A 144179-nucleotide genomic window follows, 5' to 3' on the forward strand; every position below is an offset into this window, starting at 1 on the left:
TCAGTAACCTTTGTACTATGAAGTTTACTGCCCATGCAATATAGTAGTGTGACTAATAACCTCGTCCTACCTACAAATTGTAGGTAGGACGAGGTTAAGTTATAAACTTAATTACATTTCTAGTCACACGACTGTACTATAGTACTAAATTACAGCCAATTCAACGTTCAGACCATGCAGACGCGTCGTAGGTGCCTTTACTAGGCCTACATACTACAATACTGTGTAAGCTATTATTTTCGCGAAGAGATATTTTCGCGAATTAGAAGGACCCAGGCATTGTAGTGAGATGTTGTTTTCGCAAATTGACACCAACGATATCTTGCACGCATTAGATCTTGTACTTCGACTGGATGAATGAGAAGAATTTACATCAGTGTATTTTGCACGCATTGTTGCTCTAGTGTACGGCAACATTTTCGCGTGTTGTTCAATTCGCGATCCAACTGTGATTCGCGAAATTCACGAAAATTAAACCCTCATGAAAATAACCACTTCCACTTGCTTACTAGCAAACAACTACAGTGTATTGTCAGTGATGAGTGCAGGGCTAAGGACCTAGGTGCTTTGCCTGCACCTCAAGCTGCTGCCTGGTGGGCAGTAAGGAAAATGGAGCTGGAGGGGTTTCAGACCGAGGTGATCTTGAGCCTGAGCCTAGGGCAAGATGCCAAGAGAGACTAATGGTTTTACTTGTGGATTGGCTCTAATGTTACACCAAGTTCTTGCTCTCTCTCTCTGAAAAAACAACAACAACAACAACAAAAACCCCAAAAGCAAAACAAAAAAACAAAAAAACAAAAGCAAGAAACTTATTTGGCAGGTCAATTGTTCAGAATTAAGTGTTAGAACTATTAATTGCCATTGTTCTATTGGTAACCTATTAAAATGTGACATTTCCCCTGTTTCTGCAGAGTTTTCTCATCTGGAATAAAACCATGGCAGCTGTTAGTCAAACAACTGACCCTCCATCAGAATTAGATGGTCTTCAACATGTAAAGATATCTTCTTTGCAGCCAATCAGCTCCTTGCTCAACAAATATGTGATGGTAAGTACACTAGCTGCTTGCTACCACTGTAAATACCACACACTGGCCACTACACTAGTACCACTTTAGTAATACCATACATGACTGCAGTTGTAGTTGAGGGCAAGGCTGTTACAGAAAAACAATGTGCATTATGATGAGAATGATAAGAAGTGCAATCTAGAAAAAGGTATTGGAATGAAATGTAAAATCTTACATTTCCTGAGACAGTAGAATCTATTGCCAAGGTGTGGTGCTAGTTGTGGGTGGGTGGCAACCATAGAGTGTACCTACACTACAGCTGTACAGCATGAGATAAACACATCTGGTACAACTATGAGTGAAGAAGTCATCACCTAACAATAGTGCTTCCACGGATTGAATGCAAAGAAAACAAAAATTATTCAAAGCATGTTTTTGGTCATTAATATTAATAATGCAATCAACAGCAACTGGCATTATAAATATTGGTACATCATTACACTACCTCTTTCTTGATTACTAGCATACAGTAAATGGCCTTTTAGTGAATGTTACTGAGCTGTGCAGGTCATTTTAAAAGAGTTCTAAATGCATATGTGGTTGCAAGCAATATTTATACTTTTTGTGTGTGTTAAACAGAGGAAACTTTGTATTCGCATGACTTCTGTAAATTTTGTCTGATTTTTATGGATACTTTTGATATTCTGTTCATGTTTACTTTAATATTGAACTCGAGGGAAGTATAGAGTGTAGAGAGGGCATTGTTCTTTTTAATATCCAAGGATGCACACAATCACTTCATGATTATGATATACTGTAAAAGTGGAAATTTTCGTGCATTTCACGCAACCAGAAGCTGGTGTAGAAATAGAATCACACGCAATTTTTGTCTGCCATACGTTCCAGTAGTTGATGTCTTGATTCCGCGGAATTAAAAACACACGAAACTCTGCTAACCCGGCCAAGCGCGAAAAACTAGTCGCACAAAAATATCCACTTTTACAGTAATCATCAATTCTTTTTCTTTTCAACAACAAACAATTCCTTTTTTTTTTACTGTCTGTTTGTGCTGTTTGACACTCAGGGTCACATCAGCGTGAGATGGCCACTTGTGACCAGCGGCAAGAGACCAGTCCTGAAGTTAGTCTTACAGGAAGCTCAAGGCGCGTGCATCAACATCTACACATTTTGTGAATATGCAGAAGGCATGGACAAGTATAAGATTGGGGTGAGTAAAGTCCTTTGCAGAGATGGTCAGTCTCGGCTCCTTGATATAATGTGCAGGTTGATTTGACAAATTGAGATATTGGGTACATTGATTAGATGAAGGAACAAATTTGAATTTAAAAAAAAAATGCACAGACTTGCTGCAGGCTATCCTAAAACTACCAACAGTAATATGGCTGTGTAAGACCTACAGGTCTAAGTGCATATTGGTGATTACCTTTATGAAAACTCTTTCAATCAGCATTGAATTGTCCATTGCTGATCTCGTCTATAGGTGCAGAAGATATTTATTTTAAAGTTCTTGCCTCGTGGTGTAATTTCATATTCTCAATGAGAAAAATATTTGTTGGTCTGTAAGTTATTGTCCAATTAAAAAGCCATATTCGGACAATCTTTGCGCAAAACTGTCCCATGCTGTGTAGAGCTACATTATCAGTCCCCCACTTCAAGATTCTTGATTCCTCCTTCCTTGCAGGACATTGTTTACATCAGCAATGCCGTGCTGGAGCGTTCACATACTTTTCAGAAAGACCAGCACCACCTGTGCCATCTCATTGTCGACAAAAGGCGGAGCCATCCACTACTATGGGTAAGACTGGTTTCCAGCCCGTTTAGACCTAATGAGACATTACTGTGTGTTTAACATACCTACTTATTGCTTTATTATGGTTTTGTGTTTTGTTTTGTTTTTGAGGGGGGATGGATTGTGTTTGCTTTTACTGATTTCAGTTAATGTCTTTATTATTTACTGTCATGTTCCAAAAGAATGCCCCAAACAAATGAGGGACAGAAATGTTTGTCTAAGTGATGCTTGAATACACACTTATCATATTTATACAACATGAACTACATTTGAACATATGACTAGTGTGCTCCAAATTCATCTTATATTTGATTGAATAATTTCTCCCCCTCTATTCATCATTGACTATATCACATATGCTATAACTATTTTATTTTCTGAAAATGACCCACTTGATTTCACTTTACTTGCTTGGACAGGTTCAACCACAAAATGATGGGGGAGATGCGAGCGTAACATTACTCCCGTCAAAATCAGTAGCTGTGAGCGCAGCCTGCACAGCATCTGCAACTACATCTGCAGCGATGGCTCCGACTACAGCAAGAAGTACTGAGGAAGCGGGAACCAGTGAGTCGCGGGCAATGGCAGCCGATCCAGCGGAAGGGGTCAACAGTGGAACTGACCACCAAGAAGGGAGGACGGAAACCTGTGGCGGACCCAGCAACAGCCTGCCTGAGGATCAGGCCTCGCCAGCCCGACATAACCACGCTCGTGTCGTCCAAATCACAGATACTGGCAACGCGTCACCCAAGAAGGTAGGAATTTGTACTCTCAGATGATATAGTATGTGGTGTCTTCACGGTAGTCATGTGTAAAAACTACATGCAGTGTACAATAACCCCCAGTAGCACAATCAGGTGCTCAAGATGATCAAGTAATGGAACTCCTCTTTCCACATGTGATTGGGTTCTAGGAAAGTTTTGCCAGTACTCTTCTCTAAAAAGTGATGGGGATAACACTTGTGTGCCTGCAGCTCTAACTTTGCTAAAAGTATCACTGCCACTGTTGGTATCATGATAGTAATTCTGTTGTATTTATCTATTTGATGATAAACTTTTGTTGATTTCAGGGGCTCAGAACCTACACCTACACGCCGCTAGCCGAAGTAAAGGAATCAAACTCCATAGATGTCTATGGGGTGGTCAAGTTCTTCAAGCCGCCGTACAAGACAAAGGGACCTGGTATGTTTTTGTTTTTTTGGTCTAGTCATGTCGGATTGCTAGTGCTATGCCTTACCTATGGCAATAATGATCTTGTTGCTGGATGACATTGCAATTGCTGCATTTCTTGTTAATGAATCTCCTGTCTTGCATATTGTGTCCATGCCTCTCAACCTTAATTTGAGGCCCACTTAGACTCCTACAGAGATTTTTTGAGGCCCAGTTGTACATGTATAGATCAAATGCAAATCTTTCTTATTTTTATTTTGGGAAGACACCGGGGCTCAACTGTGAGAGCTTTGTTTTTCAGTTGTTGAGCAACATTGTATTAGACATTGCCTTAGCTTTCATCATGATATTCATCAAAGTGTGAAAAGTGGATGATGTAATTGACCACGTAGATAAGATTTATGTATTACAGTAGCTTCATGAAGTTTTGCCTGCAGCATAGACATTAACATCGGGTTGATTGCATATATTTCATATGCGATATTGTATGTTCTGTAGTATTCTTCTTTGTTTACAAGTGCACAAAGAAAGCTTGTTCTTGAAAGTGTGAAGCAGTCAGCAATAGCATTTCTATTGTTTATTTCTTTCTATTCCCGTTTCTTTCATCGACTCTTATATCATGCACCCACTTATCAACACAAAAAACATGCACACACAATCATCTCTACTAGATTACTGCATGCTTCTCACCATTGTGGACCCGTCAGTGGACTCGGAAGAACACGGCCTGAAATGCGTTCTCTTCAAACAAGAGCTCCGCGAACTTCCGAACGTCCACCGAATCGGAGACATTGTCAGGCTTCATAGGCTAAAGGTAAAACAAGAGCTTCTTAAACCTGTCTTCGCTTGCATACATCCAAGCTGTCTTTTGTTTTTAATAGCATTTTTTTGTTTTTGTTTTGTTTTCTTTCTGTTTTATGCCAAGTGATCATATGAATGATTGGCATGATGCAGGAGTGATCAACCATCTACCCATCTTAGCTGACTTGTTTCAGTCCGATATGATGAATTTCTGGGCCAGGAGAGTCTGGCAATATGTAATAGTTTTGAAGACAGAGCTTCAAAATTATTTCTATTTTATTTGCCCCCTGAGGTCAGTTTGTTTTTCTGGAATTCCAAGCTTCTTTGCTGTTGTTTATTAAAAGAAGTTTGTCTCTCCATTTGCAGGTGAGAAAATTTGGAGCCAACTACCAGGGCCTCAAAGGTAATGGCTTTTCTTGCCTGGTTTTTGACGGCAAGCCAGGGACTCCGATCGAACCTAGGTCATCTAGTCCTGGCTTCACATTCTCTGATGAGGACAAGAAAAAGGTAGAGATATTGAGAACTTTTCTTCTCACTTCAAATTTTCTGCTCTGTTTTTTGAAAATCAGGTTGCTGATTATGAACATATGATGACCTTGTGATTCAAGATCTACATTCGATATCTCTGATATAAATCCTGTCACAGAATTCAAGTTCTATGCCGCTACCTTCACACAGTGATGTTAAAAGATGAGTGTAATGAGGAAAAGTGATAAGGGAAAGAGTGAACAGACCCAGATGTCAGAGAATGGGGAATTATAATACTATATTAAATGGGTTAGTCAAATACTGGTTGGTGATTGGCTAAACAGAGTCACGTGATTGAGGTACATTCGTTATGTTCTCCCATGGGCGAACATTCATGGTAATGTTCTCCCATGGGAAACATTTCCACGTAACAAATGACAGAAGGCCTAGGACCGCGCGCGCACAGTGAATTTGGCTCTGCGCGAGCGAGCTATGTAGTGTGTAGTGCTAGCTGCACATGCATGCTATAGCTATGCTGGTACATGGTGTGGCCGTGGCTGCAAAGTTCGTACTATACTGTACACTGAATCTCTACGATCTTTGTGGTTGACGTTGACGTATTTGACTAACCCATATAATATAACAGATGATGACTTTTGTTGTCGGGAACATGTACCAAACGTTCCACCCTCGGGGGTTTGAAACGCTATTTCGGGAGGCTATAAGTCCCTGGACTTCGTCTCGGGACTTATAACCTCCCTCATAGTATTTCAAACCCTTCAGGTGGAACATTCGGTATGTCCCTCCCCCGCCAGTCATCATCTATATAATGAATGGGCATCATTATACAGTATGACCATTTTTACCAATGTCAACCTCTGCTGAACTAGCACAAAAATGATAACACGCAAGGAGAGACTTAATGCAACATGATTGGATTGTTTGCTGACTCTGTCATTTCATATTAACGTGTATTCTTAATGGGTATCTGCACCCAACAGGTTGAGGAACTGCGAAAGTGGGCTGCCCAGCAGACAGCCATCCCCTTTGCCAGCAAGACCTGGACCCTGTCCCAGATTGTCGCTAAGGAATACTTTGACCTCATATGCCAGATCGTTGCCGTGGCAATCATCCCGTCTGAGAGCTGTGTCCTGCTGAAAGTCTGGGATGGAACCAAGTACAAGTGGTAAATATTGCAGACTGTTCCTTTTACCATTATGAAGGCCATTGTCTTCTCTCTGCCTTCCCAAAGTGTATTTGCCTGTGCAGTTTACAACGATGCTATGCAGGTCTGTCCTTAAAATTGACCTCAAATTACATGTCATACTTTCGTGAGACATGTGTGAGTAGTGCAGATGATCATTTTTTTCAAAGTCTTCCTTTTCATGGAGGAAGTGAAACTTGCATGACAAACTTTAAAACATAGTATCATTTGACATCACAATTAGCACTAGAATTTTATCCTGAAGGATGGATAGAATGAAGAAGAGATGATACATGGGTCTTCAAAATGTACAACTTCTTTAGGAATCGATAGTGTGTGGGCAAGAATATCAGTAATACAGAATGTTCTTACAGTTTGACTCCAAGTCTGACTTTCTGTTGAGGTTGTGTCTTCAAAGAGTTATGCCTCCCAGACCTATTTAGGAAAATAAGTGTAAACATGACCGTAACACAATTTTGCAGTGTGTTTTGGGGTTATGATTTGAATGCTAGCCATTGGAAGCAAAAATAGCCAGAGCTTTGTCATACCATTTACAAAACAGCAAAGCCTGCCATGTTCTGTACAACTTTGCTGTACTGCATTTCTAGCATAAATGCTTCTATAAAGTTACTTGGCTTTGAAAAACAAAATGTTTGCCAAAAACGTAACTTGAACAGGCGTTGCAGTCTCATAATCATTTGTGACCCGCTACAACAAATGATCCTAAGTCGCTGACGGGCGAGCCAAGCATGGCCCAGAAAAATGCTATTTTCAGGCATTTCCTTTGATCATTTTGCTTCGAAATTTTGGCAGATGATAGAAGATACATTAGACTACAAAATTATGTAAAAAAAGAAATCCGAACATTTTGACAGATTTTGGTGATCTGACTTCAAACTCGATTTTCTCGGCTCACCCGTCAGCGACTTTAGGATCCTTTTGTTGTAGCGGGTCACATTTGGAGTTTACATAGTGGCACACCAAGAGTTTGTGTAAATGTCTAGCCTTTTTGAACTGTACATGGAGTCAATTAATGATTATTCAAGCTCTCATCACATAAAAGTGGGGATACAGGCTGCTTGCTATTGGAACTTCAAGAAGTGCAACTTCTTGCATGCACCTAGTGTGTATATATAGTTCTTATTTCTCACCAGTGACTGTATCCAATATCATACTTTCAATACATATTTCCAACTACCAGTATATCAAAGTAAATCGTAAGGCATGTCATGTGAATATGAGATACTGCAAGCCTGTCATGTGATGCCCATTTTATCAGCTGTTCACTCCGATATTGCCATTGGCAAATTTTGTGAATGTGACGTCAATGTCGTTTTGTGACACTGGTCGTGAAAGAGGTTAAAATGCAGTGCTGTGTTCACACCAGGCCGGTGCGATGTCTGGATGTCTCCCAGGTGCAAGTCAAGTGGGATACGGAGCTGGCATGCAGGGCCGAAGGGTTGACGGTAGACGTCGCCCTCTACGACAACCACATGGTAGCGGGACAGCAGCTGAAGGTAATAAATGGTTCAACCACGACATCCACTCATTTGCAGGGCTGTGGCTTGCTTTTCCTCAATTTGATATCGCCTGTCTGCCAATGCAGAGAGAGACAGACTGATATTGTGCAAGATAACATCATATACACTCTGCAACAAATTGTTCGATGAGACCTTACTGAGGTGTGTGTGTGTGTGTGTGTGTGTGTGTGTGTGTGTGTGTGTGTGTGTGTGTGCAAAGATTGAACATGTTTTTCTCACTCACAAGGTGCCATAGTCAATCTCTTTGAAATCCTCAAAGTCTTCTCTTAGAGATACTCTCGGGCATGATACATGAAGGAAAGAGCTTTGATAATTCATGATTTTGTCAATCTAAGCATTGCTAATTCGTGGACATCATGTTATTCAGTGATGTATCGCAAATGAATTCACCTTTGATATTTCAGTGCATTTTGCTGCTGTCCATGTTCAACACACTAGAAGTGCATTCAATGGCAATCCACATCATGCAGGTATTTTGCCTCATGTACTACATGATTTGTGTCCTAGATCAAGTAAAAAATGGAATATTCACATATGATTGCATCCCTATTTCTTTCTTCCTCTCGGGTAGCCTGGTGATTTTGTAAGGTTGTACAACCTGCACGCAGCCCCTTACACTCCAGCATCAGCTACTGTCCCCACAATGATCGAGCTGGTGTTGCATCGTGGGACATCGTACGGGCGGGGTCTCGCCACCATTGCTGAGTGGGAAGAAGACCTGAGAAGCACTAAGAAGTGAGATTTACCAAGCAGGTTTCAGTTGTCAAAATTCTTTTTATTGCACTCCCTTTATAACAAACACAGCTATAACAAAATTTGTGTTTCAATGAAGTAAAAATTCAGGTCCCCCCAAAATGTTACTAGTATTGATATATCTTCATGTGCTGTATTATCCAGCTATAATGAAATTTCAATATAACGAAAGAAACTGCTCATTCCGAGGACTTTAATATAACAGGAGTTACCCATATCACCTTACATTTTGTTATTACCTGCATTCATAGACAGAAAGATCCTTTACTACCAAGTTTTAACTAATTTGTTAACTGATTTGTTAACCCTTAGATGTGTGGTTGCAATTTGTAACGCCATATTTAGTTAGCATTTCTTTTTGTTTAAATGGACCTCTGACTTCATGGTGAACCTAAACTCTTTGCACTATGTTCAGATTATCAATATTATGAAAGAGCAGAGTCCTGAAACCGTGGTCCCTTGTTTAATGGCGGCCAAAATGATCTTTCCTACAAAGTGTTTCCAAGTGGAACTCTCTTGTTAGGATTCTGCATTACACATTCTTCCTTTCAGTGTGTCTAATGATCCTCTCCCCCCTTTTTAAAAAGAAAAATGCTAGAAGTCACCAAGAATCACCGATCCATTTCCCAGCCCAACTCCTCACCCGTCAATGGCCGGTCATCACTGACCAGTGACATGGATCTGGATTGGCAGGATGTTGCAATGCTTGACCATGCAGAAGCTCAGCCCAGGAGTGTCAGCAATGCTCTGGATTCACTGGACAGTGATCAGGAACCAAGGTGTATGCAGAAATCTGCCTCAGGTATTGAAACAACATTTGTCGGTTGGTTGTTTTTATTTGTGCTCTCTTTTTGGCCTGCTCCATCCCCACTTACCTCCGTTTCTTTGTATATCTGTTCCATTTGTCTGCAAGAAATCAAAGAGTTAGGTCTTTTTCCTAGTATCTTGTCTTCTTTTAAAAGTGCATAGTCCCGGTAGTGTAGAGGGTGCTGTTGATGATACTGCCGACAGCATTGATACGAAGATAGCCAAAGTTGAGCTGTCATCAAGAGTAAAGCGCGTAGGTGTTGCTAAGTAACGTTGCCTTCGTTGTCTTCTCTGCACATCACACAGTCTGTAGTAATGCCAGGGTGCGTGCATAAGTGCTTCTTATAATGACATCACAAAAGAAATTTGCTAAAGCTTTCATCCCCCATAGCCGATTCATGAGCCGAACTGTGATCTGACCACTGACTACAGTGGATCGGACTTCTATAGGAAACTTGCGCCGTGCGCCAGTGTACGCCTTTGACTAAAACACCCGGGACCACGTACCTTTAAGTGAAGGCCCAAAAATATAACACCAGGATCAATACCAATGTTTGTCCGAGCACTAATTTTTTATCTTTCTTTTTCTGAAAAGAAATCATCACTCCATTGCCCATCCCAACTGTGAGATCTCTTATCTGGTAATTTGCAGTAGTGGGGCACTCCAAACTCTACTTGAGAGGCTGGTGATTCTTCATATTCTTACGCTCATGCTTGCCGTCTTGTCTCTCATGTATTTATTGTAAATGCTTTAAGGTTTTATGTTGTGTTTGCATGTTATCGTAACCTGCAATATGACCATTTATTCCGAGTTTTCAGGGCTGATAATCCTCTTTGCCAAGGAATCATGACTGATTTCAGTCAAATTCAACAGCCAATTCTCAGCTGTGTCGCATCTTCCAGCCATGAGATCGAAGGTGTACCGACGACAGAGTTTGAAAACTCACCTAGGAAGAACTGCACTGTTCTTTGATCCTAATGTCCGTACCATATTAATGTACGTATTGTTTGTTCCTTCATCCTTGCTCTGCTTTACCTTCCCCAGTCATCACCGCCAACTACGACACGAGGTTCTCCACCCTACAACAGGTGCTCGATGGCTCTATCGTGTTCCGCACCAAGGCCCGAGTGGTGGACTACCAGCCGAGGGCTGTGGAGGAGTTTGTCAGTCTCTTTTGTCCCAAATGCAGACTGAGGTAATCATTGCCAGACATTCTGATGCATGATCGTAATGCCATAAAAGCTGTTATTTTTGCGAGGATTTAATTTTTGCAAAATTCTCTAATCACCGCTGCGTTACGAATTCAATGACATGTGGAAATATTGCCACATGTTATTAAGGTATGGACTAGTATCTCTGTGCACGTATGATAGCCTCAGTGTCAACTGGCTTTAACAACATCTCACGAAAATATTTGTTACCTCCTCATTTGTGAAAATATCTGTACGCAAAAATAACAGCTCATGCAGTACTCATTAGCAATATCAGTCATCTGATTATGCCAGGCCAGCATCATAATGAACATGTCGGACTGATGAGAGCACACAAATTGTAACAGCAACAGATTCTGTTAAAGGTATCTCCCAGTATCAAGTGAAATTATTGTACAGAGTTGTTTTGAATATATTTTGAACCTTCCTTTTGCCCTTTTTTCACCCTTAGCTGCAGAATTCCCCAGCCAGTGAATGGAGTCACATTTGTAACCAGGCAGGGACAGAGCAAGCCTGGAGTCACAACCAGGCTGGGCCGGAAGAGGCGACTTCAGGATCAATCACAGACCACGTTAGTATAGCAAGTGAAACCTCAAGATCAAATCTCTCATAGAAACTCCTTTGGACGTATCTCTGTATACAAGAAAACAATTTTTTTTTTTTGCCTCCCTCCTATCCCCTAAAAAAAAGATTGATAAAGTACAACTTTGATAATAGTGACTTACACAATGAAATAATTTCCATTGCATTTGGTGTAGATAGAGGAGCTGACTACTTGGATGAAAATCCCTTCTTTGAGTTTGTAATTCCTTGCACTCAAGACCTGTTTCCCTTTGAGCTCATTTGCATATTTTGCTAATTTACATCCCAGTGACTGGTATCACCTACCACTCTAATTTCTGCACTCTAGCATTTTATCTTTAATTTCACAAAGTGCTTTCAGATTCAATTGTTGAATCTAATGTATGCTGTCACCTTTCATATGTCATCTCCCCATTACTACAACAAGGCAATGTGGTCTCAGCCCCACGAGACATCCACCTAAAAACTCACTGCAGTTAAAGTTTAATACTACCTGGACTATGGCATTCTGCTTTGCAGCATCTTCATCGTCTGTTCTTCTTTTCTCTCTGCAGTCCATCTAAAAAGGATGTGGGTCATCCCAGGAATGAGACACCAGAGAAGGCCAGCTCTCCCACTCGCAGGAGCCAGAGAATTCTCCAGAGGAAAGGTGAAACCCGGGGTGAGATTTTATGCCCTTCTGGCTTCCTTGCTAGCCACATTAGTAGTGTCAGAGATAAATCTTTTAGTTTGGGAGAATGTGACAGCGGTAAGGCACATTGAGAAGTGACGTTTATTACCGTACAGAGTCTGAAAATCTTCCTGAGAAACAGAGACAGCTGGAATGAGGGTTTGCTCATCCTACGCGTACATCATCCATGTAAATGAGTTTGTCTTGTTTATACAACAAATAGGGCATAATTTTCCAGAAAGTGAAATGGACAAGTTGTGCCGAGGAATTGTACACCTTAGTGTTATGTGACCTCACCCTATGTTCCCTTGTTCTTCCAGATCCACCTGACAAATCTCATGGCAGGCAGGAGACACCTCAAAAGGTGCAACGCAGGCAGGAGACACCTCAAAAGGTACAACGCAGGCAGGAGACGCCTCAGAAGGGACAACGCAGTCAGGAGACGCCTCAGAAGGGACAACACAGACAGAAGACGCCTCAGAAGAGGCAGCACAGACAAAAGACACCTCAGAAGGTGCAAAGAGTGACAGCAGTGGTTCAGCCAACATCTGGAGATGGTCAGGAAAGAACTATTTCTCTGGCATACATTCAAGGTAACTTTGCATTATTATTTATGGGTTGTTGTTGTTGTTGTTTGTTTGTTTGTTGTTGTTGTTGTTTTTTTTTTGGGGGGGGGGAGTCATATGCGGTCATTCCTATTAGCCTCATACGACTGTATTTCAAAATCTTCTTCAAAGCCCTTGACTTTTTAAGGGAACCATTCTGATTGCCTTTATAGGTGCTTATTAATCTGTGGCAATTATTAAAGTATCATGGCACTGGGGAACATAAATGAAATGAACATGGGAAAAGTACCACATGCATGTGGCATCCATGTTGGGGCCAGAGTTGATATTTTCATGCATTGTTGAATTTTGGAATAGCACTGGACTTGCAAAATTCAAGAAAATAAAAACCTAGCGAAGTATGTGGCGCATACAGTCTCTTCTTCATGCTGTACAATCTGCATAGTGAAACAGCTACTGACATGATTTGGTGCTGATTGCTAGCATCTTTAACCTTTTTATTCTTAATGTGGGTATTGACAATCCTGACATCTGAGCATAGGATAGATAGATTATAGGTGGAAAGTTACTTTTGTGTTTATATTGAGGAAGTACTCGACCTTATCTGAGATTCCTAGATTGTTCTGTCAGTGAATGCTAAGCAATTCTCGCTTTTCTCATTATGGACATTGTTACTGTTCCTCTAATGTCGAGATCAATGCAATTTGTGGATCTTAAAAGGAATGTTTTGTATTAAAAGCCAGTTCGCAGTGGCACTTTGTGTATGAGCAAAAAAGGTCGTTTGTACCATGAGTCATGGTGCTTTTTAAATTAACTGGGATTAGCATCTGTGATGCAATGATTATTCAATCATGCTATCCATATAAATGGTGTTTGTCAGCACATCCACCTGACAGGCTGCAGGCCTGGTATTTTGGCAAGATTAACAGAAAAAGGTTTGTTAAAGCTTGCAATGAAAACACAAAGAAATGGATGCTTCCCCAAGTTGATGGACCATTCTGGTTACGTGGTCTACGCAAGTTCATTCTTTGTTTGAACTTGAATTCCATATAAATTGTTACATCAGGCAAGCTTATGCATTATGTCACTTTTAAAACCAATGAATGCTTAACCAACCAAGATAATGGAAAGGTCATTTTTACCAAATGTGAATGTGAGCTAAAAACGAACTGGCTTATTGTGCTGTGTTTTGCTAGTTGATTTTGATGGTCTCTTTGTTCTGTCTTTCCACAAAGACTTGACCGTCCAGGACAGCCTGTCTCTCATGCAGCAGGGTCTTCAGCTGCAGCGGGTACCCAAGGTTCTCATGAGGGATCTTTGGACTGGGGCCAGGGGGAACCCTAGTGGGCCCACCACGCAGCTCTACATCTGCCCTGTGTGCTGCCCAGACCAAGCAGAAGGTGAGGGCAAATGGATTCAATATTACAGATGCGATCGGGGCTGGATAATATCCTTAGAAATACAATTCCAAACTGTGTCCAAGGTGGCTTGGATGAATAGAGTAAAATCAAACAAGCAAAGTGGTGGGGAATTCATTAGGTTGAATCTATACTGTAAAAGTGGAAATTTTCGCAGTGTTGAAATTTTCGCGCATTTCGCGCAACCAGAAACTAGTGCGAAAATAAAAGCACGCGAATATTTTTGCTTGCCATATGCTCCTGTGCGTGATGTCATGATTCCGCGGAATTAAAAACACGCGAAACTCTTCTTACCCGGCGAAGCGCGAAAAATTAGTCGTGCGAAAATATCCACTTTACAGTAATTGGAAAATGAAGGAGTTTGTGAGTTTTACACATTTTTATAAAATTTATGATATTAGCAGCAGACATATGTTTAGATGAGAAAAGGTAATAATACAAAAGCCACACAAGTCTTCCATCTGCCTACTAACAAATTTTCACTGTAATCAAACCAAAAATGTTATGGCCTTGGGATCAAATCTTTGTTTTGTTTTAAAAAAAAAAAAACAGAAGCAAATATTAACCCAAACTGATAATGATGGTTTAAAAAGGGCAAGGGTTGTACTGCAGATGCTAAATTGTTGACCGAAAGTATGATTGTTGTGACAACTTGTGCATATATCTAAAAAATTCTGAGGCAGAATCATGATCGTAAGTACATTTGAGGAATTTTTGGGCGATAGATAAATGCACCAGTTTTTTCAAACATGATTAGAAATGCTGATTTGAAGTGCTATTCACGGGGCATTTGAAATGCGGTTGGGACTACCATTGCCTTTCTGCAAGTAGATAAACATAATGCCACTTTGAAGTGTGTTTATATCTCCAAGCTACCAAGTTCATCTTCCAGTGTACACGATGTCTGCTAAAAAAGTTGACCTCTACTTATCAGGTCAAAGGACACAATGAAGGTCCGCAGTGGCGTAACCCTTGAATCTTGATTTTAATATGGCTAGATAAATGACGCACCCCAAGAATTGCATTTTAAACCACGTTTGTAGATGTCATTAGAAAGGCGTTTGGAAAAGGGATTCTCTCTATCTGGAGGCAGATAAATGCTACATGCAGCCTAAATCTCTTGTGATGAACACATTCCTCCTGTCCAAACAGACGCTGAGGTGGTCGTACTGCAGTATCGTTATTGGCTGAAACTCCGTCTTCAGGATTCGTCAAAGACTCTGGAGGCCATCTTGGAAGGGCAAGATGCAGTGAGTAGACAGGCTCCGTGCTGCTTGTTTATGTCTGTCTGTTTGTCTGTTTGTCTTTTGAGCTGTCTGTCCATGTGAATGTGTGTACTGTATACTGCATGTGTGTGTGTTTCTTTCTGTCTGTCTTTCTGTCTGTCTGTCAAATAATATGCCTGTCATAAGTATGTATGTATGTATGTATGTTTGTGCATAATGTGTGTATGCATGTGTGTATGTATGTATGTCCTTCTGTCTGACTGTCATTCCTGTGTACATTTACTGATTAGCTGCCTTGGCTGAGGTGAGAAGTAGATGCATGAGCTAAAAAACAAAAAAAGCAAACAAGAACAACAAAATGTGGAGAAAGAGCTTTGTGTCTTTATGCCAGCTTGAGGAGAACTTCACAGTAATTACCATGCTAATACTACAAGCCATGAGTAGCTGAAATCTTGGAAGATATTTCCAGGGCTCTGTGAATATTATTGGTAGCCTGTTTCTGGTCATCATGTCAAAAAAAAATCATGATTCTCTACCCTGCTCTTTGCCCTGCATTTTGTGACTACCTGTGACCAATCGCTATGATGCACTGGCATTGGTGGTGATGAAAGAGAACGTACTGTAATCTCTCCTCTTATGTACATCCCTTCAGGAACTCTTCTTTGGAGTCCCCGCGAGCAATCTCCTCGTTGATGAGGAGAGCAAGGTCCAACTGGAGGACCAAATGATGAGACTCTGTCCCCAATGGGAGGAATACGAGGGCATGGCAGACGCTGAGCATCCCAAGATGGAGTGCTGCCTGGAACCCCGCATCAGCTCCAGGCGGGGAGAGCGGACGATTACCTACTACCTGAGAGACACCAGGCTTGCCCTTGATGTTGTGTGATGTCATCACAAGAAGCACTTTCCAGAATTCATTTCCCGTGACATGAGCATCTATGCAAATTAAGGGGAGTCATTTTGTGTGTGTGTATGTAAGTGTGGGTTGGTGGGTGTGTGTTTTGGCAATCTCCATTGTAAGAGTCTTAGATGTGTCCATGCCATCTGTTGACAAGAGGTATGGTTCTGCCAGTTTACTACTACCTAAGTAGAATTCTGCACCTAATAGCAGCCAGTACATATGCGGCAGCTGTTTTTTATGCCTCCGCCACGAAATGTCGCCGGAGGCATTATGTTTTCTTTTTTTAGGATTTGAATCCTATGAGATGTCAAAACTGACAGAAAACAGGTGGATCATTCAATGAGGCAAAGCGAAGTTGAATAGTGCACCTCATCTTTCACCGAGTGCGAAATCTTGTTCCATTGCACAAGTAAAGACCATACACTATTCGTTTTATACAACTCCTCAAACGTCAACAGATGTGGTCCACACGGATTCTTGAATTTAGCACAGAAATGGCAACCATTTTCTGTGAAAGAGGAATGAGTAGCCACACAGTCACAGTCACTGTGTATGTAAGTATGCAAAGCTGATCAGTTGAAGTTTTTTCCAAAAATAATGACAAAAGTACGCGCTTGTAAGCACGCTTGTAATTGTTGAGTGTGCGCAGCAAATGTTTGTTGTGACATCAGAGCCTTGCAATGGACAAAAACTTCAAGTCAATTGTGAGTTTCACACGGGAGTCAATGGAAATGGGTGACGTCAGCCGTGCACTATCCATTTTTGCTCAAACAGAATTGCACTGCTGACAGCCACAGTGTGCGATGGAACAATGAACTAAATGTCACATGATGGGAAATCGACCAATCGGATAGCTACATTCTAATTAGGTGTTGTATAACATATTAAAAGACTCACCCTCTAGGGGCTCACAACGAAAAAAAGAATATAATGTTCATGTAATGATAGTGTGAATATATTCATTTCTCTGGACTGTATATGTGCTTTGCCTGAAAATGTGCTACCCAAGATTACTGATTCACCAACCAATGGCTTCACTTATTTACAGAGTTTTATTTATGGAATATTCCGAGTTTCTAAGTTTTTGAACTGAATTTTTTTAAATGAAATATTATGCTGTGGAGTAGATTTCAGCAACTGGAAATAGTTGAAATGGATTTGACAGAAATAATTAGTCTGCATAATTTTGCACATGAGATATTGAGCCACTCTTGAAAATTACTTTTTATTGTAACACTTTAAAAAAAAAAAAAAATCATATCCAAGATATGTAATGGTATAAACCAGTGTATTTCAGAAGCACCAAAGCATTCTGTGTAACATCACATCACTTACGCCTTGCACAAAATCACGAAATCAACCTCTGGGTAATTGCAGTAGAGACGTTCTGAATTGTGCTATGTTCAGTATGAATTTCATGCTTGCGGTATGATGATGCCCAGAGCAGATTGTTGAATGGCAAAGAAGAGGCTGCATAGATGTCAGCTTATCATCTCGTGTTACATCCTATGGACATCCCAACTTCCACATCTAGCCTGGTCATACAAATATATCCAAGACTTCCCTTGGAAGAACCGAATTTGAGTTTCTCTCATCAGCGCAAGAAACTTGCCTTCCCTTGCATTAGTGGGCTTAAGCAATGTCCAAATTCACCTGATGCCTTAACCCGTTGAGGACGGTTTGATTTTGCTACAACACGCATTTCTCATAGACGCCTGCCTGAGTATACTCGGGACTCGTCCTCAATGGGTTAATGTAAAATTGGTCACAGTTCCAATGTTCTGTATATTTATTTATTTATTATTTTTAATGAGGTGCTTATGCAGAGAATGTGTTTGACACTATGTGTAAAGGCCTGTAAGGACTGTGAGTTTTTTGTTTTTATTTCTGGATAGTGTTTGTTCTCAAAAAAAAAAATTTTTTTTCTTTGGCAAGTTCCAACAAGAGCTCACTGTTATACCTCTTTCTTTAAGGCTGTTCCTCGTCATTCTCAGCACTCATAAACTGGTAATTAAGAAGAATGTCCCAAGTTTATATTCTGGTAGAAAAATGCCACTCTCCGTTGATAGAACATTCAGTTTTCCTCAAGAGGACTACTCACATAGCCTACCTGTAGTCAGTTTCTGTGTGCATTGTTTAGCCACATTGTACAGTTACTGTGTATGTACCATTGGATACAAATGAGGAAGCTGAGCGTATGTATAACTATGTATGAAGTGACAGGAGCATACAACAGCCAACAAAATGCTGTCTCAGGTGACTCAATAACTTTGAAATGGTCTCAGCCTTATAACCCCAGTGCCTCTGAGATGGTATAATTCTCCCATAGGGTTGACACATTGTGCACCTGATTTCAGTAATCAGAGGGTTAGTGTCTCTTAGACTTGCTCATACTATGTTCATCGTCCATTCCTTAACCCGTTGAGGACAATAAGTGTCTATGGGAAATGAATGTTGTAGCAAAATCAGCCCATCCTCAACGGGTTAATGTGTTGGTGCATCCCTTCAAAAGAGCTTTCACTTTTGGTTACTCTCTTCAAAGATCGAAACTGGCCTAGCATTGTGACAAAGTAGTCGGGATCACAGAATGCAGCCACCAATCTTTGGTAGTGGTTGAGAGGCATGTTGCTGTCGTACTTCAGTTGTGACATCATCCCGCGAGGAATGTATCCATTGAACGACGTTTGAATGAACTACACCTTATGATTGCCGATTGTTATGTCATGAATTTTGAAGCATCCCCCCAGGTCTGCATGAGTTGGTAATTTGTAACAAATGGGCATTTTGTCTTAGGCATAGTCATAGAGGGTTGAAAAACTAGACATACCGAGTTGATTTGATTTATAGCAAGATAAAATTGAGGAGCAAAAACTGGGGGACAAAATTTGTTGTCAGTAGCCCAAGACTGTCTTTATTTATTTTGCATGAGAGAACTGGGTATCTCTCTTTGCTGTTCCCTTTGTCTTCATCTTCTTCTTCGTCTGTCATCTTCTTTCTCTTCATCTTCCTCCTTATCTTCCTCTTCATTTTAATCTTCTTCTTTTTAGTCATATTCTTCTTCCTTTTCTTTCTCCTCCTATTCTTCTCCTTTATGTTCATCTTATTCCTTTTCTTTCTCTTCTTCTTCTTCTCCATCTTCTTTCGACTACGACACAGATGGCAGATTTTCAAACTGCCAATTGATGCTATGGCTTTTTCCTGTCTGCCAGCCTTGTAACATTGTTTGGCAGTAGGCATTCATGGCAACGAGCAGTTTTCCCCATCATTTTACTCGTATAATAACCATAAAATTGCTTACTTTGTTGTTGAGTTCATATATCAGGCGGTGTGTCAGTGCAAACTTGGTACTAGTACCTGTAACAAAGCATTTGTTTCTTTTGTTTGTTTGCTTGTGTTTCCCAATTCTATGCCAGTCTTGGTAATAATTGTAGCAGGCCAGGATAAGATGCTATTATATTACCTTTGCATGAACTGTACCGAAATAAATCCTTCAACACCAAAATATTCTATTTCCTATTTTTCTTTCCATATCATATTTCTTAGTGTGTGCAGTTGTCAGATTTTTTGCATTTTCCTTTTTACACAGAAAGCTTTTAATACACACTTCCTTTTGAAAAAGAAAGTAAAGATTTACAGATAGTATGGGAGAACCCTACTGTGATTTATAAAGAACATAACTATGACAGACTCGTGAGAAATTCAACAATTTTCCGTCATACAAGCCTTTCTAAAAGCCTTAGATAATATCAGTTGGAGAGAAAGAAAACAGAGATGGAGGGGGAAAAAAAGAAAGAGGGGAAAGGAAGAGAGACAGATAGAATGAGAGAGAGAGAGAGAGGGAGAGGGAAGATACATGCTTATGGGGGAAACATTCCCAAGTTTACATTTCAGTAAGATGCCCATTTTACCTCAATACTAGCACCTTTTCACCACTTTGGCTCTCTAATAAGTGCAGCACAACATAGCACACTTGCATTGTGTAATGTATGATTTTTTTTGTTTGTTTTTTGTTGTTTTTTTCAGGATGGCATGTAGTACATTGTACATGCTTTTCTTTTGTTTTTGTTTTTTTTATATCAATCTCTAGGCTATGTTTATCTTTCTTTCTCGGAGCTTGTGTATGACATTGTAACATTGTGTGTGTGTGTGTGTGTGTGTGTGTGTGCTTATAAGCAAACTTCAATGATGCATATAATAACAAATCATACCCTTTAGTTTACACCTGGTGTGTATATAATAGTATACCATATGCCTCATGACCTCAACCAATTTGAAGTTAAATGCAAGGATTGCAGCGCTGCAAAGCACTTGTATATGACTATATTGTCTAAGTCGAAGACATTTTTAACTCTTTATATTGTATTAATTTTAATCCATCATAAGTGGAATTTTCTCTTAATAGTCGAAGCTGTTTCTTCAGTCCAGATGGATTCAACTTAGCAAAGTTGACTATAAACGTGTGTGTTGCTCCATGTGTTTAATAGCTGATAAAGAATATTGTGATGTAGTCTCTGGCATGCTCACACACATATCCAAACACAGACACAAAAAATATCAAAGCCAAGCTACAACACGGGTCACATATTTGCACGTTTCAAGTGAGTTGTGTATTTCCTATATTTATAACAGTGTAACGCGGAAGACGAGTACAGTGTACATCATAATTATAATGCATCGCAGATGGTACTTCTACATCATAGATGATATTGCTCTCTACACACACGCAATGTGACCTACAGCTGTGCAGATATCTTGTTCTTGGACTGTGACAATAGTTCTTTGCTGCTTGTGAGCATTCAAGCCGCCCTCCAATTTTTGACCGTATTGCAGAAAAAAGGGTACAACTTCTTGCATATATACTAAGTGACGTGTTAGGTGCTAGTAGCACAACTATCACATATAGAGTATGCCTACTCACGATTTAAAAGACCCCTTACCCCACCACCCCCCCCCCCCAAAAAAAAAAAACAACAAACAAACAAACAAAATCTATTATCTGACCATAAACATTTATGCTTTTTAATTGTCAAGCATTCTATACAAAAATGGATGATATTTTCTTTTTTTAATCACAATACTCAAGAATGCTGACTTGTGAATGTGATAAAAATATTACACACAACGTAAGATGCCCAGTAGATAAGCAAAATTTACAATGCATATCAACAATCAGTGCTAAAATACTGAACACCAATCACACTGTGTCCCTGTGCAGATAGATTTAAAATATTATATGTCTCCTAGTTCAGACAGCCTGCACAGTCCACCAATCAAATCCACAGCACTCGACTGCCTATACTGTTTGCTATTAGACAATTGTGTATTTGAGAGTAGGTGTGTATATCCCACAACAGATTAACAAGAAAAGCACAGTACCATCATACCCTATGCACTCCTATTGCATATGAGAACAATAGCAGGAGCACTGCTACTGCTTAAAATGTCTCAATACGGCAACTTTTCATCATATAGACCATTTACCAATCTTGGGAAATATAGCTCTTAATGGCACAATCCATTTTCTCCTGGTGTCTTTAATAGCCAATGTAGCAAAATAAATTCATGTATCCATTTGTATGCATTAGTATGATCATCCACATCTTTTTTTCCTCCAGGAATTTGTCATGTAACATGCAGTATAATCTGATTTCTTTCAGTAAATATACACATTCTTTCTGCATAGTTAAATAACATTGGATGAATTTACACACAAGAAGGGATATTTTCAAGGACACACGAACATCAACATCATTCTTGTTACAACAGTCCGAGGGATAGAGGTGACACTGATGTTATGATGCTATCGTAGAAAATACACTAATGGAAACAATTCTGTACAAATATATACCACAAAATTGTGCGGGTCTTTAAAAATTCCTCTCAAAGCAATTTATACAATCACAAATATTTTACATTCAACTGCTACCAGAACTTGCGAGAGCAAAGTTGTGAAACATCTGTGAGGCATAAAATCTTACAGAAGTATAATATGCGTTTAAAATTGGACATCAAACCATGCAGTAACTTTAAATCTAACTCCTAAAAATACTTGTAGGTGTTAATGGAGAGGAAAGCAGATGGATTTTGTCTAAAGTCATTGCTAAGTGAAATAAAAAAGAAGCAAAAAGGCATAGCTGTATCTAAAGCAAGACCCCCATATGACAGCAACATGCAGTACATTACAATTGAATGACGTCACAAGTTTGACTGCTAAAGGTTACATTATTATGTATTGGTGAAACAGAAATATAAAGATGTATGCAAAACTTGTCAGTGAAAGTCCTTTTACAGTATGAAGGGAAAGTTTGCAGGTGATTTCTAGCACACCCAGCTACACCGTGTGAGGTAGTTCTCAGTTCTGAGTGCTCTCGAGTTCTTAGAACTGAGAAAGGAAGAAATGTGAAAGTCCTCTTTAGGACCAGTCTACCATAAACCATCAGCAGGTTACCACATATCAAAAGTGCCAAAACCAACCTTGAAATGGTATCAATTCAGAGTAAAATTTTTTTAGATGCCAATATGTTCTCCTAGCCCTGATACAACAGAATTTGATACTAAAATACAAACAACATTCACTAGTCCCAGACTGATTGTGCTCATTGTATACATCTTGTAAGATGGAAAATATCGGTAGGTGTTATTTTCTGCACCCACCAATGTCATCTCTACATGCAGAGGGTATGTAGATATGACACTGGTCATAAGTAGGAGCTCCTTGCATAATTAAATCCATGATTTCCTCTAACACAATGACAATAAAATTTGATTTAAAAAAACAAAAGTCACTGCACCATGCCACGACATGCCAAAGTTCCACCTTAAATTGCTATCACTTATAGATATAAGGATTTGTATCATCCACAATTGATCTTCCCTGATTCAAAAAAACAAACAAACAAACAGTGTGGAAAAAGGAAAACTTGAAAGCAATTCTGAGGCAGGCTATCCATGCTGTCTCTATTGCTCTCAAGTTCTGCACTGTGTTAGATACGACCAATCCGTCATCAATTACTAGCAGCTCCTTATATTCTCATCTGAAACATGAATTTATGAATATGACACAAAATGTAAGCACCAGCTCATCTGTACAACAACAATGTACTCTGCTTTCTGAAGCATGATACTTTTTTTTCACTAAGTATCAAATAGCGAATCAAAATTGCCATAAAGTTGATAGGAAGAAGCATCCAACCAGTAGCTACAGACATTGGCCAAACTTTATTTCAATAAAATCTTGCAAATATAGAAAAATTCACTGAAGTGTGATTGCACGAAGTATTGATTTTTTTTTTCTTGCAGTAAATTAAATCATTGAGGCTGGTACATAGCCTAGTCACTTGCTCTGCGTGTTAAGCAATATAAACATGAAAGTCATTGATAGATGTAGAGGGGCAAAATATGCGACCAGCGCAGCTTTACATTCCTGTGCACATTTAGGCATGTTTGTATACATGTATATATATATATATACACATGATAGAGATATGTATATGCACAGTATATATTCATGGCATAAAATTACATACAAGCATGGCTCTGTGATCATACAACCTAAAATGTGCGAGCTTGTTCACAGACAAGAACAAATACAGAGGTTTTGCGCTTAATAAATTGATATTATCATCAACTTATGCATTGCAAACATATCTTATTCGATTCATTCAATCAAAGCATAGAAAAAGGCCATTGGAGAACAAACAACATATTAAGCACTTTGAAAAATGGGCCTGCCAAAGATTCTTCAATAAATGACAGCAAGTATGCAAAGGGGGAAAAAGAAATAAGGGTTTTGCATGATGATTATGAAACACATAAGTGACGCAACTTAAAGCAGTTTTTTTTTTCTTGAAATTGTGCCGTATCTGCACCAGGAAAGACACATCAGCAATTTGGACAACTAGCCTGTTCATTTGCTAAGCATGCAGTACTGAATTCTTTTTGACTACTTGTATTCTTTTTCCTTTATTTCCGTTTGGCTCACTGTTGCAGTCTTCCATTTTATGGTCCAGAACTAAAATATTGGTAACACTGTAGACGAGATATCCAATTTTCTGACAAGGTAAACGACAAATGAACTTGGAAACAAGACTTTTTGTTTTCACATTCATTCAATTGCATCACGCCTCATCAAGGGAGTGTCTCGTTGTTTTGTTTAAATGCATGCCATTACTGTGCTCGTGCTTCTAATCCAGCAACGGCACATCAGACTGTGTTTACATTCACATCAATTTCACAAACTGTCATGGTAACATATGAGCAAGCCAGTACTGAACCCCATTTCACTGCCTAATACACCTCTTTCTCTCTCTTTTTTTTTTTTCAATATTTTTTTTTTCATGTTTACTTCCTGATCGATTTTGGCATATTCAATAACATATCTTAAAAATATCTAATAGGAAAATGACAATCATGAAATTACTCCTGATTATCTATTTCTCTACACACATATGAATATATATATATATATTCAATATATATATATGTACATAGTGTGTTGTTTTTTTTCTTCACCCGAATAGTGCTTAAATCTCTTGGTTACAGAAGAGTCAACATTAGCATGAAATGTTCTGGTCTGATTGCTACACTTTCACACTCATGCTGAAGAAAGATCACTGCATTTGGTGTTGGGGTCGTTGGGGTCGTACGTTTAATTCTCGCTGTCTCTTCGGAACATCACAGGTTCATCAAATTTTTTATATAAATAGCTTCCATACGGCTTTCCATACTCTTCTCAATTTTGCAGAGCCTGCTTGTGACGTAACACCTTTCCAGACTTGCTCCTTGCAACTATGGAAGGATACGACACTGAGTTTATCAGAATGGGAAAAGCTCAGACTCCAAACGGCACAAAACTCTATTTCGCCACACGAAATGCTCGTCCTGAATATTCCTGGGAAAAAAAATCTGACCACTTTAATATTGCATCAATGTTGTACATCGTCCCCTTCTAGGCAGTCCACAGGCCTGGCATGTATTTACTTGGTTGCTGCATTTTCCACACAGTCCACAGTGCTTGATGTTGTGCAGCTTTTGATAAGGACATGCTGGGTACTGACGTGCATGGTTCCTGATTCACCAAGGATCCTGCATACCACCACCTAATCTTGCAGATCCTTGCAAAATCTAACGTTCATTGTGAAGTGGTGCACACTCATTCACGATCATCCCAGGTAAACTCATTGTCCCCATTCTGAGGTGAAAAGTGTTGCTCCATTTCGGACGTCACCGCTGGACGAGATATTGTATGGTAGATTGAGGGGGGGAGTAAAGCACACTGCTGCCTGCAGCGATAGATGACACAAGTTTATGGATGTTTCTCTGCTGATCAGCTGGCAGGTGACCAAGTTAGGGTCAAAAGCTTGTGGAGTTGGATTCAGGCTGACCATTTGATAGTGGACTGATGACCGAGGACACTCCGCTCTGGAGGACCAGCAACCAACTGGACAGGAAGAAGAGGGAGAAGAGTGGTAATTGGTACGTGAGGGAGTAAAACAGAAATGACACCTTTCAAAATATTACCAGTAAAGGTAAACACTATGCACTTCGAAAATGCATTTATGTGGAATGCACAGAAATACACCATTAACTGTGACAGTCATTCAATTTGTGTATGCACATCAGTGGCAGATCCAGAGAGGTGCGCACTGGGCGAGCGCCCCCTCTTTACTTTTTTGTTGTTGCTATTAAAACAAAAGAAATAAAAGGAAGAAAATGGGGGGCGGGGGGAGGTGTGCGCTCCCTTTAATTTTGTAAAGGCGCCTCCCCTCTACGGAATTCCTGGATCTGCCCTGCACATGTTTGTGTATGTGTGTGTAGGGGGGTGTGTTTGTGAAAAACAAGAAATGGCTGGTACGTCATTGCAGACACACAAACAGATACAGGAAAAAGGAAATTACTTTGAAACTCCCTGTACAAGAGTACCACGTTTTCTACAGACTACTGCTTACACTTCAGACTTCTTGTTAACCAAAAAGCAGGGGAATCTACAGCTGTAAGAGCCACATTTTTTCCCCTAGAACCGCAAAAGAGAAGAATATGCCCACTGTACAATACATTGCAGATATGAAACTACCTGGACACCCAAGCACATGCAAACAATGTAAAAATGTGTCACTTTAGTGTTCCCATGATTTTGATGTTAAAAAAAAAAAATCAAGAAGAAGGACAATAGTCATGACACATATCCAAACACCCTGCTTGTAAGGGACTCCCATTGAGAATGAGCTGGTTTTGCTATAACACAAATTTCCCATTAAGACCTACGCAAGCATACTTGGGAATACATTCTTTAACGAGTAAAGAACCGTTCCCTGCCTTCCACATGAAAAGCCTTTCCTTACTTGTATTTGGTTTCCTTGTTCTCGGCAGCAAAGTAATGCGTGGTTTTGTTACTCATGACCTTAAAGGCATACTCCTTGTCAATGCCGTCCTCCTCCGTCACTTCATTGCCCTGATAGAGTTTGATGGGAAGCGTCAGCACTGCCCGAACATCCTGCCAATAATCAGTAATGACAACGGTATTTCATGATAATATTAAATGATAATAACACAGTCATATGTACCTACAGTAGCCTCTTTAAAGCGCATGCTTTGATACCATCTGATTCTATTTTTTCCTCCTGAAAGTCGAAATGTACGTTGATGATATTGTGATGCAGTGCCTTACAAAGAAAACTATTTTCATGCTGCATGATTACACAACAGATCAGAAACTGATGGAAAAGACTGTGTGGTCATTCAAATTCATGAAATCCTTCCATCGAGATGTTTTCATTGGAACTGCACATTGACAAAGTGCCCTACATCGAAGTATATAAGCTTATTTACGACAATGTAGGGCAATTTGTCAATCCGTGATAAATCTTTTCATTTTCATTCTTTATTTGTACCACAGTATTTGAAGTAAATATGTTCATTAATGAGGTAAGAAAATCCCTGCAATTAAACCTGACCATTTTAGGAAGTATCTGAAGGGCAAAGGACGCGTCAATCATCCTCTTCACTTAGTTCAAACGCAGCTTGCACATTACAAATGAACTCGACATCTACATCTCCACTATGCTTTATCCTTTGCCTCGTATACTTGCCCTTTTAATTTTGACAACACACACACGCACAAAAAGAATAATTCATTATATAATTTCAACCATAATAAAATTCTCTAATTTAGAGAAAATATTGGTTATTAAAGAGTGATCAGTATCTCACCGTTGTGATCATGAAATGAGCTAAAAGTCAATCAACAACCAGCATTTAAACAGGTGTAACTGTCTATCTAAAAATGTACTGAACATCTTAAGAATGTACTGCATATTGAACGTCTTTTATTCAAACAAGCAAACTGCCAAGTTGAATGGGTGCAGTTTAATCCTTCATGTGCCCTATGTGCAAAACAGCACAAGTCTCCCCCCCCCCCCCCCCAGATTAATCAAGAGTGCACCAACGGCAGAAAAGTATGCATGATGTTTACACCTCATTTGTCAGCTAGTGGTCTGAAGTGAGCATTCAACGATAGTATACACATACCTTCGGTGCCCGGAGAGCAAAAAGGTCCTGATCCGTTGCTGCTACCCAGTATTTGACCCATGATGGGCCCTTGGGTTGCAGGTACCACAGATAGCTGCAGAAGGACTTATGCTCATCAATGTCCACAAACGACTATACAGAGAGCCAGATTTGAAAAAGAGAGAGATTAGAAACTTTAAGTGCTTCACCCTTGCATTTACACCATCATATTCATTTTACGCAGTCACTATCGGGACAATTGAAAGACCTTATTAACCAAATACTCGGTGCATTTCTAACTCCTAACTGTCAGGATGTACAATTCAAATTAAGCTCTTGATACACTGTATCATATCGTGACAATGCACAAGTATCCATGTACACATATTTTTTACCATTAGCATGGGAAGAGGGAAATAATTATGGCAATCTATTCAGGGTGAACTCATTAACTGAATGTGACTTTCTTAGCTGAGTGTCAACTAACACAAGACATGTGCTGATACATTGCAGTGGCGGATCCAGGGTGGAGCGCACAGGGCGCACATACCCCTTTAATTCTTTACATTTTGTACTTAATTCCTGGATCCACCCTTGCATTGCATATTTTGAAGGTATAACTTGGGGTATATCATACTGGATTGTAATCTTTTGCAAGAAATAGAACAATCTCTGTGAGATCAAGGCGCAATGTGTTACACTCTATCTTCATACCTTGCGTGACCCCTCCGTTGGATCATCCTCGCCCTTGAGTATGTGATTGCAGCGACAGCATACCCTGTTCGGCTTGTTGTCATCGTAGGGGAGTGGCGCTGTGAAGCCCGAACACTTGCCACACACGACCTGGTCAAACACAGCACACATAAGAGTTCATGCTAATTTTGAATCTCGCTTGTAACAACTGCTACTCAATATTTTATAAAACCACTTCAATCATGTGCTATGGTATTTTGGTCAGGCTTTTTCACCTTCTATTGAGGTATCTGCATTGTGAGTTTCTGGGTTTATCTATCTTCAAAGATACGATCTGTTTTTTTATTACATATTATAGAGCAAATGACAGCAACTGTAATTGCCATATCCTATTGACCCTACCTGCCAAAATATTGAAAAGCCTTCAAAATCCATAAAAATTCTCAAATCACCACCAAAATTTAATCATTTTTTGATTGTGTCATTCTCAGGCTTTCCTGTAAGTTTCATCCGATCCGTTCACAAATTTATTGAGTTATTTTGCACATGGACAAACAAATAAACAAACCAACAAATAAACTAACACCAATGAAAACATAACCTCTTCCCTTGGCAGAGGTAATAAATGACACCGGTAAGACGTAGACTCTCTTCAATCAAGTCTCCAGAGTTGCCATTATTTATCTCTACACACCAGTAATATCAACACATTTAATACCTCCACCAAGGGATAAACTTATCTTTTCATTGGCGTTGGATGTTTGTTTGTTGGTTTATCCATGTGCAAAAATAACTCAAGAAGTTTTGTTGAAACTTATAGGAAAGGTTGAGAATGACACAAGGAAGAGATAATTCAAGTTTGGTAGTGATCAGGGAATTTTTTATGAATTTTATGAAGGATTTTCCATATTTTGGCAGGTAGGGTCAATGAATTTGGGAGTTCAAGCTGCGCCATTTTTTTAGGTTTGCATATTATGCGCACTAAAATGCGTGCTCTGCTCTGGCGAGGCACTGCGCAACTGGAAGCTGATGATGTAAACAAAAGGCTTCGTTTACTGGGGAAACTGGTCGATTTTCAGCATGTGTGTATGGGTGGAAATTAGCTGCTAGGTAGAGACATGTCCTATCAGAGTGCTTTTCTAGTTATAATTATGATGTTACGGGAATCTGTTTTGTACTCACTGCTCCGCATGCCCGACAGTGATGTCTCCTTCTTGTTAAGGTGAACTCCAAACCGCATCTCATGCACATAGTAACCTCGTCATCCTTGATCTGTACAGGCACACGTTCTCCCAGCGGTATGGCATAGTCATCCTGCAAGTGAGCAGTAAGATGTTTCAAGCTCATTTGGCTCTGATTGTATCGTGGGAATTGACATTGATCCATGCCATCAATATATGGCTGCTCTGTCCATTTAATTTACAGTGAAGAACCTGATGTCATGCTCTTTTTCATTGTAATTTTTCAGGATTAGCATCATAAGCATCCCTCATATTGTTATCATTTCCTCTATTACCAATCAACGTCATCACTTTCATCATTATAATCAACAAAAGTATCACCACCAACATCACATGAACTGTAGATCAGAAGCATCAATGTGCATTTTGTACTTTTTTACTTTTTTGCAGAACTTTTCATTGTAAATCATTATTGTAAGTCTTGAGATGGGCATTTCCTTGGCACACACTGATATTGTCATTTGTAATTTGTAATTACCACTTCCTCACAGTATATCAAAGCATTCATCTTTGATAATGCAGCCAACTTTGTCTACCAAGAGTCCTCATATCATTACATCTACTTCAGGAAAATCCTCAACTCTACAGCTATCATATCATCTGCTATCTTTATCCCTCTGTGTTGTTTATTCTATTTCACCTGTTTATTTGAGTGAAGGGTTCTTCATTTCTAGAATTTTCCAATTTACTTCTTAATATTTCACAGTTATCCTAGGTAGACTATGCAGAGCAGCCATTCATGTATCAATTTCAACTTTTCAAGGGGGCCTTGCCAGTAGACATGAAAAGCATACAATAGCACGGCGATGAATTACAGTGAAAGATTACACCAATTGCTTAGAATCATAATAGTGTTAGGGAACCTGACATTTGAGCATGATCACTACACAATACATAGGACAGAAACTGCCTGTTCTTTGTGAAACCCTTTCATTATACATCCAGTTTGACAGATACTCACAAAGAGCAACCACTGACATGAAATAATCATGGATAGCACATCACATTCAACCTTCTCTTCTTTCATCGGCTCTATGTGGACTCACCTCTTTCTCTGAGGTAGTGGAGTTGGTTTTGAAAGTGTCCTTTTTCCGAACCATTTCTTTGATGGCTTCCAGCAAGACCTAATGAGAGACGAATCCAGACGAGTATGGGTGGGAAAAAAAAAAACAGCAAGTAATTAATCTCTTCCCTTTGACCTCCGGCACTGCTCCAGCTTTCGGTCACTTAATAGCATCTCAGCTTTCCATTGTCCCACAAGCTCCTTTACATGTAGAGCATTAGTCATTGCTTTTGGAATGGAATATCTACAGAGTCTGCTTCCCCATAAATGTTTACACAGTTGTACAGTATAACCATGCAGCATAACAAAAGTATGACCTCAAAATGCAAGGGGAACACATATCCCTGTGTTTCTGAACATTATCACACAGCTATTGCTAAAACTCTTCAAATTCTCATCTTCCTCAACATTCAGATGATGATTCTGGGTTGTTCTCACTTTTTATCTACCGTTAGTGCTATGTAATAGTCCATAGAAAAGCACTGTCATTTTTGAACCAGGAAGCTGCAATGCCGGCATGTAGTGAATGATTTTGTATGAGCAGGTGCACTAATGCACAGGGCATTGTGTATGCAAGATAATGGACACTTCACCAAAACAGCTAAAATATAATACAATGTATGTCACCAACCAACAGCTGAGAGAGAGAGAGGGAAATAAATTGTGGTCATGTACAACAGCATCTGACACGTGTGCATTAAAGGAATTGCATAGTTTTTGGTTGAGATGGGGTTTCAGTTTTTCAACTTTTTTTTGAGACAATGAGAAAGATATGAAATATGAAAGAGCATATATTTCCAAAAGAAATATAAGTATATTTGATGAAAATTGTTTTTTAAATGGCTGAAATATCCAAAACAAAGCAATACTGATAAAAGATGGGACCCAACTTTTATTAGAACTGCCTTGTTTTACTTTGTTTTTGGATATCTCAGCCATTTCAAAACTGATATTCATCAAGTAAGCCATACATTCCTCTTTATAGAATTGTATGCTCCTTAACATTTCATAAAGTAGTTTCTAAGCATCTCGCATGAAGTTAAAAGCTGAATCTCAGCCAATACTATACCATCCCTTAAACTACTCCAAAGGAATTTCTCGACAGCTGTCTCTGTTTGAGCAACAATAACTACCTTTCACTTGGCTACAACTCTCGGGTTCTACTTAAGAGAGGATTTTTAAGCCTGTCGATACTGCTGGTAGACCTGCTGAATGCAATGTCTCAGAGAATTTTGAGATCATGGACCTGTAAGGGTTAAATTCTTGGGTCACTCACCGCCATCCACTCTTCTTTCTGCTCGTCAGTGTTGGTCTCAAACTCCAGTGACTTGGGGGACCTCTCCAGTCTGAAGCGTGTGGCCGCTCCATCAAGCAGCTGTGGAACAGGTTGATGTATGGATGAAGAATGGGGAAATTAGAATCATCAATTTCATAACCAAATATTGTTTTACAGTTTCACAAAAGACAAAATGGACATGCACTGGCTGTCTGTATTTAATCTATGAAATATTTACAGGCTTGATAAAATTTAGAAAACAATAGGCTTTGAGATGCTACATTGTGACAACAGGTAGGGCCTATTGATGGCATAACACTTTTCATGCAAGATATTTCTTTTTTTTTTTCTTCAAATTCTTATCAAAGGAGGATCTTTAAACACAGTAAGCTCATTCTATCTTTAGTTCATTCAAAACTTTCAATTGATATCATGTCTAAATTTTAACTTTATTTGCAATCTATATTTTGATTGAGATGAGTGAGAATAAAACCACATCCTGTATGCCGAAACACATATGCCACTTGTTTGTTGTTGTTTTTTAAAGAAGATATCATACAAAGAAGAGAGACTGTATAACAGAGTCCTTTTGATATAAATGAGTCACCATGGTAAGAAAAGAAGTACAAATTTCTGACACAAAGATTCTAACATTGTCATACAAACATCTTCTATAAAAAATCAACTTGCATTCACCAATTCAGCAGAATGGGGACAATATGTTATAATTGTCTAACTATTAAACTACCCACTCCTCTCCAAAACAATGCATGTTCACAGTCCTACATGAACAGCAGAATTGCAGAGGTTCACTGTTTGTTCTGTCAGAGAACATGATTTGCAAAATCTGAGGACTGTGGTTCACATGTCTTAATTTGGCCACTTTTCCCCCCTGGGCATTTACTGGCTCCATGCTTTAATACAGGAGTGACCACTCAACAACGTACCCTGACTTCATCAATGTCCACCTTGTCCTTGACCTTGTAACTGACCGATCCTGTGATTTGCCGCTTCTGGGTGCAGCAGAGCAGCATGTCGTTGAACTGCAAATCCAATGACAAAACAAAATAGTAATGAAATAAAAAGCATGTGAACAAGAACATAAATACACAAAGGGGGTAAAAAAGTTTGTTTCCATGGTAACAACACAGCGGCCAGGTCGACAAAAAGTAATATCAATAAACCTGATCCCCTACTTCCTCGTAGAAAATCTATTAATAACAGAGAATTGAAGAAACTGGAGTTCCTGTTATTACAATGTGCATAGCTTGCTTATCATGACTGTGCATATCAGTGTGCTTACATTTGTAGGTTTGGGATCTAATTTCAGTTTGATTTTCCCACACACCCACTGTGTAATCTGTCATATCACGGCCTGTCAGGTAGTTTCACAAAGGTTTAAATGATGACCTGCAAAATGTCTGACAAGGCACTCATCATTTTGTGCAGAACAAGTTCTGAGGATTTCTTTCATCTTCTACCTTTTTTATTGTAGAGTCACATTTAATATAGAGAGCTGGCACAAATATAATGTACATGTAGTGTATTCCAGAGAGAAATCGAAAGTCACATGTTCTCTTGATTTATGTATCTACTCTGAATGCTGTTAGAGCAAAATTAACAGAACAAAACAAAGGCAAATGGAAATGAGGCAAACGAGAAATGTTAATGCAAACAGCACAATGTTCCTCCTCATTTTGCAAAATTATCCTCTTATACAATCAAACAAACAAATCATCCCCCCAAAAAACATTGCACCCCTGCCAATTACATTGCCTGATTTCAAAGTGATTCATACCTCAGCACCTTCTTTCAACAAACTTTAATCACAACAAAAGTAGAAAGAACGAACAAAGAAGAGAATAATACACTGTACATTCCTAAACTGCCAATAGATAAAAAAAGTATACGTTTATGCACTCAACCACGAAAAGATCATCCAATCAGCTTGCTCAAATTAAGCATCTCACCAGGAAGAGGTATCTGTCGAGGAGCTCCCCGCTGCGGGCCGACACCCTGGTGATTTTGCCCTCCTTGAGGAGGCGTCGGCTGGGGTCGATGATGGATTCGCCGTCGATGCGCTCATTCAGCTTCAGCAGCTTCTCAAAGTGCTCCTGAGGATGACACAAAACACATCAGTGAATCAAAGTGATGAATAAAGGATCAAACATGACTCAAAAGTTGCATGATGAATTTAAGAGGGGAGTTTTTTTGCCCCCTTCTGGGCTGTCAACATTCATATATCAATCCTAGGGAGGAATCCATGGAGCCTCATGGGGATGCACTTGTGTATTTATATGTCAGTGGGCAAAAAATAGCCGTTAAATATGAGAGGTTTCCATATTTTCTTTAATACCTAGATATGCAGGGATATTATTCCATGTTTTCAGGAAGTCTCCTAAAGTATAATGGAGACATAAATGGTAGTTCTGCCCATAACCTATCTTTGTATTGTTTTCTGAATGAACATACTCTGCAGAAACATCTTTGCCAAATTTGGTCAAATTTTCAGAGGCTCATGCATCCATTGCAGGTTCTACCCTGTATCAGAATATATGATCAGCTGTTAAAAATAACATTGCACCGACCATTGAAAATCTGTTGCCATTGCTATTCTAGCCTACTGTTATCATAACTGTGAACACCAACATCACACCCAATGAACTCATTCTGCATGAAAACTCACTAAGGTTAAGAGAAATGCTTGAAACTTCTGTGTTTAAGTTCATACTGGAAATAAAAGTTAATAAACCATTTTTCCCACAGTACAGATTACAGTAAATGGTATTAAAGTATAGCAGGACACAATTGTAATTAAGTTGAGAAATTTGTCAATGAAGGGTATACTGACTGTTTGCTACACAACAGAACAAAATTACAACTGACTTTCTTTTTCATGAACCTTCTAATATCTTAACATGACAAAGTGCTAACTAGGTATCACCAACTTTGTAAAGGAGGAAGAATTTTATATCTGGGTAGACATCAATCTACTACACTTTTAATCATTCAAAGAATAACACTGCATTAGAAATAAAGTGGAATTCACTACAGGTATTTATCCTAAAGTTATAAAATATTCACAATAAATTCTGTACATACAAGTCACTATCACAGAAAACAAACCTCTCTACTAGGTATAAATAAAGCAAAGTATAGCATGTAATGTTTTATAGCCATGTAAGCATATCCTCCGAAGGCAAAAATAGACATATTGTGGCAATGTACAAATCCTTGACATTAAACGCACAATGTTTTGGTCAGCGTAAAACGTCGTTACATTCTATTTTTCATTCAGCAGCCAATGACGGCATGTGGCATTTTTAGAAGACAGCTGGAGAAATTCCTTCCAGGATTCCGTTGCAGCTAGGAGAACATAGCACAGATGCAGATACTGTCCTCTGCTAGCTAGGCAACGAATGCTAATTATAGTGATGCTATACCAAAATAAAAATCAGCCTCACAGCAGGCCGTACAATTAAGCAGATAGCCGAGGTGTCACATGGTTTCTCGGAAAACAACTCTTCCCGTACTCATCCCTTTATAGACTCAAGCCTAGCAATACTAAAAATATCATGGCTATTGAGTAATCGATCTCACAAATTGAAGAGGCCATTCACAAATGTGTCGTGGTACTCCACCTACCCTATGTACTTTGTTTTAGCAAATGTGATGATGGCATAATGAAGGGAATGAGCAACCTAATCCTGATCGCTTCCATTCAATAACTACTGGGCTTCTTGAAAGCAGAAATGAAACTTGGCAAATTTAAATCATAAAAACAGCAAGGAACTCAATTAACTGGTGAAAATTTTTCATAATACTTCCAGAGAATCGCAGGTAAAGTGATCATCTTTTGGGACTCGGTTGATATTTTCATGGGGAAACCCAAATATTAACTTACACACATACTTGTTACAGATTTGATGCTCTGAAATCTCTCTCAGTTTCAGGACATTTCTAATATTTTGCAAACAACAGCACAAAGATGGCAGCCAAACATTCAAGAATTTTTCTTCTTACTTTGCGAACAGACTGTTTTGTATTTATGTGCTTAAATTGCTCAAGTGTGAATCAGACATCTAAATGGAATCATGCTTCAATTTACTTTTCCAACATTAAGGCATAACGTGCCAATGAATGAAATGCTATAATCATGTTTGAAATATCTTAAAATTTGGTCTGACATAGTTTCTCCTAGATCTTCAAGACAGTAACCTTTCTCTGACTGATATCCTCTCTTCAGTCCAATCAATTGTTGCAGACACTGAGGTCAAACTGATTAAATGAGGTGTTGTTTGGGAGGAAACTACTCTCACTTTCTTCTCTGGAATGTGGACACGAGGAAGGAACAACAGATCAACAATCTTCACACAATCACGCATCAAGAGGGATGTTTTTATGACCAGCTGAGTGATTTTGTCAGTGACGAGGCTAACAAATCCCTTTTCTTGTGTGAAGAGGAGATGGAGCTGGGGGGGGGGGGGGGGGGGGGGGGGGGTTGGGAGGGGTGATGTTTATGCCCTGTTCATTTTGTTTATCTTTTTATCATCATTCTTTCTCATCCTGTGCTTTTGTCCTGACTATACGAGATGATGTGATGTCAATACTGACACTGCCGTGCCTTGTTGCTTCCCGTTTAGGGAAATTTCCCATATCCTTTGAACCTCCTTGAATGCCGTCCTGTCGGTGATTTACTCTCTCTTTACGCCTCCTTTTTCTTCTTCATGCTCTCAATCCTCCTCCTCCTTCTTTTTCTCACTCTCTACTAAAAGGTGTCTCTCACTCCTCTTTTCTCCTTACAACATCAACATACATCCCTTTTCAGGAGAAAATTTAGTAATATTCCACCTTGGATTACAATATATAGCAGGTTTGTGTTACTGTAGGCAATAATTTTGTCAAATATTAATTTTGCAAGAGGGCCGGGTTACCACACAAACTGTGAAATTTAAGTTTGAGTTTTTTGTGTGTTTTTTTCAGTAATAGTGACTTGGTTCACTTTTTCAACTCTTGCTGAAGGTCTGATTATGAGAGCAAATGTGTTTTTTTTTTTGTTTCATTGTGAGTTTTTTTTTCTTGAAGATCATAACTTTTCAAGGCTACTTTTATGAACATACCACTAATTTTTACTGTGCAACACTGATAAAATCTCTGTTTATGTGTTTCTACCTGCAAATTCAACTTTCTTGGATCTCTTTACATCAGACGACTTGTTGATTCATTATGCAATCGACTGTCCTACTGTATAGATGCAGATACTAGTGTACTTATGTTCAGGCCAGGGTGCGTGGATGCATACCCTAAACTGTTTCTGATTTACACATTCACATAATTGTTTGAATTCATATGATAAGGGTGAAGGTAGTGGGTGGTAAAAACTGAAGTGAAACATGTGATTAAGAAACTTACCATAGTTTGCATCATGTCATTGGAATGCTGGGCTGCTTTAGAGATGAGACCCAAAGCCTCTGCAATAAAGGCAGACACACAAAATAGTGGTATAAGCTCATGCACATATGCATGCAATAGTGATTTAAGGTCTTAAACACAAACACACACACATACACACACACACAATAGTGCCATAAAGTCTTATCTCACACTATGAACTGCATGTGATGGAGGGAAAGTGATATCCCAGCAAAATAGCATTGTACTGTCCTTCTGCCAGAAACAATGACAAGACTTGGGAAAGGTAAAAGTTGGACAAGAAAGAAATACTGGCATCTCAAATGCTTTTATTTATTTATTCATTTACCTATTTATTTATTATTTATTTTTTTTTAATGAAGTTTTTTCATACCACATATATCTGTCAACTTGGGGGGGGGGGGGGTTATCTGTACAGGGACTGTGTACTTTAATGCATTTATGGGATTTGGGGGTCTTTTTCACATCAGTGACAAAACAGGTGATTAAAACAGCATATACCATCCTTGTGTCGCCATATTGATCTGGTTATCATCATGCAAGAGGCCCAGGAAGTTGGATATGGGCACTATATCAAATTTACCGATTACTGCTTCAGGAATAGACAGAAATAAATCTAAGAATAAACTGCTTCAGTTATAAATCATTGCACCTGCATCATGCAAAACATTGCACAATCCCACAGTAAGTTAAACTCATGGACTTATTTGGATTTCCTCAGATCTTGTTATCAACCTAAATGGGAATCTGCAGACGGGATTCCGGGGTATATGGGGTTGTGAGAAGGACCAATGACCAACAGGAGGAGGATTTTATCTTTAAATTTTGATATGCATTCTGGTACTTGATGTACCTGGTAAAAGGACAAGAAGCCCAAAGAGATCAATAAGGTGGGGGTGGGGGGGGGGGGGGTGATCAATCGAGACTGGGGAGGGGAGGGGTGCAGTAAGTGGTCCAGTTCTTGCACCTGTGCCATCTAGAGGTCAGTCATAAAAGAGATAAAGCAATGACCAATATCACAGATCTTGAACTAATCTCAATAGAGACTAACTGACCTGTCCACTTGGTTTTCACTGATCCCTTTAATCCATGCTTATAAGTAACTGTGAACAAAGTTAAGGTCACATGCCCTTTATCTGAGCCCTATAACTCTTGACGTAAATGCCAATGTGGACACTTTCAGTCCCAAAGAAAATTATGGCCACCGTACATTTCTGTGCAGGCATGCAAAGGGAGAGGCTGCCTATTTGTTAACGAGGAAGTTCACTGCTGCTTCTTTCGATACTTAATGGCATATAACACAACTCCTTTGATATCAATCCATGAAGGCTTTGACTTTAATTGATCAAAAGTCAAACACGGTTCTGATAAATGGGTGTAATGACTGAGATCAAAATGAGACAGATAAACTCAAGCATATTTCTCATCCAGACGGCATTAGCAATATTCTAAGAGAGCAATTATCAAATGCTTCTTGACTCCCCAAAAAAAGTTTTTGCAATTAAATGCTTCGAAGTATCACAAGAAAACTGTTGGCAATTAAAACTCCACACCTCAAAGATACTTTGTCATCTTAAATTATGCAGGAAATGGAGGGTTTGACAATATGGATCACATACTTTTAATAAGGGCATCATCTTCATACTGCCATATGTTTGTTTGGCAGCCCAATGATTTATGATTGCATGCAAACACAGCTATGCACATCTGCGGGACACGGACGGCCGAACATGAAGAAAGCAGATGCTAGATTCTTCATCAACATTCTGTCCATCAGCCCTTTAGTTGCTGAAGAAATTCCCTGAGAAGGGGCCACGTTTCGGGACTTGCAGAAGGCAAACATGATGGCCGCATATCTTTATCACAGGAATGTTCGTACTTTCCCTGCCTTTTTTTTTTTTTTTAGTAATGTCACCCCCCTGACACACTGCATTTGGGGATAATTCGCTTCATCCTTCTCAATCAAATTGGCAATGCCATTGCTGCACATAATGATCAAATTGGCAATGCCGCTAAGGGACAAGATGATCAAATTGGCGATGTCATTATGGGACATGATGATCAAATTGGCGATGTCAGTGAGAAGCGGGATGATTGGCCCTTGTGGGTAATACTGCCATGCAACTAGTCATACGTTGAGTCTCACCACAGTGTTAAGGAGTTATTCCACACCACAGCCTGTCCCCAGATTCACACATGTATCGCACAACACACTTCTGGATGTCAGCATTCTAAATCGCGCTATCCAGTTTTCAGAGCTTCCTCTCAACATTATTGTTCTGTCTGGCAGAAACAGCCTTCTTACAGTACATTTACGATCAAACCTAAGCCAGAGTACATGGACCAGTCATTGCTCCAATCTTTAAAGTTAAACGTTGCTCCTTTAAGTTTTTCTCTTCTTATTATCTTAAATCTATTTCAAAACAGAAAAAGCAATTAGAGTATATTACACTGTTAATCAAATATATGAGTAGAGGAAATCAATGTAAAGCCAGTGGCTTGGAGACAGCTAACCAGTAGATATCAAATAACAAAATCGGCTAATTTGCTGAACATATTGGTCATGTCATGTCACTGATATATCAATTGTTTCATCTTGGGGTAACTACTGTACAAGGATGCTTCGTGATCTCACAGCACTTTGACAAATGTTTTGTTTATTGCAGCCTGACTGGAATTTCCTTTTATTCACTTTTAGAATTTGAAGAAAAAAAAAGTTTCAGAAGTTGAAAAGCATTACATTTACTCGCAAATTCCCATCTACAGATCAAATTTTGCATAAGAATACAGGGCTTGTATAATAAGTTTATAGGCTTTTGATTAGTCTAAGCATTCATACTCACTTTCTGAATCTGCCCTGTCACATGACTCTTCTGGTAGTTTCTTCAGGTAAGCTGTGGGGGGGGGGGGGAGGTAAATCATAAACAATTAAACATTTATGAAATCTGCACATTATGTTTTTCAAAGAAAATGACTGCACAAAAGGAGCCGATCTAGCGGAAACCATTCAACACAAATTTCTTCACAACAACTTCCTTATCAGCTCATCCTGTTGCTCCCATGGGTATCACACAATGTCTTTACTTTGCTTCTATACTGCTTCATCAAATGAGCATTCATACACACATACTGATATCAAAACATTTTATTTAATCAGCTACAATAATCATCTCATGTGTTATGTATGGCAATCGTGCAAACAAAATGAGCAACACAACGTCTGTATTCACCAACATAGGCTATTAAACTGTGCTTTCATATAAATTGATTAATATGTACAATAATGTATCTTAATGCTTTGAGGAGAGCTTTTGTCTTTCTCTAGAACACCACAAGCTTCTATATTCCTGTTTTATTTACATTGAATGACCAATAAATGACAGAATTAAACCACGCTCATTACCTGATGTTGCCTACTATGCCACAGACACAAACAGTACAAAGTTCAAAGTCAAAAATACCATGGAGAGTACAGCATTAATGTTGCTGACTTTAGACTTGTCAGGGCATCAATGGCAGAGATTTATTTCCCCCATGCACTCATAAACTACAAAACAAATCATCACACAACATAATTTTGATACCATAATCACTGTATTGACAATATTGTTTTACTTTGATTTTGTAAACAATAAAAAGAATGTGGTTCACCGCATGAAGTTTTTCCACATCCATCAACCCCTGCTGATCCAAAACATACAATTGTAATAGCAAACATTCAAAATATACATACTCCAGAAGTAAGTGGCTATTTTGGTTCAATGAATATTAGATAAAATGTGAAGCATTCTAAATGTGATTTAAGAAATATGTTTGTTTGTTTGTTTGCTTGTTTGTTTTACATCAAGCACATATTTTCTTGTTTTGGATAAAGACAAATGTACACCAAAGTTGGCATGGCAGCTTTGTTATTCCCACACATGGTACACACCTTTGAGTAAGAGTTCGTATCTTGGTATCCTCTGAACTGGTTCCAGCATGTGATGTTGTAGAGTCAAGGACACACAGACATCCTTTTTCTGTGGGGAATGTGTGGAGAGGAAAATACGCAGAATTGATGACATCAGAGCCAATTTTTCATTTCATTACTCTGCTATACTGTTCAACAAAACAATTTAATCAAATCAAATGTTTCCTTAAAGTAAGGCAGAATATGAAGCTTTTTGTTTTAAAGGAGTTGTATTGTATTAAACAAATCACAATTCTTCTTGTGAGGTTTGCCCTGTAAACATTTACAGTACTCGTAGTATTGTTCAAATTGAATTCTACACAAAGAGCATCAAATCATGCTTTACACATACAATTTTATGTTGTAACAATTACTCTTTAATTCTCTCTGCATGTTTGTAATCATCTACTTCCATCCAAGTTTTCTTGTGTTATTTATTAGCGAAGAAGGACAAAGCTGCTGAAATCATTCAAAGTCCCATTGTGTTGGGCAAAACAAATAACAGCTACCGAACTTCAATTGTATCAGCATTATGTTTTCATGACACTTTTATGTTTCACCTCTAACCAGAGACACACAATAGTGTTCTACAAAGGTATCTATCTGCACTTTGTAAATACTGCCTGCATAGCATTAATTGTTCACATGCAATACAAGGACCATTACGGTTAAGTGCATTACACTAAGTATGTCTGGATGGCAGCCAAGAAGCTCATGTTTCAAAGCTATCCATAATTATGTATTTTTTTTATTATTATTACACTGCAATGAAATTTCCAGAGTAAAAAAAAAGAAATAACACTGCTTGTGACATATTATATTCTCAGAAAATTAGACCAAAAAAAAAAAAAAAATGATTGCCCAGCAGCACACACTTGCACGCAATGTAAGGAACCTGAGCGATACTATAATAACATTGAATAATCATAACATTATAACTCTCCCTCTCAGAACAACCGATGATTTGAAACAAAACATTGTTAAAACAGCGTCCTTTTGTACCTGGATTTCTTGCAGGAGTGAGGCAAACTTTGGTACTTTGGTTGTCCACGTATTGAGGCATTTGATGGCATTGTCGAAGTTGCTGACGTAGTCTGTGTACAGCTTGAGGAACGGCGACAGTCTGACGAGAATGTCTCCCAGACAGGGATTTTTCTCCCTGCATTCAGATCGAACAAAGATACAGAAACACACACAGTGGTTTACAGCATCAAATAAGCAAACAAACAAATGCACAAACTAACTATTAGTGCTTTGTTTACTATCAGTGAAGGTTTCCTCAAGCTTTTTAACCTGGCGTGTCTGGTGAATACTCATGAGAGCAAAATCTTTTCTTGCTATTAAAAAAGTGAACAACTCTAGAGATGTGAAGACATCAGAGCAGGGAGGTGGAAACTTCCCTGATCAAAGTGTAGGAATGCTATATCTATTTATTGCATGCTAGTAAAAGAATTAATAACACTGACATATCCAGAAGGGTGAAGAGAGAAAAGTCAAATGAAAGAATACGGAAGAGGAAAACTTGGAATCAGTAGCAATCAGGTCAAGACACATTACAGGACCATGGTTATGTACAATTACTTTTCATCCACATACATTTATGAAAGAACTTTCACTGTATAATAATAAGCAATGACACTGTTAACCCATTGAAGACGAGTCCCGAGAATACTCGGGCAGGTTTTTATGGGAAATGCATGTTATGGCAAAATTGGTCCGTCCCCAACAGGTTAACACGTAAATTGTGGAGTATTCCTCCAGATGCAAGATGGAAGTCTTCCACTTTGTATCATACAGCCTGCATGTTATCTTCTGTAGATGTAGGATTGGACCCTCCCCTACACAAACTGAAATGACCAGACGCAATTCACAAATAAACACAAATTCTCACAGCTGTCTCATCGTCTGCAAACATGCAAATAATGTACATAATCTTTAAAAAAAATGGTAAATGTTTCTAGCACACTTATTCTAAATTTAGAAAAACAAATCTTGAAGCAAACAGTGAAGTCCCTTTGACTCCCCCTGCGGGGTCCATTTAAAGATCACAGTGAAGAGCCCTAAGTTTCTTCCCTATATCCCTACAGATGAGTGAGATAGACAGAACCCATTTGACCAAGGCGTAGAAGCCAGTGTTCATTCCAGGATGGCCCCCAGAGTGAGAAACAGGTCAACTGATATTGGCTGCCATCCCAGTCATCATTGATATCATTTCACACAAAAATGAGTTTAAAAAAAAAAAGAGGAAGAAAAGTATGTATAATTTTGCATTTCTTTATTTAGAAAAAAAAAAACCAGATGTGTCAGGTGCTTTAAAAAACAAACAAATGCCATTTCCAACTACTTTCAACATATATTGGGAAGCTTGCCAGAAATGCACCACAATCTGACACCAATGCTTGATTTTTAAGGCAGTAGAGCAATCTATTACATTATAGGAGCATAGCATTGTAAAAAAAACAACATATTGCTCTCTCTACTATTTTGTATCTTTTCAGAGAGATTCACATTAACATTTCAAGTAATATTGAGTTTCCACACAATTGTTTAACATCTACCAGTGATCTGATTTTTTTTTAACCAACAGAAACTCTGTTTGAATCAGCTGTCATGGGATGATTGTACGAAAGTTTATCAGATAATGACAATCACAGGAAAATATTTTTGACAATTGTGCTATGATATGAAAATTGCCATGATATGAAAATTGCCATGCTCCAATGACGATGAGCCTAATCTTATGTCTAGACAATAAGATTTTGACACTTTTTGACGACTCAGAAGGCAAAACATAGCAATGACAATTATCAAAATAATATCAATTGGACAAAACCATGAATCCTCATCAGGTTCTATAATAAACTTGTTTCTCTTTCTCTCTCATACACACAGACACACAGACACAGACACACACACATACATCCAAGTACACACATTATCTGCATGTATCTGGTGAACAAACTATTCTTCATATTCTTTTTACTTTAAAGGGACTGTAGAGTACTGGTTGAGGTGGGGATTCACGTTTTAAACATTCCTAAGTGAGATAATGAGAAACCTCTAATGAAATATGAAAGAGCATGTAATTTTAAGAAGGATTCAACATGTATTTGATGAAAATTGGTTTTCAAATGGCTGAGATATCCAAAAATGATAATAATGAAAGGCGACAGGCCACGTCTTTTATTAGGATCTCTTTGTTTCACCTTGTTTTTGGATATCTCAGCCATTTCAAAACCGATTTTCATCAAATAAACTTTTGATACCCCTTAGAATTGCATGCTCTTTGACATTTCAAAGAGTGGTTTCTGAATATCTCACAAAACGTTAAAAGCTAAATCCTCACCTTGACCAGAACTGTAACACACCCTTTAAACAGTAGATTTCAAACAGGAACAGAAAAAAAAAGTATGAATTATTGTGGCTCTTGTTTTGATGTCAACCGACTTTCCACTCTGTTTCCTGCTGCCATTTCCTGTCAAAATCTGTCTCTTTCCTCCTTATGGGAACAGTAGGGCCTAAAAGCAGGCCACAGCATTGACCATCAACCCATTTTAATCCCTTCCCCATCTTCCCATAGAAAAAAAACCCCAAAAAACAAACACACATACAAAAACACACACACACACACAAAAAACCCTGAAAGGAACAACCCTACTTTACCCTGGACACAAAAAGTCTCATTGAATATGACTCACACCAGGCCAAAATAGGACATACCATAAAAAACAAAATGATTTGGAAGACGAATATTTCTCGGCCCACTGCAAGCCCTCTCCTAAGAACTATAGAGGCATGGACAAGTGACAGCTCAATGTCACATGACCTAATGAGCTCATAGTATTGACTGAATACTGTTAATGTGGGAATATGAAATCTAAAATATATTACAGTGCACTCCTGTTATAATGAACACAATAACAACAAAATTCCGTTTACAACAAAATAAAAGTCCAGGTCACAAAATTATTGCCTCTATGTTTATTTGTTTGGTTGTAACAAAATTTTGATATAAAGAAAGAAAATTGCTGGTCCCGAGGACTTCATTATAATGGGAGTCCACTGTATAGACTTTGATGTATGAGTAAGAAAATAGATGACAAGGTGCCACTCTGAGAAAATGGGTTCATCCTTCAGCGAGTAGCATTTCAGTAATGACCAATATACCTAGATAAGAATTGAACGGTTTGGCAAACAGGTTCAATGCGAAATGCTGTAAACTGACGTCATCACAACCCAATGAATTCAACATTCAGGCAAATAAAAGTAGAATATAAAACAACAACAACAAAAATCCTTCACCTTAACCCTCAACCATAAATTTTTGATAATGCAGATAACAGCTTTATGCCACACGTTTGAAAGACGTGGGAAAATTTGTCAACAAAGCAGTGTCTGCTTCAAGATCATGTCCTTTGAAATTGAAACTTGGAACTCCTACACGCTTTGAAAGAAGATTAGAGAAAAAGAAGAAATGCTTTCGTGAGGTTCCCAACTGGATACTGTACAGTTTGTAGGCACAACCACAGATTCACACTGCAATCTTTGCGATTAGCAGGACCCTACGTCAAAGGATGTATACAGGCAACCAGAAAAGGTTGAGTTACTGCCACAGTGTCCGGAGAGGAAACCTTCACCACAGGGATACCTGTTTCTCAGAAAAAATATTCCCCATCGGCTGTCCCCCCCCCCCCCCCCCACCTGCTGCTCTTGATTAATCCTTTCATAACTAATGCTCTGAAATGTGCTGTGTAACACTCTCTCAGAGATTGCTGCTGGAGAGGAGAAGGAGTTAAGATGTCAAACAGATCCTTGTACCAGCTCTCAGCCAATTATCTTACTGTGCTGGTGGCAGGGTTGCTCATTGTGCAGTTCACATCACTCATTGTGTCCCCTCAAATTGGCAATACCTACTATTTTCGATTAGGACAACATTGTGTCACTGGCAGAACATCGGTATGACATCATTTGTGAGAGAGAATACGATTGGCGGACACACGTTGAATGCCACAGCAGTAAAAGGGAATTTCATAACAACAGCCACATTCACATGAATGTACACGTGTTCACATCTTCATGCTCCATTATTTGTTTTGTGATTTTTGTTATTTCACACTATCTCAAAAGACACACTGGCATTGTATAAAATGTACGTACGTGCATACTTATATATGCATGAGAAAGCCTACGCAGGGAAGTGTATGTGTGTGTATGCTAGCCTATTCTATAGCCTTTCATGCAAAATGTTCTTTTCTGTACACAAAGAGGACATAAAGTGTCAAGTTTACGTGTATGTACAGGAAAATGGCTCTCTGGAGGGTACACCTTCTCAGCTGTTTAAACAACATAGATTTCAACACTTCGAAACTTCTGAGTGCTTGAGACTCTTACTGAACTCTGAACTTTGCTGCATCAATGTATTTGCAGGCAACCTTCTATATTTGATTCAAACAGTATTAGTTCACTAGCAGCACTGACTGTACTCGTAACGAAAGCTCCGCTCAATCAATCCCCAATTAGTACGTGTCTGTCATTAGTGTCATTTACATGCCACAATTTATTCCCCTGCATTCGATTTCCGTGACATTTATCTGAATTCTGTATATTCTGATAGGGTACATCATGATTAAATAGGGTCCTAATTTATGGTAGATTGAAATTGTTGATTCTCCACAATGACAAATTTGCACATTACCATACTCAGCTAGAAAAAACAGTTGCACCAAACCCTTCCTGACCCTATGTTTCAAGTGGAAGCCTAGCAATTACAGCACAGTGAAAAAGCCACCCTACCAGCCCACTATGTATCAGGCAATATTTGATTCAAAAGTCTCTGTTAACTTCAGACCACAATAACAGTAATTGGAGCTCTACAATGACACTGGCCGAAGACCACCATTTTGGAGAAGCATGTAAGGGGATTGTTGGACACAATGAATCACATGAAGTGAGGTTTAACCACAAACTGCTCTTATTTCCCTAGACTGACAAGAAATAATCCTCACCGTCCCTACAGTGTATGCATTTCATACTAAAAACAAACTATAAAGCATCTAAGGATATCTCGATTCAATGGAAAACTTTGTAACTGCACAACTATTCAAAGGGTACATCGCTCCGTGCCTTCACCACTGAAGTACAGTGTAGATGTCATCAGTCATTCCAACATTAAAACGTATAAGAAAAAAAAAGACTTCAACAGTCTTCAAAAGAACAAATTTCTCACTGTTTTCTGCAGGAGATTTAGATCTTGCATAAAAGTGCATTTTTCCAGGGAAAAAAGGCAAAACAAGACTCCAATATAGTATGAAACGAGTAAACCATTTAGGGAAATTTCAAGGACGTTGAAAACTTTATATTTCATGACCTTCACATGTTTATTCCTGTTTATCTCTCTGTTTGGGGGGGACAAACTCCAGGTTCATGACCGGCTGATAAACCTGACAAAACAAGTAGGTGAGGGTATAGAGCTTCATCTCTCAGAAAGCACGCTGGAGAATTGTCCAACCAACCCCAAAAGACAGGGGAAAGTGGCTAGACCTTTTCCTGTCTGCTGGGGTGTCTTCGGGCCAAAGGCTCTTTTTGCTTACAACCCTCAAAATATCTGAAGTCTTTCTTAGTCCCCACAGCCCCCCCCCCCCTTCTCTTCACTTTGATCTAGTGTACCATGAAATATGTCACATACAGTCTGCACCCTTTGTGTATTTTGACAATAAGTGTTGATTGACTCATTAGTAAAGGTGATCACACTTGGTAACAGTGATTCCTTTTTACTGCAAAACTGTAACATACATGTCTAACAACAAAACTGACAATAGCAATCCTAGAGAGTAATCACACCCATACTACTCAGCTTGAGGAACAGCCAATAGTTTGTTAGCAGGTTTTTTGGAGCTAGTAAGACGAAGGAAAAGTCTTTTCACCTATACGATGTCTGATTTGGAAATCATTTTCTTGCATGTACAATCGAAGAGCTTGAATGCAAAACAAATTGAAATCATTTCAAAGCGTTTCAAGTAAGGACATCATTAAATGGAGAACAAGCATGCATATCTCTTCAATGCTACTGCACTCTGTACATAACAGGAAATGTATCTTTTTAAAAGGAAGTAATATTAAAAAAAGATATAATTAAAATTATCACATACACTGATTATTTTTTATGTTTTTCAGCACCTTCAGCCTCAAATATCGCAAGCTTATAAATAAAGATATATTGGTTTCTGCATTTCAACTTTTCAATTGTGCAACCTCTTTGACACACACATACAAAAATACACTGTACATTAAAAAATAAAATGTTATCTTGACTGCTACATATCACTGAATGTTATGTTTCTAGTGTAAACATCTAATTTAACGATGAATTCTTTCTTCAGTTGAAGTGTCACTATTTCACACTGTAAGCAGCTACAGAGAATTATGACTGAGAGAGAGGGAGAGGAGAGATATATACATATATATATATACATATATACACACATATATATATATATATATATATATATATATATAAATATACATATATACACACATATATATATATATATATATATATATATATATATATATATATATATATATATATATATATATATATTTCTCCTTCCTTTCTCATCTCATATATATATATACATATATATATATATATCCTGCACAGATTAAATGATAAAGCTTTTGGTGAGATGACACCTACCATTCCTGCATCCGGTCCTCCAGCTGGGGTAAGAGAAACTTGTTGTGAAACTCGTAGATGGTGCTGAGGTTGGAGAATATGACGTTGATGACGTCCTTGGGGAACCAGTTATGCTTGTCATTCTCTGCTCTGATCTTCATCTCAAACACCTAGTGGGGGGAAAGAAAAGATTGATTCCAAGATTGAAGTTGCTTTGTTGCTGATATTTTATCACACTAAATACACTTGTGGCACATTATAACATAATATTTCAGAATTACATGTATCAATTAATATAACTGTTGGACATGGGCTTATTTTCTTTGAAGAATATTTCCATGGTACAGAAGAACATGACACTCCAAATTGATTATAATGATGGTTACCTCAGTTCATATCCACACCATACCCCATCCATATCCACCCCAACAAATGTACACCTTCATAATTATCTCCAAGTTGAGCAAAAGGTATCAACTTTGTACTTTGTATTGCAATGACCTTATGTCCACCTCATCAAAGTCATTCCTGTAAACACAGAACTGATTTGATAACATACACTGTCAGAATTACATGGGCAGCACAAATAAATTGGATGCACATTAAAAATCAAAAAAAAATATATATATATATATATCTCACAGGTAAATCCTTGCTTCATCACCAGTATTTTGGTGATAGGCAGGCAAGAAAAGGCAGCAGTAACAATAATACCATGTGATATTCTGCTTCATAATCATATACAGATAATTGACAATTTTTTACCCTCTCAAAAATGATTAACATTTGAAAAAAAAAATCAAGTACAATGTACATAAACTACAATATCCAGGGGCGGATCCAGGAATTCCGTTAAGGGGGGGGGGGGCACAAACAATATTTCTGGTGTTACTTCCGGGCTTCATCTCATTTTTAATTTTATCTCTTGTTTTAACAACAAATAAAGAGGACCCAGTATGCCCCCCTCTGGATCCGCCACTGATATCTATCACAATATTGTAGAACTTCAAAGCAAACAAAAGTTATATCCTTGTGTTCAAGAAAGTAAATCATTGCACAACTTGTCGTACAAAAATTTACACTGCGTGTTAGAAGGCTAGAAACCCACACCAAACAGTAATGTGTGAATCACTCAAGCCCATTTCCACATCGCTACACAAAACAGATGGCAGGAAAATGGCACCTCAAAACTTGTTGCAGATGGCATTTGAAGAGTTAGCAAAGCCCTAAATTCCTGCAGGGTCTAATGAAAAAGGTTGCAAATGGGTGAATCTAGTGCCATTTCAGCAAACATATAACATTAAGTGATGATTCAACTGCATTAGATTATATTTCACATCCAATGATAGGCAAAATAAACACATATTTCTTCTTCATCTATGCACACTTTCCTTCTGACATATGAAGTCTGAGTTTCTGACGTGTTTGCTATAATTGACCAAAGCGTGACCCTTTGACAACACTGTAACAGAATGGAAAACCACAAGTTTTCCCTCTAATCAACTTTGATACGGTTGATTTCATCAACCTTGTTTACTTCATGTTCAGCCTTGATCAAACCTAATGTCACCTCAACTGAGGTTATCTCAACAAAAAAAAATTTACAGCTATCTCTATATGTGGGCACACAGAGAGAAATCAGTGTTTGAAACTCAAAGACACATGTTGAAGGATATTCAGTAATGAAGCAATTTACAAACTTTATGACAGCAAATTGAAAGCTGGATTAGGCCAGGAAGCCAGTGCGAGTTTGCTTGCATGAGGAGGCTTTTTCAGTGGTTTCTGTGACAGGAAACCCCCGACATTCTTGGCGTTGCTGATGTACGTCACAGGCATTAGTTGTGCCTCACATTTCAAACTCTGCCAGCTTTTGTAGAACTGATAGAAAGTCTCACCTTAATTGCCCTTGAGAGGGACTCCATTTTGTTGAAGAATAACATCAATAATTATCGGTAAATGTGTCTAGATGGTACTAAATTGGGATTGCATTTCGATGGCAAATATTGCTGGTTTTTCTCTCTTTATGAAAATGATTATATTGGACTGTAGGTACTCAGACTTCAACACCATCAGAACTGATATTTAACTCGCTTTTATGCATTATTTATGTGAATCAAATAGGTTTGCAAATCCTGCTACATCCCTACACAATACAAATATTGAACACATGATCCACTGAGCATGATTTCAAATGCCAACAGAAAAGCGCGGATATGGAAACTAACTTGGCGTCTGGTGCGGAAACTGTGCTTTTAAACAAACCATGCATGACTCTAAATCCCGACCACACTTGTCACGCACCGAGTATCTTCCGCTACTGCCAATGGCATTTTTTAAGTGCAACATTGATTGTGACATACAACATCCAAGCTTTTTTTAAATGTGCTGGCAATGAATGATTCCTTGACAATACACAAAGGCTTGCCTGTCTTCAGGTCTTTAATACTAGATACATTTAAGCCTCATTTACAATCTTGCCAGCTACTTAGTGATTCTGGACAAGTTACACTAGGTTTAACAAATTATGCCATTATCAGGATTTTATTGTTATTATTATTATCATCTTTCTTTTCTTTTTTTTTATACAAATGACACTATTTGTAATGGAGTTGTTCCTCTACACAACAATCTTTATAGGTGGGTCTCCACTGCTTCAACAAAAGCTATAAAAAGGGACAAAAAAAGGATCTTCTTTACCCCAAAAATGGATAGTTTGGAAAATTTATTTGAAAAAAAAAGGTACTTGAAGCAAGGGTAGCTAGGATGTAACTCTTTGTTAATAAGATGCACACAATACCCCTGGTGGCTATTCTTTGAAACAATAGACAATGAAATGACATCAAATCAATTAGTCAGTGAGCAGGGTATCTTTCTCACTTAAGTGTATATGGAACACTGCTGACAAATTGCTTAGGTTGGACATCGAACCTGTGGCAGCAGCGACCACTCTCGGGCATCACAGACCGGATCTTCGTTGGCTGAGTCATCCCTGACCGTTATCTGTGCCACATGTCCAGTCCCCTATTAGCAGGTCCGAAGCCCTGACTGACCCCTCCCCTCCCTCCTTTTTCCCCCTGCCTCTCCCCCTTGGGGCACTCACTGCTTTGCCACAGAGCTATGGGTCATCATGATCGCTTGTCAGTCCAGGGCTCTCCATGAGGAAAGGGGTAGGAAATTGCGGCTAGCTATCTTGGCACGATCGCTCGACATCCTTCTTTGTTATGAGCAACCGCACCAACAAAAGCCCGCCCTGAGAGTGTCTTGTAACAAATTAAAGGGTCTTTTGTGCATCTTCTATGATAAATTATGGTATGTCAATTTGAAGGAAATGTTAATGCTCAACTTTAGCTGCATTGATCAACTTTCCCATTTTTGAAAACGCATTTAAATATCCACTATCAGAACACATTTTATCAAACGCCTTTCGGATCTGATTTCTCAAGTTGTTGCGTTCATCAACTGTATCGTGAGTCAATTGGGATGCCTTGTCACCAGGCAGCTCCATTGCACGGTTTGACCTGAGGAGCAGAGATGTGTAGTTGGCATGGGCAGGTCCGCGCTATAGGTGTGTTTCAGAACTACTTTTTTTTTCTGCTAGTGCTTGGAGACAATTATAAATGAGATAATGCGCTATATAAGTATTGTGAATTATCATTATTATTATGTCCATTACAGACTTGACAAGTGACAATATTTTTGAGAAATTAACACACAATTTGATGCTTTTTTTGAAAGAAATTGCAAGATGAAAGAATTTTGATGCTTTTTTTTTGTATAGATATACATTTTGCATTGTCTCACACCAACAATTCATTTAAATCATGGCAAGACTAAAAGGGACTGACAGACAATACGTAACAAGATTTAGCTCGCCTGCATCGCTGCACACTCTGCCAAACGTCAGCAGACGAGGGTTGAAAGAAGAAAATGACAAATTGAGTTACGAGACAAAGATGGCAGAAGATAGAAACAGCGTACCACAGACCCTGACGTCAAACTCTCGTCACGACACACCGCTCTTCTAGCAATCCAAAAAGCCATTTCCAGCAGCAACAAATTTACAGCTGCCTGATTGTCATCACGGTGACAATTTTTCTAAATTAGTCACATAAACTTCACATTTTCCAAAAGGCAGTGTTGCTCGGGCTTAGTATCCCCCTCCCTTTTTTTTCTGGTGTTTTTCTTCAGTGGTTTCTTTTGTCCTAACGAAACTAACAAACTTGCTACTGTTTCCCCTAGGTTTTTCCTCACCTTGTGCAAGAGATGCAGCCGGTCCACAAACTGCCTCTCTGACGTGAGCACCTCGTAGGCCACTTTGTGACTCTGATTGATAAAGTTGATGTTTTCCGTTGGCCTTTCCTGTGATGGGAAGACAAGAATCGTTATCTCATTGAGACGCTGCACATCTATTTAAGAGAGCTGAACACAAGCCTATTTTTGACTTAGACAAGGGTTTCTCCCTCTCTGTCTTCTCTATTTTTTAGTTCAAAATCTTGCAATACTCTCAACAACAACAAAAAACCTTTTTACAGACCTCTATTTTTTTTCTCTCTTATGATGTAAGACCTCCTTGCTTTATTTTTAGGAAGAAAGAAAAGAAAAGTATCATGATCGCTAAGCGATTTCACATAAGTTGAAGAAGGTTACCACACTTGAAAACCAAGATCATATACTATTACTAGGAACCTTGAACGGTATTTCTATTTGTAGCGCTTGACTAATAGGAGATAAGAAGGCTAAAAAGACTGCATCTATTGTGTGGTGATGCACAAAATGCATTACACATACTTTTCTATTCCTATGAAAAGTGATTACAGGAAAAAAAATCTGGATAATAAATATTCTGATCATTTTTACTTCAAGGAAATGTATCTGTACATCTATAAATCTTTCAAAACATCCTTGTACAGGAAGGACAAGAAGAGATCAGATGTATTAAAAAATACTGATGTCATGATATAACTTGGAACAGGTTATAGTCGATAACACCTGATACAAAGTTGATGAAACAAGCAAACAAACAAACAAACAAATAAACAAACAAACACACAGACACAATCCTTTACAATTACTGCATGACACACATTGACAGAAACATTTCAGTACAACAATATAGGATATCATGTAACTAAAAGCCATTTCATTGTAAGTATACTTTCTAAAGCATTTTTTCTTTCTCATGAACATGAATTATGGGTACCATACTGACAGAAACAGTGACTAATCATGACAGTTAAAATGGCTATTGAGAATGAACACTTGCAGTAACCAGGCATTAAGGGTTTTTGAATGGAGACATTTGCAGAATAACATCCTTGTTTCATTGCATCACTCAAGTAAGTACTCCATTTTGAGAGGTTATCAGTATGAAGTATTTTCTCCTGATGTTCTCATATAATGAATAGGTTTTGAACGCATACATCTGGCTGCAACTTAAACACTCATTAGTCTGTAGGGCTTTTATCTGCCCTTCTGTGCGTCAAGGTATAACAATGCCTTGGATACTCATCATTCCAATGTGAGTCGCTATCACAAATTATATCAAAATCAAGTCAACAGAGCCTCAATTGTCTTAGTCAACAACATTTACACCCTTTGTATTTCCAAATTTTCTTTAAGTGTTTCTTGATTGTTTAAAAAAAAATGTAAAAGATACTTGTATTCTAACTGGCTCATATAAAATGACATATGTTGCATGTAGCACAAATGTACAACCACAGTTACTAGTCATGGAGCAGGGGATACTCGCTTTAGAACCTTCACTTGTGAAGGGCATGGAAGTTGTATCTGCATCTGTTAGCAATGGCCTGTGCATCTTCCCAAGTCCACCAATATACCTTCAATCACCCCCTCCCCCATCCCCACCCCAAAAACTGAATGGATGTATATATAGTTCAGGCCATTGACATCTGCTGCTTAGATCAATGGTTAAACTCGCTGAGTCAGTTACTTCACTTGGCTTCTTCAGAGATACATCTTGACATGCACAGTTTCAGTTAACCTTTTGTGTGTCCATGCACTGAGCTTGACCTGCCAAGGTATCTCTCTTTTTTTCCACTTTTTTTTCTCATCAGAATTCAGTTCTCCATCCTAACTCGACCTAGTTGTGGATTAGGAAACCCACTCAGGTGTAACAAGGTACCTCGGTCAAGCAGGAAGCCATGGCGAGACAATGGGGATTAGATAAAAGCTCCTCATTCACAATTAGTTTCCAATTAGACATCCAAGCCAATTGACGCAGAAAGCACTACACATATATACATCATATTTAAAGGCAATCAACACACAAAGCATAATAAGGGCTAAATATCAGCCAGCAAAATTTCCATAGAGTTTATAACAAGTGATACAAGCACATGACAAAAGCACGATATGTACGTGTTCTTATTGGTAAACTAAATGAAAAAAAAAAATCAGTTATATCATCCATAATCTACTTGGCCACCATTCAAAACTCCCCAGTAGTTCCTAGGAATCGTGATGCCAAATCAAAAAGTTCTTGACAAGTATGGCTTTGACAATCAATGCCATTAGTAATGAATATCATTACAGATTTATTACATCTTTTTTTTATGAGAGTATAACTGAAAAATGAAGATTGTAGCATGTTTTCATAGTCGGTTTCCATTTGATTTTAGGGATGAGGCATATTCTTTTGTACTTGATTTTGAATGATTTCAAATGATTTTAAGACATCCCACTACAAATGACTACAGAAAAGTAGAACATATAGTAAATGCCACATGCTTATGGGGACCATATTCTTTTAATCAGAATTGCTGGATGTAATCAGGCTTTCTTTGGGTGACAAATTACATTAAGAAGGCTGGCTGAGGTATAATATGGATGTAATTAATTCATGGGAGAAATTATTATTAATTGATATGACTCACTGCCTTGAATGTATATATAATTACATTATGATTACCCAATTATATTCTTTGTGACAAGGATGTGTTTGATTCTCACACTGTTGAAGTGCAGCTTGGTTTATCAATTTAGTGTGTCTGATTCATTATCTAAATCTGCATTTGATATTGGTGGCTTGTTGTGTTCTATGTACGTATACATCATTTGTATGTCTGTGCGTTGGTGCATACTACAATGTTTTCATATAATTCTGTTGTATACATCTGCTATGAAATTGGCTGTGTAACAGCTGAAGTACAGCAAGTGTCTGAAGCAAATAGTCGCTGCTGAAACGAGTAGAATGAGTCATCATCACATAAGGCTAAATAAAGACTTGGGGCTCATCTTTTAAAATGATTTCTTGTAAGAGCATGGAAGGGAGTCTAAGAATGGTCAATCTCAAAATCTTGATATACTCGATGAAAAGCATCTTGCAGAAAAAAACGAGAATTCCCCAGATTTTGTCTCTTTGTCATCACTGATAAATTTTCATAGGAATACAAGGCGACAGACAGTTTCAAATATATCATTTGGTTGTTGCTGTTGTTGCTGTGCTTTAGTTTGTTTCTATTTTCATTCTCATATCCCCCATTTTCCATTTTGCTGGACTCCAGTCACGCCATTCCCTATCCCCCTCAAGAAAATTCATGTACACAGCTTAAACCGTGTCCTCGTTTGCTAATCTGCCTGATCTGCATTGTCAAGGAATTTTAAGCCACAAAACTATACTTTTTTATGGGAAGTGGGAACAGGTGCCAAAATTAGCAGCAATACAATTCCACTTTTCAACATATAGAACGCAAGCAGGCCCTGTGAGTTAGTAACACAGAATCGTAAGGCAATGCATTTTCAGGAGTCTGAACATTTTGTTAATCCTCTTTCAATTGTCAATCCTATTCAAGTAATACACTCTCATCTGTTCATATAAAATAAGCAAAAACAAAAAAAAAATTAAAGCAACCCAAGCTTTCCTGACCTTCTCCATCATACCAATAAATATCCCCCCGTAAACGACAACAAAAAAATGTTTTGTCCATGGCTTTAAGAAATTTAGATTGATTACATTAGTACTGCACTTACAACCTAAAGAAATTACATTTGTGATTACGGATTTTGCTTTAAGACATCATGATACATTGATAGAAAAGAGCAAAAATGTTGCACTCATTGTGTATTCTGTTGTTCTCTTGCGACTGAAAATCACGACAGTTTATGTTTATGACAGGCACACACAAGAAGGAAATAACTTGCACGAAATGAAAACACATATGTTATTTCATTTGCTGTGCGGTTTATATGGGTAACGCACATTGTCTAAAATGTGTTGATATAACGCCGGGGTTTAATCATGATATGCTTCCTGTTTTGCTTACAGCCATTTCCACATGTTCTTTCAGTTGCGGGAACACTCCATTTATGTGCTCATATTCAGCAAACTGATGAAAATCCAAGTACTCTGATAAAAACTATACAATTCATTTAAAGATTGAGTGAGGCTGCATTACAAATACTTCAGAATATTTGGCCTGCTTGCTTGAGACATTTTTTGCTGTGACTTTTTAGCTTCTACTTCAGTTATTAGTCACCAAGTTGAAATAATCCTCCTTACATAGACTAACATAACATGTATATGAACTTCTTGTTTGTGTAATTTCCATCTGAGAAGATTCAGCTGTACAAGCTGGTCTTCCATGGAGTCCAGCTGGAGGTGAGGGGGACCACTTTGCCGAGGTTTGCACCCTACACAGGTGACAGGGCACTGGAATGCCCTTATATCTTACTAAGCTTAAAATCATCATGTACAAAGCCTGTTATTTCAAAAGAAAAAAAAATGGTGCATTCAAAATATTTTCAAAGCATTGTACGTGCATGTTAATCTAAGAGTTTTCCATTGTTACTATCTTATTTTCACGATATATCTGTCTGGGTGATTCCAAATCCCTGGAAACATGCTTGCTTACTTTCATGTACGAAACAAAAACATAATGGACATTCAAATTCGAACACAAACCTGTTGGAAAACACTTTTTGGATGAAAAATAATTGAGGTCATGTGTTCCGGCTTACCTTTGATACATGCTCATCCTCACTGTGGTCAAAATCTGAGTCAACGATGTAATGGTCATCATCAGAGCTATCTCCCTCAACATAGTCTGAGTCCATAGACCCTGTCTTGTCCAGGGGATCTTTGAATCCTGGAGGGACTGAGTTCCCGCGGGAATTGCGCTTTGATGTATCCAGCATGAGGGATATTCCAGAGTCACCGCTAAGCTTGGATGTGTCCGCCCCCGACGAAACTCGCTTGAGTTCCGTCTTGCCGGGCGAGCTTGAGAGGGCGTTTGCGGGGGAATTCTTTGGTTTCTTGTCGCGCTTCTTTTGAGAAGTCCTTTCTGAGCTACCGCTATTGGTATGAAGGTCCACAACGGCATAGTGTGCATTGCCATCTGCATCCTCCTCGTCCCCATTGTCTGACTTTCTCCTGATGAACTTCATAAACCCTTTGGCACCACCGGATCCACCGGTGCTGGTAGGCGACACGGCCTCGCACGGCTTGATGGATTTGATTGGTTGCGCCATTGCTGGGGACATTCCTAAGAAGCGTTCCAGGTTCTTGCTCTTCGGTGCGGGCAAAAAGCTCGAGGGATCCTCAAAGCACACTTGGTCGTACGTCCTTTGATCGTCTGACAGGTCCGTCACCCGCCTCTGTTCAAGGGCTGCACCGGCACTCTTGGCTGCTGTCAGCGGTGGTTTGCTGGGCACATTTGGGCTAGTTTTATCCGTCAAGCCAGTAGAGTCACTGTTGATGAGGTATTGCTTGCCATTCACCTTATTTGCCAGGTGGGTAGGCTTGCGTGGCACGGGAGGTTTATTCCGCCTGGAATCTGCGTGGGGAGTTGAGAAATACAATACATCAGAGCTTAACAGTGCTATTTATGTAGAAGCCCACCGCCAGGATGTGACTTCAGAGGAGAGGAAGGCTACTATTCACATACGCATGATAAAGTTTGGAAGAGACTTTGAACTTTACTGCATTCCATGCAGCTAAAGCTCTCACCTCAGCAATGCTGTCATACTTTGAAAAGTTGCTTTGTCAAGTCAAGAATCAAGAGAGGATTCCGCTTTCAACTCTGCATGATATGTGTATACCCCTACTTAGAAACTATCACATGAAGACACAAGGCAGCTTTCACTGAAGAGTCAGAAGAACAAACAAGAACAGATAAAAAGTTTCCCACTAGAAATAAAAAAAAAATTGAGATGATCACTGCAGATCTAGATTGCAAAATGTTTCACAATATATCATAGTTCAATGAACAACACAATGAATTAAAGTGAACAGGACTCAAGAATCCAAATCTGCAACAATTTCACATCGCACTCACACAATCAGATCACTGGGTCAACGGCCCAAAATTGACAAGACTCAACACAAAAATGTTAGCCCCAGTCGCCTCACTGTAAAAAATTTAAAAAAAAAAAAAATTCCACAGCTGGGTGCATACAAATACTGCAAGCAGGAACAAGTCGAGGTCCTGCTGCTCACTTCTGTCCACAGCGTTGAATGCTACTCACATATATGTTTTCTCTTCGTCGGTACTCAGGACACCTACATGCAGTGCCACAGGCGACTACATAGTGATCAATGCCTGTGGTTAATGCCATATCAACTTGCTTAATAGAAAGGTCATACATGCATCACGCAGCCAGAGGGAAGAAAAAGAGAGACAGCAAAAAAAAAAAAAAAAGTCTGCAAAGCAGAATCTCATACAGATATTTGCCACAAGGGCATCCGCGTCCCCAAATGTTTTCGCCACATGTCTTAGAGCACTTGGCCTTCTTAAAGGTACACACCAGAAGTAGATCAAGACACACAAAGCTTACTTTGACAATACGATATGAAAAGGAAAAATGGGCTGGAAATGATCGGTTCATCACAAACTTTTGAGTTAGTAACACACCAGCAATTGAGGAGCAATAAAATTCTATGTTGAAATGTTGAATCACAGAAATATTACATGTCTTTAAACAAAGGATGAATTACCATTATTTATTTCCGAGGCTCCTTGGATTAAGCAATACCAAAAGCAATGAGCTAAATTTTGCAAACCATATCTCCCCTTCATTTATTCCTTTCTCTACCCCTTTCTTTCTTTCTTTCTTTTTTTCTTTCTCTTTTTTTTTTGTGGAGGGGGGTCTTTTGTGGGTCACCTGGAAGCGCTCTTGCATTGGAAAGGTTTGAGGATTGCCAGTTTAACTGCATGTGCGTAAAGAAGCAAAATATGAACAGAGTGTTGAAATTCTTTGAGGAACAAGAGAGGGACCCCCAGTGTGGACAGGGTGTCAAAATGATGTGTTCCCACTCCGAACTGATGAAACCCTGAAGACGAGTCACACTGTGATGATTACACAGTGTGTTCAAACACACTGTAATAACGCTGCATCGCCCCACACCGAAAATATTCCTCACTCACTGAGAGCTCACGCAGGACTCAGTACTGAGTACAGAGCATTCTCTGCCATCGGCAGAGAACCTGGCAAAAGGATGCCAACATGCATATACACTGAAAACTAAAAAATTCCACCACTGAAGAAATTATTCCAGCAGGGTACCTACAGTAGCTCAAAAGAATTCAATTCCTGGAGGCCTTACCAAGGAACTAACGTCACCTGCCTTTAAATGCGGCCTGAGGTCTCATTTAGAGTGTAAAGTGAGAGTATGCGGATGGGACCGAAAATACGATGATCTACCTACCAGGATTGTGTTTTATAGCAACCGGTTGTCACAGGAAAAAGGGTGACATAGCAACAAGCTTGCCAGTCATGCTTCAGTCTTTACAGACAAGCGCTGAATATACGTTATCTTGTCAGTGGTGTCTGGAGTGAGAGAGCGGTGTGTTCCCTCTTTCCTGATAGGAAATATGTCATTTCACTCGTTTCCTGCCTCGCAGATACTCTCCGGAAGGCTAAGAATGTTTCCAGAGGTAGTCAACACAAAAGAGTGATAAACACCGTGTTGTATGCATGCACTCACACACATAAACACAATAATTTCAACTAAAGTAGGTTGGTGAGCACACTGCAAGGCAGCTTGAAAAAAAAAAAAAAATATATATATATATATGTATATAAAAACATACACATTTGCATGCATGAATAAATGAATATGTGTACAAGAAAGTTATAATTTGTCGTTATTGCACTGTAATAAAAGGTTGATTTACATTGATTAATATCTATAATAATATGGATTCTCACGGAAGACAAGTGCTGAATTATTAAGCATTTTTACATGAAGTTGATGTTTCGAAATAGCACACCATTTTCAGACTCTCGAGCTTGGATTTTTATAACCCAATGGCAAAATATCATGCTATTTGATAATGTGAATTCAAATTAGCGTGCTAATTTGAAAGCTAAATCAAGAACATTTTTCGACCAAACCCTGGGAAATTTCTGAAATAGCAGGATGATTTGCAAATTAGCATGCTATTTGATAATGTGAATTTGCCTCAGGAAATGTGTGCGATGCATCCCATCATTACTTGTGTGTGCGAGATCTGATTGAATGAGGCAACCTGCACACAAATCGTGGGTAATTTTTTGAAGGCGTGCTGTACTGATGCTGTTTGCGCATGCTCAGCTAGGTAATTAGCTTTTTAAAAATTCATGCTAATTCTCTTTGGGGCTGATGTGAACAGAAAATGAAATAGTACACTAATTTATAATCACAAAAAAAAAATCTCATGCTTGGATTTTCATTGGGCTGATGTGAAAATTCCTATTGAGAATGGCCAAAAAACAAGCAGTTTGATAGCAGTTTCTATGGTGACCACTCATGGAGTGATGCAATAGCAAACATAACGGGGATAATGCACAATTCTTTTTGTTACATGATGCCTCATCACCACAGAACACTTTGTTACAAAAAAAAAAGAAATTATGCTTAAATAACTAGGCAGCACATTTTCTTCATTTGAGTTGTTAGATGTATAAGATAAAGCTCAAATGGGAAAAAAAAATGTAGCCTAGATATAAAAGCAAAATTAAAGATGGAGGTCTATATGAGGGTGGTGACCCAGATTACATGATGATTGAAAAATGAATCACCAAATTACCATTGGGGTCATTCACACTTCAGATTTTGTCTCTACATCCACCAGAGGTTATAGGATAACCTCCTTCAGAATTTGGATCTCAACCAGCAACTTACATATGACATTGAAGAGTTCAGTGGCATATAACATACTGATGCAATCAGTCCGTGTAATTTGGCATAAATTTACACCACTTCCTCTTTTTTTCTTGCTCAAAGTTTCCCTCATTAAAGTTGTGAATTTTGCAATCATCCACTCTGACAGAGTGCAAATAAAGAAACTTGATAACTGTATTTCTGAAGCACCAATTTCTTTTTCTTTTTTCTTTTACCTGATGGAAATGTCTTCAAGATGCCTCGATTGCCCAGTTCATACATTACTAGATTCTGCATGGGTTGTGCCACATCATATCATTCTCCTTCCAGGAGAATTTGTAATTTATCCAACATTGCTTGCAACAAAACCTTAAACCTGACCCCAACCTTTGCAGACTTTAATAAGCACGACAAACGTGCACAGGTATGCAAGAAATTCCATTGCAAAATAATAGAATATTTTGTTTTGCATACAGCAGCAGCTCATGGTTTGCAGCTCTAAAATAATAAAGAACTGCCTGAAATTTGAAAGGAGAGAGAAAATCATTCAATACATAAACTAACAATGATATCAGCTGGCCACATTATATGCGGGGATACAAGAATATAGTTCTGCCTTCATCAGAACCATATTCGAATCTGTCTTTTTGACTCATGAAACATGGTCCTAGGCCAGACAATACATTGATTGTAGTACTGTTTTCCTCAAGGTCAGAAAATATCATATGATTATGACATGACATCACAGGTTGTTAAACATGTATGAATTGGTACTTTGTTTCTAAAATCATGTTTGGTGTGACCACATACTAATGACAGTGTGATCATCAGTCCTGCTATTAGACAGAATTCACAGCTTTATGCAGTAAACACGAAAAGCACTTGACTATTAGGGGAACAAAACTGTGTATGTTTCCTTCCTCTCCCCGCAAAGACATTCTGAGTCACAATATGGCAAACACTACATGCTCCTATCACACCTGTGGTGTTCTATCACGATCCATAGTCTATTTCGCAACATTTCACCCAAACATGAGACCATGGGGGGGGGGGCAGATACTTTGGATCCCAGAGACTAGACAAGTCACACAGGAAGGAATACATAACTCATATCAGCATCAAGAACACGCAAGGTAAACATACACTTCACACGGAAGTGCAGCAGAGACTGCTTAGTGTGACGAAGAATATTTCAATCACAGCAGTAAGAAGGTGGGCGTCATCAAAGGACACACAACACACACACACACACACACACACACACAGACTGCAAAACCTACAGTAGAAAAATAAACATCGCTGGGGTGACAAGACCTTGTATCAGCAATTTTGGTGAAAATGACTTTTTTGGATTAATGGTCAAATAATGGGTTAAGTGATGTCCTGTCCAAATCCCAACTGCCTTACTCCAAAAATGAAGCCACCACGGCATGTCAAAGGAAAGGCTGTCCCATTCACTACAGTGCTTTGGCCGCCATGCTTTTTGGCTCTCCTGAACATTTGACATTTTGTAGATACGAGGTCTTGTCGCCCCAGCGACGTAAAACTCCTTGGTCTCTGATCTGTCTATGACTGACTGTCAGTCACTCTGTCTGTCTTTGTCTGTCTGTCAGTCAGTTAGTCTGTTTTTATGTCTCTCTCTCTCTCTCTATCTGTGTCATCCGACAATGTAGCTATCTTTGTATGTCTCTGTGTACTTGCATACATATCTAGTGTACTGGAATGCATGACATTGACAATACCTCTCTTTTACAACTGACTACAATAAATTGATGAAAAAACTCTCTTGAAGTAAAAATTTTCACAGTGTTGAAATTTTCACGCATACGTGCAACTACAAACTAGCGCAAATATAAAAGCACACAAAAATTTTTGCTCGCTTGCCATTTGTTCCAGTAGTTGATGTTTTGAATTTACTTGTCTTGCATTTTACCTATGCAAATATTTGCTCCTCACCGCATTTGTAAAAGTTTCACACACATAATATTCCTGGTTTTATGGTATTGTATGAAATACCCAGTATATTCCTTTCACTCATTTTCCTTGTAATCATACCCTGTCTCTGTATCTATTTCAAATCTTTTCCCCAAACTTCATCATTGTAACCCTGCATACTTGTCTAAATGCTGGCTAGAATCGTAATCTTTAGTCATCGGTATCAAAATGCAGTATTGGCTACAGCCTCCTATCAGAACTGTGACGCGGGAAGTTAGGTGGAAATGCCGTGATGACATCATGATCATCTCATTCCACGAAAGAGGAAGCTCTCCCCCTCTGACTATCAAAGGGGAGGCAGGAAAGCTTTGAGTTCCTCTCCACCCGGAGATGTAGCCCCCTGACCATTAACCCTCCCACCACCACTGTTTTGAAAATCTCATTGTCATTATATAATAGCAGTTTTTGCCTTTGGGTATGATTGGCTTAAAAACTCCTGCTCACTAAAAGCTCACCCTCACATGTTTCAGTACATGCTTCTGCCCTCGATCTATTAGATGTAATGTACACCGAACTTGAACCAAAACTGGAATAAGTTTTCACAAACTCATATGCAACTCAAGAGTATGCTATAATTGCCTCCTTCTTCTGTTATTGTAATTTTTCTTGCATACCTACTGGGTACTAAAATTATAACATACCAAACTACCTTTTTTCCACTATGCATTTCAAATGACTTGTAAAACTATCACTTATACCTGCTTTCTACTACAGATGACAAAGTTTAGGGCTACACAGACATTACTGGTATGGTGATGTTTGGCTTGCATTGATAGTGAGTACAACTATATTAGTAGAAGTAGTACAAGGAGGCACTGCAGTAGTATTAATTGTGGTGGTGGTAGTCTTATTATTATTATTATTATTATTATTATTATTGTAAGTAGTAGTAGTAGTAGTAGTAGTAGTAGTAGTAGTAGTAGTAGTAGTAGAAGAAGTAGTAGTAGTAGTAGTAGTAGTAGTAGTAGAAGTAGTAGTAGTAGTAGTAGTAGTAGTAGTAGTAGTAGTAGAAGTAGTAGTGGTAGTAGTAGTAGTAGTAGTAGTTGTTGCTGTTGTTGTAGTAGTAGAAGTAGTAGTACGCTCTAAAACTGAAAAGTTAATCAACATTTTAGATGTTATTAAACCTCAAACCTTTTGTAAATATGTAAAATTTTAACATTCAAAATGTTGGATTTACAATTTCATTATTTCCAGCTACAAAATTAAATGGTAAATCCATCATTTTGAGTATCAAATCTGACATATTACAAAAAGGGTCAGGAATGACAACATTTGTGGATTTTACCTGTTCAATTTCTAGAGTGTCGGTATTGTAATCATAATTATCATTATTATTAGTAGTAGTAGTAGTAGCAGTAGTAGTAGTAGTAGTAGTAGAAATAGTAGTAGTAGTAGTAGTAGTAGTAGCAGTAGCAGTAGTAGTAGTAGTAGTAGAAATAGTAGTAGTAGTAGTAGTAGTAGTAGTAGTAGTAGTAGTAGCAGCAGCAGCAGCAGCAGCAGAAGTAGAAGTAGTACTGAAAAGGATCGACAGTAGAAAAACTATGGGCACTAGCTGGCAGTAATACTGTAGGTTGATGCTACTCATTACATTGTATAACAATAATTAATAAAAACAAAGCAAAACCCATCCAAATCATGCATGACAAAGGAATGAAGAGATTGAAAGAATAGTATGAAGATCAAAACATCATGCAACATAAATGAAAGAGCAGAATTCATAACTTAAGATTCAAGAACCTTAACCCGTTGAGGACGGACCGATTTTGCTATAAAATGCATTTCCCATAGACACATGCCCGAATATTCTCGGGACTCGTCTTCAATGGGTTAAGGATGGCTAAAAGAACAATGTCTGATGTTTTTCCCTGTTTCCGTGGGCTGACATTTCCACCATTACAAGCACACACTCCATGCTAAGGGCAACATCTGTTATAATCTCAATTTTGGCACTGCTGCGCTCATGGAATGTTTTAAACACACAGAGCAATTCATGTGTTGCCCTGACCAAGTCTTTGGCCTTTCTTGATGACATCCTAAATTATCCATTTCTCTTTGACCTTACATGAGTTGATATCACTGAGTGCCCCAGTTCAACAGCAAAAGTGACAGAAAGCAATCATGATCCTCAGAAGGGCCCACGAGCATGTTCACAAATCCTTAATGACAAAGGTGCAGCGACCTTTTCAAAACCTTTTCAATAAGAGTATCCTTGGAGGAGGTTCAAGTTTGTGTATCATTGAATACATTTGACAGTGTGTGTAGTCATGTGTGTATATAATTACATACACATGCGTGAACTTGCATACATATGTATATATACATGTGTGTGTGTGTGTGTGTGTGTGTGTGGAGAAAAGGTGGGTGATGACAAAAAGACCATGCTGATTACACATATCCTGATAAATACACCCCACCTGTGATTCAATGGTATACAATAGGTGCATTCATATTATAATTACTGCGATATCAAATGCTAGAGTAATTGGTTGGCAAAATACCACAGGAATAGATACCATGGTAGACTAGCTGGTATCGTTCTTATTCACAAAGACAAAGTACTAGTACTATCGTGTTTCTGGCTGAACTGAGACCAAAGTATTGATCGAGTACAACACACACAGCTGTCTTACCAAAGATTGTTACACTATGAAACTGTAATTGTGAATACATGGTTTCGACATTCAAACTTTTGTTTCTGCCATGGATCACTGCTAAAGATAAGAGCAAATTAACCCATATTGCATTGTCCTACTTCAAATGCAAATTAGACATCACACTATAGAATGTGAAAGGTTTCATTTATGACCCACTGAGGACGAGCTGATTTGGCCATGACATGCATATATCCCATAGGGACCTGCCAGAGTATACTCAGGACTAGTCTTCAATGGGTTAATTGTACCCAAGGCACTGAAACTAGCTCACCATCACCTAGCTATCAACAATATTTTCACCAGGAACATGTCAACACTCATCTTTGTCCAAATGAAATCATTCATAAATAAACTGAGATTCATGCCCTTCTCTTTGAGCAGCAATAGCACGTAGTACTACACCTTTTTATCTGACATAGCGAAGGATATCTGTGAAAACTAAATTCAATTCAAATATAAATGATTTAAAAGAATAAGTGCCTTTACCGCGGATTCTGTGACTCTTGCTCGACGTGTGCACTCAAGACTATTTTAAGCATGGGTGTTTTATCTCCATGAGATCTAATGCTAAAAATGGAATTTTCCTGAGACAATCAGCAGATGTATCATAATGGATGAGGAACGGAATGGTGACAAAGCAAAAACACACTCGACTGTGAACTAAAATTGAAAACTTTGACCTGGCAGCTTGAGAGGAATGTGGTCTGTATAAATGATCACACACCTGTTCACTTTTATAAATTATTTTCAACAGTACACTTCTTCTTAACAAAAAACAAAAAGGTTAAAATTATTTGTTTGCTACAACACACTGAATGCTCAATCATTTTCTCTAAATGTGATAACAATACTCACTCATGGTAAAAATTAGTACACTGACATCTGAAATAAATTCAAATCAATCCCAAATGAATAGAATGAGAAAAAGTTGAATAGATATATACATGCATAAATGAATACATAATAAACTGTATTCAGTCCTTTATTAATTCTCTAGAAAAGATTGTGATGTTCATGATAATTCTGGATTGCTTTGAGTACTGAGATTGTGTATTTTATTGTTCTAATTTGTGAAGAAAATATAAACTTACTAAATTGCTAGAGACAGAAACTAGCTATTATATTTTAAAAGTAATCAATGAATTATGTGCTGATACTGCATAAAATCTCAGCTACCTTCCACCATGAGTGAAGAGATGACAATGTACAAAGAGAAATATGATGTTGTGCTCCATTTGATAGAAAAATTCACAGCTTTTACGAAGGCCTGGCTGAATTTTGCACAAACACACACACACACACACAAAGATCAGCCAGTCTCCACCTGTGTATTCCACCTGTGTATTTCAACTGTGTTTTCTGCCTCCTTAATTCTTCATTTCCTCTTCACTTCTTTACTCTTCTTTTTCTCCCTCACTGATTCCATTAATTCTACATCAAGATAACTCCAAACTTTCACAACTTACAAGAAAAAAATATCAAATCTCATGGATGCAGTATCGAGTTCTTACAGAGCAATCTTTTTCCTTACGCTATCCTTGAATCGCATTATATCATCTCAATGAAATACAAAGCTATATTGCACAGAGATCTGAAGCCTGGCTTCTGAGCTTTCACTTGAATGCTACCAAGTGAGCATACACAAAATGATTTGCAGACCATTTTGTCACATTTTACACGAGATCAGAGCGTAGCAGCCACCTAAATGTTGTTGTCATCACATTAATCACTGATGACTTCACAAGAAATTTAAAAAAAAAACTTCTCTGAAGAATTCTAGGCAATATATTAAAGAGAATTTAACAAAGGCTCCTTTCTACTGATGTTTTTCATATCAACACTCCATTATTCCGAGATAAAATCAGACCAGATGATTTGGTGTTGTTGTTGTATTTTCCAAACTTGCATTTTGAGCACCACTGAGTATTAAAAAGGTACTACAGTACCAAAGAGATTCTATCATGCCTGTACTCAGCTGAGAATAAAGTTGCAATCGAATGCAACCCTTCCACTGACCTGCTTTCCATCCCTTCAAAAATAAAGAAGAAATGGACACAAGTTTTTATCAGTCCAGACTCACTTTGAATACAGCTGTCAACAAGCTACATGCAACTGCAGAAATCTTTAAAAAAAGCACCAAAAACAAGAGATTGAGAGAACCATAGCATAGACTTACATTTTGCTGCAGCCCCTGTAGGAACAGACCGACTGTGAGGACCGCGCAACCCCACCGGCCGAGGTGGGGGAGGAAACTTTGGAACACTGGGAGCACCCCTCGATGATGACATGGCAGATGCCAGGACGACAACAATAACAACAACAACAACAAAAATTATCGAGTAGAATCAGAAAAAAAGGGACTAAATGTTCCGAGGACACCTGATCCAATGGATAATGGACATTTAATCCTGATCTGCGATGACAGCAGTGTTGCCACACCAGGCAAAATAAAATCCCTGATGCGGCCTACGTCACCAGGCACAAAAGCCACCCATTACTGGGCGGTGCGTCACAGAACCTCTCGGACAAGAAGGTCTAGCTCACACCCTGCATATTACAATATATTTCTTTTTATTGCATGAAGGAGCAAAGACACTTGTTGAGGTTTTTGTTTATCCCAATCTGAGTACAGCTGCAATTAACGATCCCGAACAACTGTGGCACTCTCTCCTTCTACTCCACAGAGATTAAGGCTGCTGCACAGGGCAGAGTGTCGGGGAAGAGGCACATGAAGTCGAAATCCGTCGACACAATTTGCTCTGATCCGCTAGCATGATTCACAGGCTCAGCACCCCTTACTCACTGCTCTTCCCCCCGTTTAATGAATGTGGGGCCAGCCACTGCCGACTCTCGAAGCGGTTCACAGATGTTACCAATGATCCAGCAGTGCGCCTCTCCTCCGGCCGAGCCATGCAACATCAGTACATCGAACAGCATGGCACACCATAACAATGCTTAGAACGACTCAAACTTTAAACATTACATCAAGATCTCCCGCTTCTCATTTCCCCCCTCTCTAGGGAGGAAAGCAACAAGCCCAGTGCCAGGCCAGCAACTTGAGGAGTCTTCAGACAGTGGTCCAAACTTAACGCTACAGCCAGAGTCAGAAATGGCTCTTTTCCGCCCAGGAAAAGTGCCTTTACTGGACTAATTTTCTAGCTCATTAAACATCCAATTATACTTTCATCAGCGACCCTGTATTGCATCAGACCTTGGACAGAGCTCATTTTCAAACTCAGGCAACGTCCTAGAGACAGCTTGCGGTGACAATCTAATTATATTTTGGTCTGCTCTCTATCAGGCACACCTGAGCCAAGAGAGTATGATACTGTCTGCAGTTATCATATGCATCCTTGTGCAGATATCCTATGCTTTTCTCATTAGATAAAAATCACATAACCTTTCAATGAAACATCACATAACCTTTCCTGTCTTGGACTTGTCAATTTTCAAGAATGATGGCATTATAAGATTTATTCCATGTAGGTATTGGTTGACACAAAGTGACCATCTTCTTTATTGTTCCTTTTTCTCTAATTTCAATTCTCCATCATGGAGGGGTTTATTCACACTGGAAACAATTACAGCAGAAGATTTGTAGAGGTTGATAATTCATAATCTCTTTGAGAAAAATGTTCTGTCTTAATCACTGATTACTTTATGCAGAAGGAGCTCTTTAGTTGGGCTGAATCATTAAGATATTATCATCTTTTTTGAGTGTGATGTAACTATTTTTAATTTCAATAACATTTTGAATTGATGTTGCTTGGAATGTCATAAATGCTGTGCCTTCCTGGGACATGAAAGTTAGATTAAAATACAGTATTCCTGTGTGAGAAAGTTCCCACAAAATAGTACATCCTGATTCAACCATGTTTGACCCAAGTCTACTCACCTTAATTCTCTGCGGCTTTTTAGGCCTGGAAGCCTTGTTTGGGTGTGATATTAATTAGTTCTAAAGTTTCAAGGTGATGCAAAATGTCTTGAATAGAGCCTAAGGGGATTCTTACAAATGTTATTACTACATTTATCTCAATTAAGTAGACAGTTATTAATTTTCATAATAATTTCCTATGTCGTTCAAGCGTTAGGATGAACATGCTCACAACAAAGAAGTAGATAATGTAGAATATTTCATTATTTTTTTCTTTTTGTCTCATTTCCTTTGTGTGTTTTGTGGATACAGCAACATTTCTTGCCAATACAATACAAACCGTGTTTTTCTGGATTTCTAACCCAAAGGCAAACAAACAGCTCCACAAACAGGAAAAAGATCGGAATGAAGTCTCCAACCCTGTATATTATCAACGAACAGCTACAAATTTAATACTGATTCTTCTCTTCTGAAAAGAAGAAAAAAAAAGAAACTTCAGTTGACAAGAAGTCCAGGTCTGCCTTTTACTTTTAATATAACATGTTACTTCATCAAATGATTCATTTCATTGTTGCTGTTTTGTTTTTGTTGTTGTGTTTTTGTTTTTGTTTTGGAGGGAGGTAATGCATGCCTCAGTTTTATATGCAGTAGGCCTATCAAGCAGTTATACGATTAAACTAGAAAATCAAATAAGAGGAAATGAACAGTAAAACCATACATGTACACGTATACATACATGTATTCCTCTGATTGAAAGTATTGAAGCCTTTTGTTAAAGGGATGGTACAGTATTGGTGGAGATGAGAATTGGGCTTTTAACTTTTTGCGAGATACCAAGAAAACACTTATGATATAGTACAGAGCATGCCATTTTAAGAGGAATTCAAGGTTTATTTGATGAAAATCGGGTTTGGAATGAGTGAAACATCCAAAAACAAAGTAAAACAAAGTGATTGTAAATAAAGTGTGGGTCCCACACTGTATTAGAATCACTCTTTTTGGATTTCTCGGCTATTTCAAAACCAATTTTCATCAAATAAACGTTGAATTCCTCATGGAATTACATGCTCTTTCATATTTCATAAGAGGTTTCTCATTATCTCACCAAAAAATGTTAGAAACCTGAAATTAGGTCTCAACCAAAACTGTATGATCCCTTTAATGTATATTTTGATATTGATAATATTGTTTATCTTATAACATAATCTTAACAGATACTAAAAAAAATACAAGAGGAATACTGCTGAAATTCTAAAAGTTCATGAAACAATTCACGAAAAATCTTTAAATCCATGAAAATCTTATAAGGGGATTGCCTCTTTTAGAAATAGTTGATTTGAATCATAGCCAGGTTTGGTCTATGTATAAAACAAATAACACCTTGTGCAGGTGATGTTGCAGTCAGGTGATCTTGTAGGCATGTGATTGTGGCAGCTATTTTGAAATGCCTATTGTACAAGTAATAGCTGACATACTGACATTTAAGTGCAGCTTCTGATTGGCTGTCAGACTTAACTCAACTTTCACTTAGCTGATAAGTCTGTTAACTCGTTAGGGATGAGTCCTGAGTATACGCAGGCAAGTGTCTATATATGGGAAATGCATGTTGTAGCAAAGTCAGCCCGTCCTCAACGGGTTAACATGCCTTCTTCTTTCAATAGGCACTAATACACTCTGTATAAAAAGAGGGGAGGATTTTTTTCTCTATGGTACCATTTCTCCATAATGCCAGTTATGGCAGCTGACAGACGCTTATGAGGTTACGAGGGGAGCTGTATCCCCTAGGTTTATATCCAAAGAGCAAGACTAAAATAGATAAATCATCTTGAGTCTTGATTGCATTCTGTCACTTTGATTGACAAGTCTCATCTTTCACATACTCTTCTTGTTCGGGGTCTCAATGTGCATCAGTCTGCAGATTAAATAACTTTCATTTTCTACTGCACTCTAGAGTTTTTATTGTTTGATCAAACAAGAAATATTGCTCATAAAGTCATCTACCCATTGACTACACAGTCAGCCATGGAAAGTGCTGGAAGTTTGGAGGAGTGAATGATCCCACAATGACTGCATAAAGTCACCCAACATTGATCTGTTCAGAATACAGAGTCTCAGGGCTATCCTCCACAGAGAACAAGTCTGATCAAGGCCTGATGTGAATACAGTAAACCCATATGAGTCAAGTTTATTGCAAGCAATCAATTATCTGATCATGATCAGACAGGTGGTCTTATTACCACAAGATCTCAATGCTGTCATGTGTATACTTGATTGGTGTTTAGTCATAGAGAGATACCTGTGTGGCTACAGTAGTTGGATTCTTCTTTGACTCGAGTCACATGGATACCAATTTGATTCGAGCCACATGGATAACCATATGACTCAAGCTATAAAGATACCGGTTTGACTCAAACTGCACAAATACCTCTTTGAGTCAAGCCTCATGGAAACCCCTTTGACTCGAGTCACATGGATGCCTGTTTGACTCAAGCCACGCAGATACCAATTTGACTTGAGCCACATGGATTCCAGTACGACTCGAGCCATGTGGATACCTACTATGACGTGAGCCACATTGATACATGTTGGACTAACATCATATGGATTTCTGTTTGACTGCAAAAAGATAGAAATGGACTGGTCTGACTCTAGTGTAGCCACTTGGATGCTGGTTTGACTCAACATTCCAATGTATCAGGATAGAAGTTGAGTCATCAATTGTGTCTCAGAACAAAGCAGAGACTGTAAAACCCATGAAACATGCAGAACAGGGGTATGTCATGAAGAATGATGTCATCATAAGTATTTTATATGTAACAAAATCTACATCTACAACTCAAAACCTCAATTCAAAAGATAAATCGAAATTCTTAAAATGTCCAACAACACCCTATAAGACAGTTTTCAAAAGCTTTGATTTATCACTACTCAAGCCTGACGGAATCAAACATTTTATTTCATGCAGTGGAGTCAACATTTATATAAGAAATTGCATGAAGATATAACTTCTGCTCATGATTACAGTAGCATTGTATATTTCAAAACCAAATGAAAAATGTTCTTGTAACCTTGGTCAACATTACATCTATATCCGTGTTGGCAGTGTTTTTATAACCTGCACTATTCCCTGGCAAGTTTCTGTTTCTACTTTTCTTTCAATTTGCTAGAGTCCACATGAACAAAAATATAAGATAAACCATTCAGAACAGTGTTTTCACAGTTTCCTTGAATATCATGACATAACAACAACAACAAAGAAGACTTTCCATCATCAATTTGTTAGAAATGAAGAGACATTAAAGGGAAGGTAAACCCAAAGAGCAATGTGGATTGAGTGAAAGCAGCAACATTAGTAGAACACATCAGTGAAAGTTTGAGGAAAATCAGACAATCGATGCAAAAGTTATGAATTTTTAAAGTTTTTGTGTTGGAACCGCTGGATGAGGAGACTACTAGAGGATATGACGTATGAGTGGACAACAATACAAAGAAAATATAAAGGAAATTCAACAAAAATTCACTTTTCTAGAATTATGAAAGAGCAGTGGACCAACCGCTTTCAGAAAGCAGGGGGAATAATTGCTACCCTTAACATATGTCAATATCAAGTTGATGGAATTTGTAATTTTCATGAAAAATGGATTTTTGTAGTATTTTCTTTATATTTTCTTGGTATTGTTGTCCACTCATACGTCATAACCTCTAGTAGTCTCCTCATCCAGCGGTTCCAACACCAAAACTTTAAAAATTCATAACTTTTGCATCGATTGTCCGATTTTCTTCAAACTTTCACTGATGTGTTCTACTAATGTTGCTGCTTTCAATCAATCCACATTGTTCTTGGGGTTTATCTTCCCTTTAATATCAACGATCCTTTGAACCAAAACATGCATAAAAATTGCTATTCTAGATTAATAGGCACAGTCATGTTGAAAGGTCCCAGCACAGACACACACAAAAGAAATAAGACAAAGAAAAAAAAAAGTTACACAGATTCTTTGGATACTAACCAAGATGAACGTGTGGGAATTCTAACCTTGGGAAAATCATACTTCTCCCCCGGTTGCATTTCTAGGGAACTGCAACCAGATCCTAAGTTGTGTATTTGCCGAGAAACCTGTAGAATACATATGTTTTGTTTGTTTTCTTCTCTTTTTTTATATACAATCCTGATTGTAGCAGCAAATCAAGTTACAGGTCATATAATGCTTGACTCTGATTGGCTTACATCCAAGTTGTGATTTGGGGCTATGGCATTGCTCAAAACATCTTTATGGTTGTTGTTTCATTCAAAATCTGCCAGGTTCTTATAAAGCTAAAGTTCAACACACCTTTAAAGGTGGTACCTAGATTCAAATTCATTTCAGTCACCTGACCTATTCCATGCAATGGTGTCTCATCCCATGCAGGCTCATCTAGATAGCGGTTAGATCTATCCAATTTCGTCTCCTACATTGAATCACATAATCAGACAACTAGTCATTCCTGATAAAGCACAGCTCGGGAAATATGCAATGACTATCCTATTGTATCCCGAAACAATGACTACAGTATTCTAAGTGGTGCTCATCCCTAGGAGGGAAAAGAGTACAAGATGAAGAGATGAAAAAGAAAAGAAAAGTATGAACATGTCAATTGACTGTTATAATCCTATCAATTATTCACACATGATGCTGATGATTCATCATTAGATTTGGAATAATCATGCAGAAAAGAAGACCTTTTTTTTGACATGAATCAAATCTTCACTCCAATACCTTGTGTGGTATATCACAAACAGGTATAAAGGGAACGTATGCATATTTTAGTATATTCCCATGTACTCTTATCCTTGCTTTGAGGCACACTGCTCTAGTTTTTGCTTTTAAAAACATTTTCATGGCAAGCCCTAAGATTGAAGCATTTGATTACTACATGAGTGCAGAATTCCCAGTTTGAGCATAAAATTCAGATAAAGTATGTGTAACACTTTTATTCAGTTCACATATTCCTGTAGCTTAGAAAGCTTTTTTTATACTATCACAAGGGGAATATATTTTTGTATTATCTATATGTCATTGATTATTATTCTCAAATACATTGCCAGAAAGTTCCAATCAACACTTTGATAAGTAGTATTCATGGCAATATTAGTTTTAAGAGTAGTAGAAATAGATGCAGCAGCAGTGGCAGTCAGCCTGTACAATCCTTAATGGTGCAATGTGTACATCATCCTGAACACCTGAACACAATTCAGTGCAGGTCGATACAATGGGAGCTTGTAGAATCTCTTGGAAGAATTGGCTTTTGATGTTTGAAGCCTTCCGTTACACTCTTATGGCCCTTATCTCTAGCATACAGAGCAATGAGGAAGTTTGAATGACTTAAAATACCACAACCACTATAATCATTTCTGTACCATCATATTCTAATCCAGTGGAGGGTATTTACACAGTACAGGAATCAATCTTTTGATGGACGTGGCAATCGACATTAGAACAACAACAACAAAATGCTCTACTTCTTTGCTTTTAAGGTCAAACTCAAAATGATTGTGAAAACTGTGAAAAGCCATCAGAAAATTTTCATCATAATGCGCATACCCAAGTAAGAGCATATCATGGGGGTATGCATATGTACCTCGCACTCTTATAATGAAATCTATATATTTACATGATATATATATTCAACACATAGGCCCTAGATAACTAATAAAGCTCTGACAATGTTCACAGTTCAGAAAGTTATTGTACAAAGAGTATAAGTCTAGATGGTGTGAGTTGCACACCCATTGTGCCTTATCGTATCAAATGTCCATCATCTACGTATTTACGCAAGGTACTGGAGCATCAACACACTTAATTTCATGGAACTTCAGTCGTACAAGTATCCACTTCAGATTACAGGACAGCCAATTATCATTCAAAAATTAATCACAAAGTTATTCACTGATAATTAAGCACACACACACATAAAGAGTAAATCTGATAAACGGTGTAACAGGTAGCCACTACTACACTGTGTTGAGATCTAGATATTTGCAGCAAAACCTTGCATGTTACTTACACCCTTTGGGCACATAGCAAATATCTTGCAATCTCAATCTCTACTCCATAAAATTGACAGCAGATGTTTCAAACTGCCATTAAAGCTCCAATTACACTGTAGGTGAAGCAGACTACAACTGTTTTGTTTATACATCATGATCATGACAATGGAAAACTTTATGTATGCTGAGATATCCAGCTAAGTTGCTATAAATTATTGGTATCATATCCACACTGAATCTCTATATAACAAAGCATAGGTTCACAAGGAAACTGACTGCAGTTTTTTATTAGTAAAATTATGAAAACAAACATGAGCGTGATTTCTTTGAAGAGAAACAGCATGTGTGTGTGTGTGTGTGTGTGTGTGTGTGTGTGTGTGTGTGTGTGTATGTGTGTGTGTGGGTGGGTGGGTGTGGGTGTGTGGTATAAGTATATGTGTAAAGTGACAATAATACCCTGTTCAGACACAAGCCAGTTTATACCAAAACTTGATAAAGAAACGACGATAAAGATTCCTTGTATGGCCGGGAGACCGTTCAGACCAAAGATATGATAGAGCACAGCGATAAATCTTGACCGTTCTGGAAAACGTGATATAGATGTGCATTTTTCCACGTACATGTAGTTATGGTCAAGACATCTCCGCTAGCTCACATTAAGCCCCACCCAGTTATACCGTTCTATGGTCACTATATGTTTAGACAAATATGGACATGATGGAATGCTGATTTGTTATCGAGTTCTAGTTTGAAAGGATGCTCTAACCATTGCTGCGGTATATGTCCTTTTATTGTACGTTGTAATAGTCAGCATTCAGACGTATAAATTCATCTTATAGATATACCGTTTTGATATACACACAACTGTAGCTATACTGTTTTAGTATAAATTTTTTGCATCTGAGCACCCTGTAGGAGTTAAAGGAAACTCAAACCCAAACAGAAGTGTGGATTAAGTGAAAGCAGAAACATTAGTAGAATACATCAGTGAAAGTTTGAGAAAAATCAGACAATCAATGAAAAAGTTTTGAATTTGTAAAGTTTTGGTATTGGAACCGCTGGATGAGGAAATTACTTGAATTTATGGCATCATGTGTTGACAATCATTAGAAAGAAAATATTTTAACAAATAATATGATTTCACTTTTCTAGCAATAATGAAAAAGCATTTTACTAACTGCTTTCAAAAAGCAGGGCAAATAATTACTATCCTTAACATAAAGTCAGTATCAAGTTGATGGAATATGTAATTTTCATGAAAAAAAAAAAAATTTGTGGAAATCCCTTTATATTTTTTTTTACATTGTTGTCTACACATGGTGTCATGAACTCTAGTAGTCTCTTCATCCAGCGGTTCCAACACCAAAACTTTAAAAATTCATAACTTTTGCATCGATTGTCTGCTTTTCCACAAACTTCCACTGCTAATGTTGCTGCTTTCACTCAATCCACATTTCTCTTTGGGTTTGGGTTTCCTTTAAGTGCACTTCCTCATAGAGTTACCATCTGAAACTCATATCTTTCTATGCTGCACGAATACACAAAAGAGTACCACTGGTACATTGTGTGGTTGCATATTAAAGGCATGTGGTCACCACAGACAGGTTTGACTGTATTATACTCTTCTGCAGTGCCTCCTTCCTACACAAATGATTCAAGTGACAATTCTGAGCCTCTCAGGTCTAATTGCCTATAAACAGAGTGAGAACTCATGGATGAAATACCAGGTATCACTGTTCAAGCTTCGAAAGGGATATTGTCCATTCGTCCACAAGGTGCAAACAGGGGAGGGGGCAGCCATGACTTTGCAAGCATGTTGAAAATATGATAAGCTAAGATTTGGCGTGAGTTGTTTGTTGACAGCTGTAGCTGTTATAATGCTCCTTATAGCATGCAGATGAATTCAAATGAAAGGGGGGGGGGAGTATTTAAGTGGGGTAATGAACAGGTATCAAAAACATTCTTCTGATCTGTGATGAAACTCATCATAATATGCTTCAATTGTCTTTTCTTTGAGCGTCTTTTCTGGTATTTCTTTGTCTGCGCACGTGAGCAAGCATTAAGCATGCAGGTGGGTATGTAAAAAATAATAACCAAGCACAAATATTGATATGGTACGGAAGAATGGAAACACAGAAGTGAAACTTACAAAGCAGATTATGATTTTTATCAATCCCACAATAACTTCCTTTGAAGGCAGATGGTTGTGTTTACAAATTATTGTGGCAATGGTTAAATCAGACTGTAATTTATCACACCACAACGTCATAACCAATCTGGTATAGCCATACCATAACATCAGAATCTGAATGATGACAGAATGTGGTAATTAATCATTTTGTATCCTAAGGGTCACAGAAAAATGCTGTGAGCATTATCAAAAAAGAAAGAAGAAATGTGAGAAAATTGAAGGATGATTTCCATACTTGTTTTTTCTTCAATCATTGAAATTGAACACTCACCATCCATCGTTTAATTGATTCATAAAAACATTGTCTCTTAATTAAGATTTCCATACCTAATTACCACATTGAAGGAGGTGACATAAACTATATATTTGAGACAAACATTTTTTGGCTAAATGCCAGATGAAGAGGAATTCCTCAAAAATGGATGATTTGGGAAGGCTTGCTAACACCTGCTGTCTTTAAATGTGGTATGAAACCTTTAAAAATTATCTCAAACAACATTGCCAAGTTTTGCTGAATCTAACAATGGTCTAGAAACAAACATTAACTCAGATATGAAGATCGTTTTAGAAAACAAAAGTGGAGGTCACCAATAAATTCTAACAATACTTTGTAAAGGTTTATCTCTCACAGACACCTTTCATTGCGTGCGAGCGTGTTTTTATGGATTTTAAAAAGTGTGACGATTCTAAAATGCTTTTGTAATTATTTTTGTCTTCATGGCTAAGTTTACTTTAACAAACATTGTGCTCCAAACTTGGAAGACAGTACACAAAGTTGACATCATGATCAGAGTTCCGGGACGAGGTTTGGATTCTTTTCTCTGCTGGACAGCTAGATGCTTCGTTCCTGACGAAAGCACCAGCTGCGCTCACGTGTCTATTAATGGCAAGACTGCCTACTGAGCTACCCACATCACCCTCTAGATACAGAGCTGATGCAGACAAAACGTTACAGGGGAAAAGCGTCGGCTGTCTCATTAAAGCTGTACAGCCAGCTCCACTTTTTTTTTGGGGGGGGGGGAGGCAAGTTTACTAATGCAAGCTTAACACTGCTGAATAAGATACCTTTGCAAGCACTCTGAGCATACTAATGTCAGCAGAATGTGTTCACTGAAAACATTTCAAACTTCATCGAGCTGTACACACCTCTGACTTTTTAAAGGAACATGAGGCATCTGCTGAACAAGAATCCAGCATTTGTCCACAGGATGACTCCTTGGAGCTTACTCACAAAGTGATTTTTTTTTTTTTTTTTTTGGGGGGGGGGGGGGGTAAGTTATCAGTACTTCAGAAGCAAGTGTATTCCTTCACACTCTTTCAGAATTTGAAGTATCATCTGTCCTAGACATTATGTAGACCTACAAACTGCAGTTTCTGGAACAATTGTACCATGGTGTTGAATATATGAGGCAGAAACTGGAATATTCCAGACTCCCCAAAAAAGCCAAAAATTTGATTCCAAGAGAATGCACTATGAAGCTCAACAGGCCCCCATTACATTGCACATTGAGAACATCACAGGAAATATTCTGTCTGCCAACATGTTTCAATGAAGGTCTCATCCCATTATCACCCTACACCTTTGAATGAAGAAAACATTTAGACAAAAAAAATGGAGTTAGGCCCATAAATACATGATATGAAATGCACCATTTTCATGATCTGCTCTCATACATTATTGCTCTTATGGAGGAGCTGACACTCTTGCATACCATTTCTTAGTTTTTATGAAAAGCATGTCTTGCACAATTAAGAACCATACCCACAAAATATCACAGTTAAATGTACAGGGATGGGTATTAGTAATAAAGTTGTAAAGATACATGATGTATACATAAATAAAAACACAACACACACACACACATGTATGTTCATGTGTGTGTGTATATATATACTGTATGTATATATATATATATATATATATATATATATATATATATATATATATATGTATATAATACAGTGAGAGAGAAAGAGATGAAAATAGAGACAGGTAAACAGAAAGAGAAAGATGATGTCAATACATACAGTGTCCATGCATGGATGTTGATATTAAATATTGATTATATTTTACAGTACAAATGAATGGGAAGAGATGGGTGACACTGATGCAGTATGAAAAAAGACAAGGTGCGAGGTGGTTCTTACGCCTGTAGCGGCTAATCCTGTGGCTGCGCCTGTGGCCCCGGGCCTTTTGCTGGGCCCGCTGAAACAAGCCCCGGGCGTTGCTGATGGAGAGGACCACCTGGTCCTCGCTGGGAAGGTTGGGCAGGGACCGCGAGAGGCGGTACTCCCGGTAGCACTTGTTCTGCAGCAGCTTGTTCTGGCGGAGCGGGATGACCACGGGCGAGGTGGAGCCGACGCCCGTTGTCCCACCGGCAGCTCTCTTTGGCTGCTGGTGGTGGTGATGGTGTTGGTGGTGGTGGTGGTGGTTGTGGTGATGGTGATTATGGTCTTTGTGGTGGTAATGGTTGTTATGTTGGTTGTTGTGTTGCTGATGGAAGAACTTGTTCTGCTGCTCGTTGGTGCCCAGCAGGCTGGAGTCGGAGTGATACTCTGTAATGGGTGAGGAGGTGAGTTTGTGGGGGTGGGGGGAGGGGGAAATAAGTGACAGAGGGGGAGGGGGGCTAGACGTGAGTTGCTTGTTGTTGTTGGCTTCTTTCTTTTTTAAGATACAGAGACACAAGACCAACTGTCCAGATCTCATGCAGATCCATCATCCCCTGTCATGCAACATGCAGGCAAAAACATGTACAATATGTATGCAGCAAGAAGAAAATGGGCATGACATTTGAGGAAGCAGGCATTGGGAAGGCAAGCTTTGTATTAAGAAAAGAAAGAGGCATTAGTACAGAATATAACATGCATTTGCACTTTTGAGTGAACAGTTCACCAGCTAAAGATGAAAAGAAGCTATGAAAGAATTTCATCACATTAAGAAAGTTATTGCATTCCACGTAGCTCGTATACATTGCTGCCTGGCACATTTAATTTTCCTCTGTATCACAATTACACTAAATACATCAAAGTTTTTAGCACAGTAAACCCATCAATGTCAGAGCTGCAAGCATGAACTATGTGATGGGAAGGAAGTGAAAGAATGAAGTTCAAAATATAAGATGTTAGCATTCATTAAATCTTGCAAGCACTTACTCATGCACATAAATAGCAGGCTTAATGTGATTCTATGAACCTCTTTACATGCAGTTTTCAGCTTTTACAACTTGCTCATATAAATCCAAAATCATTTTTCCTTTTTCCCCCCACAGAAAACATATTTACAATCAGCATATTAATATCCACCAAGCATTCTTGTTTTAATGCGATGCATCTTTCTGCCATTCACTTGAAACACATCACCCAAAGAGTGCTTGCTCTCCAGTTTGGTTCTAAACAACATCTAAAACATGAAGCCCTGTGTGCAACTCAACCATAACCTCTCTGCTGAATATTCTCTTGCTTTCATATGTGCATGTACCTATTTGCACATAAAGGGTCCACGCATAAAGTTATCATCAATACACAAGCACAAACACGGCACACACACACTTCCTTGTCATTCTGAATCAGAGTACATTATCACACTGTCACCCAATAAGGAGAAATAATAAAAAGGGTGATTTTTTTTTTGCATAAAGTTCAATCATAGCTTATTAATAAAGCTGACATCAATGATACTATAAAGATTTCAGATGCATAACTCACACTTCAACTTTGACACACACACACACAAAAAAAAAATCTCAAAATAGCATCAATGAAAATAAGAAACAGCTCATTTATCAGTTTCAAATGATGCTATTCATCAGGTATGAAATGTACCTACAATGGGGATATAAGAAAGATCCTGATGTCCAGAAATATACTTCCTCATTGCAGCTTGCACACAGCCAATGATTTTTAACATGAATATACACAAATGTCTACCTGAACTACGCATGTCCAAAAGTTATTTTTGAAGGATATAAGGTTTACTATGCATCTGCAGCGTATAAACATGCAAGTGATCATTGCACAAACTTACATAAAATTGCTACATCAACACGAAGAACATGAAATCGCAGGTATGGCCTCTACTTACGGTACACAGTCAGGTGAACTTCATTACAAAATCCACAAGACAGTATAAAGTTTTAGAAACTATCAGACCTCCTCTTGGATGAAAAATCAGGGGCACAAGGAACCAAGAATGACAAAAGGAGAATTCTACGCCCCACATCAGACATCAGAGTGATAAAAATCCTTGATGGCTTGGTACTTCAAACAGAACAGGACAAACAATTTTGGGAGATCGTCAACAACCAAAGACTGTTTGCACACGGACAAACACTGCAGTCTCCATACGTCACTTTACTGGTCACAAACATGTCTGTATCACACACGGAGTAACAGATAAACACACACAAATCCTTAATCCATTGGTCCATCTGATGCTTAGAAGCTGCATTTGTAGAGATCTGCTGTTTCTCTCTTACACCGTTTCATACTGAATTCTGAAATTCCCATTGATATAATACACAGGCCACCTGGTTCCTGTATGGAACGGCTTAACACCAAACGAAATAACTCCTATCGCACTTCACACCATTACTTTTGCTCTTAACAAATGTACTACAGAGGATAATCACTTGTAAGTCAAAAATCATGGAAGATGAAGTATGTGGCATGAAAAGGCAATATGTTGGACATCCACAGGGTCCTTCTATATGATGAGAAGGCATATAAAGACAACCTCTAAACCTTGCTTATGGACATATCACTTAGCATAAGAAGGAGAGAAAGTAACCTCTTACCACTTATCACTTGAGGCACCTTTTTCTCTTAAAGAAGGCACCCACATGAGTGTTGAATAGTCCCCATATTGCCTTCTTGTCCTGAACGAGGTGCTTGGGCAAGTTTTAACAAGTTGCTTTCTTGTCTTGAACAAGGCACTTGGGCAAGTTCCAACAGGTTGCCTCCTTGTCCTGAACAAGATGTTTGGGCAAGTTTTAACAAGTTGCCTTCTTGTCTTGAACAAGGTGCTTGGACATATTTCAGAGAAGGTGCCTTCTCGTCTTCTGATCCTCCTAAACAAGGCACCTTGGTCAGTTTTATCAAGTCATTTCCTCTCCTTCTCATCTTTGAGAAAGTCATCTTAGAAAAGTGAGTAGGTGAGTTTGGAGAAGTTTTCTAACTTCTCTTCTTTTCATACTAAACAGGATATGAAGGTGAGTTTGAATAAAGTTACCTTTTGACAAGTCACCTTCTCGCTATTTTGTCCCAAATAGATCCAGGCGTCAAGACAAATTACAACAAGTTTCCTAATCGCTTCACATCTAAACTTCCATTAAAAAAGATCAATCTAAAAAAAGAAGCTTTTATCACATCTACTGTGATTGCAAATTACAAGAAGACAAAAACATCTGGTTTAACATACTATGTGCAGACTCTCTTGATTGAACTTCATATGGTATTTTTTTTCCAATTTCACTGCTACGTTTACCACAATCTAACTCTTTCTAGGGGCATATACCTTTGTGTTTTTATCTGATCTGCTCCACAATATTTAATAGGCAAAATAGAATACACTATCTGTACTATAGGAACAAAAATCACAGCAGGGTAATGTTTGTGAATATTGGGGAGATATCATTTTAGATGCAGAAATACTCAAAAAATTACAAAGATTGAAGTTGGTCCATGCAGGACCAATGCCAAATATCACATTTCACCAGAATATACATTCTAGGGGAGAGACATGTGTGTATGTGTGTATCTTATCTTCTGCAAAATCAACTTCTTCCAGAACTATTTTACATAATGCTACCACCATATTAAGTTGGTGGAATAGCAGATCACTCCCATACTGTGAATTGAAAAAACAAAACAAAAAACAAAGCTACGAAATTATTCAATATTTGATGGCAGAGTGATACGTGCACATCTAAAAACCACAGCGCTTGGTATGTTAGCACCTTATCAAGGAATTAATTCTATGTAAAAATAAGGAAAGCCTTGGCACTAGATACACAGAAACTTGAGGAAGACCAGACTGTACAAGGTGTCCCGTGTCTAGAATTTATCCATGTCTAGCATTTATCCAGGGCACTAGAAAGTGAAACTACTTGAGATGCAGCATTTTCTTTAACTACAAACATACGTTTCTCTTCCACACTGTGGATACAGGGAGCACTGATTGTGATATTAGCATCTGATGATGTCAGTTTCATGGATAAGGTACGTGTAAACAGGATGCCAACAGGTAAATAGCTAACGATTAATCCAGCAACTGAAATCTATACTATGCCTTTAGTGAGAGAAGCGACCACACTGGGAAAACTATTTTGAACGAAAGCAGCAAGCAAGGGCATCACATAATATGTGAAACTGCGACAACACACATTTCCCATAGAAGCTTACCTGAGTATACTCGGGACTCGTCCTCAACGGGTTAATATCACAAAACTATACAGGTGGTTTTTGATTAACATCTATCAAAGTCATCTCACACAGTGTTCCATAGCCATTTTGGCCACAAGAATGTGTAGATGACTCCATATATCAATTTTTGGCTATGAATGCAATGTAAATCTTTCGCATTCGCAATTCTCACAATGAAGAATGAGATGTATCATGACTTTCTACTCACTTTGCAGGACTACTAGTATGTTCAGGACATAAACACCCCTACAACCCTTACAAAAATGGTATTTTCCTTCACATACAAAATATACATACAGTATATGTGTATACAGCCATCCCAACCAATAAGGCTGAGGAAGAGATTAATGTTGAAAGCTAATCGAAAAAAAAAAATCTTGCCCCCTGCAAAATCCTTCATCACAATTTTTCACTGTGATATACAATATACCAAAGATGACAAAAGCCAACAGTACATTTTTCATTATCATACCGCTACAGTATATGTATAAGTATGTGATTGTGGAGATAAGGAAGGGGACAAAGAGCCTGAAAGAAAGAGATAGATATATCTATATAAAAGACAAATATATAGAGAGATATCAGGGAGGAAATAGATAAGGTATATGATGTAAATTGTATACCAGTCACATGCCATTTTAGGTGGATTTACTGATAGATGAAGCTTTTTTCTTTTCCTGATTCTACTCAAATATTGGCTTATGTGAAGCTTTGGTCTCGCTTCTTTGATTTGAAGCTTTGGTCTCGCTTCTTTGATTTAATTCTTTAAAAGAGAATGGAGAACCCCAATGCTGCTTTATGGTAAGAAGGAAAAGACATCCATATATATATCACAGCGCAAATCATTCTGGAATAGGTGAGTGCATATTGGCATGGTTCACTGTGCTAAATATACGTGAAGTTCTAAAATCCAACCTTTGGAATGCCTCTGGAATGGCTAGAACAAACATATTCCAAGAGAAATTAGGGTTAATATACATACAGTATGTGCAAACAAACACTTGGATGAACCTTTCTATATTAATACAGTCAGCAGACTGGTAAGATATATACTTTTGAGTGCACTAGAACACTACACAGTAGCTATCTTTCTAGATAGGTGTGGGAGATATTCACTCTGAATCCTAAATTGCATTTCAGCAGTTCACAAAATGAAGGGAGATAACACTGCATTTTAGCCGAAGGCATAAACCTATCAAGTTCTGAGGAGACTTTGCTGTGGAAAGCTAATCAGCTTGTCTTCATAACTGTAAATCCAGAAATGTTCGCATGCACGGAACTTGCACAAATTTCACAAAGACCCAAGACTCGTGAAAGTAAGACAAAAATTTTCAAAACAATGCATTGAATGCAAGTGCCAATTCCTGAAAGATTTATCCTGCGTAAAAGGCAGTTGGCTTCAATTCACGAAATAATCGTCCTGCGAAAAAGGCCACTGGTTCCAGTTCAACAAAGTAGTTTCATGCAGCGAATGTTTCAGGTTTTACAGAATATAAACACCTTGGCACTCACTAATACGATTGGAGAAAGATTAGATGGGACAGGTTGTTTAAAATTCATGTTTAAAATTCATGATATCTGTACAATATCAAAAAGAAATTTACCAAAACAATGCCAAGTTTAGAGAGAAACAGGAACTTTAATCCTCTGAAATTTGTTGCAAAACTAAGACATACTTTTTAACCCAGGCAACTAAGAAGTTTTCGACAAGGTGAAAATTCTGCAACCAAACAAATGATACATAATATGTAATAAAGGGCTCAAATGGGGAGACTTTCTGCTCTACTTTAGAATACATTGACAATCAATAATAAAAAATTATTTAAAAAAAAAGATACAGCGCTATACCAAAGAAGTCTGATCTCTGAGAATTAGTGGCATAAATTCTTCTGATTTTTTTTCCATCTGGAGATGGATGTGAAAATTTTGCCCATATCACTGCAATGCTGCTTTGAGCTTAGAGCATTTCTCTACTTTGGATGACTCTACTTACTGCTGTTTTTATACTAGCACTGGATTCACTGTATCACTTTGCTGTATCTTTTCAAAATCCTGTCCCAAAAAAGGCTGTCCTTCCTAATCCTATCAAAATGAGCATCAACAGCACGGGTCATATCCATTCATGTAAGCTTAACTTCTATTCATCAGTGTTTATCCATATCTGTCATGTGTGAAACTATGTTTTCACTACATAGCAAATGGACAGAAAACTCACACTAATTGAATATTTTCACATTCAGAATGTTCACTTGTCAAACAGAGGCAGCTACTCGGACATCTACTCAATCTACTTCTGGCTAGATTACAGCATAAATAGGCACTAGTCTTTTGCATAATTTGAGTAAAAAATTGATGTGTTGAATCTGTGTCAGTTTTGCTGTCCACAACTACCACATTATCTTTCCACGATGAGAACAATCACAAAATGACAAGAGTCTGGAAGAGCTAATGAGCAGAGAAACAGAGAGATAGAGAGTAAGATAATGAGAAAAAGTTTAAAGATCAGTTGTGTTATAGGTGTGTGCTCTTTGAAGGAGAGAGATTTTAAACTGCAAAAACACTGCTGGTGGATTTTGAAATTATGCACCACTCTCAAATTGACTTTGAATAATTCATCTATTACTTATAACATCTCAAAGAAGAAGAAGAAGAGGACAATGCAAAATAAAGTGGAATGACTTTACCTTCATCATCATCATCATCATCATCATCATCATCGTTACGCTCATCATGCTCTAGCTGCTTTTCAACTTTGCTCACAGCGTAAGCTCCGTTGTGCCCCGGCCACAACATCCTGAAAATGTTCCTCTGACCGGTTGCTAGCGAGAAAACATCCACAAGCCTTGATTACTTATTTTCTCTGTGAGAAGTGAGACACCGTGAGCTCACAGTAGGTAGGCAGAGAGTAGAGATCCTACGACATCCCCTTGAGAAAGGATCGTCCGATCAGTGGGGCACAGACAACTGATATAAACTGAGACGATACTAGTGTGTACTTTAAAGGATATGTGTGCACACAACTACTTCTCACATCACATCATATCACGTTGCATTCCAATGCAAACAAAACAAAAAAGCTTGGCAAGAGGTTGACTGACTGCTCTCGAAGTCCAGCTCTCTCTAATAAGTGGTCATAAATGTGCGACACAGAACTATGTACTCAGTACGCACATGATCCAGCATTGCGACCGCAAGGGGGAAACTAAAAGGACCATGGTTGAGTGCACATCACAGACGAATAACCCCAGTCATTGTGTATTTGCACCATTGTCACATACTTCAGAAAGGCAATTATCCTTCCCCCCCCCCCCCCCCCGCAAAATTTCAGGGGATTTTTCCATTCGACATGTAGAAGTAGCTACAACCAATGATGTCAGATATGTACAGTGTAAATAGGCAGGGATAAAGGTTATCAAATATGGATAGAATCACGGATGTCGGCTCTTGCTCTTTATCTTGATATATAGTCCACACGAAGAAATCATTTTAATTACTGCTCCAGTTAATAATGACAGAATATTAATTCCAAAGGTTGAAATCAACAACCAATCAAGGAGCCATTGTATTCCCAGGAGTATGTATCTTCACATATCTTCATCTTTTATAGCAGAAAACTTAAAAAAAAAAGTTTAAGCAGACATTGTGTGAAGTATGGGAAATGAAAAGAATGACAACATTGAAGAATGCTATAACTGCCTTACTAGAACATTCTTTTTAATAAAATTGACTGTTTCCATGAGTCTCACAAGTGCAGATCTGCACAATCCAACAAGGACATTCGCTCTCTACCACCAAAATATATTTTGTATATTTGTATTTCCCCTCCAACAATGTAAAATACAATAAAGACAAGAAAATTCTGCTTGGAAGATATATGTGACATATCTTTTAATAGTTCTCCCCCTAAAACATTTTTAAAATGCAAAGTCTCCTTTTAATATCACTTTTTCTCCAAAAAATGAGCTTTTGGTAATGAACCGTTTAACCAAAAGTACTCAAATCTATTTAAAAAAAATCTCCTTGAAGACCCGATATTAGTGAGCTATTCATGTCACCCCATTCTTACTGAGTATATCATATATCAGTAATTGGAATACAGACTACCAATGTGTTATTGGCTGCTTGCTTGGCCATGTTTGGGTGTTGTTGTTTGTTGTTTTTTTTTTCCTCAAGGTTGTGATCAATTTCAATATCCTAGTGAAATTGTCTCATTACAGTAGAAGAAACCCTACACTATCCAGTCTACTTTACCAATACATACACCTACCTCAAAGATCTCCGTGCCAACTAATTATCCCAGCAGTGAGGCTGATGAGATGAGCCCAGAAGAAAGGTATACCGGTATTCTGAACAAAGCTTTCTAAAGTGTAGCAGGTGTGCAAAGCTGATACCTCAACAATGGCAGAAAAGGATGAATAATGTAATTTTCACTCACTATAGCGTAGTTTCTTTTGGTTGCTTCTTGTTTACAGTGGCATCAGTTCAAGCACATGCCTGTTCACTCACATGCACACAAGCACATAAACACTCAGATACACACATACACACACATACACACACAAAAGGGGAAATTCTGACATCTTCAAGACCCATTATGTCACACCCAAATATAGGAAATCCCCTTTTGTATATGCAGCCTTTTTTGTTGGTGTATTCAAAGCACTGGGACATAATGGCTGTATTGATTGAAAGACTGATAAGGAAAAGGTCAGCCCATGCATTTCTTTGTTGTCTGTGTATGCATGCGTGCCTAGTCTACCTTCCCAAACTTTTTGTGTATATCAGTACCACATCAGGCAATGACAAAGGATTTTGCCTATGCACAAGACAACGATATATCATACAAACTGCAGCGTGCTTTCAAAGGTTGTGCAGAACCTGAGTAGTCATGCTCAACAGAGGTATTTTTCTTTTCCACTTGAGAGGAGCTCGAACCTTTGAGTCTAGAACAGAGACTATTACCATCACAATTGTTCAGAAGGGACTTTCCCCTCGCCTGCTCTTCGTGGGATCACAAAATGCAGCTGATAAACATAACTTCAAACTGCTTCATTCAGACGAAGCATACAGCACTTCCTCATCACCACTGTCGCCCAGTTAATGTGTGAGACTCCAGACGGGAACTCAGATGAATAGAAACATTGCCTAAGCTGAACATTTTCAAGGTATGTAACTTTCACATCAGTATAAAACAGGAAATACCTGTTATCAAATCATACTTGCATAAAATAGGAACTTTGAATGAATCAATACAGAAAACATACATTTTTCTCATTCAAGGAAACTTCAGAGAATATGTAACAACTATGGGAATACAGGCAATTATATCAAAGACATGGAAAATACATGTTCACTTGTTGTTGTTTTTTTTTTCCATTTTAATCAGCAGTAGTTCAGAGCTTATTACAAGACAACACATCACATACTCCACCAGTATGCTACGAACTGAGCCCAAACTCTAACCCGCCACACTACAGTGTAAAATTCTCAGCCATTTCATTCAAATACTGTATTTGTAAGGACATCATTTTGTTTAAGCTGTTCCTTTGGTGAATTTCTTGTAATAAATTGAGAATAACCATATCAATTGTTGGCTGAAAGAGTTTGCAATTTTCCATATAATAGCAAAATTCATAACAGGGCAAAGTGGCCACTTCCAGCTTTAAATGAATCATACAACCAATGATGGAAATAACTTGTTTTAGCTATTGTGTTGAATTTTCCCCAAAAATGATGATGAATGTGCCAAGATATTAAGCTAATGTTAAAATGGGAAATTTCATTCATTTAGCACAAGAAACCAGTATGAAAATAAAAGCACTTTTTTTTGCTTGTCATATATGTAACACTACTTATGTACAAATTATATCACGGAATTGAAAACAGGCAAAATTCATCATACCCAACGGAACATAAAAATATTGTGCTACAGTGGGTAAGGATCTGCATTTTGAAACAGAAGCTACTGGTTTGAATCCTTGGAGTGGACATGAAACTATTCCATCTTAGATATTACATTTCTGTGGTTTTGGTGCTGTATATTTTATTGTCACTTTTATTATTCATTGTAAGTGTTTCATACAGTAGAGCTAAACATTCTTCCTAATTTTATCCCTTTCTTATCATATCTAGCTGTTAGTTCAAGCAGTAGAATTTTCACAAGCCTCTTAATTACTAAATCTATAACTGATTCTTAAAATTGGCAGCAAATTGGCAACAAATGGATGAATTTCGCTTATCACCTTCAATCCTTCTCCAATATAAAATATCTAAAGATGACTAGATGATAGTTTTCCCTGCAAAATTCCTCCAGCACTTGATAAGAAATACGTGAAATAAAACCCATAGACTAAGTCCTAATAAACCTCATTCCCAAAGTCTGTTTCTCAGGTTGCAGACTGACAACATCTTCATCATTCCACAATCACAGCAGCAAAAGCATCCAACTGCAATTATCTTGACATCGACAAACCAAGTCATGCCAACCAAAGCTCAATTCCTTCCATGAAATAATCAGCACTGAGTGTAGCTGTCATATCACAGACACCAATAAGCACAGGAAGCTTGGTGGCACTCATGAAATGCAAATAAGAAGTCTTCACTTATTCATGTGCTGACTCACACATTAGATGAGATTCGCTTGATCACTTCATTTCTACATTCTCTTCTTTCTTCCTTTTATTATCATGCATTCCATCCTCCTCATCCTCTTCCTCTTTTTATGTTTTATACACACACACACACACACACACACACATGCAAAAACACACACAAACATATACATGCACAAATATGTGGAAAACAATACAAAGAAAATATAAAGGGAATTCCACAAAAATTCATTTTTCATGAAAATTACACATTCCATCAGCTTGATATTGACATTTGTTAAGGGTAGTAATTATTCCCCTGCTTTCTATAAGTGGTTAGTCAAGTGCTCTTTCATTATGCTAGAAACGAGAAGGCGTGTTGAATATTCTTTATATTTTCTTTATAATTATTGTTCACTCATGATGTCATAAGCTCAAGTAGTCTCCTCATCCAGTAGTTCCAACACCAAAACTTTAAAAATTCATAAATTTAGCATCAATTGTTCCATTTTCCTCAAACTTTCACTGATGTGTTCTACTAATGTTGCTGCTTTCACTCAATCCACATTTCTTATTGGGTTTTGGTTTCCTTTAAGATGCTTAAAGTGGATAAAAGCTTTAAAAAAAGGAAGAAAAAAGTTACCTCAAAGCACTATTATATTCAAATATCTGTGTTGTTGTTTTGTGTTCTTTTTCCAAAGTATACATAGGTCCTTGTAAAGTGACATTTATCACTATGAGCTCCATTGTGGAGACATTTATTAGCATAACAACAATAACAATCCTTAAGCTGTTAATAATGTTGTTTGATTTTTCTACTTAGTATTGCCTGGGGCAAATAATTTTTCAGTAGGGCCCCATTTATATTATTTTTTTTTTCACAAACAACCACAACAATATCCTTGGGAAGTGATGTTATGAGTGTGGCAAACTTCTCATTAATTGTGCAAACAAGGTTGTTGCAATTGAAGTATGGTACTTCTGCATCCTTCACATAAGGCTTCCAATTGTAGCTTAAAATTGGTGTGCTACTAGCAAAAAAGGTGTTTGCTGTTGGCTTCTTTTGTGTGAGAAGACATGGCCTGCTGCCAGCCAATCAGCAAAATGTTTGTCTCATTTGATGCATATCAATAAAAAAATGAGTGAGACTCTCCCTCTCTCTCACTCCTTTTCATCTCTCTCTCCGTCTGCATATTAATTTTATTTATTGTCCATCTATCTATGATAGCTGTCTATCTCAGTCTTTCTATCTATCTATCAATCTACTTTCTGCATACCAACCTACCTGTCTAACTATCTATCCTTCTATTTCCAATATATTCATATATCCTAATCTATCTATCTTTCTTTCTACCTATCTACCATCTACATATCTACCAACCTACAGTACCTATAGATCTATCTACCTACCTAGATAGCAATATCTATTATCCACCTATCTATCTCAGTCAATCTATCTATCTATCTATCTTATCTATCTATCTATCTATCTATCTTATCTATCTTTCTACCTATCTACCATCTACCTATCTACCAACCAACCTATCTATCTATCTATCTATCTATCTATCTATCTACCTTTCTATCTATCTATCTATCTATCTATCTATCTATCTATCTATCTATCTTTTTACCTATCTACTATCTACCTATCTACCAACCTACCTATAGATCTAACTACCTACCTAAATAGCAATATCTGTCTATTTATCAACCTATCTCAATCAATAAATCTATCAATCTATCTTTCTACCTATCTACCATCTACCTATCTACCAACCTACCTATGGATCTATCTACCTACCTAAATAGCAATATCTGTCTATTTATCAACCTATCTATCTCAATCAATCTATTTATCCATTATGTATCTATCCTTTTATCCATCACCTACCTATCTATCTACCTACCTACCTAATATCAACCTATCTATCTCTAATAACCTATCTATCTATTCATGTATCTATCTGTCTGTCTATTTCTAAGACTTAGCGATACCTAGGTGAACTTGGAAATGCAAGAGATATAATTCATGAAGAAAGCTGGACTGTTCCATACATCATGTCAAAGACTATTTATAAGTCAATGTTCCATGCATGCATAACTCTGCACTGTGAAATACACGCCGGCCCAATACAGTATAGTGCTGAATTGTTTGGAGGAAAACATTGAAGATTTCAAACAGACGAGAGCTGGTTGATGGACTTGAAATTGAACTGTAATCAGAACTCACCTGTTAGGCATCTACCTGGTTTCCTGTAAACATGGGAATGCAGTACTGGAGCAGACGATGCAAGATAGCAGATTGAAGGTGGAACATGTTTACACCTTGACTATAAAAGTGTGTCTTGGTCCAGCAAGCACATTTCTTAACTGCAAACACCCATGTGTACTTGTGCGTGATTTGGGGACCGGTGTGCACATCCAGGTGATAAACAGAAGCACTCTTCCGTGAACACCCACAGAGGAGTGGTACCTTCAATTCACTGACTGACACATACAGATGGGGCCTGCAAGTCGAGAATCCACCAGCATCCCCTGCCCTGCAATTTATGTAGCCGACTGGTGGGGCGCAGTGCGTAATTCACTCAAATTAATTCGACCGTGGGTCAAAAGTTTGATGCAAGATCAGGCATTACGGGCCATAACGACGGTTGACAGGCCCGCTTCTCATCGTGGGATGGAAGCTGTTGCGGGGGACAGCTAAAATGAGTCGAGAAACTTGCCTCACAATTTCCATACGTTACCCTGTGGATATCAGACAATCGCTGACTTGCTCTTAAGTTCTATCTGACATGTTTCTGAATCTGAACTTTGTGTCTATGCCAAGAAGGCTTTCCATGGCTTGACAAGTAATTGTGAAATACTACAGTAACTTCACTGCTGCTTTAAACATGCTACAATACCACATAAGATAATGTCATACATCTCATTCCTTTCTATGAACATCCATCCACCATACAGACACCATACTTATTTTTTGATAGGAGAGGTCATTCTTCATAATTGAGCACAGTTTTGTTGAAGGTTAACCCGTTGAGGCTGAGCTGATTTTGCTATAACACATATTTCCTATACACACCTGCCCAAGTGTACTTGGGACTAATCTTTAACGGGTTAAACATAGAAACAAGACAAAGATATCGAACATTTAAAATTCACGTTTATAAAACACAAAAAAGCAGTGGTAAATTAAAAACATATCGTGATTTTGCCAAATAAAAGATACGAATATATGAGGTAAGAGCAAGAAGGTACAGATGACTGATTTATAATTAAGATTTAAAGTAATGGCAGGTTTAATAATTATAGTATGATGGTATCATTAGTATTAGGAGTAACAATTCTAATGACACTACCAATATACAATAATATGATAATGATGATGAAATTCATAATGTGTAAATACAGCATAATAATGTCAATAATAACAGGTTTAATGATGGTATACTATTTATAGAATTAATGACATGCAATGTTATGATGAATATGATGATGAAAGTCTAAATGTATAAAGATAATATAATAATGTTAATTGTGAATGTTGATATCATCAAAAATGCTCTATCACAATGTGATGAGGATCAAGGCAGTCACAATAACAATAACTGGATTAGCAAAATGTAGCTGCGATGGTTGCACTGTTATCTCAAAATAAATGTACAAAATTGCTACACAATTCAGGAAGTAACTGTGTATTGCATGCAACCGAATACTAACTCCCTCTAACTAACATTTAATCCCACTCTATTCAACCAAGCAATACATTGTTACACTGAACATTAATTCTACTACAGTGAAAGACATCGAGTATCTGTTTCACCGATCAATGGCACACAGCTACATGAAAACTGGGAGTTACGACTTTGACATGTCCATCACCCTGACAACTTACCAAGGATATCTTTCTCCTCCGATAATTCTCCGTTCTCTACTTCATCATCATCTCCACCTTCAAACTCATTATCAAGGAAACCAAACTCGTCTTTCTCAGTCCAGAATACTTCATGCTGGCCACTGCACTCACTTAGGGCATCTTTAAAGGAATATTAGCGAGTGAAACATGCACAGAGAGAAAGAACGAAAATAAACATGAACAGAAAATAAAAGCAAATCGTGCTATTAAAGAGCCATGCAAAAAATTAACCCAACGAAACTTTGCTTTGGATTTGAAAAAAAATAAGAGAGACATATAAAAGAAAAACTATGCAAACAAAAAGCAAAGTGTAACAGGTGAAACAGGAAGTAAATAAACAAGAGACCCGCGGGTCTAGCGCTCACCTGAGTATCGCAAGTTCACCTTTCACGCAGTCACTAATCTAAATTATTCACAGCTCTACCAAAATTTGACGAGGCATTCTCAAGTGGAAAATGAAAATGTACAATAAGGGCCCAATTTTTTCAAGATTCCTTAATTTGGGGGAATTGGGGCCCCCTGGGGCCCTCTGGGTGGGGCATGGTGCCCAGTTTGATAAATTGAGATCCTGACCACCTAGGGATGCTACCTGCCAAGTTTGACAAAAATCCATCATGAGGTTTTCAGGAAGAAGATGAAAATGTACAATTCAGGCCCCTATTTGGACCCTTCCAACCACCCCCCCCCCCCCTACCCCCAAGAGAGGCACCCCTGGATCTCCTATGAACAAACTTGAAACTACAGTCATTAATGTACTCACTCATAGTATTATCTCAGCTCTATAACTTCTGATTCTAGAGAAGATTTTTAAAGATTGCTTCATTTGGGGGGTTTGGGCCCCCTGGGGGCCCCCTGGGCAGGGCATGGTGCCCATTTTAACAAATTGAGATCCTAACCCCCTAGGGATGCTACCTGCCAAGTTTGGTGAAAATGGGTCATGGGGTTCTCAAGAAGAAGATAAAAATGTACAATTTAGGCCCCATTAGGACCCCTCCTCACCCCCCCCCCCCCTGGGTCCCAAGGGGGGCACCCCTGATTCTGCCATGAACAAACTTGAAACTACAGTCATCAATGTGCTAACTCATAGTATTAACCTAGCTCTATCACTTCTGGTTCTAGAGAAGAAGATTTTTGCGGATTCCTTAATTTTGGGGGGTTTGGGCCCCCTGGGGGCCCCCTGGGTGGGTCATGGTGCCCATTTTAACAAATGGAGTTCCTAACCCCCTAGGGATGCTACCTGCCAAGTTTGGTGAAAATGGGTCATGGAGTTCTCAAGAAGAAGATGAAAATGTACAATTTAGGCCCCATTAGAACCCTGCCCCACCCCCCTCCCCTGGGTCCCAAGGGGGGCACCCCTGATTCTGCCATGAACAAACTTGAAACTACAGTCATCAATGTACTAACTCATAGTATTAACTTAGCTCTATCACTTCTGGTTCTAGAGAAGAAGATTTTTACAGATTCCTTAATTTTGGGGGGTTTGGGCCCCCCTGGGGGCCCCCTGGGTGGGGCATGGTGCCCATTTTAACAAATTGAGTTCCTAACCCCCTAGGGATGCTACCTACCAAGTTTGATGAAAATCGGTCATGGGGTTTTCATGAAGAAGATGAAAATGTAAAAAGTTTACGCACGACGCACGACGGACGACGCACGACGGACGACGGACGACGGACGACGGACGACGGACGACGCACGACGCACGACGGACGCCGGACGAAGGGCGATCGCAATAGCTCACTTGAGCCTTTGGCTCAGGTGAGCTAAAAAAGGAAAGTAAGATAGATAGAATAGGAAATAAACATACCAAAATCATCGTACACGTGCAGATAAATGCTGAAAATCATAGCGTGAGAGAGTTCCAATGCAAATCATTAAAAAAGGGAGAAATCACACATGCAGGAAGAGTGACTTTGAGAGAAACATAAATTGCTTTATAAGTGGAAATTAACCAAAATCAAGACAGATGAGTCACCAGCCCAAAAGGAGCACCAAATATGCACCACAATTTCCCTTTCTTTCTTTTTTTTAAAGTTTTGTTAAAGTTACACAGACAAGTCATAGTATGATATGCATTTTGTGCCGGGAGAGAAATCAGCTAATTCAGTGCTGTTCTCTCTTTCTGCCAATATCTTTTCTCTTTATTTCTTGGAACATTTTTTTTTTACCAATTACCTCATGTTTGGATGTATGCAGTTTTTACCCATGCAATGAAGATAACGTGACGAAAAGTTTGCCAAAGAAATATTTGATGCAAACGTAGTTAGGACGGAGAAATATACTGCGAAACTGCCAATCATATACAGGGACACAACACTCGTACTCACCTGGGCAACATCACAAGTAAAACTCTCATCATGTCATGAACAACACATCTCTTTCTCAATACATAATGCTACTGCTCAGTTATTTCATATCTCTTATGAGTTTCATGGCAAGTACTACAATAAGCTAGTTCGGAGTTAGCTCATGGGCGCATTGGTACGAATGACCTTTCTCTTTTCTCAGTCGGTTAGGGGCATTTCACTCGTTTTAGAGTGACATAATGCATAAGTTTTACCTAACAATTTATGGGATTCATAATCCTGTTCAAACAAAGAATAGAGTTGCGCAGACCAGATGAGCAGAACGATCCGTCAATTTACACTTGGGAAAGTATCCATTTCATTATTTTGCATTGAATGTATTGACAATCTCTTTCTATTGATATTGCCAAATAGCACTTTTGCTGTCAGGTGGATGTGCTGGCAAGCAGCATTTATAAGTATCTCATGAATAATCATTACATTACAGATGCTTATCCCAGTGAAATTAAAAACCATTATGCCTGTTGGTCTGAATGACCTTGTTTCTGCTCATGCGCAAAGTGGAACTACGAACTGGCTTATACAGTGGAGTCTGTGCAAGTAAGGGGGCAGCACATGCTCAAATTTTGGATAAGTTCCTGAAATACCATTTTTTGTTAAAGTAAAGATCTCCTCTAGTGACCAAATTCCTGATTTCATACATACCAACAACTGACATTTTGAGTCCTATAGGCCATGCATCCAGAGAGAAATATCAGATCAAACATTATTCCTGGCTTTCAAATTTGTTATAAAGAGCACACTATGTCCTGAGAATGCATGTACATACACACACTACCTATATATGGCCAGAAATGCCCACCACTAACATCCTACAAGACACACATCTGAAATGGTGGATGCTACACTTGACCTAACAAAAATATTGCCCAAAACACATTCTGTCTAATAACACTAAAGAAGTATTCACAAATTGAGTCATTGTTTTTCTTTTCATAAGGATGTGTGCTACATCAAAGGAAATGTCTCAGAAACCAATTACTGTGTTACTGACCTTATTCTTGGTTTGGGGGGGTTGTGTTAAGTCAAATTTGATGAGAAATCGCCATATTTGAGAGCATTTGGTAAGAGATCTGTAAAACCTCAAACAGGATGAAGGTCCTCTCTTCTATGAATCTCTCTTGGCAGATGACTTGTATGACACCACCCTGCTCTCCTCTGCACTTAGTCTAGGAGGAGGAGGCTGCAGCCATGGTCTTTTCCATCACGCTAAACGTCTTATGCGGCGAGACTATCGTCTTTGTAAGTAATACGTCTGATGTGGCGAGACTTCGAACAGTGGAACAATCCACCGCCCATATCCACTCGTCTTGCTTTAGTTGTTTTTTCTTATTATCGACTATGAATCAGTGAAAGTCTTTCGGACGAAAAACTGCCATCGATTCATAGTTGATAATAAGAATAAAATGACTAAAGCACAAGTAGATGCTTCCACTGTTCATAGTCTCATCGCATCAGATGTATCACTTAGCAAAGACAGCACTCTCTCTGCATCAGATGTTTAGCATAACAGCAAAGAAAATAGCTGCATCCTCTGCCTATTCTACTCTGCACTGTACTTGAGGGATACTGACCAAAAATCAACATGTGAGAAACAAAGCAAAGTTTTGTAGCAACCTCCTCAAAATGCAGCCACCGCAAGACCACACCATGGGTGAGACACATGGACACACACTCCATGCACACAGGCATAACCTGCTTGTTCCCCATCATCGTGTTCAGCTTTTTCTACAATACTGAAGTTTCCAAAACAAACCTCGCTATGAAACGAAGAAACATCAGAATGAAGAAACATTACAAATGATCGACAGAATGTGACCTCAATTGATACCTTAACAATGGATGCTGTAAGAGGAAACACGCAATGATGACGCCCACTTTGGCCAAGACGCCAACGAAGGAGAACCATGAATACACACTCCACCTATTGGATCCCATTCTCCATGATGGCCGTACTCCGTTCTGAAAGAAGCGTTCCTCGCCACACCAAAATGCAATCCCTCTCAGAAAGAGAGAGTTGAGAGGCAATTAATCCAGCTTTACTGTCATTAAACAGTGACGACGTTTAGTGAGATGCAATAACTGACACAAGTCGTTCCCTTATCCGGCTCCATTGTTCCTATCGGAGTTTCGTTTGAGTGGTTTTGATGGGTGATATCAATCACAAGACCAGAAAGTTTTCCAGTGCATGCTCTTCCTCGTTTGTCCAATGTCTATTTCATAGTACAAGAGATCACTAGTATATCTCTCCCTCTTTCTTCTTTTCTCTCCCCTGATCTCTCCCACTCTTTCTCTATCGCCATATATTTTTATTTATATACATCTCTCCTTTCCCCTCTCTCGTATCATAAATATATAACATATCTTCATATTTATTTATTAATCTCTTTAATGAGTGAGTTGCTGCATCAACAGCTTCACCTGTGTATATCTCCCACTGAGAAGATGGGTTGTTAACCCACTGTTTATGGGTATCTGATGAGTACAAATTCTATATGAATGGCACAATCCTGTGAGGAATGGATTTAGTGCATGTCATGTTTTGCATGGTAAACATCCGTCTTGTCCTTGTCAACGTGTTCAGTGCTTTCAGTGTTTGCCAGGGTACATAGTACATTTCAATAATCTGTTATCATTCTTCCCAAACTTGTTTTAGTTTCTACAATCACAACACAAATGATACTGATTTCCCTTCCCTGTTTATTGCATGTGATTCTCTGTTCATTCATTGGACATGGCAACATACAATCTATACTACAATACCTCTGTTCTGTGCATCCTTTTTTTTTTCTTTTTCCTTATTTCTTTGCATATCATGGTGATATTCTACAGATTTTCTTCACTCGTCCACTGTCTCTGACCATGTCTACTGCAAATATATCTTAGTATTCTACGATCTCTCTTTTTTGCTAAGTACTTTGTAATTAATAGGACACATTTCATTCTTCCCTGCTCATTTGTGGTGCATTATCACCTCACCTATATAAAGTCACAGATCATAAAAGGGGAAAAACTGCACAAAAAGCGAATGTTGGCGATATAACCTTTACAGCTTTCTAGCTTTTCATTCTTTTTTTTTAAATATTTCACTGTAATGAAGTAGGGCAAATTATACATCAATTTAAAGCTTAGCATCTGACAAATTAATATCTATATTCATATTCATATATCAAAGAATATATATATATATATATATATATATATATATATATATATATATATATATATATATATATATATATATATTTCCCGACATTCTTTGTCTTTTGTGATGATGATGCATCACATGTTCTCATTCTACTGATGTGGAAGATAAACAGTATCAAACACTATTAGGTGTATATAGATGGATATAATGTCTGGTGTCTATTTTCCCTTCACCCTCTTTCCTTCTTTCCCTCTCTCTGGGTAACTGCATATCTATCACTGAAATGATCGATCTTATGGTAGGCAGAGCAATTTAGCATGATTATCTTCATGCTCCCATCACTTCTCATCCCTACCCTCTCTCCCTCTCTCTTTTCTCTCTTCCACTCTCTCCTCTATTTCACTTTCACTTACCATAACTCATAATATATATTGTAAAAGTGCATCATTATAAAGACTAATTAATTTCTTTTCCTCTCTCTCTTTTCAAGGCCTTCTTACCTTGTTCTTTTTTTTTCTTTGGAAAGGTTTCGACAATGCAAAGAAACCAGCCCACTTTCACATATGTTTCACAATCATTGTTCTTGCATTCTGCTTACCGGAGAGAATTTAATAGACAATACATGTATTTTAACTTGTTGAGGACGAGTCCCGAGTATTTTTGGGTAAGCGTCTATAGGAAATGCATGTTGTAGCAAAATCAAACCGTCCTCAATGGGTTAAAAGCCTACAGAAGAAAAGAAAAGAAATGACCATGAATATGTTTTTCCGCATCACTACAGAGTCTGGGCAGGTGTGTTCAGTAGCTGTTTATCTTTTCTAAATTTGAGCATTCAAATTTTCCTCATTGTTGATCTCTCTTTCTTTCATCTCTTTTCCTTTATCTCTCTCATAAAAAGATTAGCAAGACAGACTGCAATCAAAAGCAAAATCGTAAGTTGGAAGATATCATTTTTTCCAGCGTCCCTCCAAACCTTACCCCTTACCTCCTCCCTCCCCCAACACAAAGATGTATGTATACATTGTATAATCCAAAAAACTGAGGGGAGGGTAAAATATATATTAACACCCCCCCCCCTCCCCCACCCCACATACTGAGAAATTTTCACTCATGATCTGGCACGTACCTATTGACATCATCATTTATATGCAACATCTGGAATTAAAAATCATTATGTTGGTATAGTTTTTACAGTATCAAATGACATTCAATATTAAACTCTGCTTTACCTGAAGTTTCTCAAGGAGTAAAATTAGTAAAATAAACAAACAAATGGCAAGTTAGAAAAGCACTTTGCAAAATCGCACTCTCACTGAGACAACGATGTCACAATCACCTAACAAATTTCCCGCTCACCTATACACATATCTTTACTACACTTTCTTTTATTTTTGTTAGATGAAATAAATTAGTCCAAACTGTATGATTCCATTATTTCAATCAAGATTGCAAACTTGCAGTATCTTGGCCATGGTTAACCGCAGCAGCGACCCCATACGGACAAATACGTACCGTAAAGGGGTCGCACAGCAAACCTATACCTGTCACGGAAGCACCTGATATGGCTAAGCATTTACGTGACCAGAGACCAAAATAGAGGGTTTTATACTGAAATTAGTAGCCTTACTCTTAGATAAGATACTTACAATCACGGCAGGCGAAGTCGATTTACAATATGATCTGTTTTGAGAGCCCTGTGAAAGAGTTTATCCGAGGTTTTTATAGTCCTACCGCATTTCGTATTGTAGTACGACTTACACAGCGCATGCGCTAATATGGATAAAACGTAGCACATACTGTAATACGCACTGTATGCGTGTGGAAAAAAAAAACGGACAGCTCGCTGAGAACTGAAATGAATATTCATGAGACGTAACAAATAGAATGCATGCTGGGTGATGATTTACTATCGGGCCTACCGGCACTTATTTATTTCGTTTTTAAAGCACATTTCGAATGTGTGGTTCATTATTTATTTGCAATAAAGGAAGTGCACACATAATGAACATCTGGAGATGTGAAGGATTAAGAAAATAACAGGTGATTTTCATGATAGAGGGTATGTTTTGGTTTTTTTTTGTTTTGATTTTTTTCCCCAGTCTGCAGAGGCAATGAACCAGATGTCTCATCTATAGATCAAGTTTCCTTTCACACTGTACATTATAGTTTTAATGTTGTACATTCACAATGGGCTCCACTCACAAGCTCTGCTTCTTGGGGACTCATATTCATTTTTGCTTCATGTTTATTTTCTACTGTGATTTGAATTGAATACACTTCTGTTACATACATGTTGTGTTTATTTCCAATAGTTGAGAATTGTTTGATTATTTATTGAGAGACCTTTTTTTTTTCTCCAAAGACTTACTATCGTTATGAGAGGAGATCCTTCCTGTCTTTCTTTTTCTGTCAGGCTTGTCACTTTCTGTTTGATTGTGTGTATGTGTGTGTGTGTGTGTTTCATAATTATTGTGTGTAACAAGTTGGAAGAATTGGAAGCTAAATTTCTATGTACTGTGACATACAGATCAATAAAATTGACTCTTGAGTATTCATTCATTTTCATTCATTCATTCATTCATTCATTTATAGCAATGGGACAAGAAGTGTCTTCTGAAAATTTTTGAAATTTCAAATGTCATAACTTCCTTATTTTTTATCCGATTTTATCATTTTTGCACTGTTCTGCTGGATTTTTTTATCATTGTCGTGAAATTGATAAAATTTTAGATTGGCTTTCATCTTAAAGGCATAATGGATTGGTTAATGAAAAACTAGAAATTAACCCTTTCAGATCCATCCACATGGTCATTGGGATTGTATTCCATTGCTCCCCGTGGCTTTTTTTTTTTTTTTTTTAATGTTGTCTTGCTTGATCAATACCCTTTTAAGCCTTATACATACATGTATGTACAATACTGCTGAAATGCATGCCGGTATTCCCCAACGCGTTTACATCGTTCGTTTGCTTGCGATCGGCGGTCATGCCATCAGACAAGGAGTATGTATTCGTAGAGGCGCACGCATTTCTGTGGTCATTTCACTCATGCCTTTTTTTAACCCATGATCCGATCCCGGCTTTGCAGCAGCGTGGCAGATGACATGTTAGAACGAGTTTACTTGTGCAGATTTTTAGAAAAATTGAAAAAATTACAGCAGTATAAAGATCTGATTGCGTTTGTTTTCATTTCATTCCTTCAGAATGGTCTCATAATGAAGATAGGCACAAAAGGGATAATGAAATTTGTCCTGTTGTGTACCTTTCAAGAACGCATGCACAAAATGTGACGAGAAAAAAATAAAAAAAAAATCATAAAATCATCGCAGTCCCGTTGAAATTTGCGGAAACAGTAGGCGCGAAAAGAATCTTGAATTCGGTCCTGCATGCCATGTTGCTTATCAAAAACGCATGCACAAATGTGAAGAAATTATCGGAAAAAAAAAACTACTTTCAATCCTTCTTGTGCGTGCATCACAACAGATTATACAGCCGAAAGAATTCACGAAATCATCGCAATCCTGCTGATATCTGAGATATAGAAATAGGCGCAAAAAAAAAATCGTGATATTCGAATAGTGCGAAGAGATTATTGGGTGAAAAATAAAAGACACATTTTCAACCCCTTCTGGTGGTGCATCATAAAGATTACAGCCGAATATCACATCATGGCAATCCCGTTGAAATTTGAGGAAACGATAGGCGCAAGAAGGATATCGAATTCGGCCCTGAATACTGTCTTTCAAAAAACGCATGAATAATTCTGAAGAGATTTTCGGGAGAAAAATAAAGAATGTTTTTTTCAACCCTTCTGGTGTGTGCATCACAAAAGATTACAGCCGAAATAATTCATAAAATCACCGCGATGCCGTTAAAGTTTGAGGAGACAATATAGGCGCAAAACGAATCATAAATTCGGCCGTGAATACCTTCTAATCCGAGAGGACGCGCATTTACGAAATGTGGGAGAGATTATCGGTAAAAAGTATAAAAGGACACATTTTCAACCCCTTTTGGTGTGTGCAAAGTAAAAGATTACAGCCGTAGGAATTCATGAAATCGTCACAATCCCGCTGATATTAAATTGATAGGCGCAAACATAACAGATCATGAATTCGGCCGTGTTATGATCTTTCAAGAACGCATTTACGAAATTCGAAGATTTTATCGGGGAAAAATAAAGAACACATTTCCAACCCCTCTTGGCACGTGAATCATTAAGATTATAGCCGAATAATAATCCATGAAATCATGGCAATCCCGTTGAAATTTGAGGAAACAATAGGCGCAAAAAGGATCGTGAATTTGGCCCTGCATGCTTTGTATCTTTCAAAAACGCATACCGCATTCACAAATTCGGGAGAAAAATAAGACACATTTTAAACCTCTTTTGGCGCGTGCATTATAAAAATTACAGCCGAAATGATTCATGAAATCATCACAATCCCGTTGAAGTTTGAGGAGAACAAGAGGTGCAAACAGAATCATGAATTCGGCCGTATCATTTCTTCTAATCCGAGAGGACGCATTTACGAAATGCGAAAAGATTATCGGAGCAAAATAAAGGGCGCATTGTCAACCATTCTGGTGTGTTCATCACAACAGATTACATCCGAACAGTGATCCGAAGTAAAGTTCATGAAATCGTCACAATCCCGCTGATATTTGAGGTAGAAATAAGCGCAAAAAGGATCGTGAATTCGACCCTGATGCCGTATGCTGCCGTATATACCTTTCAAGAGCGCATGCACAAATGCGAAAAGATTATCGGGAGAAAAATAAAGAACCCCTTCTGGCACGTGCATCAGAAAATACTATATAACAGCAAAAATAATTCATATAATCATTACAATCCAGCTGAGCACCAAAAATGTGAAAAGCGCAGCAACTTAAGTAACGCGTGTTACTCTACGTGTGCCGATGTTGACAAAAAGTCACAAACGCATTTGATACAATCTGATTTTGTTCATAATCATTTAACACTTTAATTCACAAACATTCAATTCATTTAAAATGGTTCTATACACGAAGAAGAGATAGGAGTACAAAGCATCACAAATTCGACCCTGCAGTGTACTTTCAAGAACGCATACTTGTAAGATACGGGAAGAAATTTTCGGAGGAAAGTTAAAAACCGCATTTCAGTCCCTTCTTTTTTTTCACTTCCTTTTCGTATCAACAAATCAATTCACAAATGATTCCGTTTTGTTCCTTCTCAAGGAAATGATCCATAAACAAGGCACTTGAGTTTACAAAATATTTATTTGCAAAATGTTTTTTTTTTTTGGGGGGGGGGGGGAGGTAATATTATTGTCGACAAAAACATGAAAATAAATTTGCAAGCCAGTTAATGCTTTTTCAGGTTGTTGTTGACCAGTAAATTTTCTGTTCCGACCAGTACAAAAATGGGGAGGAAAAATGGATATTTACTGATCCGACAGAGACAGGTTGGACCGGCAGAAAAAAAAATGGGTTAGTGTGCAGCCCTGCTTTATCCAACTTCCAAGATTTGGTGATGAAACCAAAGCAAGCACTCTTGCCAAACTCAGTTGGCAACATTAGGAAGGTGTCATTCTGTTTCACTGCGTTCTCGATAATTTCTATTTGCTCCACTTTGAACTTAATTCTTTTTGCATCCTCCTCTGCTTCACTTAGAGCATCTTTGAACTCCATGATACCTATGGTATTGGTACGAACAGGTGTCCTTTATTATTAAAATGAGACCGAGAACCAAATACGAGCAACATTGTACACATGGCAGATGACGTAAGATATGAATATTCATTTGCGCATGCGCAGATCAGTATATTTACGTGATACGTTCAAAACGGCGAATGGACAGTATCTCGAGTAGACGGTCTCAAAGATGACTATTTATCTTGTTTTCGGAGGTAATGGTGAGAAATACATAGTCGCCTCTAATATTCAACAATAATGGTTTTATATCATGTGGATTTTCGTTGCGAATCCAAGTGTCCTTTTGAGCGGTGAGTTGTTTACGTGTTGCAGTGCATTTGAGTGCTTCCTAAAATTGCATGGGTTGCTTCGGGGCGCTGTTACTGTGTTACAGCGCCCCGCGACGGGGTTAGGCCATGGTGAATGTTCAGCACAGGAGGAAGTTGTCTTTGCAAAGTTATCAGCCAAACCATGTCGCTGTTGTTGTTTGTATTTAGATGAACAAACCGATGCGAGAGTTGTGAGACAGTGATATCATCACCTCATTCAATTTACTTCTAAATGTAGCTGCTTCCAATCTTTCTGTTTCGTGTAAATGCACACAACCTTTGATTTCTATTAACTCGCTTCTCTTGTGGCCGATTCTAATCAAAACTTCAACATTCTTTACCATTTGCAGATGAAACAAAAACCCAGCTTTAGTGCCACAAGAATATGAGTTAGTGATAGAAACAACTAAAGTAAAAATGTCAATCACTATAATCAATGTTAAGTATTGCTAAATATACAAAATGTGAACAATAGTTACAATAAAATTGTTTCAAGAATAAACCATCTAGAGTTAAGGTCTATTGAGAAAAATAGTGCTATCTCCTTATATTTCAGGCTTTACTGTGAAATTCTTATATGGCAGGACGTTTTGTGATACAACTGACCTACACATATGCATCAAATGTGATAACTCAAACATTTTTTAAGTCACTGCTCCCACTGGTGAACAGTACCTTTAAATGTTGTATTTTGGTCTTCTTGATGATTAGCTTGTCTATGGAGCGGAGCTTCTCTTGAAGTCTATGATTACTGGATACCTGAACATTGGGCAGGTTTTGCTTGTGGCTTTTACGTATCCCATGAATACATCAGAGCGATAACCCTCTAAACTTTAAACACCATCACTGTCGCAAAGTTTCCCCAAAATGATTCTTTTTTTTAATGATCTGTACTACAACAGAACAATGATCCTTTCCTTTCCCCTCACCAGGCCCTTCTCCATTAGTCCTTTTTCTCCCTTCCTTCTATCGCAATAATTCTCTTCTCAGACGAAGTAAGTGATGACACCTTATTAATGCTAACGCTACTAAAACTTACTAGCACAAGGTGATGAGAATTACCTTCTATACAACCCAATCTTTGACCTCATCTCCCCCCCCCCCCATCAACTTTACGAGGAAAAGAATCCTATATGATAGCAGGCTTAGATCACAGGCCACTGTCATTGTGTTTGATTGACAGTGCAGAGGCTTCAACAATGCAATGCCAGTGAAGTTGTAAAAAAATAGAAGATAAAAAAAACAGAAGAAAAAAAAAAACAGAAAAAGAAACGCTCGCAAATGCCCTCATGGCATGAACTTGGCACTGCCGGAGGAGACCTGAGGCTCCGTCAAATACCCGTCCGGGAACAAATTGACGACTGATTCGATAATAGGGAGACCAAACGGGGCTGCCACCTGCTACCCGCCTAATCAAAGCCCATTAATCACTTCCTGAACAGAGGAGACGGTTTAAAAAAAAAAAGAAAAAAAAAGTTGCTCTCTTTTACCAGCGTTCAAGGTGTGCATTTATGCACGGACAATATCCCACTTGCATGTTTCCTACACAGCAGACAGGGTACTTGAGGTTTGGTCTTCTTTTCTTCTTTTTTTCCAGTATTATTAAGGGCACTGCAGGGATCCTGTCTAGAATTCAAATGCTCCTTCTTGGTTCTTCCGTGGCTACATTAGGACATGGAATGTGACTAATAAAAACCACAGTTCAACAGCTTCTGTTGTTTTTAGTCTGGAGAGTTGGTGACATAATAATCCATCTTTACAAAATGTCTCAAGAACATGGATGGATATGACATTTATCAGTAAAATTCCTGTTGTAATATGAATATATTTATAAATAATCTTGGCAGTATTCCATAACAATCCGATGCCATAATTGGTCATTTCTTATCTAACTACCAAATCATGGTACATCTTTGCCCCTTTTTGCATTAAAGTTGGTGCATATTTGCCCCCTTTTTTGTAAAGTTCTACAAAGGAATTCACAAGGGTTTACACAGACAGAGATGAATGAAGCACACTGAGTTGAGGAAATATACCCTGCAAGACAGCATACACAGAGACCATCAAATTAATCAAATCTTCTTCAACCCAAGGTATCAGGAGTTTTGATGTGGATGATGATTTTATGGTAAAAAAAAGAACTACACCACTAGCATGCAGAAGAAAACATTAAAAAACAAGAAAAACGATGGAAGCAGTCAAGTAGACAAAAAATTTATAAATCGAGAGTCAGACTTGGTTTCTGAGTACGTACCTGGCGGAGTAGCCATGATTGTTTTCTAATTAAACATCAACGGTATTGTATGTGTATGTGTGTGGTAATTCTAGTATCAAAGTACAGTACAGTAGAGAACAGGGCAGTACTTATACAAATACGAGACCTCATCATGGTTACAAGTCACACATCCTTATCCAACAGCCTCAGTGATAACAGATCCACCCCCAGCAGTGAGTAACAACGCCACAGACTAGAGAGGGCGCTATGCACTTTCGTGCACACTGAATCATTGGAATTCCTCTTCTTGTAATGGTTGGAGCCCAAGGACCATGATGAACACATGCACATTGCTGGTTGGCATATCATCAAATACACTGCACCCTCTATATTGAAGCATACAATTGTATCAGTTCTCTTCTAGCAGTTTTTTCATATTACATATTTTTGTAGCGCTCATATGCTTCTTTTTAAATGATTTAGATGAAATAACCATTTTCTTAGATTTCACCTGATTATGGTCTCCTTTGAATGCAAAGCAGATAAATTCCATTTTTAAAGTTTTTTAAGTAAGCTCATCATCCAATGAGGAAAAAAAAGTATTTTCAATAAAATGTACTTGTTACATAACAAGAAGTAGGTTACTGTAAACATCGATATTTTCGCGCTGAGTGGATAAAAACATATTCGCTGGTTCTTGAATTTACAGTGTGCAATTGCTAAAACCATTAAAAATGTGCAGATAAAATTGGGAAGATATTTTTGCCAGTTCTAGAATTCGCGCTACCCAAAAGTAGCGCAAAATATGAGAAAATCAATGTACTGCAAAAATTTCAGCATTTAACAGTATTGATACTTTAAGATATCATTAAAATCATCACACATGTTTCGATTACCTTCTTTGTTTTTCAGGAGATTCAATTTCAAATATTTCAAGTTGATGAAAATGGATATATCCAATTTTGCATTTGAACTCTTCATAGTATTTCCTATTCACTTTCTTTATTCCTTCCTCTCTTTCTGTCTCTCTAGATATGTTTTGCATTTGCCACCCCTAGGTAATGGCACAGCCTATACATGTCTGCTTAAAGGGATGGTATAGTACTGGTTAAAGGACAAGTTCACCTTCATAAACATAAGGATTGAGAGGATGCAACAATATTAGTAGAACACATCAGTGAAAGTTTGAGGAAAATTGGACAATCGATGCAAAAGTTATGAATTTTTAAATTTTTTTTGTTGGAACCGCTGGATGAGGAGACTACTACAACTTGTGAGTCATATGCGTACAACAGTATAAAGAAAATATAAAGAAAATTCAACATATTTTCGCTATTTTCACATAATAAAAGAGCACTTGACTTGGCTCTTTCTAAAGACAGGGGGAATAATATTACCCATAACATTTGTCGGTAACGAGTCGGGGGAATGTGAACTTCTTTCATAAGATGAAATTTTGTGAAATTCTCTTTATATTTTCCTTATATTGTTGTACGCATGTGACATCTAAGTTATTCACATACTGCAGTAGTCTTCTCATCCAGCGGTTACTGAGCAAAAACTTCAAAAATTCATAACTTTTGAACGGATTGTCTGATTTTCCTCAAACTTTCAATGATGTGTTCTACTAATATTGTTGCATTCACTCAATCCACATGTACATGAAGGTGAACTTGTCCTTTAAGATGAGGATTCAGCTTCTAACATTTTTTGAGATATTTAGAAACCACTCTACGAAATGTTAAAGAGCATACAATTCTAAGGGGAATCAAAAGTTTATTTGATGAAAATCGGTTTTCAAAATGACTGAGATATATAAAAACAAGGTAAATCAAAGCAATCCTGATAAAAGTTGTGGCCGGTCACATTCTATTAGGATCACTTTGATTGGCTATCTCAGCCATTTCAAGACCAATTTTCATAAATTAAATTTTGAATTCCTCGAACAATTACATGTTCTTTCATACTGTATACGCTGTTATTTCCGCATACAGATATTTTCGTGAATGACGAGGTCATAGACATTTTCGCAAGATGTTGTTTTCGCGAATCGATGCCGACGCTTACGTTAATGCTCTATTAACAAAGTGCATGGAGATAATTTGGCAAGTTGTTAAATTCGTGATCCAACTGCGATTCGCGAAATTTGTGAAAATCAAACCCTTGCGAAAATAACAGCTTAAATACAGTATTTCATACGAACGAGGTTTCTCATTATCTCACAAACACACACACACACACACACACACACACACACACAAAGTTGGACCTGCAGCCCCATCTTAACCAAAACTGTACCACCCCTTTAATGACATTTACATTTGCATTTGCATGATTCTTTACATTGTACCTGACAAGCAAATGATATTATATCACAACCTAGCCGACCAAGAAAACTATCAGCCAATGACTCGCACAAGACCAAAATGGATGATGCCACACACTACTACACACATGCAAAAACAAAAATGTTCTCCCAAAATGTGCAGCAGATTTCAAGCTCATTTACATGCAGTCAGTATTAACAGATCAGTAAAAGAGACAATGCAACTGTTGCCATGTTTGCACAAATAGAATCACATCATGAAAGAGAACAGCAGGTGTCTGCAGTGATCAATGATGAATCCACCCATCCCGCACAAGCTACTATTTCTTAATTCTAATCTTTTTTATTTCACTACTAACTGCAAATAAAGTAGAATTTCCTCTGACTCTGTCAGAATATATTTTTGCTTGCACAGTGACTATTTCATATTTCATCTGTTAGATTGTTCTTCTCTGAGTGTCCGTCCCTACCTTCAGAGCTATTGTCGTCATCGTCATCATCATCGTCTTCGTCGTCATCATCTCCCTCGTCCATTTTCTCCATGCTATTCCCGTTGCTCAAGGCACCACCGCTGTTTGTCCTGCCGCTGCCACCGAGCTTGTCCGCGGCCAGCGGGGCCCCGGTCTCCTTGCGGGCCCGGGACTTGAGCCCCTTGCCCTCTGACAGCTGGCGAAACTTCTCCATGAGGGGCGACTTGTTGGGGCTGGTCTTGCACGTGGGGGCGCCATCCAGCAAGGTACAGCGATCCTCCCACTTCTCAGCACTGTCCTTGCTGATAGCTGCACAGAGAAATTTGGAGAAAGATGAAAAAAGAAATTAAAGAATACAAATCTCATACTTTCTATGGAGTTGATTAATAAGGAGGAGGATGAACAACATTCACATAATACCATTTAGTGTATGTGTGAAGCGAGTTGGCTCATTCAGTAGCGCGTCTGCCTGCGACCCAAGCGACCCGGGTTCGAACCCGAGTCTGGACTGAGCAATGTTGTGTGTAATCATACCATCCCCTCTAGCAAGAGGCAAAACACTCTGTCCCTCGGATAGGACATAAAATGGAGGCCCCGTGTGTGAGAGAGTCACAACTCATGTATGTAAAAGACCCTGCTTCATTCATTCTTCACGAAGAACAGGGTGTTTAACCCAGTGAAGTGGTCCCGCCTCACATCCGACTGGAACACACGGAAGACCAGATAGTGCAGGTGAACATAGGCTATCCAGCCATCTTCTCAGATGGAAAAAATGAACAAACAATCGAACCTATAGAACATTCAAAGGCATCCAGCTCCCACAATATTAATACAACTGTATGTCACACATTATTCACAAAGTTACCGGTCCTGGAAAAGTAGGTCTTCAGTTTAGATTTCAAGGTAACAAGGTTGTTACAATTCTGAAGTTGGATTGGTAGAGAGTTCCACAAATGTGGAACATTTCAAGTGATAGTTCTATCCCCATAATTTTTTTTAGGTGGGTATTGAGCCCATAACAATGCCACTAACCACAATTTTTTTGATGTTTTGCTCACAGACTTTTAAAAATTACAACCTTTAAATAGGTAGACTCCTACTAAATAAATCACCACATGGCAATTATAGTCATAATATTCTGATATACAGTACAAATCGTTGGAATGGAGTCACAACATTATTCATTTTCATGAATAAGGCTACCTAACAAATACTCTATACTATTCAAGGTCTGAACTGTTCCACTTGTTCAATTACCACAGATTGCAATTACCCCCTCTATGGCCAGATGTTGTCAATCTAATCAGGACTGCATACACTATAAATTCACTACTGATGTCAAACATGCACTCATTCACACCAGCTATAAAAATGTCGTTCGATGACAAGGATGGTTTCAGTCAGACATTAGCCTCTTTTCCTCGTTTGCTCTGATATTCTTTTGTTCATGTATGTGATATCAATAGAATTCTGAGAAAGTTTCAGTCTAAATTTTCCCTCTTCAGGTAATTCAACTGTCCATAACAACAATGACAGCCTCTGTATAATTCTCACATTGTATTTTCACAGCCTCCTAGGAACCTTCTCCATTGTTTTCATGCTTTATGTCATGCCAAACTGCAATAGATTTACTAGAGTCCTCAAGAGAATGTAAACTGGATGAACGTGGAAACAAACAAAATGATTAAAATATGGGTGAATCATATTTTACCCATCACAGAAACCCAAGCAGTTTCACATTTACCTTAACCCGTTGAGGACGGTTTGATTTTGCAACAACACGCATTCCCCATCATAGACACTTGTCCGAGTATACCCGGGACTCGTCCTCACTGGGTTAATATCAGAGGACACTTGGTTTTTTAACCCATTGAGGATAAGCTGATCTTGCTATATCACACATTTTCCATAGACACCTGCCCGAGTGTATTCAGGACTAGTCTTCAATAGGTTAAGTGTGCTAGAGGTGCCATTGCTTATACAAAACCTTTACTGCCCCCCCCCCCCTCCTTCCATATGAGAAGAAATGCAATATGATTAATGGTTCGGCATACAGTTTCCTTGCTAGACAGCACCTGTTGTAATTAGCATCTACTAAGGAGAGCAGTCATCAAGTTTTTGACAGGAGTTGGTGGCTTGTTTTCCTCTTATGCAGGAGCTGTGCCATATACTGGGCACTTTGATGAGTTTTAATTATTGGAAAACTGCATCAATCATTCCTATTGATTCCATGCCAAGAAAGGATATTTAATAAAGATTTTTGTTTTCTGCAGGTTGAATGGAAGACTTGCAAGGTTATGACATCATCATTGCTGCCAATTTGAGTATGTTGCTGCGACTAGTACCACTAATTAGTGAAAATATGGGAAATGTTAAAATTCCATGACTTTTTAAAAAAATCTCAGGCACAATTTTAATGAGACATCAACCACTCCGTACATCTGATTTACTGTACAGCAAGATATTTTCGTGGCATGAAGTTTTTGCAAACTGGAGATGGCCTTTCTTTGTGGCATGAAATCTTCATGAATTGCCACTGGCATGCATTCAATGCATATAGTGTAGACAAGAACTTTCGTGTGCATTTTAATTTTGTGAATTTTGGCTCTCGCCAAATTCCCAAAAAAATCAAAATGCATGTGAACATTTCTGGTTTCTCAGTTCTGTATTCACTGAAGCTACCTTAAACAGGATGCAGAATTGCATGTTAATCATGAGGTGGGTCTTCATCCGCTCGAGCTTGAAGAATAGCAAGCTTATGGGGATCAGAGAAATAAGCCTGAAGTCAGCTGAAATGTGCAATTGCATCTTCACCAGCTCGAGCTTCAAGCACGGTCGGGTTTATAAGCTCGATGCTGGCGCAAACACACTCCAACCCGACTGCCTACGTTCCTGCGTGGTGTGCAATGCATGCAGTGCCGATGTTTAAGCTTGAGCTGATGAAGATGCGTTAAGATTAGCGCGCTATTTTGCAAATTAGCTGGCTATTCTGCAAATAAGTCCAAGATTTCTTTGGCTTCGGAATAGCTCGCTATTTTGGTCTTCGTTGCAAAAGTAGGGGGCTAATTTCTGATCGGGCTAATTCTTTGGATCAGAAATAACGGGCTATTCTTCAAGCTCGAGCTGATGAAGACACACCTATGGTTGAAATCAAAACTGCCCTTCATGCGCTTTTGATACTATCAGGGGGAGAGAAAGAGTAAAGTTTCTGAGTACTGTGACATCTCTTTCAGATGCAAAACCTACAATTATGTTTAGTGATAAAACTGAACTGCAATTTCCAGTTCAGGTAGGCTTCAACCATCACAGAATCAATGATGCTCAAGGCTCATTGTGGTAGGCCTCCTGAAATATATTAATCATGGATATGCCTTCAAGGTGAAGTTAGTCAAATGTTTTAAAATAAAACGTGTTGGTAATGAATGAGGGTTAGGGGTGAATATTCCTTCGTTCCCGAAAGTGAGAAGGGGAATTTGACAATTGGCTGAATGTAGAGTGTGAAACTACATGATGTAATAAACCTTCAAATAAGCCCCTTCATGAAAAACATACTTTGCCATTAGAAAACACATGCTAATTGTCTTTTGATTCATAATATCCTGTCTGCTAGTTTTTCTTTCTCTTTCTCTCTCTCTCTCTCCTTCTCATCCCCTCTCACCCTGTCTTTCTGTCATTATATCACTTTTATTATCTCTCTTCTACTCTAATTCCCTCTTGCTCTATTTGTCAATTTCTATTTCTATTTCTCTCTCCTCTTTCTCCTCCCTGCACATCTTGATGACTGATGCATATTACCCCCCCCCCAAAAAAAAAAACACACCAAAAACAGGGAGTTACAACCTTATCTTTGCTTTACAAAATAAAAATACACCTTCTATTTTCCATAAGCAGATGAGACCTTTGATCCAAAGTTTGTCAAGTTTACAAAGTAATGGTCATAGTTTTTCTAGAAAACAACATTATCAATAAGTGCAGAAAAAAAAGATGACAAATACAAGTAACCACAAAAACAGTAATAACTATAGCAATTCACAATACTTATATGGCATATTGTCACAATGAATGTCTCAAGTGCTATTAATACATATTGCAGTCAAAAACATTATTTTCAGTCACTCGAACTGTTCTTTGCAAGTGCTCTGCCAAAGTTATAATTTGTTGTTGTTGCTGATTTTTACGTGTCACAAGGTCCCCCCCCCCCCCAATAGTTCACTTCCAGTTGGCCAGGAAATATTTATTACTTTTGTGGCTGCTTTATTTCAGTCTGGAGGACGCTCAGTGCAATTGCACTGAAAGAGAAAGAGAGCGAGAGAAACAAGTAAAAATGTTGCATCAATTACACATCAAAAAATTCATACTGATGGCTGGTTTTGAATTTCAGCATTGCGAACATGCGCACACCGCAAAATACGGCACCTAATTAGGACAGCCGCTGACAGCATCCCCGAATCCGCATCCGATAATGTGCGGACTGCAAATCCCAAAATGAGCGCGCTTCCTCGCAAGGGAAATCACTCCGTGTAAGGGTGTTTCATTCCCGATGACATGTCGGTCTATTTCACTGCGACATCCTGGTTAAAATATCCCCATTTTCCCCCAATTTGAGCATGCGGAATTTCCACTTTTGCACAGTCCTCACTTCATATACTACTAACTAGAGATGTTGCAAAATAACATACTACAGGGCCATCGTCAGTGAGTTGAAAATGCCAAGATTTTCAAATGCTTGAAATGCGCAACAGGCAAGAACTGTTTTAAAGTCACTTACATCATATGAAAAATTCCCATTATACATCATTTGTATCATTTACACACAAGATAATGATAATGATACAATGCGCTTCATGGTGTCTTCGGTTATGGATAGACAGCCTCTTCAGGATTGCCACTGCTCCACTAATAATGGTTCTTGCCATATCTATACCTTGGTACCCCAACATCACCTGGTACCTAATTTTTATACATCTGGGGCGGGGGCGGGGAGGGGGGGCATATCGGGCAAAGTATATCTTGAACAGGGATAGTGCTAAATGAAAACACATACTTGCACCTGCAAAACTGTCATGTACAGTCATGAACCCACAGAGAAAATGTCACGCTATATAACATAACATCTGTTCCCACAAAGAGAAATGGGGCCAAAAGAGACGGTACAGGTTGAACAGGTTCTGTGATCAGCATAGTACCGCACTGCGTCGGTATACCTTTCAGGCACCTGCAGAGTTACCAAACTTTGCGGGAAAAGTGTCTCCTAAAGAAGACTTATTTCTTTCTCTCTGAGTCAGTGGCATTGATATCCTATTTTTTGATCAAAACTTGAGTTTACCTTATCCCATTCCTCAGTGACTAACTAGGTGTCGACATTCACGGTTCTCCTTCATACTTGAAAATGACTTTTTATAGAACATGGCTCATACGTAACCTCTCTCTCCCGGCACTATCTGATTTCGCTTCCTTAACTCCCATCACCCAGGATGCTGTTTTAGATAATCCAGAGAAAAGATAGAAAATGATTGATGAAAAGGGAAATCTATAGACAGTATATTAATTCACACAGAAACCTGATCCTGTTAATGATATACCTCAAAACAGAGAAGAAAACCCTTGTGAGTAATTGCTCGGCAACACAGGACACCAATAAGTCTTAAGGATGGTTATAGAAGAAATCAATTTGTGGTAGCATCGAATGTAACAAATAGAAATGTTACTTCTTCTTTTTTTTTGGGGGGGTGGATTTTCTGAACCTCCTGTCTTAAAATTCAACTCGGTCCAAAAAAAAACCTCTTCCAGTTTAAAGAGAAAACTAATGTAGGATCGTGCCTTTTCTTCTCTTGCCCCTAAACTATGGAACAATTTTCCCATCAGCATCCGACAAGCCAATACCTTAGAATCGTTTAAGTCACTCTATAAAACATTTTTTTTTTCCAGGCAGTGTTTTATATGTTAGTACTTGTATACAGTTGTCATTATCTTCATACATAATTATCAGCTGTAATTATATGTGGATGTACTTGTTCATTGTCTTTTCTACTTCACTCATTCTTCATCATTGCTTTCACTTCCCCAGCGCTTAGAAATATGATATTAAGTACTTTATAAATGTTGTATATTATCATTAGTAGTAGTAGTATGTGCTGCTTAGTTTTGAGAGTACCGGTAATTTGTTGAGTCCAGGTGTGTAAGTTTTTCTTTTTGTTCATTGTTTTCTTCAATTTTTGGTACTGAGAGAAAAGATTGCACCACACACATGAATGCTGCATTACCATTCACACCCCACAGCACTGCAGGCAGAGGTGATCGCTTGTTGTTAGGGATTGTGCTGCAAATAACAGCACACTGTTCTCAATACTGGTGAGTCACTACAAACAGGAGCTGTATACTAATCTCATAAGTGATTTATGCCTGGATACACACCCTCATGGAAATCAAGACTCCATGCTTGTGAAGCGCCCATTTGCTGGCAATGTTGCTACACAATGCCTGACCATGGTGAGGATGATGGGCAGGGGGGGGGGGGGGGTGTCAGTCTCTGTATATGTTGACAAAATTCTCCCTTTTTAAAGTTATTACATCTTGATGATTAATGTTTCCTTAACAACAACCACAACAACAGGTATGATAACAAGGAGTTTGGTGAGTTCATCTAATTTCAAAAGGATATGTGATATTCATCACTGGACATTCAAAGAGACATTATAGTTTTGGTGGAGATGGGGATTCAGATTTTGACTTCTTACGAGATGATTAGTAACTACATTCTGTTATTATATGAAGTATTAAAGAGCATACAATAATATTCTTAGAGGAATTCAAAGTTTATTTCATGAAAACCAATTTTGAAATGGCTGAGATATCAAAAAGCAAAGCAAAACAAAGAGGTCCTCATAAAGAGTGGAGCCCATCACCTTTTCTTAGGACCTACTTAATTTTGTTTGCCTCAGCCATTTCGAACCGATTTTCATCAAATTAACTTTGAATTCCTCTAAGAATGGTATGCTCTTAAATATCTAATGTAAGTAGTATCTAATTATCTCATTAAAAAAAAATGAAAATAAAACCTGAAACCCCATCTCAACCAAACCTATACCATCCCTTTAAACGTCCAGAGAACAAAGCAGACATTTGTAAATGACTACCATTGGCGGCAGCAGAGTAAGAAATTTACTTACAGTTCGCTGGAGATTCTCCGCAATATTAGATAATACCCAAAGTATACTCGCCAAAGAAAATTGGCACGCAACTTTGATCAAATTAAGCCCACGCATTATAGATTTCTTTTCATGCCTGAGATATTTGGCAGCACTTATTCACTATCAAATTAATATCCACTTCATTATTGTTGTCCTGGAAGGAAACTCAGTCTTCCTTTGGATTTTGACGACGCCTCAAATGCCAATCAATAGTTGGTGTGCAGTGTTCGGAAATGCAACGTACTTTATAAAAAGAGCATGAGATACCCTCTTCCATCAAAAAGGTTTTCGGAATCTCTCACGCAATCAACCTCATAGTGACAGGCAAATTAGCTCCAAAGCTGCTTAACAAACTCGAGACAGCCCCTAAACCAGATCATCCAAGGTTTTTCTCAATGTCCCTGACAACACTTGAACATTCCAACATACCACATAAAAACAACATTTTTTTTTTTTTGGTTGCAAATGACCGGCCCAGAGCCAAAAGAACAGAAAAAAATTGGTGAAAAGGTTAGAAATTTCTGCAGTAGGGTTGTTATTCAGGTCACGTTGTATTGAAAGATAATATTAAACATCTTGATAAAAGGGGGTGATGTCTGACGAATCTGTATTTAAGCAGGAATGCACGATACTTGGTGATTACTTTGGAGATTACTTCTTTTTTTTTTGTGCAGGAGGAACCTGCACCCCTCAAACTTAGTGTTAAGCTTAAATCTATAATCATCTTTGCAGTCATTTCTCACAGATATGACTGATGTTAAAACTATCTGACAAGAAACCATCTGGCAAGTTTGAAAATGCTACCACTGAATCATCGTACCACCATGTTGAGATTTGCAGCGGCAAACTAAACAGTATGAATTATCACAGAAGCCCTTGTCTGCTCAGTTTGAGCTCTGGAACAAAACAAAAAAAGCAACACGTTTGAAGTTGAAAATATCCATTACTTCTCTCATATCTTTTCCTCCTTCTTATCTTCTTTTAACCTATTGAGGACAAACTGGTTTTGCTATTATACAGTAACATTTCCCATAGACACCTGCCCCAGTATACTCTGGAATAGTCTTCTAAGTGTTAATGTAGCCATACTCTTTATCAAATCATTTTGAGCCACCCCCCATGCATCTCTTTACAGCTCCATCCTACCCCAACAAACCACTTAATTACCATTTTGGCAGTAACAGAAAATGGTAAAGTATGCATACTTGTGCTCTAAATTGTATTCATTGTATATTCGCTACAACCACCCACCCCAACCCAAAGGAAATGCCTGTTTACTGAAGATATGAACATAGTGCAGACATCTAGATTGTAACCACCAAGAACATAAATGACAAAATTGATATCTTAGAGTATAATACGCAGTAAGATATTTTCGCGGCATGAAATTTTTACTACTTGCCACTGGCGTTCAATGCATACAGTGTGGACAAGAACTTTCACATGCATTTCAATTTCCTGAATCTTGGCTCACACGAAATTCATGAAATTAAAATGCACGCAAACATTTCTGGACTTACAGTAAATGTAGGACCCCGTTTACAGTGCAAGGCTCGGCCGCGGATTGGCCACGGCTTGGCCCAGCCCCACTTCAGTGTAAACGCGCAAAAGGCCAAATGCGGGGCCAAAATTGGCCTCGCATTTGGCCTCGCTCTGGAGGTGGTCTCGGCCGCAGCCGAGCCACGGCCGAGACCGGCCTTTTCTCAGTGTAAACGCAAACTAGGCCAAATGCGCGGCCAATTTTAGTCTGGCTTCCAAACCCTCTGCCTGTACTACTTCGCTGTTCAGGATATTAACCCCTCAACGTCAAAAACTAGTATAGTTTAAGGCGGTTTTGTCCTGCAAAGGATTTTTTCCTTTGCCCAAACGGTTCGAATCAAGAGCGCGGCTGAGCGCGGCAGTGTAAACGGACAAAATTGCGGGGCCCGGCCTCGCAATTGAGGCAGGGCTTGGCCGCGGCTCGGCCCAGCCCCGCACTGTAAACGGGGTCTAGGGAGACAGAATATCTGATACTTATGACATGACATACACATACAACTACATACACACATACAAACACACGCACACATACGCACACACGCACACACACACACACACACACACACATACACACACACACACACACACATACATACACACACTATATAGATATATTTAGTAGTTGCCATGGCAACTCTAGTCATACTAGAAGACAAATGTGATCTGTGTGAGTTCAATCCTTTTTCCTCACCTTTATAAAAACTCACACTAACATACTCCTTTTTTTTTTCTTTCTTCACATTTATGAGACGTACAGTCTGTTCGTGCAGAAAAATGCAAACTAAAAATACACCTCTTTCCGATCTGCACTCACAGCAGGTCCAAATTTAGTCATCATTCATGGTTGGTTGTTCAGCCTCAGGAGCGGGGCCGGGGGCCTCTGCTAACAGAAGCTCTGAGGTTCAGCATAAATGCTGGAGTGGACTCCCACATTGGTAAAGGAAGTTACTGATGAATTGTTCAACATGTGCGATGAAATGAAATATAAAGTGTAATAGTTTGATGTATGAGTATTCACCACAAAAGCCTGACAAAATTTGGAATTTGAAATATCTCATTAGTCCACAAAGCAAGATATGATTTAATGCAATTGATTGAAATTGGTCTTTATCAACCTAAAAAAGCACTGCCTACTCAGTGTTTTAGTAGTGCCATAATCAAAAATAAAAAATCATGGGCATACATACTCAGGTTGTATTCCAACTGACAATCCCCTGATTACTAGACGGCTTCACATCCACTAGACTCCTGAACTTCTGCCCGACATCCAGTTCATGAATTTGAAGATAGAATTCAATGATTTAAAGATTTAAACTTCCTTCAATTTGTTTCCAAAATTTTATGACAGAAAAAAAAAACACAATGGATGATTCACATGGAAATGTTGCCGATTTCTAAAGACTCATTGACTTGATATTCAGACAGATGGTTATTAGAATATTAAACTTTTGATTAAACAAGAGACCCGCGGGTCTAGCGCTCACCTGAGTATCGCAAGTTCACCTTTCACGCAGTCACTAACCTAAATTATTCACAGCTCTACCAAAATTTGACCAGGCATTCTCAAGTAGAAGATGAAAATGTACAATAAAGGCCCAATTTTTTTTAAGATTCCTTAATTTGGGGGGATTGGGGCCCCCTGGGGCCCTCTGGGTGGGGCATGGTGCCCATTTTGATAAATTGAGATCCTGACCCCCTAGGGATGCTACCTGCCAAGTTTGACAAAAATCCATCATGAGGTTTTCAGGAAGAAGATGAAAATGTACAATTCAGGCCCCCATTTGGACCCTTCCAACCACCCCCCCCCCCTACCCAAGAGGGGCACCCCTGGATCTCCTATGAACAAACTTGAAACTACAGTCATTAATGTAATCACTCATAGTATTATCTCAGCTCTATAACTTCTGATTCTAGAGAAGATTTATAAAGATTCCTTCATTTGGGGGGTTTGGGACCCCTGGGGGCCCCCTGGGTGGGGCATGGTGCCCATTTTAACAAATTGAGATCCTAACCCCCTAGGGATGCTACCTGCCAAGTTTGGTGAAAATGGGTCATGGGGTTCTCAAGAAGACGATAAAAATGTACAATTTAGGCCCCATTAGGACCCCTCCTCACCCCCTCCCCTGGGTCCCAAGGGGGGCACCCCTGATTCTGCCATGAACAAACTTGAAACTACAGTCATCAATGTACTAACTCATAGTATTAACTAAGCACTATCACTTCTGGTTCTAGAGAAGAAGATTTTTGCAGAATCCTTAATTTTGGGGGGCTTGGGCCCCCTGAGGGCCCCCTGGGTGGGGCATGGTGCCCATTTTAACAAATTGAGTTCCTAACCCCCTAGGGATGCTACCTGCCAAGTTTGGTGAAAATGGGTCATGGGGTTCTCAAGAAGAAGATGAAAATGTACAATTTAGGCCCCATTAGAACCCTTCCCCACCCCCCTCCCCTGGGTCCCAAGGGGGGCACCCCTGATTCTGCCATGAACAAACTTGAAACTACAGTCATCAATGTACTAACTCATAGTATTAACTTAGCTCTATCACTTCTGGTTCTAGAGAAGAAGATTTTTACAGATTCCTTAATTTTGGGGGGTTTGGGCCCCCCTGGGGGCCCCCTGGGTGGGGCATGGTGCCCATTTTAACAAATTGAGTTCCTAACCCCCTAGGGATGCTACCTGCCAAGTTTGATGAAAATCGGTCTTGGGGTTTTCAAGAAGAAGATGAAAATGTAAAAAGTTTACGCACGACGCACGACGGACGACGGACGACGGATGACGGACGACGGACGACGGACGACGCACGACGCACGACGCACGACGGACGCCGGACGAAGGGCGATCGCAATAGCTCACTTGAGCCTTTGGCTCAGGTGAGCTAAAAAAGCACAAAAATCATTCTTTTTTTGTCAACTTGCCTGACCTTGCAGTTTTCCCAGTTTTAACATCTGTAACTCTATAAAGGCATCTAAGGGTTTACCCAGAGAACTCAGAAACATTAGAAACATTACTGTCTGCAATGAAGGGGGGGGGGGGGGCAGATAAGAACATGGCTAACAATTTGTATTCCCCTCTTTGCTGTTCATAAGTAATGATAATTGAGTAACATATAGGCCCGAATTCACGATGGTGCTACAATTTTTGTCCATGGTTTAAACCATGGACAAAGGCCGTAGTTTTGTATGGGGCGTCAAGTGTTGCATGGCCTATTTCGTTACGAAATCAGTCATTTCGTTGACGAAATGACATTTCATCGACGAAATGACATTTAGTAACGAAATGACAACATCTCGTAATGAAATGACTGATTTTGTAACAAAATAGGCCATGTGACATTTGGCGCCCCATACAAAACTACAGTCTTTGTCCATGGTTTAAACCATGGACTAAGACTGTACCACCTTTGTGAATTCGGGCCTTAGTGTCATTGTCTATACCGGTACACAATACACCTACGTTTCATGACCCTCATTTCTTACTGTATATTAGGATGCACTCTTTTCTACTTCCCGAATCAAGGCAAGGTATCACACAAAACGTGCACACACTCCTCATGTCTCCTTTATATCCTTCCATTGTTGCTCTTACTCATAATGTATTGTATCACTGATGTTGCAATGAAAACACAATACTCTTCATGACACATCAAAATATGAAGTACTTTCAATGGCACCAAATATAAGATATGACTAGTCTCACATCGTTAAATCTATTATCTCGTTGCGTACGGGAACCTGGTCGCCTGCGTATCAAGTCTATGGGCATTTCAGAATTCAGTACGTAATGGATTATATTACTATGCATTGAAATATAGCAATCATCTCCCATGAAGCACCACAGCAAGTTGATGAGTACATGTTCTAAACTTAATGTCTGTTACAATACTACGTTTTGGACCTGACTTGATCCTGCTTCCCACAGTAGCAGGAGAATTGATCTTTTGCTATAAACATGAAGGCTAGATGTGTCACACAGTCTGATCATTAATTGTGGTGCAAATTGCATCGGGGTTTACCCATTTGGCAATCAAGCCTTCCCGTGCTAGCTAGTGAATGTTGGAAATCCAGCAAACCTCCTCTGTGATGTCATAATTAGGAAGAAGACATTCCACATTTAATACTCATTTGCATATCTCTTCAAATGCTCAAGGCACTCTATGGTCTAAATGTCAGAGATCTACAAGAGCATCTCCTGTCAGTATTTGTATGCTTCTGAAAGGATATTGGACTCACGAATTTGCAAATATATTTTCAAAAATCAGGTTTGTCTAAGTGTGGCTCTGAGGTGCTATCCAATTCAATAGATATCTGCACCAATTCTATTCAAAAAAATGCCAATTTGAGAGAAAAACAGGGGAAAACAGGAGAATATCTCATACACCCACAGCGCAATACGTTTCAGGCAAACAGGACTGCCGTGGCCAATGGGAACACGGTGTAAACATAGCATTACGAGATGGAGGATATTCCAAATTATATCTCAGCAATATGGTGTAAGCATATTGTACAGGCATGTATCCTCCTTGTAGTGTTCATCCCTATAAATGCATATATGCCTCAGCACATTCTGTGTGTTCGGTCCTATAGTATTAGGCAAGATTAATGAGTGTTTCAGTCAAGCAGACACATGTCTTAAGGGCTTTTTATGCTTGCAAATTTTTGCCTAGTCCTGTACCAACGCTGGGGCTAAGGGGGGGGGGGGGGGCCTTAGCCTCACCGTTGGTACCGGACTTTCCTTAGCCCACTTTCTGTTTACACTTGTTTTTGCCAAAGTGGGCTAGCCCCACTGATAATCTCGTACTATCTGGCCCTGCAAAAAAGCAGGGTTAGCACCGCAATTGCGGTGCTAACCTCGCAATTGCAGTGCCAAGCAAGCGAGTGTAAACTGAACGAATAAACAATCCGGGGCTAAGCGACGGAGACGAAGTCCAACCCCCCACTGACCAATCAGAAACGAGGTAATCAAGTGCTGCCGGTGCGTGCATGTACTTGTACAGTGCACAGCGTAATCATGAATATTCATGTGGTTTGGAAAGTATGGGACTAAGAAATACAAGTGTAAAAAGGTCAGTTTTCTCCTTAGCCCAGGACAAGAGCTTAACACAGGATTTATTGGCGAGTGTAAAAAGCTGAAAAAATTGGTACGGGACTAACGATAGTCCTGGGTCAGAGAAAGTACGGGGTTAAGAAACACAAGTATGAAAAGGGATTAGGAGGGACAAGACATAATTGTTATGGACAGCGGTATTGTTTCACTGACATTGAATGAAGGCCAGAGACATGGTATTGCCACACTTTTAAGCTGAAAACAATTCAGCCTGTTTTGATGTTCCTAAAGTTATTTTGTTGCACCACAGTGATGAAGCAGAAAGTTAAAGTTTGTAGTACATATGTTCATATATTCATCCATTCATTGATTCATTCATTTTTTCCATTTCCCACAAAAACATAAATATATAAACATAAAATACGGGCACAAATTAACACTATAATGTAAAATAAATGAACTTCATAAATTTGCAAATCAATTTGAGTATATGAAATATACCTGTACATAAACAGTTTATTTCTTCCCCCTTCCATATTTTTTGACATAGTTTTTCTGAATGTTTTATGTGACCGTGCACCTCAAAACGAACATAAAGTCGCACACACTGATTTTGCGTGAGGACTGAAAATAAGTGAAATGGGTCAACCTAGCCGAACTTGACTTTTTCATATTTTCTGAAAGAGCGGGTCTTCCTTTACATTATGCTAAAATTTGGTATCATAAAACGGGCAGGAAAGTGTGTTTTTTTAGCAGTTTATCTCGCACGTTTTTGGTAGAATAGTGTGATTAGGTGTGTCTTTAGATTCAAGTTTTCATTTCTGAAAAACCTTGTCCACACTCTTCACTTTCAACTCTAATAACTTTTTAAAGGATGATGCTACTGCTTTGAAAGTTGGCATTAATTATGGACAGAATGTGTTAATGAGGCATGCTTAATTTCAGTTTAATTTGATAATCCCTTCATTGTTGTTACTCTGGTGGTTTACTTCCTGTTTTTTTGTCCCATTCATCGCACAGCCAGCACGGTTGGGTAAAGATTAAGCGCTTGAATAGAAATTGTACTTCAGAGCCTCTTTTCTCAGTTCCCACTTTTCCTGAGTTTGTGCTTTCTTTCCAATATTTAGATAGGTTAGGAGAGTCCATTTGATTTGATTTATACATCATTTTAAAGCTTAAAGTCTGCTCTTTCAGTATATGGTCTCAATTAAAAATTCGTGTCTGGCGACTTTTTGTTTGTTTTGAGGTGCAGGGTCACATATTGTTTTATCACTGATATAAGTCATTTCTTTAAAAAAAAAATTCACTAAAATTTCTTTTGAGACTTTCTTATTAATGGAAAACTAATGGAACCTATTCCCTGCTAGATTATGAAATCAGGAAAGACTTTAAAATAGAGAGCCAAATAGGTTCCCAAAGGCATGGGACTGTGTGGCTGAAACTCGGCAAGTTGATCATGTGATCACTGTCATCCACTCCGTCATTCAGACTCCCGACAACATTTTTCAGAATATGCCCTTGACATTTTTTTGCTTGCTGTGTGTGGTGAAAGAGTGGCTTGGCGTACCTTCCTGATCAAAACTGCTCTGCGGTTTTAAGCAAGTTGGGGGGGGGGGGGGGGGGGGGGGTGGGGAGGGGGGAAGAGCCGGAACAGACTAGGTTTGGGTGTTGATCAAACTAATTAGCCCACAGACACAAGAGCAAGACACAAAGGGCATGTAGGTGTTCTGCTTTAACACAATTAACTCCTTTGGAGCACTTGTTGCCACTTTATGATCAGAATTCTCACGCAGCTGTTCACAGATACACCAGAATCGCTGTGTGTTCAAAAGAGAGAAAAAAAAAACACTAATTGGGCATGACATGGCTTTTCAACGTTTCTTCAGTTCATCTTGCATTTTAAAGCATGACAAGGTTTTATTCATGTCAAGCACAGCTTTCTTTCAGTATGCACAATTGATTTCTACTCATAAACACCTTCCCAAAAATGCATCCCATCAATGTGATTTAACTCAGAATCAGTGGCATTTTGGAGATATTGGATTAACGTTGTATGACAGGGCATGTAGGAATCACTACACCTTCAAAGCATTTGTCATATTTTTTTTTTCATTTCAAATCATACCACTGATATAAGCATATAAGCTGTTCTTAATCTTATGAATATGGCCTACATTCAAACACCAATAAGAGAGGTTTAAATATTACGGCTACATTTTTATAACCCAGGAGAGAGGAAAGAATGCACTTGCTTTCACCACACAGCCAAAGTAATACACAATACATAATTGGTTGTCTGAGAGTGTTTGACATAAAGTCTGGATGAAAGACTAGGTCTTTGTTATCGAATGGTGAATCTCTTTTGTAACATCTATGCCAACTTTCACAGGGCAATGTTGCACATTCCCATGATAGAGTTATGATCAACAGCATCCACACAACAAAAGTGACATACCATTTTAGCGACCATTATTCTTTCCAACAGCTTGGATAATATGACCAGGATACGGCCGTAACTGCATCCTTTGGCTTGTTCTTTTTACGTAGGATAAATATCATAGTTTCTGGCTGGTGTAAAATTTCCCACTCTTCTCTGTTTCATTGTTGTGGCTGCAAATATTTGTAGTACCTCCATCAAATTCACAGAAACATATTCAATTCAACCAAAAGTCATTGTCTGATTAGAAAATGACTCGCAGGTAATGGTGTACATGTATCTATCATTTGTTATTTGGGATAACCTCCTACAGGAATTTTGGCAATTATGGAAAGCTTTAACACTAGCTAAATTTGTTATCTTTTCGCTCTTTATACAAAAGGCTACTTATATTGTCTCTTCCAGAAAGGCATAAGAAATATATAAAGTGGTGAGATTAAATGAAGAGATATTGAATAAATGAAATGCTACACAAGACAAATAGGCCTACAAACAGAAAAACAGACAAATATATACATAATTTGATATGTAGATAGACAAACAAATAAATAGAGAGAATTATGAAGCAATCAATTAATAAGATGGATAAATTAAAAAATATATATATATCAATGAGTAATTACAGATCAAAAAGAGAAACATAAAAAAACACATACTTCTCCACTGCTTTGGAATTTGTGGTACTGAATATGTATGATTTGATTACAGAGATGTGGCAGTTTCTGTGAAAACCTGCAAATAGTTACAAATAAATCATCCTTCTTTGCTTTGTTTCTTTGTTGTTTACTTGCACAACATAAACATCAGGACATATTTCACTTAAACAGAAGACCAATAACTTCAAAAACATCCCTCAGTTGGATGATATCCCCCCCCCCAAAAAAAAAAAAAAAAAAAAATTACTGACACTTAACATTGCTGTCTGTCACTGAACATTAATGGTGCTCAACATGAAAACATCCATAACTCGTAACTAGATAGCACCGAGACAAATTCTTCTGTCATGACGGGTGCTTCCCCCGATACACCAAAAATGCAACTGTGGTGGCTGGAACATTTCGTCGGTTGAGAATGATATGGGCCACTAAACCCATAGTGTTCGAGACAACTTAAAGGGATGGTATAGTATTGGTGGAGACAAGGATTGGGCTTTTAAAGGACAAGTTCACCTTTATAAACATAAGGATTGAGAGAATGTAGCAATATTAGTAGAACACATCATTGAAAGTTTGAGGAAAATCAGACAATCCGTTCAAAAGTTATGAATTTTTAAAATTTTTGTGCAGCAACCGCTGGATGAGAAGACTACTGCAGTGTATGAATAACTTGCGTACAACAATATAAGGAAAATATAAAGAGAATTTCACAAAATTCCATCTTTTGAAAAAAAGTACACATTCCCCTGACTCGTTACCGACAAATGTTATGGGCAATATTATTCCCCCTGCCTTCAGAAAGAGGCAAGTCAAGAGCTCTTTTATTATGCGAAAAAAGTGAAAATATGTCGAATTTTCTTTTACATTTTCTTTATACTGTTGTACGCATATGACTCACAAGCTGTAGTAGTCTCCTCATCCAGCGGTTCCAACACAAAAATTTAAAAAATTCATAACTTTTGCATCGATTGTCCAATTTTCCTCAAACTTTCACTGATGTGTTCTACTAATATTGCTGCATTCTCTCAATCCTTATGTTTATGAAGGTGAACTTGTCCTTCAAATTTTGCGAGATACTAAGAAACCACTTATGAAATAGTACAGAGCATGCCATTTTACGTGGAATTCAAGGTTAATTTGATGAAAATCGGTTTCGGAATGGCTGAGACATTCAAAAACAAAGTAAAACAAAGAGATGGTAATAAAAGGTGGGTCCCACCTTTTATTAGGATTGTTCTCTTCTAGATATCTCAGGCATTTCAAAACCAATTTTCATCAAATAAAAGTTGAATCCCTCATGGAATTACATGCTCTTTCATATTTCATAAGAAGTTTCTCACCATCTCAACAAGAAATGTTAGAAACCAGAAGTTAGGTCTCAGCCAAAACTATACAATCCCTTTAACACCCTTCTCATTCTCAGCCGATTTGATAGTTCAGTAACAGGGGTGTACTGTTGAAAGAAAGAGATTATGAGGGTACTGTAATAAGGATACCATCATGTGCCTTTACATCTTCTTTCTTACTTCCTCATAGCTTCTCCTATGTCCCCCTCCCCCTCTCCCTCCCCCCCCCCCCCCCCCCCCCCCCACTGCATAACTACTATCAAGGAAAACTGCTCAAAACAAGGAAGTAGATCTTGAAACCCTATTCTCATTTTGTGTCAATGGTTGTCTGGACTGCTAAACAGTGGCAAGCTTCTATTTTTTTCCCTCTCTCTCACTTCTCAGCATTATTACTTGTTATGAATCAGGTAGTCTTTTATAAACATATCACAAGTATAAGTAGTGAGTAGGTAGTGGTGATATCATGACAAAAAAAAAAAAAACGAATTACAGTACAGAAGTAGTTCACTTTTACCCTGGCAGGTAAAAATGTATTTAGGCTCTTTGGGAAATATTGGCTTTTCTGGCCCCCACAATTTGAAGCTCAATAAAGTTATCAAATTATGATTTTCCTGTTTTGGTTAAATGATATTTCATAAATTATTGTTATTCTCTAGACTTTCTCTATGCTTTCAAATAATGGTTAACCAAGTTTATTTTCAGAAACTAACCTAAATAGGGTACAAGAAATAAAACCCAGCTGCCACGTAAGCACAGTTTGGAGAAAATCTGCTTCAAACTTTTGATGCAGTAGATTTGGCATTTGAACACAATGGGACAATTCAAAACACCATAGGCCTATTCACACACGCAAGAGGTATCGCTTTTTGGGTCACAATGCAAAAGGCCTGTCATGATTAGGGTGACAAGATAATATGTCTCATTTCATGTCAATAATCACACTTCATTAGGGGTTTTATTAAAGGACAAGTCCAACTTCATATACATGTGGATTGAGTGAATGCAGCAATATTAGTAGAACACATTAGTGAAAGTTTGGGGAAATCAGACAATCCATTCAAAAGTTATGAATTTTTAAAGTATATGCACAGTTACTGCTGGATGAGAAGACTACTAAAGTGTATGATGTCACATGCATACAATGATATAAGGAAAATATAAAGAGAATTCCACAAAATTTTGCATTTTGAAAAAAGTGCACATTTCCTTGCCTAGTCACTGACATATGTTAAGGGCAACATCATTCCCCCTTGCCTTCTGAAAGAGGCAAGTCATGTGTTCTTTTATTATGCGAGAAAAGTATTAATATCTTGAATTTTCTTTATATTTTCTTTATATTGTTGTACACCTGTGACATCACAAGCTGTAGTAGTCTTCTCATCCAGCAGTGACTAAGCAGAAACTTCCAAAATTCATAACTTTTATACGGATTGTTCGATTTTCTTCAAACTCTTGCTGATATGTTCTATCAATATTGCTGCATTCACTCAATCCACATGTCTATGAAAGTGAACTTGTCCTTTAACTAGTTTGACTGTCAAAGCTATTCATAACATCAGTTATGACAGCAAGAAAAGGGAGATTAAAGAACACAACATTGAATACCATGAAGAGAATGAGGGAGAATAAGGAGAAGAGGCAAAGAAAGAAGATCTGTGTCTATTTGGTAATCTCAGCAGGGTGTCCGGCTTAAAAACTTTCAGTTTCATCACAAGCTGCTTGCAGTTGTCATTTTCATGGCTGACATTTATTCCTTCTGATTGATATTTTTCTTCCACACTCTGTCAGTACAGCTGTATAACAGCCCAATGAGAGTGCACTGGGCACATTGTGGATTCCTCATGCAACCAACCAATGGACTTGCAGACAGCAACAAAAGAATATTGTTAATCTATCATTAAAATGTAAAGTTGTAACCCTCTTTAGCTAGCCTTCTCGTACCCTGCAAAATCAAATCTGTCAAAGTCTTCAATTTGGCCAAAGCATACCAGCATACAATTCCAAAAATATGCATTCATGGACTATTCAAATATGGAGGATATCCCTGTTATCTTGCGATTTGCAAACATAGTATTTTTTTTCTTCAAAATTGCTATTACATGTTGTATATGTGACTAGCATGGAATGATCTGTTACGCTTACGATATTACCCCCATCAGTTCAGGACGCAGTACGTTGTTACCCTATGACAAAAAAGACTAAGCATCAGAGTAAATTATCAAAAAACTGATTTCATGAACCTAAGCCTAACCATGTCAAATAAATTGAGGAGGTAACATTTGATAGTGACTATCACATTAAATGATAGAGCCAGGAGGTGATCCACTGTAGGTGACATACAATTTGAATGGTGCCACAACAGTGACCCAAGATTACTTTGGTGTCAATAGGTAACCATTGATGGTTTACTGTGATGTGTAACTTGGATGGTGGAACAACAGTGACCAAAGATGGGTACTGTGGTGATGATAGGTAACCATTGTTGGTGACCTGTGATATGGCACCACAAAGAACACCAATAATCTCTGTGGTGCTGAAAGATAACCATTGGTGATGACCCGTGATATGGTGCCAGAATGGTGGCCAGTGACCACTGTGGTGCTGACTGGTAACCATTGTTGGTGACTTGTGATCTATGGTGGCAAGAGGCAACTGACATGTTCAGTGGTGCCAGGAAGTACTGGTAAAATTGAAGGTGCCCCATGAGTTCAATATGCCTGGGCAACCTTTACCAGTGACCTGCGGTTGAACTAAATATCAGGAGGCAACCTTTCTTGGTGACCCACAATTTAAGAATGTGAAGCTGGTGACCTGTAGAACATACTGGTGACCAATACGGTAGCAGGTAACATGTATCGGTGCACACTGATTCCAACGATGTCTGGAGGGAACCCGGTGGGACATGGTTCTAATGAACAGAACCTCTGCACAGGGGACCAATGACTGTCATGTCACCTGGACATGATTCAAATGATGTTGCTGACACCATGATGCAGGTGCCATAGAAGCAACAGAAACACCAGCACAACTAAATCTGACAGCTTTTGGCCTATTACGTAATACCGTCAGGGTGACTGCACTTTCATCCCGCAACTCACCCTCGTGACACAGAAGAGCGTACAACCAGCTCATTACTTCCTGTTAGATGGGACCATAGCCCTCTAAGCGATCATAAAACTTCAAGCCTACGAAAGTGTAGCCATATTCAGGGGGATGGGGGGGGGGGGGCGCACAATGGCTAAACTATGGAATGTGCCAGGCACCTTTTGAAACCACAGCCCACATTTGGTGAGGATGTGTTGTCAAACATATTTCCTCCTGGTTGATAAAATCTTTGTCTAGACTAGGGAATATGAGTAGGACATGTTTTTCTTATATTATATATTTATAGTGCAGAGAGGGTGCAGATACAAGGGTTAAAGTACATCCCTTGATATACATTATGCTATGTACCCTTACCAACCTTTGCCTGTCAATAATTCACAACCAAATAGGGGTTCATTCCTATAAGAAAAGAACTCATCAAAGTTTCAGTAATTATGTAAAAATATGTCTTCTTAAGTTTTCCATTGTTTTCGTTCTTCTTTAAACTGGAGATATCTTTAGACGATTTTGGTACCTTCCGATCTTTGGCTGTGCATAGTCTAATTTTAAGTCATGAATCAAGTCTAAATATAATCATGTTACTTCTCAGGATGGTATTTTCAGCTCCCATTTCACTAAAAAAAAACCAACAAGCAACCTTTGATGAGAGTTGTCACTGTTAACCTAGGCTTAACCACTGTTACCTCAAAGGAGGTATGTGAAAAGGACATTTCAGAAAAACAGGAAAAAACAACCACACTGATGTAAATTTAGAGCGAACGATTATTATGATGCAAGCAAAAAAAAAATCCCTATATTTTTAGTTTAAATGTGAATATCTCAAACACCAGGGAACATTATAGCTCTACCCACACACGCACCCCAACAATTCTATTTCCCAAAAGCTTATGAAAATTTGAATTTCCAGAACATTCTCTCATACATTTCATGGAACATATAATGTGCTGTTCTGTCAGTTCCATTTCAAGTTCTTGAGGTTAACTTGACCACGCAATGACTTTGCATTCTAAGTTTCATAAGGTAATGTCTTGTCATGTTACTGGTCCTATGATGGGAAAAATGATAAACCCTCACAATTTGAACATTACAATTTTTTTTATTTGTTTTTTTATCTTCTTTTTTTTTGGGGGGGGGGTGGAGGGCTAAAACACCAACTGTTGACTTAAGGAGCAAAAATCTTGCCATTTTATATGGCAATGAGAAATAATATATCCTTCCTTGAATTGTCATTTCTGATCCCTTGAAGCCTTCCTACAGTATTTTGCAGTCCACTTGCAATGCCACTTGGTCAGTCCCACGTACATGCTTCACTGCCACTATTTGTCAAATGTTCTATGTTCACATGAGTTACATAAAGTCCTTGACTACAGTGAGCTAGATTCCATTCTAGATACTACAGTCTGGCTGCAATGAAATGAAGGTTACTTCCTGTAAAAGGACAACAATAGGGCTTTTTACACTTGTGTTTCTTAACCCCGGACTTTCTCTGACCCAGGACTATCGTTAGTCCCGTACCAATTTTTTCAGCTTTTTACACTCGCTAATTAGTCCCGTACTATCTCTTGTCCGGGGCTAAGGAGAAAACTGACGTTTTTACACTCGTATTTCTTAGCCCCGGACTTTCCAAACCACATGAATATTCATAATTACGTTGTGTACTGTACACGTACACGCACGCACCGTCAGCACTTGATTACCTCGTTTCTGATTGGTCAGTGAGGGTCGGACTTCGTCTCCGTCGCTTAGCCCAGGATTATTTTTTCGTTCTGTTTACACTCACTTGCTTGGCACCGCAATTGCGGTGCTAACCCCTGCTAATTTGCAGGGCCAGATAGTACCGTACTATCGGTGGGGCTAGCCCACTTTGGCAAAAACGAGTGTAAACAGAAAGTGGGCTAAGGATAGTCCCGTACCAACGGTGGGGCTAAGGCCCCCCCTTAGCCCCACCGTTGGTCCGCGGCTAAGCAAAAATTTACAAGTGTAAAAAGCCCTAATGTATCCCAAACTTTTGATTCAGAGCCACACAAGTTTCATTCTCTCTCTTTCTCTTTCTCTATCTCTTCAGCAGACAATCAAAGACATGCATGGCATGCAAAATAGGCCTACAGTGCTCTCCAGTTATAACAAACAAGGTTATTCAAAATTTTTGTTACATCAAAGTAAAAATGTAGGTCCCAAAATTATCGTCTAATATATTTTTATTTACTTTACTTTTCGGGTGCAACAAAATTCTAATACAACGAAAGACAATCCCAGTCGCCACGACCCTGTTATAAACAGGAATTGCCTGTAGAATGGCAGCAAAAATCTTAAAGGCACATTTATTTTGATCCAAGTTATATTGACTCTCATCAAAATCTCTACCACCTTTCTAAGGTTTGTAAGTCTAGAATTAATTCTTATCATGAGTAGGGCCTCCTTGACAGCAGTGCTTCCCTGAGAAACATATCAATCAAATAAATTTATTGAATATCAGTGCTTGTCTGTAGAGGTGACACCCATATGCTACACAATTTATACTGTTGCTATGGTAACAAACTGCCTCAGAAATAAACCATGCATGCCAATTTGCTTTCATTAAGTGTGAAGTTAAATGCATGCTGTATAAATACAACAGAGTTTTTAAGGGGCATTACTACTATATCGTCCAGCACAACCCAAAATATCAGCTTTTTAGTCAGCTAATAAACCCTTTCTTGAACTGCTTTGACATGTGAAACATTCATTCAAGCTCGATATGGCTGAAACCACCCATGAACCCCCGTTTTCAGTCTGCATTCAGATTCAAATCACCTTTGGTGATTCAAATGGGGTTAAATAGACCGAGATCACGTGAGACTGTTTTTGAAACAGTTAAAAGCAGCACAGGAACCAGACTTAAAAGCCCAGTGTGAACGGGGTGTTTGTCACGGTTCAGTGTAATGTCCTCTGATACACACCAGAAGCTCTAACGGTTCCTGGGGAGACGCAGCCATTTCTAAATCAAATATATCCTGGGCATGACATGTGTTTTTAACTGTACACTGATGAGGCCCTTCCCTACAGTCTGCAATGACACCCTCCTTTCTAAGCCTGCTTGTATGGAGGATGTCAATCAAAAAAAGAAAAGAAAAAATGTGCTTACAGAAACACTCCACTTTGTATGAAGCTCCAACCTTCTGCATTTTGGACACAAATGTAGACGTATGGCTTCACCAAATCATAATTTTATTGATAATGAAACCAATACTTAATCAAACAATTAAGTTCTTTTGAGCTGATCTATAATTTGGTCACCTTTTAAATTGTATGTATCTTGAGACTGCCTATCCATACCAAGGAGAATAAAAAACAAACTAACAAAACAAACAAATATTAATTGTTGTGTATTGTGTTGATGCAATAGCTTCCTTAGGTTGCTGATTTCTAAATGAAAGTTTAAAAGAAAAAAATCACGATCTCCCCATCTAAGAAAGCTATGGTGTTTTCACAGCTTTGTGTGCCATTGAAATGCATCAGAAGCCATGACAAGGACACCCTAAAAAGCCCCTCCACTGGTAAAAATTCATCTTCAGACACCAAGGGATTGTAGTGTCTTGTCGTGGAAGATATAGGATTATATGGTAAATGGGAGGGAAAATCCCTTCCCTAATGTTTCCTACTGTGCTCAAAATGAGCACATAACCATTGTTCAAATGTAGTACATCTTGCAAATCACGTACACAAACACACACACACACACACACACACACAAACACTCATTAGCAACAAAATAAAAAAAAAAACCCTGATTTTTCATGTGAGGTAAAGTTAAGAGCAGTACTGTATACAGACTGTGTTTAGAAAAAAAAAACACTCTGGAGCTTCTCTCAATTGCTGCGAAAATAGAATTACCCATCAGTACTCGGATAAGACACGGTAGCGGAGGAACGGTACCTAGTTATCTGAGTTCCTCCGAAGATTGCCGGAAAGAGGGCAGCCTGGTGGTGTGAAGCGGAGGACGGTGGGCCAATATCGTTTCTACTAATTAGATTTCCTGCACGAACCACAGACACCCAGGTGAGCCATGCGTGCAGGGGATGCACACGCGCAGTGGCCCGTGCAAACACGGCGCACGAAAGACAGACATCTATATCTACTAACGGCACGCATACGTCGTCTCTCGTAGAAATGCGACTGCCAAAATTCTTTAGTCCCGCCATGAATAGTAGGGGATCACCCGTAACCGTTAAAAATTGTATATAATATCTGTCTTAATGCTCGTACTCTCAATTCTGCACAAAATGTCCTTTTATCAATGACCTTTTAGCTAAGTGTTATGATTAAATTGACTTGAATAATAACTGCAGAGGGAAACTCCCTTTCCAAATGTTTTCCACACTTCATTTCATAGTGTATTGTTTACATTACTCATTATACAAGAGAGAGAAAAGTGTATATTGTTATGTTTTGTCAAAATATGAAGAAAAAAAAAGAACTGAATTGAACTGCATTGAAAAGCTTCATATCCAACCAACCAATAGTTCTATAAACCAGCAACATACAATCATATTACATCTTTAGGCACTTTCATACTAGTATATGACTGCGATAATTAGATACCTGTTTTGCAAAACCTTTAGGTCTTGGGAAAGTCCTTAACTTTATTTCTGCCTGATTACACTGAAGCTCCTCAAACTTTCATTATTCCATTTCTTTGATCTTACTCTCATTTATCAGATTGAACCAATAAATCAAATCAAATCAAATCAAACTTAAAGGGGATGGCTAGTAACTGATCAGTTGGAATCAGTGGGAATGCTGGAGGATGATTGTTCCAATCCTTGTGGGGTTCATTTAAGAGTACATTATATATCTATTCTTGTGTGAAAACTATTTGCTTCAGAATGGTCTCATATTCAAGTAATGTGCAGTTTAATGTTTCCAGGTAAGCGTCCCTGGTCAGTGACGGGGCATTAATCTACACATTACTTGAATATGAGACCATTCTGAAGCAAATAATTTTCACACAACAGTAGATATATAATGTACTCTTAAATGAATCCCACCAGGATCGGAAAAATCATCCCTCAGCATTCCCACTGATTCCCACTGATCGGTTACTAGCCATCCCCTTTAAAAATAGAGAGTAGGATATCTTTCAGTTTCCTTTCAATATAATTTTTTGATCAAATACAGTAAGCAATTTTGCACTCACCTTACTGTCAATAACTTAGATTGATTCCTGTGATGTGCTAAAAATTTCAGTAATTCTTACAGCTTCAAACCTAAACCACTCCTAAAAATCATCTGCACAAAGGAAGTTATGGTTTTTGCCAGTTTGTTTGTTTACTTGCATAGCTGTTCACAATATTACTCAAAAAGCTACAAAGAGATTTTGATGAAATTTTCTGTGACTCTGTGACCTTGGTAGATGTTTTTATAATAATAAAAAATAATATTACAAGTGAAAGAATTTGTCAGAAGTCATACAAGATGTAATAAGAAACATTTGTTACAATTACCTCTGCAAAGCAGGAATGTGAAAAACTTCAGGTTGACAATGATAATGTGCTCTACAAAAGCAAGCACATATTTCTATGATTTGATTATGGCAGGATAAATAATCGTCAATATGATTGTACATCATTTGTTAAAATACTTAATTCTTCCCCCCCCCCCAAAAAAAAAAAAAAACAACAACAACAACAACAACTAATTTCAAAATGACTGCATTCTACATTAAGGGGAATCAAAAAGGTGTCACATATTTGAAAAAAAAATATGAAAGTGTAAATGTCCACTGACATTTTCTATTCTTTTTTTCCTGTCTTATTTTGCTTTATAAATTTGTTCAGTTTATTTTCATCAAAACCAGAAGCTTTTAATTGGGATAAAGTATCCTCTAATATACTTGAAAGTGTGGTCATTAATTTTCAGGGTAAACATTGCACAGGAAAGTAAAGGAAAACACATCTTCCACCTTTTACACCTGCTATCCATGCAATAAAAACTAGCAATGTTGCTCAGTGCCCTTTCCCTATGTCTGGTCTATACTCTACAAATTCTCAACCATGACATGAAAGTATAGTGAGTGTGCGGGTGTGTTTGTTTTTGTTGTGTGTGTGTGGGTGTGGTGTGTTGGGTGTATAAAGTGAATGTTTGTGATTGCTATATGGCTCATTTATCACAAATGATCCATAGCAGTGAGATAGAAGACTGTGATATATAATAGGATGAGTTGTAAAGCTGTTACCTTTACCCATTATCTATTGACTTATAAAATCTCTGTCAAAAGTAAATCAGTCTTTCTTGTCTCAATAGCAGATGTACTTTGTTTGAACTGGCATGCACAACACTGCATAAGAACCTGTACACTATTTCAGTTTGAACTGACATAAACTATATAAGAACAAGGACACCAGCAATGACCTTTTTAATAGCTTTGATCATTAGTTACCTGCACTGTTCACGTCACACAAATTTTATACAAATAGGGCACAACATCTAAGTATAACTATATTCCATATCAAAGCTTTTAGACATAACCATCAATACAAAAACAAACCCTTTTTTTGTGATTTCAAGCACAGTACACCTATGATGATCATGAACAGCAGATTGTTATTTCCATCCAGCTATCCAAAACAGTACACCTGTGTACCACAGATATAAAAAAAGAATGTGAAAGAGTCTTTAAAACGAAACTCATAGAAGTTAACAGAACCAATGCCACCTGCTATGAAGTTCTACTACATCTATAAATAAAAGAACTTTGCTTTAAAAGACAACGCTTCACTGTTTCTTGATGCATTCTTGCAAACAGTGTGCCTATAAATCTATACTTGTCTGCCCGGTATTCCTACAGTTGTTATGCTAAATATAAGCACAGAGGGTTCTGGGTGAACGTACTTTATTTTGAAGTACGCATCCAAGAGAAAGGAGTAGGCCTACTGTATGATTCCAAACTGCAACAAATATTAGGAAATGAATCAGACCACATCAGTTACGTGTTGCATCCATCACGTGATGAGCCAGAAATTTCGCACGATTTTACTCACCCCCTCCAAGATGCGACGTCACGCCACATACAATATCAAGGACCCCCATATTCCTACTGGCACTCTGTGTCGTATGCAAATATTCCTTTGTAAAGGACATTGAGGTGGCGTGTCTGTCTGTCTCGTCGCCGCGCCTGTCTGTTTCACGACCCAAAAGTCGTGCTGTATCTATGCACTGCATGGAAAGCAGCACACGTCGCAGAATGTTCCCTATTCCCCCTGTGCTTCTGCCTGCGATAGTTCATTATGACTCTGCGACTTGCGCTTAATCGCTAATTCCTTCTTGGCCCGTAATGCCACAAAACACCCACATTGCATGACTAAAATGTGTCCCTCAGACAGCACGGGGAGAAGGGAAAAAAAAGACAGAGGACTAAACACACACACACACACACACACACACACAAACATACACACACAAGATTTCTGGTAAATCTCACATTAAAAGGAAAGTTGAGGTCATCATTTGCCTTGAAATGAGTTAAGTGGATAAAGACAGCTTCTGCTGCCTGCGTACCTCCCAATTTCCATTCAATTCCGTCACTGGAAACTTGCCATCACCACATCACCTGTCAACTCATGCCATCTTACTTCCTCAAAAAAAAACTTTCCACAAAAATCATTACAAAACAAGAAGCAAAACACTAATTTATATTTTCATCAACTTTTTTCACAGTCCTTCGGTAGTGGGAAAATATCCATATCCTATCGGAAAGCCATGTCATGGTCATTTGTTAGATTCGAAAGGAAATGCACCCATGGGACATTGTCATTTTAATAATCCATGTTTATCTTTGAAGAGTCCCGAGATAATTTGAACATTAAGGCCACACTACCTTGCAATGATCCCTCATGTTCTGCTGCAAATTTCCTTTTTTTTGGGGGGGATACAAATAAGTTTCAATGATGAATGGAGTTTGTAATTTCCCATATTGCGATGTGACAAGCACAAGGCTTCAACACCCAAAACAACTTTCATGTCAGTGTCTGCCCTCCCAGAGTTGCGAAGGAGAACATTGACTAGATGTAGGGAAACATTAATCACCACACGATGGGAAGGGGGTGCAGCCTAGTCACTCAAAAGGGCAAGTGGATTCCAATGTCTACACAATCTTACTGCACCATCCAGGCAACCAGACAACTACACACATGCACATTCCACATACAAACAATATCTACTTTTTCATTTCTTAAATTCATCTTTTAATTAATGGTTGTGCTATGGAAACATAATGTGAATACTTGTATTTACAAAGAAAACACATGGAGCAAAAGCTAAAAACAGGAAGGAGAAAAGAAGCTATCATTTCAATTGACTTCTTATGCAAGTATGTATTATCTATTTATATGTATATATATATATATATATATATATATATATATATATATGAAGACTTTGTTTGCAAAAACTGATAAGTCCATATTTGTCAAATGGAGATATTTGCGATTAAAGGTCAAGAAAAATATAGAGAATAATAAGAAAATTTTTGCTTCTTTTGACCACAACTTCAAAAATGTACCTTTATATGTAGTGATCAATATATCATTTAAAAGGTATTATTTTGTACTTTATGACAGAGACAGTACTTCAAAATCTTCAAAAATGGACTTATCGGTTTTTGCAAACAAACTCTTCATATATATATATATATATATATATATATATATATATATATATATATATATATATATACATATACATATATATGCCAACACATGGGTTTCCCATTGTCATCATTTGAAAGCAAAAGTCACTCTGATCTAGTGCATCAGTTTATCACTAACCGATCAGGAGCAAAGAACCATATTTCTGTGGTTTGGTGATTTTTTTTTTTCACCATTTTTACACTCCAATTCAAGTATTTGGTAATATTAATTCTCTTTTAAAGTTAAACCTATGATGTTCTGTTACTGTTTGTTTTCATTCTAGACTTTTCAAAAGCATCCTAATTCATAAATCAAGCACTATTAAATTGGCAACAGAATCCAGAAGACTGAAGTTCCTGCTTCCCTCTCAAATTGTAAGATTTTTTTGTTTTGTTTTCACTCAGTGAAAAGTTAAGAAATTTAGTCAGTTTCATCTGTTGAATCTTTAGTTAAACTCAGAGTTGCCAATTTGTCATTAAATAACAAGATAAGTTGATAATTTCTGCAGCAACATCATCTCTGGACATGACGGGTGAACACTTTTCAGGGGAGGAAAGTGACAAACTGATACATCAACTTTCAGATGGGGGTGGGGGGATGCCATTCCAAAATTCTGAGTTTGGGCTTTCCTATTCCGCATTTAAGCTGTGTTTTTCTATTACAGGGTAAGTGTTCCTGAGACAAGCCTTGAATTATCATAAAATTTGAAACCGTAGCACTTCCTCGAACATAACAGTGAATGGACCTTATGATGACAAGCAACCTATCTTTTGCTCTCTGTCATTACTCTTTGTGCAAGCACTGGCATGTCTGTCCTATGGTATATGAGCATCAACAAATCATGTCATTGTAGATGGTCTGTCGTACTGCCACAGAGATAGTATTACATGTACAACAGGGAAAGTCTGAATATGTTTCAGCATGTCAACAAGTTTTGTTTCGTTTTTTTCGTTTTCATTTTCCACTCGTTTAACCCTGTGGGTACTACTGTCAACTTGTTTGTGTACAATCCCCATGGCATTTTGAGATGGCAGTGCTGAAAGGGCTACGGTAGGTCTGTCCATATGAGAGGCAGAACACAAAGCAACGCTAGTTGGCCCAATTACAAGCAGCACACACTAGCTGCGCATTAAAAGTAAATTGTGCATTTGCTCAAGCTGTATAGGTTTAAATGTCCAGCATTTAAACTCGGTGAATTCAAAATACACCAACTGTGACCAAAGTAGCAGAGCTAGAGTTTCGAGCACAAGTTTCATAGTGACATCATCACTTGAAATGCAGCTCTCTGTACTTTGGGGATAAATATTCTCACTGTTACACAAAACTTACGTCATGAACAAAAATTTCAATTTTAATGGCACTTTAAGTTAGGAAAGTGCTCTTCAAATCTCGAAATCAGATTTCCCCATTCACAAAATGAGACATGAAAACTAAAGCCACATCTTTTCATTCAATCATTGTCAAGTGTTGAAGGGACTCACTTCCTAGTAACACCACGTTAATTCCTATAATGGCTTTATGTACCTGTACGTCCTGTTTCTTTCTGGCATAATGACTTCACCTATGTCCTGTTTCTTTTGACATTACTTCAGGCTAGCATAAACTTCATGCAGAAATTACATCGCCGTGACGCGCTATAGTGTAGAAACTGTATCCTCTAAAGAAAAACAGGACCTATTTTCAAAAGCTATATCGTGTCCTTTGATCAGTGTTCATGTCAACTATCTCTGTGCCAAATACAACTTTACGCTTTATAGTCATTAACAGGATAGATTCTAATTGTTCCATACATGGTGTGACTGGAATCAGGCTTAAAAGATTTTATGAATGTATTAGTATTAGCACACATCTCACTTTTTGTTTTAAAGCAAAAAACATACAGGCTCCGTAGTTTGCTCCTTCTGTTTGTTTTTGGATCAACAATTCTTCTTGTATTT

At 38.4% G+C, this 144179-nt stretch overlaps 2 protein-coding genes across 2 annotated transcripts; one reads left to right on the forward strand and one right to left on the reverse strand.

Annotated features, from left to right (window-relative positions):
- The first annotated feature begins 904 nt into the window (after positions 1–904).
- LOC139721072 (uncharacterized) lies at positions 905–16120 on the forward strand. Its single transcript, XM_071632402.1, has 18 exons — positions 905–1046; positions 2092–2235; positions 2710–2823; positions 3237–3572; positions 3887–3998; positions 4658–4800; positions 5154–5294; positions 6257–6441; positions 7847–7976; positions 8572–8735; positions 9341–9555; positions 10606–10756; positions 11224–11343; positions 11909–12015; positions 12345–12617; positions 13826–13990; positions 15161–15258; positions 15887–16120. The coding sequence occupies exons 1-18, from the start codon at positions 936–938 to the stop codon at positions 16118–16120; spliced, it is 2943 nt and encodes a 980-aa protein (XP_071488503.1). The 5' UTR covers positions 905–935.
- An 8653-nt stretch (positions 16121–24773) lies between these two features.
- Positions 24774–88024, reverse strand: LOC139721073 (FYVE, RhoGEF and PH domain-containing protein 2-like). Its single transcript, XM_071632403.1, has 18 exons — positions 87916–88024; positions 80960–81367; positions 57947–58761; positions 53222–53329; positions 48992–49140; positions 42298–42454; positions 41278–41365; positions 40190–40240; positions 37326–37384; positions 33884–34027; positions 32861–32956; positions 31914–32012; positions 30621–30698; positions 29516–29647; positions 28355–28483; positions 27662–27793; positions 26476–26627; positions 24774–25574 (listed from the first exon to the last, which is right to left on the reverse strand). Exons 1-18 carry the CDS (start codon positions 88022–88024, stop codon positions 25487–25489), a joined length of 2994 nt encoding a protein of 997 aa, XP_071488504.1. The 3' UTR covers positions 24774–25486.
- Between the last annotated feature and the right edge of the window lie 56155 nt (positions 88025–144179).

Source organism: Diadema antillarum, unplaced genomic scaffold (assembly GCF_040938485.1).
Source record: "Diadema antillarum isolate AM-2024a unplaced genomic scaffold, OU_Dant_1.0 scf00000137, whole genome shotgun sequence".
In the NCBI taxonomy this organism is placed as follows: domain Eukaryota; kingdom Metazoa; phylum Echinodermata; class Echinoidea; order Diadematoida; family Diadematidae; genus Diadema; species Diadema antillarum.

Coding starts and splice junctions, on each gene's coding strand:
- LOC139721072 (XM_071632402.1), top strand. CDS start 936: ATGGCAGCTGTTAGTCAAACAACTGACCCTCCATCAGAATTAGATGGT. Junction 6,442..7,846: donor GATGGAACCAAGTACAAGTG/GTAAATATTGCA, acceptor TGTTCACACCAG/GCCGGTGCGATGTCTGGATG. Junction 8,736..9,340: donor GACCTGAGAAGCACTAAGAA/GTGAGATTTACC, acceptor CTTTTTAAAAAG/AAAAATGCTAGAAGTCACCA.
- LOC139721073 (XM_071632403.1), bottom strand. CDS start 88,024: ATGTTGTGGCCGGGGCACAACGGAGCTTACGCTGTGAGCAAAGTTGAA. Junction 49,141..53,221: donor GGCTGCATCTCTTGCACAAG/GTGAGGAAAAAC, acceptor TCCCCCCACTAG/GTGTTTGAGATGAAGATCAG. Junction 34,028..37,325: donor ATGACATGATGCAAACTATG/GTAAGTTTCTTA, acceptor TGTCATCCTCAG/GAGCACTTTGAGAAGCTGCT.